Source organism: Nesoenas mayeri, assembly GCF_963082525.1.
Source record: "Nesoenas mayeri genome assembly, chromosome: 7".
Taxonomy (NCBI): Eukaryota; Metazoa; Chordata; class Aves; order Columbiformes; family Columbidae; genus Nesoenas; species Nesoenas mayeri.
Window position 1 is genome coordinate 22893536 of NC_137551.1, and position 144179 is coordinate 23037714.

Sequence of the window (144179 nt, forward strand, 5' to 3'; positions counted from 1 at the left end):
TTTTCTAAGTACTCGCCCATTGTAGCATTTTTGTATCGGTGAACTGAAGCATGTACACCCATGTCTAAAGGACAATTTGAAACTTTTAGTGCAAATACAAGTGCAACTGTTTGTCTTCACATAGTAGCAAGCTCTCGCACTCTAGCATCCACTGCAAATACCAGATGCTTCTATGGATCTGTGTGATTATATCAAGAACTGGTCCCTGTTTCTTTGGGAGAGTGAGCAAGTCACTGTTTCTTCTAGGGTGTCTCATTTTCCCATGGTCAATATCCATCAGAAGCTTCCTTAGCTATGTGCCAGTGGTGCTGTAGTTTCAAGCTGTAGCAACAGCCTTACTGACCAATACGTCAGTCGGTAGCAGAGCTGCTGGTAATACTCTCAGTAGGTATGCTTTTAATAAGAGCCAAATCAGCTTTTTCTCATCAAGACCACCAGAAGTTTTGCTAGCAGTAACATTGAACAATGTCCTCAAGACTTGCACTGAGGGAGTGATTTGTCTCTGAACCAAGTGCAAATGTAAGTACATAATCCACGTAACAGAGAATTCCTCTGAAAGGTCATGATCTCTGTTACGCTGCATGCTAACCAAGCTTCACCGGCGTGACTCAGCTCTAGCTAGACTGTTCTAACTAAATGAGGTTGTTTCTTAACAGTTTTAGATATTAGATTACTCGTCCACATCTAGCCCTTAGATTTAGGGAGTTTATCAGTGAATACAGGGTATCAGAATGGTTCATTGGGACATTATGGGATCTGGTAGAACACTCTCACTATAGAACTGAGACCCTGAGTGAGATTTACGTGGAGAATTATAGTCTGATATTTAAATGCCACTGGCCCTTGGCTAACTCTCAATTGTGCATAAAGTTACTTACATTCTTGCTGATGAGCTTTGATACAGAGCCATCAAACAAAATACTATGGTGTGCCTCTGAAGGATTTACAAGCAAAACTTGTCACCAACCTCTTTTTCTCATGAGTTGTACTCAGACATTCCCTGAACACATTGGTCTGCTGGATTGCACGCAGTGCAGAGATCATAGATGTCATATTTTCCTTCATATTCAAAGACATAGTGATTAGAGAATGCTCTAGAGGTTTGAGGAGAATCGGCTTGCTTTCTTTCCCTTACATCCTATCTTAGAAGAGTAACTTGTTAGGAGCAACAGGAGTTATTCAGGTCAGAATCGGGATAAAGGCTTTACTTTTAAATGTCGGGTATTTCTGAAATTAGATTGTCAGAGGGTCGGTCTGCTGCAAAGATCTGTTCGTATTGGAAGACAAGGCTTGTGCTTAGCTAGAATTAATGTAGGGCTGGAGAAGCAGAAAAATCGTTCTTGTGACATCAATGAGGGAAAGTACAGATAACACTTTAAATTCTGCTATAAACCCTTATGACTTCCTAAGTGTAATGCTAAAACATGTTATTTTATGCACTGTTCATGTTTTTCATTATCAGTGGCTGTTTGGGGCCTGGTTGCATTATAATTTGAAATGATTAAAAGGATTTGACTTAGAGCTTCTCATAAACCATGTCCAGAAGGCATGGATGTCTAAATTAGGCTGTATAGCTTTCTGTCTAGCTGAATGAGATAATAATGACCAGATCACACTTGTTACATTGATAAAACTTGTGCTTTTGCTGATGCAATGTGCTTGTTCACTGGTTTTGAGTTTATCAGGGAAATGAAACCTGATTGCACTTCTGTCAAGAAGCCAGTTGGATATCACTATGATAAGGTCCCAGGCTTGTATTGTGTCCTGTTCGAAGTCAGGTTTTTTTTTTTGCAAGGAGAAACTTATTTGCCATAGGCAGCCAACGGTAGAAGAGAATTTACATCTTTGAATCCTCAACAGCACCTCCTTTCTGGGCAGCACCTTTCAACCTTTCTTGAGGAGTTGTGTTTCTCACCGTCTGGCTCGGGTCACTCCCACTCAATACGCTGGCTTCTGAGTCCTGTTCCTGGGCACCCCATGGAGGGGAGCCCGAACTCCCCAAATGCCAAAGAACCAAACAGCACAGCACTGCTTGTTAAAACAATGTGGGAACAAGGCATTTCCCAACCCTAGGGAATTAAGTGACATCAAGTTGCAGTTGTGTCATTTATCTTTTCCAGCGGGGCTGAGATGCACGAGTGCAAATACCAATTCTACGTGACTTGGTCTGCTCAGGCTAGAGGTTTACACAGACATAGAATGCCAGCAATTTTCCAGTTGAGAAGCAAGGTGAAGTTAAACTGTTATATTGACTTCTGGTGCGGTAGCTACTGATTTTGCATGGAGTGGAATAACATGAAGAGTCAGTGCAGAACAACTGTAGTGTTACCTGCTTTTTAAAAAAATTTAAATCTTGTGGTAAAAGTTGTTTGTGGGTCTATACATGTGCTTAAAACAAGGTTTCAAGGGACTCTGAGAAATCATATGGCTGACGTCCCTGATCCCAGGCAGACTCACCTGTCAGGAATGGTTAAGATAGTTACCTAAGTGTCCCCGTAAATCTCCAGTGGTAGAAATTTTGCAGCCTCCGTAAGCAATGGGTTTCACTGTTCATTTATTCCAACCACCAGAGAGATTTTCCTTATGTCAACATTTCGCCTCTTGCAATTTTGAGCTTGTTACTCTTATGAGCACAGAAAGACTTTATTTCTTTCCTCTGTATGAAGTTTTGTCATTTTTCTTCATGGTCTTTTCTAGACTGCACAACCCTGATTCTTTCATAAATTTGATCAGAACTCTGAAGGACATCTGCTACATTCACATTGGTCTAAAATGTTCCTGAAGTCCAGTACTCAAAACTGGATACAGTATTCCAGCTAAAAGTCTCATCTGCAGTGACTAGAAATGAAAGCTTACATGCAAAACATGTGAAGAGTCTGTTTATTCATCATGTTGTAAAACTCTTGCAAAATCATGCAGGTGGGGTATTGCATCATGTTCAAGTTTCTGTTTACAGTAATTCTGAGAAACTTTCTGGAGGAGCTAATATACTGTCATACTATTTATTTTGGGTTTTGGTAGTTAATATAATAATTCATCCTATTTATTTCAGAACATTGGTGTTGATAAATTGAAGAGCTCTCAGTTCCTACCCTGGAGTGTCTCAGATTTTATGTAGCGTCTGCATCACCTATGAAAACATAAATAGTTTTGGAATCAGACCACCATGGAATTGTCTAGTACACTACCCTTAGTTAATAATTTCATATTTTAAAGGGGCTTAAGGGGAGGCTAGAAGAGAAATCCATCGAGGTACTAACACATGGGAACCACACCTGGCTCTTAAAGCTTGAGATTGTTAGAAGGTCCCACATGTGTATCCCCAATCCTTAGACTATGTCCTAGACATCCACCTTAGGCTGCTTGTCAGAGACACTATATGTGGGTCAGAACAAAGATCAATTTTTTGCTGCACTTATAGTCTTAGGGCTGTAAATTATTGATACTTAATTATGTAATGCAGCTTTTCAGCCGGTTATGCCACCCACTGTATAGACTAGAGGAAATAAGTGTATTTCCCTATGTTGTTATGAAACTGGCATTTGAAACAAAAAGTTTGGTCTGAAATTATATGGCTTCTCTTCTTCTTTGTTAGGCACCACGACTTTATTTCCTTCTCTGCCTTTTAAAATTCCACCTACACTGCAGAATTCTCCAACACAATCACTCACTGTGCAGCAGGTGACTTCAGAGAGGTCCTGCCCTTCCCTGGTATTGCTTTGGATGTCTGCCTTGAAAATAACCCAAACAGACCCTCGTGCTGACAATATGACCGTATTTTTAACTCCAGTAGCCTTTCAGTGGGACGGTCCGTTCCTGCAGGGAGTACTACTTGGCTACATGGTTCTGTCATTTTTTTCCAATTTAGAGAAAGGAAAAGATTTAGAAATGGTGCAAGTAGTATTCAGAATTGTATACTCCCACTGTATGTAATGTAATATGTATTACTACATAAACTGTATCTTTGTATGACAGAGATAATTGCTTTTCATTTTTAAGGTGAAACTTGTGACAACTGTTACTGTTATCTTAATAGACAGGTTGACTGCCAGATGAAAATGGAAAGGCCTAGAGCTTCTCTACTGCTACTTTTTTATCACTTGTGAACTCCCACCTCCTTCTGCTTTGTCACGGAACGATCACAAGAGCAATATTCCCCCTAGTTTTCTTAAAGACACTGCACCATTGACATTAGCGTTCATTGCCAGGTGAACAGTGACATCACCTTGTCTCTAAATATTTGCCTGTTCGGGTTGATTCTTTTACAGCATAACCACACTATGCCTCTCTGCCACTTTTTATCTGCATAGTTAAATGTAAGTGGTTTATTACGTAGTTTGCCTAAATGTCTATAGTATAGTAATTGGCACACAGCAAGTAACTGTATGAAAGATGGTTATCAAAACCATAATGAAAGATGGTTATCTAAGCTGCACAAGCAAGTAAAGTATTAGCATTTGATCCATTTGATATAAGAAACATAACAGAGCCATCTTTTAATTTTTATTTCACAAGCAGCTCTCCTTATGCAAAAAATGTCCGTTATGCACAGTTTAGCTGTCTTTTCAACCACATTGCATCAAAACCATTTAATTCACTTACAGTTTATGAAGAGCACTATGAAAGCCAGGATTTATAAATATGCTGGTATTGGTGAACCCTTGTATTAATCCAGAAGCTTCTGTAGACCAACATCTTCAAATGATGCAGACTTTACAGAATGTCTGCTGGGTTGTGGTTTTTGTTTGTTTGTTTGTTTGTTTTTCAATTACTTGAAATACACATTACTTTAAATTTCAGTAGGTTTTTTCCTGGGTTAACTGCTTTAAATAACAGCATTTAAAAAAAAAAAATACTTCCTGCCTCACAAAGAATAAGCTTACAGCTAAATCTTAGCATTAAGATGAGCTCATTAGGCATAAACTACTCTTTCTTACGTATAGTTACACACAGAGGAGTAACAGACCTTTTTCTTGTTCATTTACTTTTAGGAGGAAAAAATAATTTTCAGTTAGCTTAGCTTCTAAAGAGTGAAAAAAAAATGAATGATATAGTCTGCAAGCTTTATGGAGTTGGAGTTTTATAGTTGGTTTTAGTTACATGCAAGTTATGACAATAATATTTGTGGTTCTGCCTTCAGGATAGGTCTTTTGTTGCACTAGAATGTTATTTGGGTATTTTTAAACATATATACCACAACATCAGTGTTGTAGTTATCAGTAACTTTTTTTGTGCTTAGGTGTAATATTCAGCAAACAGGACTAAATGCACTGTTAAAGGTCAGAAGAGGTGCTGGAACAAACAAAACTTTTTAAAGGTTATCACATTATTAAGAGTGTCCCTCTACAGTACCAGCTTCTAATGAGAAAGTGGTTTATGCTAATTTAAGAAAGCCTTAAAACTACTGAAGAGAAGACTGCTGACCTCTAGTAGGAAAACTTATTTCATCTATAATACATAAAAGATCAGAATTTCCTTTTGCAGAAACTATGCCAAGTATGCAACTGGGGATAGAATACTAGCTGATTAACATGTTGTTAAAAGACAACCAACTTAAATTTCCAAAAGTAGTTTAATTAGAGATTAAAATTATTAGGCTGCAATGAAAAGCATAGTTATTATCCTGAATTTAAAAGGTGCTTAAAAAGACATGAAGTTAAGGCAATTTCCATCACAGCAAAACCTTGATATTCTAAAGCACAATTTCTGTTTTACTTCTTCTAGTTCATCTTTGGTCAAAAAACCTGTTGCTACAAACAAGCAAATTGCCACACACAAAAATTAGCCTGAGACCTTGTCAGTGAAACTGAAAAATTGATAGATAGTGGTCAATACAATACATTTGGCAAAGATATTTCAGATATAAAGACAATAGCTTTTAACATTTTTTGTCTCACAAACACTGGATTTAAATCAATAACAATATCACTTGGTATTATAAAAGTTATTGAAATCAACTTGGAAAACACCCTCATATTTAAGAATAACATTTAACCATCAGAAATTATGAGATAAATGCATGCAGTTTTACAGCAAAGCATGATATTAGTTAGCTATCAGAATCAGTATACCAGAGAAAGATAGACCTTGGGTATTTCACTGTCCTCAGCAAATTATAAATTTGCTTCTTTTACAAGTTTATCTTAACTAGTGTATCTTTGTAAAATGTCCTCACTTTAGTAACTTTTGTAGAAGAAACTGCTGGTTGGACTTCACTGCAGGTGCAAGGAACAAAACGCTAGCAACAGATTCGAGGTTACAGCAGGCACTGGAGGAAAAATAGCGCTGTGATTACAAATCCATAAGGCATTTTTTTGCCAGTTTCTAATTTGTTGCAAGACTTTATTGCTAACTTCTTTTCTGTAAATACTGAAATACTGTGACACTTCAAATCCACTAGAGCAATTTATTAAAAACTGCACTTTTAAGCTGGGCCATTTGTCAAATGTAACATTGAATAACTGACATTTCTCAACCTAAAGCCCTAAAATACACAAGTGCAAGCAAGTTTTCTTCGGCATAATTCTATATGAAAACTTGAAAATGGTCTCTGACATTGTCTGCAATGCAAGCTTTTTTCAGTACCAAGAAAGTTTGTATTTGCTAGGAAATTTGTGTTCTAAATGACGTTTTTCTGAGAAGACCTTAAACCTTGGTCAGCATTTTTATATGAGCTCCAAGTCACCCCTGACTGTGGTTCAGGAAAACAAGCGACTTATGATTTATATTTTCAACATGTACCTAAACCAACAAAGACCTTTTAATATGAGCCTCCTGAGTTTTAATGTATCAAGATGGTGATACATTAAACATGTATGTGATACATACATATATATATATTCTATACACACACTATACATATACATACATCATGTATATATAAATATATATAGTACACCAACTAGGGCCAAAAATCTTTTGCAGCTATTACTGTCAGTTAAGGTACAAGCACAATCATCAGGATTCACCGAACAGAAACTGGGTATGCCAAACGTTAAAATAAAGTCTGACACAATAGGTGTGCTTTCACTGTTCTCATTTTTAATAGTGCAAAAAAGTCAGTAGTTTGCTATTTTAAGATATTCCTAGTTCTAAAAATCTTTCCATTTGCAAACAAACCTGTTTCTTGCAAAAACGTCAGGTAAAATATTTGAGGCTAAATAGATTACTGTAACATTTTTGTGGAACTGAATTACAAAACTACCAGTCCTTCATACAACCTTAAGAAACAAGCTTTAAAAAGATCTTTTACCTTTGTAGAGGAGCATATTGGCAATGTGTATAAAGCAAATATAGTAAGTCCATTTGGAACTCAGGCTGTACAATAGTCAATGTGTGCTACTAATTTTCTGTGCTGGCTTGTTGGATACTGCACTTGACATTTGGGACACTCGAGAAAACTTTCATCAAGAAGGCTTGAATGTTTCAGGGGAGGACTTCTGTCATATGTGGTCAGCTTCTCTTCAAACATAGCTTGCAAATCTTCTTGTGATTCGATACATCCAGATACCTGGAGTTTCTGGAAAAGGAAAAGCTTTAGTGTAAGACTGGGGCATGTATGCACTGATCAAATACTGCAGGAAAAAACTTTCAAGGTTTGATGGCTCACAAGCTTTGTGTGTGTTATAGCCCTAAGGACAGAGTGTTAAAGATGGCTAAGTGCAGTTGTGCTATTCATCTCAATAACAAAGGGCCTGTTGTACAATTCTAGTATCACATTTAAAGTAGATTGCAGGTAGCTTTTTGGCAGACTACTTAGGACAGGTTTCCCACAGTGTGGGACAGGGAATCCTGCCCCAGCTGTCCTCCTAGCCATTCACTTTTTTCCTTAAGAAATGATGCCTCAGTCCTCTCTACGTGGGATGCTGCCTAGTTACCTTCCCACATGCCCTGCCATAATTTTCTCTCCTGATCCCATGCATGAAGATTCTGTGTGTGAAGGCTGTCCCTAACTGTAAAAGGCATCCAGTTGTCTATTTGACAGCTACTCCTCCAGCTTCTTAGCACAGAGAAACTCAAAGCTGTAACTTCCCTGCTCTGCCCCAATTTCTGCTCTACTCCCAGGAAACAGGAGGTTTTTCTAGTGGCCTCCCCTGGCAGCAGCACCAACTGCAATCCTAGCAAGCAAGGCTCTCCCAGGGGCAACACATGAACAAAGAACATCAGCATCTCAGAATTCATTCCATTCTCTTCATCATTTGAGAAAATACTTCCAAGTTGCATATAACTAAGAGGGAGAGCAGTCTGGCAGAGTCACGGAAGAGTTCCTGTCATCTGTAACTTGTTAGGAGCTTTTGCATTTCTCTGTAAAAGAAACACAGCAGCCACAGACCTGATCTAATGAAAGACACAAGTATCCAATTTCTGTTTTGAATCTCATTTAAGTCAGTCCAAAAATGCAGTTTTGACAATCTCATTCAGCTGTCACCTAATCTTACAAGATACCTTATTGCAGAGTTCAGAAGCACCAACAGTCAAAATGCATAGATACAATAGAGCAAGACAGATGATGAATGGCTTGCTTAATACTTACTGGAGGAATTTGTAGGGAAGGATTAAGTCAAGGGCTCAAATCTAAGTGGCTTTCATTTGGGCTTACAAAATAAGCAGCAAATAAACTGTGGCCCTCACAATACAACAAATGTCCTTTTTCATTGTGGTAGGGAGCGTAACTTTTTGAAACTGAAAAGCCCAGGTTTAATGACCCATCCATCCTGTATCAGATGGAGGAGGAATTCAACTTCTATATTTAAGGACTGCATCCTGTTCACTAGCAGCAAGTCTGAGCAGGAGCATCTTGCAGCTTTGCCATTGTGCAACAGATGAAACTAGATACACATTGTGGTACAAAATACAGTTATGTTCACCGCTCAGGAACCTGATTATTCTAGATCTCCTTCTGCAGTACTAGTTCTCCATGCATGCTGTACAGAAAAATGATGCCTAGCTAGTTGACGTAAGGTTCTGCACCTTGGGGCCACATACTTAAAAGATGTAAGTGCCTACAGTGACTATCTGATGACAGTAACAGAAGACTCACTATGCTTGAAATAAGATCTCAAAGTGATGAGATGTACATTGATGCAAAATCTTGGACTAAATTTACCTGCCAGTTATTCAGTACATACCAGAGGTTCCAGATGGCTTATTTGCTCCCTGGCCTTGCGCAGCTCCTTAAGGACTTTGTTTAACTGACGTTGCAAGTTCTGGCGATCAAGCTTTTCATTCTCAAAGTCTGTGGTGCGTATTTGGATCTGGCAACCCCCCAACGTGAAAATTAAAGAATTAAAGTGAGAATTATTAAGAAATTACGAGAGTGAAAGGGAGAGGGAGGGAGGGAGAGAGAGAGGTGTTTCGCCTCTATATATTTGAAGAAAGTTTTACTCTGCTATCATATGTTACAATAGGATTAAAAACAACAATAACAACAATCATCACTTGTCACTTTCATTACAGTGAAATTCATATATGCCTAATTATGAAATTCTTCAAAATTCTTCCCCATTACTAAAGGTAGAGTTTAAAATTATTTTGGTTGGAGGGTGTTTCAAGCTGTCCTGCAATCTTCAACTAAGTATTGTGTAGAAAAGCATTTAGTGCAAGTTCTCATCAAAAAAGCCCGTTTCCTCTCCAGGATCTTTCTTGTAGCCAGACAATTTGGACAGAAAGGATGGGTAACAGTGTACACACAAGCTTAGCAAAAAATGTATCTTTTTTTTCCAATAATATCCATTAGATCTGTAAGAATGTAATTAGAAAAAATAAAGAAGATGGAAAAGAGGGCAATGCAATACTTTATATAACTTCATCAAGAGTATATTACAAAACTTCAAGGAGCTGATTTGTTTTAGGATGCTTCCCATACCTAGTCTGAGGCTACACAGTTGAATAAGTGATTGTGAAGAAAATAACATCAGGTTTGATCACACCTTATCTGTAAAAGGTTACAGATTTTCCTCAACAGATGTGGCAAAATTTTTAGAATCATTAAGAAATTACTCACAGTTGAATATTCACATCTCATTACTTGATTCAATATACTACTCATTCTTAAACTTGAAAAGTCTAGAAAGCCTTTATGCATAATACAGATTAAGCAGCAGTGTTTTAGAATATAATTTGGTACCTGTTGTTCCAACAAAGCTATCCTACTGTGTTCCTCCTGCTGTTTGAGTAATGATTTACTAAGAAGTTGCACCTGCAAGGCAGAAAAGCATTTAGAAAGAACTTCCATATGCAACAGTTAATAAGCTTAAATAATGAATCTAACAAGGGACAGAAGTAAACCTTTGTATTTCAGCACCAACAGAAAGATGAACGCCTGTTACACAACAGCCAAACCCAGTTGAAATATACCTAATTCTTTGGGAGGAAACCCCAGGGAAACATTATCACCGTTTTGAGTAGGGGGAATGCAGGATGATGTTATAGTTTAAAAACAAAACAAAAAAAAACCCCACACAAAACAAACACCAACAAACCAACAAAAACCACACACAAAAACCTCCCTGAACTTTCCTAGGCTTGGATGCAGACAAAAATATACACACAAAATCTATGTTTGCACTAACATGCCATGACATTAAGAAACAAGCAATGCAACTTTTTTTTTTAATGTAAGAAGTTTAAGGCTCTAAGTATTATAGTATAATGGATTAAGAAAATGTTAACAAAAAAAAAAATCCTCCATTATCAGTATGTAGCAATTTTTGTAGTGAATGATGATGTTCTGATGGAAAACAAAGAAAAAACAAAACAAAACAACCACCGAACAAAAAACTCAACACCTTTTAATCATTATTGACCAGTGAGAACCAGCCTGTGGTTAGAGCTAAACTGTTCTGGTTTTAGCCTACTTTGGTGCCTAGTAAGTTTTATTCTCACATTTCAAATTTCAGTTCTGTTTCGCAGAGAACGAACTTCTCCAAGTAGCAAGTCTATCTTATTTGGATGCCCTGAGGACAGTCCTCCGAGGAGGACTTTCCATTTTTTCTTCAGGAGATATGTGGTCGTGATTTTAGAAGCAGCAGCAACAACAGGTTTGTTTGTTAGCATCACTGTGCTGATAGGAATATTCCACGACACCACTGTAACTCTCCATGTAGGGGAAGTTACAAAGTCCTCATGAGGATCCCAAGCAGAAGGAGGTAAGCGCTGAATATTTTTAAATACAGACATATAACATGTGTCTTCCCCCCACTTCTGATCAGCCAAAGTGGTTAAAGTCATTGTGTTCAAAAAAAGAAGGAAGGAAGAATTAAGAACTTCACGTATGAACAGAATTATTTCACTGAAGTCATCACGGTGCTCTTTGGGAGATGGGCAAGCCCTGCAAACCATTAGAATCTGACACAAAACAACAGAACAGATCTGGCAATAGTGTGAACCACACATATTGAACAGCCTGCCCAACAGGCACTTCTTCAGCTTTATAGGGAATTACAGAACTCTTCTCTGTGGTTTCTACCATAGCAGTACTCAAGACAGTGACATCTTCAGTTCCATCCCTTCCCTTGCTTCTCTGGCCATTGCTGTCTGGTACTCAGGTGTGCCTGCACAGTTCTTATCCATGGCATCATACAGAGACCCAAACGCAGGAACTCATCTGAATGGAAGAACAAACACGGCACCCCCAAGGTGCACAGCCACAATGGGTGGCTGGGGACACTTATCCAGGGACACAGCTGCTTACCCAGTAAGTGTGAAACTGCAAACCCACGTGTGTATTTGTAGCAACCAGGTGACAGCAAATGTCAGTGATATTCTATAGTTAGGACCACAGGATAAAATAGTCTGTATGGACTTGAATTTTAACCTTTCCTGTTCTCATTTACTATTAAACTGGAAGATGAACTAAATCAGAATCAATTAAGTATTCTCTCACTTCTCCCTCTTGTGTCCCACAAGACCAGGGCAATACGTGAACAAATATGTTCCTCGTTTAAGCAAGAAAATTTCACAGAAGTTTGGATTTTGATTCAAACCAATATCTTAAAGAAATAATTTAATTTTAAGCATAAGGACAGGAGTCTAGATGTACATTAAAAATTATCAGAGGAAGTAATTGATGATTGCTAATAATCTTAAATCTCCAAATGCATCCACTTACCTGACATACAAGATCTTCAGACTTTTTCTTTTCCTCTCTGAGCTGTCCTTTAATAGTTTCATTTTCTTGTTTTAGTCTCTGCACTTTCTCTCCTTTAATTTCATTTTCTAGAGTCTTCATTTCAGCACTCTGTTGTGACTGCAATAAGGCATTTAAACTCAATATTTCTCGTTGTGTTTCTTCATATTTATTTTTGAATTCGTTCAGTTCAGATCTCAGCTGAGTTATAGTGCGTCTTTCAGCCTCAAGATCACTCTTAGCACTTAGTAACAGCTGGTCATATTTTTGCTTTTCCTCTTGTAGGTGACCTTAATGAGTCAGAAATAATTGAGATAATAATGGGGGAGGGGAAGAAAAAGAAACCACACTTAAAAATCAGAACACCAAATCCTTGATGACATTTTAAGACATGTTGATAGAAATGGACATTCTAGGCTGTTACAGAGCTCAGATTGGCACCAAACTTCAAGCAATACAGCTTTCAATACTTCTAATGCAGCAAAGTCTCCTTCCCTGTATAGTTACTGAAAAACTGCAACTTGGTTTGTGTATTCTGTGCTACAGCCTCTTCTTTCACTATCCCTTACAGCAACAGTAGATCCTTTACCCTGACTACACAAGCTCCATGACCCACACATAGTTCTTGTATGGCCTCATGCATGGGAATCGAGGCCCAAAGACACCGGATTGATGCTCACTTCCAGATTTAGGCTCCTTAGCCAAGGGTCTGGTACACCTCCCTCCCCAGAGATACCCTGGGGACTGGACAGGCTTTACTTCACCCTTTTTGACCAAAGCCAGACCACCTTCTTCAAATTATACACCATCATTTACTTCTAAATTGCAAATAAAAGGAACTTAGGATAGTATTTTTGATAAGAAATGTCTGCTTTTTGGCTAGTGACTGTTACTTAAACCAGAGTTTGAGAAATTTCTGCTTGTCAACCCAAGAAAAGTTTAATAAGTAGGAAAATAAAAGTAGGCAGTGTATAGAAATTCAGTAGTAATACAAAATATATCTGAAAGCACAACAAGGAATGCAGAATTTCCCAGGCTTTGCTGATTTTGGGCACTGTAAGTTTCTTGACTTTGATACATGTCCTATTGAAAGGTCCCCTGTTCTTCAAAGTGTAATTTACTAGGGAAAGTTTCTTGACTGTTCTCCCTCAACTATGAGCTAAGCCTTACCTTCTGGTTAGCAGTACTCCTTTATAGGGTGGCAAGATCTTCAGAGCAATAACAAAGATTTTCCTTGGAAAAAGTTGTCATATCTACTTGTACCCTGTACAGATTGGTTCTGAGAAACTTGGGTCTCTGCCAGCATGTAGCTGCTTGAAGAGGGGAACTTTCTTATACCCTTACTCCTAGTCTCCTGATGACAAAGCTTTAGTGGCAGTAACTCTGAGTTACATTTCCTGGTGAGCTACCTTAGTCTGCCTCCCTCTAAAATGCTTTTCATAGATTTCTAAGCAGCAGCAAAACAAGATTATGATATTTTACTGTTTTCCATAAAGATTGAAGCAGTAATACAGAAACCAAACCACTGCACATGAATTACTAACTGGTACACATCAGTGGGCATACGCTTAACTCCAGATGATGCTAGTTTTATTTAGTGAATTTACCTTGCAGGTCAGTTGCAGCATATATGAAGTTAATAATTTGATACTAAGAATAGCAAGTCAGCTCCTTCTGGTTCCTCTGTTCAACACAGTTTTAATTTTATTCCACATGCTGGTCAAGCACAAGTCAGTCTAAATGCAGAGGACTGAAAGCATGCCCATTATTTGCCCATTATTGAGGAACTACATAGCACAGAAGTGAGCTAGAGGTGGCCAGATCCATATTGTGAAACACTTTTTTTGGATAGGTGCCATAACCTACCACAGGTTTTCATGGCCTGTAAGAACTGTTCAGGTGAGTAAAGAATGTGGCAGTCTTGAGTCATTTTTATAATATTTAAAAAAAAATATGATACCTCAGATCACGCCTAGCTAATAAATCCCTAATGCTTCCATTATACAGGTTGAATGTGTACTTTGAAGGATGGGAGACACATGTGTTTTCCTCAATGCTTTCTGCAAACAGAGAGGGTGGTAATAGAGTGTTAAGGCTGTTAATAAACAGCTTTGAAGTAGATAAGAATATTAAATACTGTCAGTCAAGTAATGTAGCTGGATAACAGGAAGCAAAGAGATTTTATTTAACTAAGTTTTACCATTAAGAAACCAGAATGCTGGGAAGTCAGTCTTGATTTTGTTTAATTGTGCTATAATTTGTTTTCAGAAAACTTATTCTATAGACAATTCTAGTTTGGGTCACTTGTGGGGAAAAAATAATGTTGATACCTTCTGAACTGAATTCTTTCGATTCTTGTTGGCTAACTGTTTCTGACTTCTGTTCAAGTTCAAAGATCCTTCCAAGCAGCCCCCTGACGTATGCTTCACGTTGCTGGTCATACAATAGCCACTGTTGGTTTTTCTCAAGAGCCTTCAGGAAAAGGAACAAAGAACAACAAAAAAGCCTTAGGTAATTTAATATATTTTAAAAGTGTTAGTCATCTTAAAATGTTAAAAGTTATATATAATACAGTTTAAAGATAAGCTAGTTAGTTCTGCTGCAAATTGTAGTAACCTTCTCTGTACAATAAACATCTTCATTTGGAAAGAGAAGTCAGGTTGTTGAGCATAAGTTAAAATTGGAGCAATATTAAACACAGACTGGCTGATTTCTTGGAATGGGAAAATGACTTAAAAACAAAGGCTTTCACGAGTCATGCCCAGAGTATGAAGAATTAACCTTTCAGTCTCAAATATAAAATTAAATATAAAATAAAATTTTGAAAATTGAATAAACTAAAACTGTATCATTGCAACGTAAAGCTTGTAAGAACAAGGAAATGGATTATACATCCAATTGGATCATAGAATTAAGTTGGGAAGGGACCTCGAGAGGTTTCTAATCCAACTTCATGCTATCCCAGGCAGTGTCAGCACTGAGATCAGACCAAGTTACCTGGGGCTGCTGTTTTGTCAGCAACCACTTTCTTCTGATGTTTCAAGCAAGGTTTTTTATTAAGAAAAAAAAAAAAAGGAAATATTGTTGCAGATTTTTTTTTGCAAGAATTCAAAAAATTTTAATTATTGTCTTGTCATAAAGTCATTTTAGATATTAGATTTTAGAGGGAAACATACCCTCTGAGGTCCCGTACTACTCAAAAATATATATATGGTGATAATTTACATTCTTATGCATCTCAATACAGATGATTTATACCTGCAATGTTGTACATGAAACTTACATCTTTCAGTTGTTTTTCAACTTCATAAAGATTAGTCAGTGATCCAGAGCTGTTTGTTACCGCATCCTGCAGACAAAGAATGTGTTAGTGTTCTTTAAAATAGATGGCTGAAACAATAAAGCTAGTCCTGTGTAAGTATTAATCTCACCTAAATAGCATAAGAATATTTTTAAAAAGGAAAACAGATTCATACATGTGCCTTTTGTGTTTAAAAATCTTTATAGTTGGTTTTTTTGTTTTGTTTGTTTGTTTTTTTTAAAAAAAGGATCTAAGTTGTATAGAAAATTATTTCAAAGATTTAAAATAAAATCTCCTGGAAGATCCAGGACAAAGGTGTACATTTAATTTCTTTTATAACTCTGCAACTCATTGTTACATTAAAACATTTCTGAAGAAGAATGCATTATGTCTTCTGCTGAACTGCTATCTTGGAAGACCTGGAGGGTACAGGAGAGTTTCTGAAAAATGAAGATATTAATGATATTGTTTAAACACACACAAAAAGACATTTGTTCAATTTTGTATCCTCATATGTTTGACAATATTAGACCTGTTAGAGTTGTTGAAGAAAGACAGAGACCTTGACAACTTCATTGGGATAACAGAATGGTTATAAACATCTGGGAAACTGTGCAAGCCTGCCTGGAACCATAAGAACATACTGACTTTCTCTGAGACGTGATCCACAGTAGGGTGCTTAAAGCATGACTCAGTTCTCTAGACCTATCTAAAACTAAACAGCAGTTAAACAGTTGTACTTCTTTCAGAATGTGACATGTTTATTCACTGCATGACAGAAAGCTTTTTGAAATTGAGTACATATATGTCCTGGTTTCAGCTGAGACAGAATTGTGCTGTGTTTTGGATTTAAGATGAGAACAATGTTGATAACACACTGATGTTTTAGTTGTTGCTGAGCGGTGCTTACACTAAGCAAGGACTTTTCAGCTTCTCATACTGCCCTACCAAGGAGGAGGCTGACGGTCCACAAGAAGCTGGGAGGGGGCACAGCCAGGACAGCTGATCCCAACTGGCCAAAGAGCTATTCCATACCATATGACATCATGCTGGACAAAAAACTGGGGGAATTGGCCCCAGGAGTGTCAGCTGCTGCTCAGGGACTGGCACGTCATGGGTCAGCAGGTGGTGAGCAGTCACACTGCAGATCACGAGTTTCATACATTATGTTAGCAGTATTATTGTTTCCCCTTCCTCTTCTGTCCAATTAAACTGTCTTTATCTGAAACCCCGAGTTTTACTTTTTTGCAATTCTCTTCCCCATCCCACTGGGAGGGAAGTAAGTGAATGGCTGTGTGCTGCTTAGTTGCCTGCTCGGTTAAACCACAACAGGGAACTTTAAGGAAATAAAAAGGTAGATTACTAACCAAACCCAAGCTACATTTTTCAAAAGTTTTCCTGTGTTTTTTGGAACATGATTTAGAAACAGCTTTATAGCTGAAAAAAAATATAGGAGATCTTTGAGTGCAATCATTAAACTTTAGTTCTTCCTAACAAAAATAGGATTTAGAGACAGTACAACTGCTCATATTCCTATTTCTATAAACATTAGAATTCTGTCTCAGTGAAAACTTTCTCAAAACAGTCATACAACTGTTGTTTCTGTTTCAGAGTATACCTGCTGCTCATACGACACCTAGCAGTTTCAAGGAGCATTGCTAGGCTTGTTTTCAAGTTTTCACAGAATCACAGAATCGACTGGGTTGGAAAAGACCTCAGAGATCATCGAGTCCAACCCTTGGTCCAACTCTAGTCTGTTTACTAGATCATGGCACTAAGTGCCATATCCAACCTCACTTTAAAAACCTCCAGGGACGGCGAGTCCACCACCTCCCTGGGCAGGCCGTTCCAATGCCTGACCACTCTCTCTGTAAAGAATTTCTTCCTAATATCCAGTCTAAATTTCCTCTGGCAGAGTTTAAGCCCATGCCCCCTTGTCCTATTGCTGACTGCCTGGGAGAAGAGACCAATCCCCACCTGGCTATAACTTCCCTTCAGATAGTTATAGAGAGTGATGAGGTCACCTCTGAGCCTCCTCTTCTCCAGACTAAACAACCCCAGCTCCCTCAGCCTCTCCTCATAGGTCTTGCGCTCAAGTCCCTTCACCAGTCTTGTTGCTCTTCTCTGGACCCGCTCCAGCACTTCAATGTCTTTCCTGGACATCCAGTCAAAACATCAGCCAAATTTTGTCATCCTCCATTGATAAATCAGTAAAACATTTAAAAGAAAGTATTTTGGTAGTTCATTGACAAAGTTCTTGTAGAAATCTGTTGAATTAAGATACATTTTAAGTTCTCTAACAAAGTTCAAAGTCTCTTGAAACTGAAAATAAACACATTTCATTTAAAGTGATATTTTCCAAGATATGCATTATTATAAGTGATACTTATACGTATTATCATTAAAAATTAGTAGATTAAGTTATTTTGCTAATGATTTGGCTAAAGCTGAATTTCTAGAAATTACTCAACTTCCTTGTAGCACATGTGGAACCAGCACCATCTACAGGTGAAGAGCTGGAAAAGGCTTAAAGATGCCTCTTTCAGGCACCAACTTCCCTGGGCCTCTTCTTGAGATGCTACTGCATTTTCCACGGAACATAAGAACAGTCAGGGGTGGAAAAACAACTGCAGAAATCTCAATGCACTTACAAAAGCTGCCACGTACATGGCACCAAACCTATTAACTATTTTAAATGAGAGGAGTAACTCGGTCTCCTCCAATCTTGACATCACCAATGAGCTCGTGACTGAAGCTGCATTAGGTGAAGAGCTTGGTTTGTCTTTGTTAGTGCCCTAGGTTTCTTACTGCTGCCTTCTCAGTCTATTTAGTCACTGAGCATACAAACTGAGAAGGGTATAATATCTGCATAAGCAACAGTGGACCATTACACATAGTATCACATCATATCGCCTACGTCTCAGATTGCAAAAGGGACCTTGCAGTATGGCCTTAGAGAATCCCCTCCCCAGCTGCATTGCCTGAAGTTGTGCTCCCTGACTGTTCTTTATTTAGACAGCAACTCTACCATACCTTCATACAAGAATATTTCAGCATGCAATGCAACTTGTAGTAAGTTTAAAAATCCATCCTTTTTTTTTTTTTTGTTATAACAGATATCAGTGCTAAGTGGGTATAAACAGGTTAGACTTGGAATATGCCATTACAGTGTTTCTTCAGCACTTACCTGGGATGCTTGAGTAGTACTGCCTCTGTTTTCAAGCTCAGAACATTTTGCAGTTACAGCAGACAGATTACATTTTAACCGGTTCATTTCTTCCGATAGGGAATGAAGTAACTGTTCTCTCCTTTCTGCTTCCTTTTTCTTTTCCTCTAGTTGACTTTGTAACAAGGAGACTTCACTATTCTTGTTTTTAGATTTAAGCTTGTCTTTCAGGTTTTGGATTTCTTTGTCCTTCTCTCCAAGAAGATGTTTGTGTTTTTCTTTTTCTTTTTCAAGGGAAAGTATTTTCTAAATGAAATAGATTAAAAGTGATAACACAAATGAATAAGTACCAGTCTATGCAATAAATGCATCAGCAAGTTTACGAGTTTGACAAGATACTCACTTTGAAAGGTTCTCTTTTAGCCTTTAATTAGCTGAGAATATTACTTTTTACTCAAAACAGACAATACTACAATGATCATCTGAAATATTTCAAGTGATAGTAAAAACAGTCTGAAGTAGATGAAACAAGTTAAGAATGCAAAGAATTAAGTTTCACAGACTTGGTAGGTACTCAGTTTTGTACATGAACACAGATCACTACAACAGATGAACCTTAAAACACAAGCAGTACCAGAACTCTTGGACACTTCCAGTGAAGGGGTTGACGATACATTTACTAGTATTGGTTCACATATTTAGTAGCTTTTGAGAAGCAGCAGAGCCTTCTTGCAAACTAAATGACAATAACTGAAGTCCCAAAATAGTTATAATCAAGCGTTCAGGAGAAGGATCTTGTTTTCCAAATTATCCAGCCTTTTAGTTTTAGATATTTTCAACAGGCACTCTCTTTTCAGTAAGCCTCCAGCACAGGTAACTCTTACATAGCATTAGTACTGCATTTCAGTTAATAGAAGCTTATGTAGAGCCCTGCTGTATGATAACCTTTATTTTCCATTAGAAAGGTTGATGTTGAAATCCTACATGCTGATATAAAGTCATTAGAAGATGACAGAGAAACTGAAAGAAATAGAATTTTAGAGAGCCTCACATAAGGAGTGGTTGAAGACCACACAGTGCTCACTAGAATTAAAATACTGACAGCAAATAGTGCCTCGTATATCTAGGCATGCCTGTGGTTTTCCACTCGTAAACTAGGAACCCAGCATGAAGTTATCAACACTGAGCAAGCACCAAACTCCACCAGACACAGCAAGCGCACTAAGGAATTTAGCAAAAGTGGTACATGAGCTGTCTAGCCATAGCTGGCACTTTGATTAGCACTTCTCAACTGCTGTTGTAGCACAGACACATCAAAAACCTCATTGTCAACAGAAGTGGCCCAGAAATGTTAGTGTGCCAGCTCTCCATTAGTTGTAGCCTCTGAGAGAGTCCATTTGAAGGTTCACAGTCCTTCTGGGCAGCCTGACAGTATTAGACTTGGTCACATACTGAGTCTTGAACTTCCTCCTCTGCAACCACAGGTTTACCCTGAATGGACTACAAGGTGTGGAAACTGCAGCGCCTGTTTCTGCTCTTCGGTTGTAATGAAAAAATAATGTGGTGAAATGATGACAGTGGAAGCTTGAGAATCTAGTTCAAGCAACTGCCAGAACTCTTTGGCATGTTCTTAGACAAGTGTTTGCAAACACAATGTTCTTTGCAGGAAATGCTCGAGATAATTCTCTGGCGCTGTTTGAAACAGTTGGACACGTGAGGACAGATATTAGTGGGCTAATTAGCACGTCTGACCTCGTGTCAAACTGAAACAGCAGTGACATCAAAGTAAATTAAGTTCCAAGAGAACAGACTGGCGCCTCCGTTACAAAGCCCGGCAGACTCGGGTGCCGCTGGCCGCGCCCGGCCAGGGTGTCCCGGACGCGCTCTCACCTCCAGCAGCCGCTTCCTCTCCGGGTCGGGCATCCCGCTTGTCCCTGGCGCGTTTTCCTCCGCTGATCTTCTCAGGGACGAGTTCTCCTGCTTGTACTTCCCGGGATCACTCTCAGCTCTGCAGCTCCCCGACTTTAAGCCCCACTTGCCAGTAATTATATCTTTGGCCGTCTTGGAGTTCATCTTCAAGCACCTACAAAAAGCAGCCGCAGCGTCACGGAACAGCGATCCCGCCCGGCAGCACCGGGCCGCGGGGAGCGCCGGGGGCTGCGGGGAGCGCCGGGGGCCGCGCGGGGAGCGCCGGGGGCCGCGCGGGGAGCGCCGGGGGCCGCGCGGGGAGCGCCGGGGGCCGCGGCGCGGACAGACGGACCCGCGCAGCGGCTGCTCCGGCCGGCACAGCCCCGCTTCCGGGAGTTTGAATCCCGCGGCTCCGGCATCGTCACTTCCGCCCGGGCCACCTCACAGTCGGAGCGCGGACTACGGCGTCTCCGATGGATCAGAAAGGGGGGAGGGGTTAAAGAACGCTTCCGCGAGGACGCTGGCTAGAGGGAGTTGGACGAGCAGGTGTGGGCAGGGCTGGAGGGGCGCGAGCTGCCCGGCGCTGGGCGGCCGTTAGCGGCTGTCGGGGCGTGCCGAGTTCTCCGCGTCATGTCTGAGAGGAGGCTCTCCATTGGCTGGCGTGCGCGCCGCGCGCCCTGTCTGGCCAATGTCGTGGAGCCTTTCTTCTCCTCGCCTCGTTTGCCTGCCCAGCGCACGTGCTGGCGCCTGGCCGCTGTGAGGCGAGGGGCCGGGCCCGGGGGCGGCCGGCGCTTCTGGGCGGGCTGCAGGGGCGTTTGCTTCCCCTTTGCGAGACCATCATTAATTTTACCTGTGAGGGGATTTCCATTTCGCCGTTAAAGGGCAGTTGTGGAAGGAGAGCTGGTGGCAGGTGAGTGCTCCCTCATATTGCTTCCCAGCAAGTGGTTCTCCCCACCCTCCATCAGGCTTACTTCACTCGCCGTTGGGGCAGAAGGGGCAGTGGCTGCCAGTCGCCAGTGGCAGGAATCCTGGCCTGTGGCTCTGGCTGTGCACCAGCTGGGGGACTTGTCCAGGCCCGGAGTGGACGAGGGCAGAACAACCTGCCGTGATGCTTCAGCCAAGTCTGGGTCCTCTGGGTGCTGTGTCTTCTGTGTCTTTATCCTCATTCCTTCCTGAACACGTTGTCTTTAAATTACCTTTTCTTCCCTAGAAATCGTCGTCCTTGGCTACCCAAAATCTGATCATTTTAGAAAGGAATCGACGTCCATCTTGGCTTCAAAGGTAATAAGCTAGGATAGTACTCACGTGACCATATAAAAACTAGGCTTTGTCCACATATGACTCACTTTCTCTGTCTTGTTGGCTTCCTCTCTCATCTCTGCTTAAAAACATATTTTGCAGTGTTACTGTGCACCACTTGTTTTTTTACATCTGATCTGCAGCTGAGCTAAAACTGCTGTAAAGCTGAACACAGGGTCGCTGAGAGCGGAGTTCTTTTTACTTACCATGGAAGTTCCTCGTTTCATTCCAGTAGAACCTCCTACATGTATTACGTTAAGTCAAAATATTTGTAGGCCTTCAAACAATACAGAGGGTCTTCGGATATTTTAGGCAAGTGTTTCCTTAATTTGTCTTTATTTTTACTTATGAATGTATATTTTTAAAATTTCTCAAGACATCTACAAAATTCAAGGTGTTAAATGTGGAACCTGTAGTATTTTTTCTGTGTAAAACATAGTTGTTCCAGAGCACAACTGAAGGGGGAGCACTTAAGCTATTTTTGAAAACTGCGTATTCCGTGATTATACCCTGGCACGGAGGAAAGCTAAAAACATAAACAATGAAGTTCTAAAAATTAATAGGCAAGAAATAAAAGCTACTGTGCAATTTAATACCTAGGTATACCAACAGGCAGATGTGATGTATCTGGAGTACTGGAGTTGTGTTTAATGTTCATGTTGCTTATGCTTATTCTTGCCTTGGTTACTTACAAGAGACGTATCATACAGCTTAAGAATAAAAGCAACAAAAGCTATCTGTGCAGTTTTCACACTGTGCCCTTTCTGTTACTGGATTTCACTAGTAAGAGGTCTTTCTTTTTTCTGCAACACAGAACTTGGTGTCAATTTACAGGTACTTTTTTTTTCATAGCCTTCGGTAGCCAGTCCGTCATAGATCCACCCATAGACCTTTACTGTAAACCAGTTATTCCCTGCCTCCTCTTCCTGCTAGCATTTCAGCCCCGAAGTTAAGGAGTTTGAAACTTAAGACTTCCCTTGAATTTCTTTGGTAACATTCAACGTTTAGTCAAGACTGGAAACAATGCTTCGGGTGATTGTGGAATCTGCTACCAATATCCCTAAAACCAAGTTTGGGAAACCAGATCCTATTGTTTCTGTTATTTTTAAAGGTAAGGAAAACTGTCAGAAATGTACTCAGGGAGGAGGTTTTTCTGAAGGATAGTGCTCTATGTAAGTATTTTAAAAGCTGAGGAAACGTGTTACATCTGATGTAACTTTAGTGAAGCCTTTTTAATTAGAGACTGGAGTTACCTGAATGAAGTTTAAACTGGGTGGAGTGCAATGGTCTTTTCTGGCCAGCAGTGCTTCTGTTTCAGGATCCATGTTTTACAAGCTTTTGCAAAGCCTTAACCCTTGGCTTTAAAAACTCAAATGTAATGGCATAGATAAATCTACTTCTAGTTCTGGTACCTTGTTGTGTTCCACCTGAAAAAATCATTGCCCTTTCTTGACTGCTTTGCACAGCCACAGCTCACTGTTACACCAATTTTTATGGTAACTGGTTTAGTATTATCAGCATGTTGAAATACAGTAGTACCATTACTGAAGGTGTTTGGTTTGTGTTTGGGGTTTTTTTGTTTGTGTGTTTGTGGTTTGGGTGTTTGTTTTTGGTTTTGTTTTTTTGTTTATTTTTTAATGAATTATACTTTAAAATGCCTGTTAAGTTTATTTAATTTAAAATAAAGATTTAAGAAGGAAACCACATTTTATGCTTTCATTGCTTGTCAGACAGATATGGGAGATGGACAAAACATTTACATGTAAAGCTAATTGTATTTTTTCACTGTTGACACTGTTGCCATCATTTCCTCACTTGGCTAGACTAAAGGAACTTGATTTCAAGTATTGGTTTATCTTTAAAGTGGAAAAATATCCAAGCAATTTTGGATCATGTAATATGCTAAACAGTGACAAATGGTAATCTTAGGTGACTGAGTTTCCTAAGTGTGCATTGAAATGGAAATGGGATTTCTTAAGGTATGCAAAATCATTGCAGGGGTTTGTCACCTTCCGAAGGCAAATCTGAAATCATGACATTTTGCTGGAGGCTGGAAAAGGACAAAGCAGTGCAAGTCCAGTATCTTAACTTCCAAAATAAAAAGTTTTGGGGTACTTTATTTCAGTGTCAGAAAGATGTGATATCATTCTGTTTCTTTCTCTTTTTCAAGGTGTTGTGGGTTTGGGTTTTTTTTTTACCCCCCTGTGTGTTCAGACAAGTGATTGACCCTGGCTCAGCACCTTTTGGAACTTCCTAATTATTAAAATATTATTTTATTTGCCTTGCAAAAAGTGCTGTTACCGGTGTACTTTAATTTCTCTTTTTTGTTCTATTTTTTCTGCTGCTTCTTTTGCATTCATATGGTCTTATCAATTTCTTCTCCTTCTTTTTCTTTCCTGTCACAGTTTCGCTTTGGTGTTACCTCTGTTCCTGCAGTTTCATACTCCAGAGTTGGTTTATGCCTTCATTTCTTTATGCCTTAGGTGTCTGTTGAGATTTCATTGAACAGTGTTTTGTTTGTTAGCTTTTTCAAACTTTAATTTACATAACCTTTGCTGATGTCAGGTTCAGTAATTTTAAGACTTAAATGAAAGCACACAGTATCTCTCAGGATTAGACCTTTACAGCTGTGAAGAAAAAGGCCATGATTCTACAACTATTAATACATAAGTGAGTCTGCAAGCACTTTATATGTTAACACACCTATGTTAGTATAGTCTCATCTATGTATAGAACAGACTTCATCAAATTTGTATAAATGAGCTAGCTATAGACTATAGTCAGTACATTTAATACAGTGACATATATTAGCTACATACTAGAGGAAACAGGCAGCTGTTTCTGTTATGATATCTTAAAAAGAGGGGTTTTGTGCAAGTATTTAATTTTTTTTTTTACACATTTATGTTCAGTCCAGTGGGATGAAACTTTTATTTGCTTTAAGAACAGTTCACTGTTCAAAGAGAACTACACCCTCAGAGTAAATGAGTACTGCTGTCTGAACTGGGTGCTGTTACTGCAGAATTCTGAGTTCATCGTCACTCTGATACAAATTATGAGTCAAATTAATATTAAAAACTGTTGCCATTTGCTCAAGTGGCACTAAGGGGTAATGATTAAACTGGTACAATTCTTTTGGTTTGTAAGAAATATCAAACTGGAGGAAAATGTGTCAGATTCTTGTCTTTGGGTGTAAAAACTGACACAAAAATTGCTTATGTGCAGTCAATACTAGGATGTTTAGTGCTTTGATCATTCCTTTTGACTGCCTCAGTCAGCTTTATGCATTAAAAAATGAAGTGAAATGGCATTCAGTTTGGTTGGGCCAACTTGAATAAAATTTCTTTTTCCGTTTGTGCTTAATCTTAGAGCTTTTCAGCAGGCCTGCAGTAGTTCATATCTATGTTAGTTTATATTTCAGTGTATAAAAGAAAATATTATTAGAGTGTAGTTATTCACTAAGTCTATATTTTCTGCTTTGCAGAGACTTAAATTATCCTAACTTCAATTTCCTGGGTTTTTGAGGTCTGCCTGTTTGATCCTGCAGTTGCTGCCACTGTGCAATCCTAATTCTTCATTCACAAAAGTTTTACGGGAAACGTAGTGAACTGAAATATGATTCTCTCTTGAATCTTAGACATAAGGCTGTTCTTAAAGGTGTTTGCATCTGCTATTCACCACCTGCTGAAATTGCTGAAAAAGCTAGGTATAATAGAAGAAAAAATTTAAGATGTAACCAGTGGTTGCTTTGTGGTACTCTGATTATCTTTATCATGATGGAGCAGTTCTTATTTAAACAGCTCATCTTGAATTTTTTTTGGAGACTGTCATCTTGTTGACTATCACCAAGTTCTTACAGCATTCATTTCCACTTGAGAATATTAAATAATATGTGATAGTAGAATGTTTCTGTCAAAATAAAGGAAATAATTATTTCTTGTACAGTACCCAAGGTTATTGTAATTAGTTTTTAAAGAAACAAGTATGCAAAGTGTTCTACCTGTATCCATTATAATTTCTTACTCTTATTTCTTGGTAGGGCTAAACTTAAAATAATGACTGGCCCTATCTTACAGTTTATTCTGATGTGGTTTACAGTCTTGGCTACTGCAGCCGGATTCATTACCAGTAGAAGAAGGCAGCCTGAGGACCTGGAACTTACATGATCTCCTGGTATAACTGGACAGTCCATTTTACCCTGCTTGACAGAGATTTCTTTTGGTGGGAAGAAGAAAGCTCTTTGCCAACAGTTAAAAAAAACAACCCACAAAAACTAAACCACCAGTGCATTAAAAGAATGATAAAATATGTAATAAAAAGTCAGTAAAGTGAATAAAATACATGAAAAGTACATGCTCAAGCAATGTGAATGCTACACTCAGATTGACTAAAATTACCGCTAAATCCCAATGTAAGCTGTTTCCCAGTGTTTTTCATCCAACTTTCACACAAATGCGTAACACAAAAAGTATTTTTCTCAGTGTAAACTAGAATATGCGTATTGTTAGTGATATCATAAGTCTTACTCTTGTATTTATAAAAATAGGTATCCCAGAGTGCAAAATTTTATTCCTTGTCAAGAATTGTCTTGACTGTTGTCCAAGCCAGGGCTTTCCTTACTTTACAGAGTTACATATGAGCTTAGGCAGGGATCACAGGACTTTTATCCGTTAGTTCCCTCAGGATCAGGTTTGTGATTCACTACCTCCTTTACAAACAACTGCAACTTTTTTCACCAGCACTGAGAACATCCTTTCCCTGACTTTCAGCTCCTGTTTGTAGAGGGACCAGTGCCAAACCCCACATATTCTGGGATATTCAATTTTGAAAATGCTTTGCCTCCTATTAAGTAACATGAAGGTCAGTTTCTCTTACTAGCATGTTAATTAGCTCTTTGTTCCGCAAAATGCGAGTCCACAGCATGGTATGTTATGAATGCCCTTTCCTTTGTGGTACGATGTGAGTCAATATCCTGTATAAATTGTAGACAATTCCTGTTACATAAATGTGAGTCAGTTCTCGTAATTTGCAGTATAAGCTGGTTTTTCTTCTTGCAGTACATCCCCCTCTTGTCCAATAAAAAGAGCCACCACAGTCTGTTGCTTCAATAGTAGGTAGATGAACTTGCCCATATAGCGATCTTTACTCTTGCTTCCCAGTCAATTGCAGTGTTTTCCTGGCAAAGTATAGCTGTAACTTGCAAATAATAAAAATGCTATTGCCTTTACAGTAGTCCTTACATACGAAGAGTGTGTCTGAAATTTATCCTTCTTGTGGTGGCTGAGCATTTGATAGATTGCCAGTTAGTTTACTGACTACTTAAACATACTCATTTGATATCACTATTCTATGTGATTTCTGTTTAGAGAGCTGCATGTTTGCTGGTGTTCTTTTGCACTTCTGAGCACTGTGTCAAGATTTGTTCTCCGTCAGAGCTATATATATATAGTGCTACCAAAAAGCAAAAATAAGCCATGGCATGTTACTTGCTTTGAACCTGTTGTAAGAACACTATTTTGTTTCCATTTTTAATAGTTGAGGGGAGCCTGCACAGGGCCTCTGCAACACTGTATTGTTCTCCAAACTATATATAATTTATACCACACCCCACACTGTCATGATTTGTAGGTTGACCAAATGCAAATTTTACCATGAAGTATGGAAAATTTGTAATTTTTAGACTACAGTAAGCGTTAGTGAAGTGATCTGCATAACCTCTTGAAACCAATTTTTTGAGGAAGGACTGCATTTCCTCTTATAGACATATATATTTCTGCTAATATTCACTCATTTAAAGCAGAAAGTGCTGACACTGTATGCATATCTTAAGATTTTTTTTTTCCCAAGGGATTTTATTTCAGAGCTGAACACTTGCAAGTATTTTGTAACTAGGATGTGGTAAATGCGTAACACATTGTCTTTAGTACTGAAGTTCATCACTTTGAGGTTACTGGTTGGTTTGATGTCTTTAAGCCTTTTAGTCTGTCTTCTGTCATCACTAGTGAAGTTGCAGTCAAGGGTCATAAAAGGTTGAGAAACCTAAACACAAATTTTGCTTTTTGGGAATACGTCTAACTATGGTTAAACAAAACAGAATAAAAAGCCTCAGCTACTAAAATTGCTCAGGGGACTTCTTGATTTTAAAACGCGCAGCTACTGGAAGAGGCAAAAAGAATTGGAACATTTGATTTAAAGTTCAAACTTTCTTTTGAAAAGTGAAAGGAAAAATTGTGATATTTGTGTAATGCTTTCGCAAAACCAGATCATCATGCTTTGTTTGTGTTTGCAGATGAAAAAAAGAAAACAAAGAAAATTGATAGTGAACTTAATCCTGTTTGGAATGAGGTAAATTTTTTTTAATCAATTCTTGTTCTTTTTTAAGACAAAATGCTTGTAAAATTGGTAAATCAATTTCTACAGTTGTGAATATCAGTTAGAAACAGGAACTAGTCATATGTGTTCTTTCAAGGTGTTGGTAAATGCAGGTGAATGGATTCATCTTGCAACATATTACAATCCATTAAGTAATGTTTTTATGTAAAAGTGGATGGATATCTGTTGAGTTAGTTTGGGGCCTGGTTTTGCTCCATCTTACTGTGGACCAAATGATACTCAGCCATTGCTTAGCCACATTGATCCTTCATTATATACTAGGAGGAAACCCTACAGAATAGAATGAATCTTGTACTGAAGTTCCTTGTGCTTTATTTGTGGGAGTGGTCCTATTTTGCATCTTCAGTAAGGTTTTTCTTGGGGAAAATGCTTTCTTAGTAGCATGTTTTTCACAACCAGAATTGAAAGTTAAAAATTATTCTTACATTTTGTAATTAGGAATACAAAGAAAGGGATTCTACAAATATTTATCTAAATTAAACAGCAACTGACTCCAACCAGTATTGCAGGGGAATACTACCAGATCTTATGAAGGACAAGAAAATATTTATGTCAGGTTGAGGAAGTGGAACTGCAAAAGAGATAAATGGCTTAGTATTAAAAAAAACCAGTTATTTTTCTGTTACTATTACTAGTAACTAGCAACTCAAGAATGTACTATGAGCATATTCCCAGATTTTTAACTTAAGTTTTGCAAATGTAAGCTGGTCTGGTCTGTCACTAAATGCAAAATTTATTTCTGAATAATTTTGTTGTATATACTGCTCTGCTGTTAAATAGTTTTCATGTTACTTGTAATTATAATTTGATTCTACTCTTTTTTTTTTGTTCAGATTATTGAATTTGACTTGAAAGGAATTGCTCTGGATAATTCATCTTCCCTGACAATTATTGTGAAAGATTTCGAAACAATTGGACAGAACAAGTATGTTGATGGTTTTTTTTTTTTCACCAGTGTTAAACACAACTTTCAGTACAGAAGTCCAGGGAAAATTGGAACATGATTGCTGGAGAGAAATGATGGATGCAATTAGATGTTTTCTGATGTAATACCTACTTATAGCCTATAAGCCAGTCGACTTTCCATCTCTCACCAGTTGGATTTTTACTCTGAAGCAAAGTGTCAGCTTTCTTTTTATGCTATATTTCAGACATGCCGTAGCTAAACTCAAGGAACTTTTTAGGTATTTAAAGCAGAATTTGGGTAAAACATAGATCCCCTGACCTGTTACTGTAATTTGAAAACCACAGCTGCTGTAACTGGATCTATGCCACTACAGATACCTGGTGCAGTTCATCATCTTGCAGAATGGTGCAGGGCAGCACAAAAAACTACATAATAAGTGTCCAGAAAGTAGTTCTGAGGAACTTGTAATCGGCATTCTCAGAGCACAGCTAACACAAACCACCAAAAATTACAAAATGCAGTTAAGTCTCTTAACCATCTTTAAAAATCTCCCTGTGAGGCTGTATTTTGAGGAAGAGGGGAAACCTAAGTTCAATTTCCTATCTTGTCTTGGGGGAATGAATTCTTAGACTCATCTCCTGGAACACTGACTTAATCATCACAATAAATATGTTGGATAAAATAAAAAGTCTGTTTTGGGAATGGAATCTGGGTTTCTGTTTTGTTGTTGTTGGTTTGTTTGTTTGTTTTTTATGGCGGGGGGGGGTGGGGGGGGTGGTTTTTTGTTTGTTTGGTTTTTTTTAAACCTATGAAATGTCATGTTCCTACTGTGCTCTTCCTGGCACAATGAATTATGAGTTCTCTACACGGTCATTAAAAAGCTTGAACTTGAAAGCAATATTAAATTCTACAAGATCACCTTGCAGAACTCTCTTTTGATGTCAGATGTGAGAGTAAATTCTCTCACACTGAGGAGGGAGATGAATCTGTCTCCAATTGTTGGCCAAGTGTTATAAACCTCAGGCTCGTTGTGTATATGGAAGACTGGCAATTCTCTTGCTTCCTCCTCTTCTGGTTATATGTTTCAAACATTGTTTAAAAATGGATTGAGGTTTTTTTCCTTGGCTGGTGAGGTTTTTTTGGTTTGGTTTGTTTTTTTAAGAAAATAATGTAGTTTTGATATTATGAGAGTCTTTTGTGAAAAGTAAATTGAAAAACCTCAGCAGAGGAAGAAAATGGATATCTAGCTTCCCATTCCTTAGAGGAGGACTCTGTTATAAAAATGGGAGGCTTCTGAGAATTGTCTCTTCTGACATTCATTTATTGGAAAGTAGAAGCAGACACTCCTACTATCAGTAAAGGATCAGGAGCTTAGGGTGTTCAGCAGATAGAAATACCCATTTTCATGATGCCGTTTTCAATGCCGTACGCATTTTCAACATGCAGGAATTTAAGGCTCTTTCCCTCTGTTTTGGTTAGTGCTGTTAGTGCATGTCGATAGCCTTGAATCCTACTCTAGAAGTCTAAACTCTACCAGTGCAGAATGTACAGCACCTATATACCTAAGACTGGGTTCTGCATTTTTCAGACATCTAAAAATCAAATGTTATTGGTTCTGAGGTTGCAGATCTTTTTGTGTATGGGCCTCTTTTTTTCATTTGTGAGAGGCTAAACTGAAGTTTCATTCATGCAGTTTCTTGAGTCCTCAGTGCTCAGATGAAAACTTCTTCATGTAGTAGTAAGATACTTAGTTTTGACAAAATCAGGTTTTATTTTTAATTTTAGAAAACTGAACACAAACAAATAGCAGCTGTATCTACATGTGCCTGGAAGAATATCACACAAAACACAAATAGATTTCCTTCAACTAAAAAATGAAAAATACATCTATTTTTTCTACACATAAAGTAATTAGAGCAGAAAAGATGCACGGACTATGATCTTCTGGAAATTATTGGGCAATTTTTTAGTTTAATCTTGCTGTTGAAGACACTGAGAAAGGAGCCACCTTGAATTGAGGAATCTATCTATATATGAAAGGAGATAACATTATAAAATGTTTTAGAGTACTGAAATGCTGTCAGGTGTCCATGTTGGCATTTAAACATTTTTTGTAAACTTTTACAAAATAGGAACATATAATAAGTAAGCACATAAATAATTAAGGTGTCTTGTTCAACTAACTTTAAAGAGCAGTCTGTGTTTTTTCAAACTTTTTTTTAATAAGAATAGATTTGTTGCTATGAATTGAGTTGGTAAGACCTTTTGACTGTGGCCACTGAAAAGAAATTGTTGCCATGAAAGATAAAAATGTTATATATGGGAACAGTAGAATTCAATCATTACACATTCTATTAAAAAGCATAGTATATAAACTTCAGTAAAGATGAAGAGTAATTTTTGTCGTTTTGAACTAGACTTTGGGGTTCCTGCTGTATTTGTGATGAAACAAATACATAATGTAGATTCTAACCAGTTTTATATGGTTCTGAACATAAGATGGTACAGTATTTTGGTTTATTTTTTTTAAGTATCTGGAGTTATGTAGGATTTAAGCTTTAAGTTTATCAGAATTGGAGGTGTACAGTATACTTTAAAGCAATACATGCACATCATTTGAAGGAAGAAGATAGAAGTTCCTGGTTGAAATTGTTAGCAACCTCTTGTGTTTTGCATGCCATTTGTTTTCTGATTCATCACAAAGAAATAAACCTGGTCCCTAAAATCAATTGCAGGAAAAGGGTAAGGTCTTGGGTGGCAGCAAGCTAATCAGAAGATAATCTACAGTAGGGATAGAGTGTAATATTTTATGTTGAAACATGGTTGTACTAAAAGCTCTGGCAAAGCCTAGGAGTTCTTTAGCACACATAACAAGATAAGGTTTCTTCAATGTGTTTAATCTTTAATTATCCTATAGTGGTTAAGATCTACCTATTTCTGCTTAAATCATAGGATTTTTGTCTAAAAAGATAAATATGTACATTTGGACAAGCATCACTCATAGAGATTTTTTTTTTTAAATCTGTGCAGAAAAAAAGAACAGCTTATCAAAAATTATATCCCAGTTCCCTACTTCTTTGTATAAAGGAATAGATTTTAAACAAGGATCTGTTTCTGTTTGCTGCACTCTCACGCTCTCTCTTTTCTGTCAATGCCAAGCTGGCTGTTGCTGTTTTGAAAGGGAGCATGATATCACATAATCTTTCTTTTTGTTGTTGTTGTTGTTGTTGCACATTCATATATTTGATGACACTGAAGTAGGTATACATTCATATTTATTGACAGTAGTCCACTTCCATTGGTAGCTCATCTTTACTACTTTCTGCCTCCTCCCAGTATGTGAATTCAGTTCTTTACAATACTCTTAACAGCTCTGTCGTGAAATCACTGTGAGTCAAGCTGATGCCCCTAGATCTCTCATTCTTGAGATTCCTGTAGGTCAGTAAAGTGGGAACGTATTACATGCCTCTAACTTTAGGGAAATCCCAGAAATCCCAGAACTTGATATAGGAGAGCCTACCAGTAATCAGAATTTTGCAATGGATTTTATAACGTATCAGAAAATAAAGGAGGGCATTTGGGATTTTTTTCCAACCATATTTGTAAATGTCATCTGGACTCATATATGTAGTGCTTAACCTCCAGCTTGTGCAAATACCTGTTTGTTTTTCTTGGATTTCTGCACTGAAGTTGTCCACCACTTACTTATTCTGTGTACGATTTAAAAAGGAAACCAGTAAAATTCTTTGAGAAAATGACTTCTGTGTGTGGAGCTGTGCAAAAATATGTAGAGTCCATACCAAAGACAGAGCAAAGTAATGCTTTTTGAAAATAAATCCATGATAACGGCTACATATTTGCAAGGTGTGATGTGTTTGGAAGGGCTGTTGGCAGGGAAACAGGATAAGGGGGTGCGAAGTGGGAAACAGATGAGTAGGCTTCCTGACTGTAGCAAGATAATAGGAAATGTCACCTATTATAATGACAGTTTTTTAAAAAGGGAGGTAGGGGAGTGAGGGCTGGACAATATAATATTAGTTTTTACTTGTAAATTTGATGTTAACTGAAGTCTTTCATAGGTAAAGGTCCATTATTCCAGAAACCCAAGTGTTTGGCATGTACTTTCAACATTATTAATGAGTAGACCTATTAACTTGCGAGGTGTATCTGGTGTTTAACTGAGATTTGAGGGTTCATGTTTTTATTTTACTTTAAAGTCTCGATTGAATTGGAATTTAGTTTTTGACTGTAAAGGATACACGTGAGGGACAGTGTCATCTAAGAAAGAGCACTGAGAAGAAACTCCACCATATCTTTAGCATTATTTTCTCTTCTGGAGGAAAATAAGCAGTGGGATTGTTCTTGTTATTTTCAAGGATGGCAACTTTTTCTCCAAGATTCTGCCCCCTTTGCTACAGTGTAGGCTAGAAGCAAAACAGTATGTTTCTCAACCCAACTCTCTCTCTCCAGCTGCTTACTCACAAAGCTCCCAGCCAGTCCACACTCTGCTGTTCCATGCAGGGTGGGTTACTCCTGACTAGTTCTGGGCAGCTGGTTCATCGCTGCACCTCAGATGTGACTACAAAACCCACACTCCCCTCTAGAATGACACAGCAGAAGATTGTGATATAACCTGTGATTTGTTGCAGCTCCTAGAAACTTACATAGTTGTTCATCCAGCCTGTTCTTATGCTGATGCAGGAGGAGGAACACAGTGGATGTTATTCTGTTTTTACACTGTGCCAAAACACTTAACTCATCGCTTTGGCATGTTTCTGTAAATCAACCCTGAAAGAACATTTGAATATTTTTCTGTTTCTTTTTTCCTGGAGATAGAATTTACTGCTTCATTTACAAGATGGCTAAACTTTTGCAGATAGATTAAATGAGTGCTGTTCATGGTAAAAAGACACAGTCATTGGAAAAGATAAACAAAGCAAACCACACTGACATATGTGCAGACAGACCATCACAGGAATAAACTAGAGAGGACTCATATGATCCCTGCTTAGCTAGATTTTCCAGCAGAAAGATGGTTGAAAAGAGAGCACATCTGTTTTCTATTATGTCTAATACTGTTAGTAAAAAGATTTCAAACTCTCAGAACACAGATCTTTATGCAGTTAGAAAACAAACACAAACCCCCCAGTAACTTCAGTTGTCCCTGTGAAGTTAAGAAAAAAAATGTTAACGGGAAGTTACAGTCGTGTCTGAATGAACTGATTTTCATTCTGTTTGAAAGGCAGTTGGGATTGTGTGTTTCCCCAGGTTCTTTGCGTAGTTAGTAACCTAGCGACACAGAGGAAAAACAGGCTGGGCACACCCTTTTCTCAAGCAGAAAAATGCAGCCACAAAAGAACTGTGCAGCAAATTATTTAATAATTTTAAAGTATTTTCTGTAGTTAAATGATTTTTAGATTGTCTGAATCCTCCTACAGCTCTGACCTTTTGTGTGGATTCTTTTCCACATCAGCGTGACCATGCATAGTTGGAGGTTTTCCCTGCGTACGTTGTATGCAAGATCCAGCCTGGTTATGATTCACTTTTGGGGTTTTCTGCCACATACAAAATAGTATCCATGGTTTTTTTCTTTTTAAAAGTTTGTTCTTGCAGAGAGTATTATCAAATAACTAAATAAGATAGAAATAGTTGGTTTGCTCTTAACAAAAATTTTAAAATACAGCACAAGTAGCAGAAGGTGGGTGTTGGGTCATGTAGCATAAAAGCTGTAATGGAACGTATACAAGTGAGAAAGAAAGGTTGAGTGTAGCAGTTATAACTGCAGTGAGGGATCAGGTTTTCTGATGAGAATAATCAGTATAAACCTCTGCCAAAATAAGCCCTTAAAAATAAGTCGAAAGAATTTAAATGCTTGATTCTCAGGGGATTAAAGTCACTGGGCTTCCAGTAGAAGTAACATTTAAGCAGCTGAAGGATGCAATATAATATAATATAGTATAAATTGCTACCTTCAAACAGAGGAGGAGGAATAAAATGGCTGATACTGTGAGTGAACATTTCCAGATCCAGGCATGGGTGTGAAGTTTCACTTCTTTTGGTTATTTGGGCAGCTAACAGGAAGTGGTAACCACAGCACTAACAGATTAATTAGCTTTGGCACAAATGCAACACTGTGTTTAATAGTTGGTCATCACTGATTTAATCCTGATACACTAAGTATTTCCCTTTGATTACTGGGGGAAAGTATTACAGGCCTAGTACTGATAAGGTATATTTAAAGTGGTTTAAAATCTGCTTCTAAATGTATATTTTGCATTTATCTTTAGCATATTACTCAGTGGTAGATGAGAATGTTTAAGCTGCTTGTGGCAGGACAGGTTTTTTTGCTTCACTTCTGCAAAGCTGGAAAGGTTTGAGACATGGTTGACTGGGCACTATACATATACAAATCTTAGAGGTGGCCAAAAAGTACTTAAGTAGAGTTAAGAAGCAATACTCATTTGCTGTCAACTGCCAAAACAACTGGTAAACAAAAGATCAGAGGATGTATTGAGCTATTCTGAAAGCAGAAGCTATCCCACTTGATGGTGTCGAGAGACCAGTGTGATCTGGAATTAATTGGGCAAATGTTGAAATGTTGTTTGCCTACACAAGAGGAAGAAAGCTGAAACAGCTCCAGCAAATAGCACTATCCTTTGAGGATGAATAGGTGACAGAAAGCCTTTTCAGCTGTGCTGAAAGGAAAGGACTCATCACCTTGAAAGTCATGACTTCAGAGAGAGAAATTGCATGCAGTCCTGCCTGAAGGTAAAAAGTCTTCAGAGTTCAGAGGAACAGAGCAGCTTAACAGTAGTGGTGCAGTGAACTGGGGGTCTAGTTACAATATCAGAAGTGCGTACAGTAGCAGACCTTGCAACAAAGCATTAAACATCAATGAACCGTTAAGGGATGTGGTGTCGCAACAACAGCTGCTGCTATATCTGACTTAGCTGATGTGGTCTTACCTGACTTAGCTAAAGATTAGAGACCTGAGAGAAGCATCTCAGAAAAAGTCTTTCTTCAAGATCTGTACAACAAAATGAGACCTAGTGATGACCTTGAGGCATTCCTTGTTACTTTTAAAAATAGTACTTCAGCCACTTGAGTAGCTGTATGATCCAAACAAGACTGGACATTGTCCTGGGCAACCTGTTCTAGCTGACTTTACTTGAACAGAGCCGTTGGACTAGATGATCTTCAGTGGTCCCTTCCAACCTCATCAGTCCTGTGGTTCTGCCAGGGGAAGGGTGAAACGTCCCAAATCCAGTGAACAAGACCACTTCAGGGGAGGCAAAAGACTGACGACCTGAAGCTTAGAAGTAGGCTAAGATAGCGTATAGGCTGAATATTAGATTTATCACTCTTGCTAGAGTGGAAAAAGACTGGAGGCTATTGTTGCCCAACCTGTTAATGGAGGGAGAAACAAAGGACTTTAGAGGCAACTAGTAGCGAGCAAGTAGTCTAACTTCAGTTTCCTGAAGGTGATCAGAATTTTAGGAACAATTACTTTGTGTTCAAATGCATGCACAATTATCATTTGCACAAGACTGATGAGGATGCATAAATGGAAACTTATGATGGAAAATTTCTGCAGCGCTACTATTGAACAGCTGTTCTTGAGTTAATGTCACCAGATAGGTGGGTGTGGTTGCTGAAACAGTCATCCACATCATGTGAGACTGGGCGACTTCTTAACTGAAGTGCTTTTTAGAATTAACGTAAATTACTCCAGCTCATATGAAATCGAAGTAGCAAGTGTGCAAATCTTTTTCTACCCATGTACATAGGAAAATATTTTCTTGGCCTTTCTGTAGAATCAGATTTGGCTGTTGGTGGTACTCTTGCTGGGTTTTTCCCTTCTCTGTTATTCTCAAATGGGAAGGCATAGTCACAACTGAAGGATTTGGGGAAAATAAGAGTATTTGGAATTGAAAGTTTTTACTGATTAATTTTGCACTGAAGGGAAAGGAGTGAATAACAGTTTGTTTCTTTCAGTATCCAGCTGTGTAAATGAAATTCCAGCATTTGTTCCTTCCAACTGTAGGAATTGTTTCCCATTTGCTTATACTTACTTTCAAACTATTAATATGTTAGAAGGGTATGTAATAAAGAGAAAAATGCATTAATCTACTCAGCATTTTCCTCTTTTAACAGTTTGGGGATTTGTAATCATGGAATGATCTTTTTCTTCTTTGACTGTTCAATAATATTATTGTCTGTCTGTATAACACCTGCCCTTTACATAGAAAAGTTTGGTCGAATATAGAGGGAGATGTTCTCTTTGCTGTGTATTGACTTCTATATCACACGATTTTTAGAATGTTGAAGCCACAGGGGGAAAAAATAAGCCTTTTTCTGTTTGAGACCATTGGCCATTGTTTCCTGAGCTAGGTATACATTACTGTTTGATGTCAAGATTTGCTACATCAAATCATAAGCAATGTCAAATAATACTACAGTTGGAGGGATAAATAAGATGACTGTATATCTGGTGTTCCAAATCCAGGTTTGTCTTGTGGGTTGAATGCAATTTTGATTGCATAACAGGAGAAATTGCTTCTTAAGCTCCCTAAAGTTGAGAAATGCAAGGAGTCAGTGTTTCAGCTAACGTCCAGCTCTGTGCAACAGTTTGTAAAAAGTGAAAATACACCTAGGGTTGATCTAGTGGTCACTGAAATAACTAGGTATATTTCCATAGTGTTTAAAAGGATACTGGATCAAGACTACAATACTGAATCCAGGTTTCTGTTCAGTAAAGAGAGGAGAGGCAGATGTTAGAAATGGCATCAGAGTTTCAGATACGGTCATCTGAAGGGTTAGAACAACTTCGTGCATATCTTCTGCAGCACATCCTGATCTTAAACTGCTTTCATGTCTATCCCGTCCCTTGTGTGTGAGGAATATGAGGCATAGCTGGAACATTGCTGTACTCTGGCAATTTGGGTGCAGAAGTGAAAGGTTTGAGTAGAGAGTCAAAACTATAAAAAAGACAGCTGGGATTGAAGGAGTGAGGTGAACTGGGAAAGCACCGAAGTAATTCCAAAAGGTCATCCAAACAGTAAGTGTCGTTATGTTTTGTGCACAGCTAAACAAATGTTGTAATATGTAATACTTAGAATGTATATTTGCAGGAAAGTAATGTTTTATACTTACCTATCCTAGTGTACTTTGCAAAAAAAATAATGTTCTTGTGGCGTAGCACCTGAGACTAGCTATAATAATGCTCTTGCTCCGTGTCATAAAATGCCCTTGCATCCTTAGCTTCAATATGAACAAGCACTGTAATCTATTCAATTGGACCTCAGTCGAGTTCTCAGTATACAGATCTTTTTTCCACTTCGGCAGCAAAGCTGGTATTCTGTTTGTAAAGCTTGTTCTTTGTGATATTTACAGGTGAAATTATCTTGGGGTTTTTTCACAGGCAAAAAAATCTCAGTTATTCCAGTAATCCACTTCAGTATAGGAATAAGCTGTTACAAAATACAGTGCCAGATATCATGAGACCAATATCACACTGTTAGAAGCTCTGCATAAAAGAAGTTTCTCAGGTTAAAAGTACATGCAGTTTTCATTTTGAAAGAGAATGAGGGTGACAGGTGCAGACCCAAAGAAGGCAGAAGTAGCTCAGGAGACTCTACCACGTAATACCAGATCTCCTGGGCAGCGTAGTTTGGTAGGCCTCTCTAGAGCTGTATCAAAACATTCTGAGAATTTAGAGGCAAGCAGATGAACCTATTCCAAAATGTAGAGTACGGGCAAGAAGATTAATTTTGTGAAGCCACTAGTAAGCATATTGATTGCATTTGTTCTGTTTCATTGTCTTCATTACAGTGATGTGTGTGTGTCTTTTTGTGTCTGTTTCTGTGTGGTACAACAGTAATGTCATATCTAGCCTTTATACATCTCATGTGAGAGCTTGCAAATAAAGTAGTACATCCTTTAGTTCACCAATGAGAATTCAGTGGCTGAAACAAGTGATGTGGCTGTTGAAAGTGATACAGAACATTATTTTTAAAAATACACATACAATTATTTAACTTAGGTTTTTAACCTCTTTTAGGTTAAAGCTGTGTCATCTATAAATAACACCTGCCCATTTAAGTGCAGTGAAACAGAAAATACGAATTAGCAGTACACAATCATTCAATAACATTCGCAATGAACTTAAGTTGTGACTTGGGTTTTCAAGTCATGACTGGAGTTATTTGGTTAACTGAAAGACATCTGCAAAAGACAAAAGGGAGCTTCTGTTTGATGTATGCTTGCATTCTCATAATGATTTTTACTTCATTTCAGATTAATTGGCAGTGCATCTGTAGGACTTAAGGATCTTGTAGGTAACCAAAGCAGATCTTTTCCCTTCAAACTCATACCTCTGCTCAATGAAAGGGGACAAGAAACTGGAGTGAGTGGATTACATTTTCTTATGTTACTGTGTTCTTAATCAAAATGCTCCAGCAATGGGGCTAATGGTGAAACAAACATATTTTCAAGTTATTTTTACTGTATAAATTAAATACTTGGACTTTTGTAGCAAAAGCTTCAGATAGAGGAAATTTTTAATACGATACAATTATATCTGTATCATCTGAGTTTGTTTAATATCTTTCAAGTTAGATAAATTGTTTTCTGTGTATGCGTGATGTATTTGTATATAAGTGTTATAAATCTTATGGGCCACAGAGTATGGACGGGAAATCATCCTGATGTTGAAAAAGTGCATTTTCCTAAGTACCAGATGGAGTTCCCATATGCACTTTTTTGCTGAGTTTTTACTATCCACCTGTGTGATAACACCATTTCTAGGGAGCACATAATCATGTACATGTTCACTGCCAACTCAGTTCAGAAAGTTACACAAGAACTTGCTTAACTTGGTCTAGCACGTATTTAAATGTAACAGACTTATTAACTGGTTATTAATTAAGTTGTGTCTATAACTGGAACCGTAGTGTGCTTGTGCAGTCCAGCTGTTAAAACACTTCATATTGCATTCTAGTACACTTAATAATAAGAGGCTTTAAGGGTAATTTCAGTATCTCATCAGCTGTAGTTTAATGTCATTGTTAGCTGGTCACAAAGTTGGGCTTTTTTTGCTGACTGCTCATGTTACTGTGGTAACTAGGAATAATAATGGTGTGTTCAATAATCCAAAACCACAGTTAAGCACAGAAAAGACAGTTCTATAATTAGAATGGAAAATTCCATCGCATTCTTCTTCCAGGATGGAGGCATGAACAGCAGGTTTTTTTCTACATATAAACACAGTGATTCACTTTGTTAAATGTTCTTTTAGAGCCTATTCCATTAGCTGCAAATTGTGTAATCTTTATTGCGTTTACATATATGTAGCCTAATAACAGTTCATTGATTTACTAATAGCTGAAATTTTGTTATGAACTGTGCTGTGACTGTGAATAGTTAGCTGTTCGCTTACAGTGTTAGAAAAACTTACTGCTTTAAATCAATTGTTATGAATACTGTGTGATACAAAAAAAATATGTATTTCTCTATAGGCAACAATTGATTTGGTAGTAGGATATGAGCCACCAGCTGCACCTGCAAATCCAAATGATCCAGGAGGAACCAATACACAGGAAGGTATTTCAGTCTTCTCTCAGAACATTATTGTTAAAAGATCATGGAGATATTTAAGATAAGGCAAGAAAATGATTCAACAGCATTGTTCATCAGAAAAAAATGTAACCAGAAGCAAGTATGTCAACTGCTAAATAGTGATTTTAAAGAAATTAAGGATGATTCAGAACTATATCTAAGAAGAAGATAGGCATTTCCTGACATAAAATGTTTTTTAGCATAACTTTCTCCAGTGGAGTCAGGTTACAAAAGAATGATGTTTAAAAGTTTTTGTTTAGGAAAAAACGCTTTTTGAATGTTCAAAGAAACAGCAGTTAGCTGTTGTAATGCCAGGGCTAACCAAAAAAAGCAGGGAAGTCACATTTATGGAAAAATATATTCTATAACTTTCAATGTCAGGGAACTTTGTGGAAATATTTTCTTAAATCATTACACTTTTTTTTTTCCCCCATAGGATAAGTAAGTTTTGAAAGACACTGTTGTGTCTTACATTAGGCTTGATGTTTGGCTAGACTATGAAATACTGTGATCGGTAGGGAGTATTCTTTGATCTCTCTATATAACCAGGCTTTTTCTGAGAGTGTTTTTAAGATCCTTTAGTTTTCCAGGTTCTTAAAAGAACTGTGAAGTAACAACAGGTTTTTGCAGTTGACAGGCGTATAATTACCCTAATATCTAGGATATGTTTGTGTAGAAAGACATAAATGTAATAGATGTTATATGTTTGAGGAGAAATTAATCAGTTTGACCATTATCTGCTGAGAGATAGTAACATAAGAAGGAAAAAATTGAAATGAGGAATCTTCTGGGGGGAAATTTTGATTCCACTGACTTCACTGAGAGGTGTTCTTGGGGAATGGAATGATAGGTAATTCAAATACAAAAGTTGTGTATTAAATTACTACACTTCAAAATAATTCTACAGAAATGTGAGCTTGAAGGCTAAAAATGAAAATTTACTTACATGAGATTATTTTGACAGCTTTTCAAAAATGTACGTGACCTATTAGGTAATACAGATAAAATAAAACCCGGTCAGCTTTTCTCAGCAACTGCATTAAAAGTATTTAAGTGCAACTTATCGAACACGCCTTAATTATTGTAAATACCTATTTCCCATGAAATTAAATCACCTCCCCAGAGGAGATGGCTACAGCTCAGTTTCAGAAATTAAAAATTAAGTGCTAAGTCAAGGTGTGTAATCAATCTGTTGTATGTATCCATCCAGGCAGATGGACTTCGAGAGATGTTAGGGAGATGGGGTGTTTGCTTATAAAATATGTGGTATGTCAGTCTCTGGTTTTGTATGTCTCTTAAAAAGCATCGCTGAGAAGTTCATTATGCAAAGTGATCATCACCCTATGTTGGCATACTAATTCTTAAAATTAACAAATATTCTGTTAATGCTAACCAGAGACACAACTTGTTCTTCCTGTAGATTTTACCATAGTCACTGTCTTTCAGTTAATAAAAGCAGCTGGAAACACGAGGAAGTGACACAGTTTTGTGGTCTAGATATTTATGAATCTTGTTTTGCAATACTGGAATCTCACTGTATAATCCAGTATTATAGTATCATGTGGTTGTAGAACAGTCCTCCACAGAGGTATTGTGATTTCAGAACTGTCAAAGAGCCTTACTTTAATTTATTCCAGAGTTAAATGCTGTGGAACAGGATTCAGAGTTTTATTTTGGATGGCAGACCCTAAATGTCTTCATGTTTTCAAGATTCTGAAGTAAAAACCAATGCTATGGTATAACCTAGTCTTGCTGCTGGGAAACAGCTTTAACTGGAATAAAACGAATAACTTCTGGTGTATTGTGAACAAGTCTGGTGGCAATTACAGCTGAACTGTATTTTGCTACAACTTCAGTCAGGAATTGTATTAGGTACCATGCATCCTGACAAGGGGCAGATCTACAGTTAGTTTGGTTAGGATATAAATTTGTTCTTAAGCAGGCTAAAATGACTAACTTTCAAAAGGAGCTGGAAGCACATGATTAGCAAAAAAACATAAGTTGAAATGAGATGATAATTCAATTTTAGTGGAGCTCTTGGATATCAGACTCTTACTCCTGTGACTTTAATTGCACTTTTTTTTACTGTATGAGATGGAGAAGACGATGGAGGTTATGAGGATGTCTTGGATGCTCCAGCTGGTGGTATCGCACCAACAGTTCCAAGTGGCACGAAGGAAGCCCAGCTAGCTAAACGCATCACCAAAGGAAAGAAAACACGAAGAATCCTTTCTAACAAACCACAAGATTTCCAGGTGATAGGTTTATTAAATGTTGCATGTCCCCTTTTCCTGCCTGGTGTGACACTACTCCTTTCACATGGCCTGAGTATAATGTGATGTCAAATTGTACAAGCCTAATGCACAACAGAGACAATTATCATCTTCATTTGAAAGCCTGTATTTCAAAAGTATTCTTCAAATTTGCTTATTACAGAGATGTCCAATTTTGTGCAGTTCTGATTGAAATCTAGATGAAGCTTATTTATTTTGTAATTGTTAAGATTTCAAAATACAATAGCATCTTTAAAAATAAATAGTAAAAGCAAGTAAAAAAAGATTACTGAAATAATTATCCCCAACTAGTCTTGTAAAACTCAAGTAAAATTATATACTTGCTATCATAATTAAGTTTGAAAAATCTGTCCAGTCCATATATGCCGGCTACGTCAGATGTTATCTAAAATTTTTGGTGGTACAGTAAGAAATTGTTATCACCAGGATGACAGATAATATAGTGAATGAATTAACACAAATATTTGAATATATTTTTTTCAGATTCGTGTTAGAGTCATTGAAGGTCGTCAGTTGCCTGGAAATAACATAAAACCAGTAGTCAAAGTCCACGTTTGCGGTCAGACACACCGAACAAGAATCAAAAGAGGAAACAACCCATATTTTGATGAAGTGAGTGCTGTTAGAACGCTGTAGCTGAAATGTTGATGCTATCAAATGTAGAAAAATAGTTATAATGTAATATTTAAGGATAATTATGGCTAATATGCATTTTGCAGTTCCCAGTCCCTTTCTTTACTTATTCACATCATTAAAGACATCTCTGTCACTGGCAGTGTTAGCACATAAAGCTATCTAGAGGAAGTCAAACTTTACGTGGACATATGGAACAAGTTCATTGATACAATTGGCCATGTGACACAGTAATGACTTTGAATAGTTGTGTACAGCTTATAAAATCACAGAAAAAATAATTAGGAGTCATTTTAGACTTCTATGGTGTGTGCAGATGAGCTATCAGTGCAATGCTCTGGGTCACACCGACTGCCACACCGAATCCGGAAATGTCATTGCCTTGCTACCCATGATTTGTCTAGACAGGGGTCTGTACATCAGACACACTGAAATACAGGAGAGAATTCAAAGCCATATAAAGGACACAAAAATGATCCCATATCTGGAAGACTAATGTTGTAAAGCTTAAACTTAATAGAGAATATACCGAGGTGTAACTCATTGTCCGGACAGGTCTGAAAAATACAGAAGATATTGGAACAGGGAGGCAAGCATGTTTAACACATGCAGGCAAAAACAAGGAAGTTATAAAACTTCGAGACTTGAACTAAGCAGTCAAGATTTATGAAGCAGTGGTAAAAAATAAGGAAGGGACAAATGCAGTTGCACCATGTATTGAGTCAATTTTCAGGCAGTCTCAGACCAGGCTAAAAATGGAGTAGGAGCGACCATGTTTATGTACCGTCCCTTTTGTTGGATAAAGTACGGACTGGAGTATAGCTGGGCTCCAAGACCAAACTTAGTGAGGCATATACTATTATAAAACAAAGAAGATAATAAATAGTATATTTATTTTCATGCTGTCAAACTATCAGATTTATTCCTATGGCTTTGAATTTCAAAGATGCAAATAATTACAATCACTATCACCACTAGCCTTAGACAAGACCTTTTTGACAGCTACAGCAGAGATGGCTAGACCAGGACTGAGTGAATTATGAACAAACAATTATAATTGCTGAAATTGTTCCCCTGAGGAAAATGTGAAGTGCAGGGCAAGGAGCAAGGGCAGTGCTGAAAGTTTGCAGCACACCTGTGCATTCTGCATGCATTCAAATGGAAGCTGTGACTGTCTTTTGTCTATTCTGTACTAAGTTTATTTACTAAATTTAATTTTTTATTCTGCACTAAATAATCATATAATGTGTCCAGCAAGTAGACAGGGTAAAAGTACTGTAACTAACATCCTTCACAAGCTTCTTAAAATAATGGTTTCGCATTTTCTTTTCAGAGAATTATGTGGTTTTCATTTTGAGACAGACTTTTTTTCTTTTACCTTAACAGATATTTTTCTACAATGTCCACATGACTCCTTTAGAGTTGCTTGATGAAACAGTTAGCATTCGGGTAAGAAAAATGGTGCATGTTCAAAAGGCTCCTGGGATACATACAGCATTGTCTGTCCATTGATGTTTAGGAACATTTCTGTTTCATGCTTGTCTGTCTTTGTAGGTGTATGATTCTTATTCTCTACGAGCAGACTGTCTAATGGGAGAATTTAAGGTGGGTATGAAACAACTTCCATATCTCGATTAAATTAAATGAAATGGGAGAAATTTTTAAGTACTTGTATTAAATGTTTCCATTTATACTACTCTAGAGTATGGCAAAAGAATTATCAGATGATGTCTTGCTGCTCATGCTAGAGACCATTTGCTGAAAGCACTAGGAAAGAGTTTTCTTATTTGAGTAGATTATTGATAAATAAACTTTTATGTTTTATATACCAAGTTCACTAACTTGCATCCAAGAGAAAAAAATATTTACCAAAAGGTAAATTTTTTCTTCAAAAGGTATCAGGGTGATTGTTTGGTATGAGGTAGGGTTTGAAGAGGTAATTTTTTAGGTAGCTAATAGGCAGAACAGTCAAATGTATGGCAGCTTAAAGATACACATTCTCAAGTGATGTGGAAAGGTGTTCCTTTGGTCGGAAGTTTGTTAAGTAAAAGAGATGGTGGCAAAGTCTCTTAGTAATTTCTGTGACTCTAATGATATTAGTGAGATTGGCTTTATTTGTATTTGTTATGGTCAATAGTGGGAAGTAGACATCTGCCTGTTGAAGGTATTCCTAAAGCAATAGACAAAGAATTTACATGGCAATTGTAATGGCTACTGGGATCCCCTGTTATAACATTTCCAATATCAATGTTGGCTGTGTTTTCTGTTTGCTTATTTTCTACTGCATAAATTCAACTGTTCACAAAAATATGCAAGTGTGGAAGAGTGCTCTTTTCTAAATGAAGCCGTTTCTGCAACAAAGCTGATTGCTTTTGCTTCTCGCTGCTTATTATCTCTGCAATTTCTAGTGATTCAGTCAGTGCTCTGCGGAGGATTGATCGTACACTACGCAGGTGACAGCATGTCATTCAGCTGCTCTCTGTTCCTGCAGGCACACATTCTGGGAGAAAACCCCAAGGGTAATTCTCTCTAGAAGATCACCCTTTCAGACTTGAACTGCGAGGAATACTGGCCCCAATTGCCATGAGCAAACATACCTTCCTGAACATGTTTGAAATCTGATGTAATGAGTACAGTCATGGTATATGTGCAGTCTTGTTTAGATCTGACACAGGGGGGAAAATGCCCATCATCTTCATAAAAGAAAAAGGAGATTATTCATTAAAAATGAAGCTTTGTTGCTGGAACTGGAGGATGAGTTGTTGAGCAGGAAATAGAAATGAGAGTTCTGAGAAGCCTGTCTGAACATAAAATAATGGAGGAACATAGGGAATTAAAGAAGCAGTAAGCTAGCCCCATCTTCTGTCTCTGATACATGAAAAGGCTGGGGTCTGAGGAAAGAAGGAAGGAACTACAACTGTTAGTTGTAATCTATCTTCTATTGCATTTTCTTTCTTGGCTGCTGTATCCATTTGAAATCCCTCATTTTTCAATGTAAGGCATTTTCTTTTTATCCTCCCAAGAATACGTTATGTAAACTTTATTTTCTTTGTGGCAAGAGAACAATGTAGTAGTACTCATTAAAAACTTGAGGGGAGTTGCCCTAGCATTTTTTCTGCTTTGTTATTTCTCCAGAGGTAATGCCTTTGATCTTTATTTCAGATTGACATTGGCTATGTTTATGATGAGCCTGGTAAGTAACAGTTACTCCAGAGCTTCTTTCCAAGCTTGAAATTTGAAGTTGAAATATTTCATTACATTTCTAAAGTAAAAGAATAAAGTTAATGGAGATTTGAGATTGCTGCTTTAAGTATTAACTTGAAAAAAAATCCAATAAGATATAACTCTTTCAGTAGTTTCAATCTGAAGTACAAGCACCTAAAATTTGGTATTATTTTTGGTATCAAACACCTAAAATATGAAAATAATGCAAAAATATTTTATAATTATGTCCCTGAATTAGTACGCCACAACATTTTAACGCCACTAGATTTCTCGTTTTGAATGGTGCTACTGAGACCTGTCTAGGACGGGAGAATTTGATAAAATAATTAGTTTTAGTATAAAGCATGCTTTTGGAACAGTTGACTTGGGTTTTATGATTTCTGCCATTTTGTAATGGATATTACGGGGGGCGGGTGGTGGTGTCTGTTTTATTTTAGGCCATGCAGTCATGAGAAAGTGGCTTTTGCTGAGTGATCCTGAAGATACAAATTCAGGAGCTAAAGGCTATATGAAAGTCAGCATGTTTGTCCTGGGAACTGGAGATGAGCCACCAGTGAGTTTCATTTATATGTTTATCTTCCACTCTCCACCTCACAGATATTTATCCATGTCTCCCTGGCATTTTTTGAATACTGTATAATTCACCCTTTGAACAGTATTTAAAAGTAAGACAAGATTCACAAGATGTTTCAAAGGCATCCAGTACTAAGTGGCTAACTCAAAGCTTATTTTGTTATCCTGTCCAATTAAGCAACCTCTGGACCAGCTCTGGCTGTGTTGATTTACCATTTGTAGATACTTCTTGATATCCCAGAGGTGTTAGCCTGATGTTGCATGCAAGCTAATATGTAATTCTCCTTAGCATAGCTAATCAGGGTGAGCAACATACTGGTACTGGTTCCAGGACTAAGTCTGGAGTGTCTCCACTACTAGGTAATGTAGACAAGCCCATAGTGAAATCTGAGTACCAGAAAGCTCCAAATATTTGCCAGGTGAAAATCAGACCCTTCCATAATTACAAGTTAGGCACAAGTAATTTGATGCATATGAAAGCAGTAGGTAGTTTTAACAATCCAATCCTTAACTTTGTGCTGCCCTGTCGAAGTAAAAACAGGCAGTCTTTTCTGTGTGACAGTTTTCTTATTTGTCTGTTGTCTGTAGTTTAAGTTCTGCTGTTATTCCTGCCTGAGATTTTTGCTTACTGCCACTTAGTTAAATAAAATATGGTCTGAAGAGCCATGGAAGATATCCTTCTTATGCCAAATTAACTCTTATTTTCTGCTATCCTCATGATTCTTGAAATCGAAAGGATATGTCTAGTTATTTGTGGTGAAATCTTTTCTTTCCTATTTATTTTTAAAGGACGAAGCAGTAAGTTCTGGTAAATGATATCAGAGTTGTATGCATTTTCTGATCTCAGTAAGATGCCTTACCACAATGTTCATCTTGAGATGAGTATGAAATTGCATGAAGTTGACATTGTACAAGTGCCAAAATCATCGCTATATGATGATGTTTTAAAAAGTATGATTATAATGGGCTCCTGCAATTGAGTACTTTAGAGAGAAAAATGTACCTAAAATAGTTTGGGTTGAATTAATTTTTGTGGCTTGATAACTGGAAAAAAATCTCATTTTTTATAATGAAACTGAAAACAGTCTTCTATCTGAAGAGTATTGTGGGCACCAGTTTAACTAATTACCTTAATTCTGTACAGTGCTTTGTCTCCATTATATACAAGACACTGTGTATCACTGTATGTCCCAACAGGTTGAAAAAAGGGAAAGAGATAATGAAAGCGATGATGTGGAGAGCAATCTGTTATTACCTGCTGGAATTGCACTTCGATGGGTCACTTTCCTTCTCAAAATCTACAGAGCTGAGGACATTCCACAAAGTATGTAGCTTCTTCCTACTTGTCCATCAGCGTATTTGATTACCATTAGAAATATTCACATTAGCTGTTCAGAAACATTCCTTGAACATAAAACATCTTTAGTGTTTTACCTTGTTACTTGAGCCAGTAATTCTGTGGCAGTAATTCTGTCTTGGGTAGTCCTGTGGTAGTGCTCAGTAAGTCTATTTAATTCATGTAATGGGTAAGTTAATGTGTTACCCATTAGATTAGTAATGTTCATCTCTTGCTGAGTGCGCTGCACAGCTTCTGGTAGTGGGAAAGGGTCGTCTTCATTAGCCCTTCTCCAATGGCAGAAGTTTCATGCAAGTAAGTAACATGCAAGTACAGTTGATCTGCAGATAAGCTGGATGTTCTGTGCATGCCTAGCTCAAGTGTACAGTGCATGTGTTAACTTCCTGTTGATCCCAATCTCTGCCCACTTTCAAGAGGTTACCAGACAGCTGGTTCCCTGCAGCCTTCTTTTCCAAGGCCATTCAGATCCTAGTAGATCCTGCTGTAGTACTGCTGATGGCCCCCTGCACCCTCCTCTTCCCCGCAGTCCATTAATTCTTCTTCATAGGTGCTCAAAGCTGCAGCTATTTTGCAATGGGGGAAAGGCCAGAGGGCTGTTGAAATCAGTCAGCTGCTCCTGAGCGGCCAAAGGAGATGAGTAACTAGGGACTGGCTGTATCTCAGAAAGCTGCATACAGATTGTGGGCTGTAAGTTGAGAGCCATAAACTTAAATAAACAGCCTTGGAGGGCCGGGGAACTTGTAAGCAGTTTCACATTAATTTGTTTAGTGAGATTTTACTTGTGTCAACCCTGTATTGCTGAGACAAAGACTGTTTCTCTCATTATATGCCATATGTGTTTTCTGAGAGAATATAGGCATCTTTTTATCTCTTCTTTGCGTAATTTCTTACATATATCTGTGACAACAAATGACAGTGTCTACAGATACATGCATTATGTTTTTCAAATACAACTATATCTCTAAATTCAGGAGCACGTTATCACTGTTTCAAAAAATGTATGTTCTTGAAATTGGTCCTAAGGCTAAATTTTCCATTTTTACCAGCAACGCTGGTCAGAATTTTGTTTATCAGATTAGATTTTTCCCTACCTAAATCTGCAAGCTGGTTTCTTTCAGTGGGATTGCTATGGGCAAATTATTAATTAGGCTATATAAATAAAATAAAAATGCATAAACCTTAATTTCTTCTTTGACAACTCTCCAGTGGATGATGCTTTTGCACAGACTGTCAAGGAAATATTTGGAGGAGAAGCAGACAAGAAAAACCTGGTAGATCCATTTGTAGAAGTTTCTTTTGCTGGTAAAAAGGTAATTTACCAACTATCTGAATCTTTGCGTTCTAACTGTAGTCCTGAGAACAGATTTCGTATGCCAATATAAATTTTTAAGCTTACTGAAATTATGGCAATAAAAGAGCATTAGCCCTAAAGTTTGTAAAATGGGGACAAACTACAAGGAACAGTAGAATGGGTGTAAAGCTGATGACTAATAAAAGGAATGTAGAACTAAATGCTAGGAACTGATGCATGCCAGATTACTTGCCGACTGATTGTTCCTGATTGCTTTTTGTAACTGATAGTACAAATCTTTCTGGATAGGTTAATAGCATTTGTGCATTTTATAATTAATGTCCTCCTTAGAATACCAAAATTGAGCTGAAGCATAATTGCACAACTTATATTCATTGCTGGCCAATCCTTTTTTTGTTTTGTTTTACATTTTTTTAAGAAGAAAAATGGCAATCCTTCTTTACGTTACATGGTCAGATTGCCACACCCAGTAATGTATAGGACCTTCAGCAGACATGACTAGCAAATATAGGCTCTCCCATAGAATATATTCTTCATCTACTCTAAAATCTACATAAAGCTAGGTGAATCAAGTCTTTTCTTCATCTTGTTTCTCTGTTGTGATAAAAGAGATCAGTACTAGTGTGAAAGCACATTAAAGTTTAGCTAGTGCAAATAACAGGTGGGGTAACTCCAGTCTCAGATTTAAACACTGTTTCAAAATTTCCATTTCCCTCCAATAGTCATTAATTTTGCATATGTGGATTGGTTTAGCCATACTTAGCAATTGAAAACTAATAGCTCATTGCAGAATAAACCACTCAGGGTTCATCATTAACCACTACCCCTCATCTTACCAAATGAAATATGATTTATCCTAAATCATAGCTAGTATATGGGGTTTTGTCTGTTTTATCTTTGATATGCTGTATAATTGATTTCATTTTCCACAGGTTTGCACAAACATCATTGAGAAAAATGCTAATCCAGAGTGGAATCAAATTATTTATCTGCAAATCAAGGTCAGGTTGTTTTCTTGTTTCTGTAGAAAACAAGCATCCTTTTGGAACTCAGGACATTTCACATTGCAGAGATGAAATAAGTAATAGGTTATTTTATTTTAATTGGTTTTTTTTTCAGTTTCCCTCAATGTGTGAGAAGATAAAACTTGCAGTTGTTGACTGGTGAGTTATGACTTTTAAACAAGGTACCAGACAAGGTAAATGATATTAAGTGAAGTGTGTTTTTATAGATGTTAAATATTTTTACAGTCTGTGAGAGTATTTAAGCAAGTGTTTAAGTATCTTCCCTTATGGTTCCTTTATGAGAGACCTGATTAGAGTAACATGGAAGTATTGTTAATTTTGTGCAGTGAGCACTGAGTGCAATTGCTGTTCAGGTGATAGTGTAGAAGTCAGGTGACTTCTTTTTGATACAGCCCACTTTTGTAACTAGCCATTACCAGCTGTGTTAGTAATATTAAAGCATTCCAAGTGATATAAAATGTATGTACACCATCTTGGAGTGCATTTAGTCACTGGTAGCTTGCTGTGTAGGATAATTTTCTTCTTTTCTTTTTGTAGGGACCGTCTTACAAAAAATGATGTAGTAGGAACAACATATTTAAGTCTCTCAAAAATTGCTTCTTCTGGAGGAGAAGTTGAAGGTAATTGATGCAGCAGCATGTAACTGACTTCCCTTGTGTTATGAGGAACAGCAAAGATCAGTATTCTGTGAAAGTGTATTTTCCTCTGGTTCCTCAATTTTGTGACAACAAGATTATCTGTTTCTGGAGTTTTCAAAACAATGCTTCTAGAAAACATACTGTAGGACTTTTCAAAGTAAAGTATTAAAATTTTAACGTTTAAATCACATCACCGTGGAAATAGCAGTAACTAATTCAAAATTCAGTTTTATCCTATACAGATAAAGTTAATTAAATAGTTAAATTTGTGAGTACTTTCCCAATTTCAGAAAACTGTGTGATACCGCAATGTATCATGAGTAAGATATGCAAATTTACTAAGATAGTTAATAGGACATTTAATTTAAAAACAATCCGCAGTCACCATTTCAGAATCACTACTTCACTGGGCAGTAGTAGACAACACTTCTTATAAGTGTTATCTACTTACACACTTATAAGTGTGTTTGTTCTTTCTCTGGGAAGATAACCTGAAAGCTGGGCAAGGTTCCTGAGTAGTCAGCCTACAGGAACTATCTGGAGTCACCTGGCCTTCTCTATGCTATGAAGCTGCTTTCAGTTGCTGGGGGAAGTTGGATCAGTCTCTGCTCTGATCACTAGCTATTACGAATTATCACTGCATCTCATTGCATGAGTGCTCCAGATAACTATTTAGTAACCCTTATTTTAGTAGCTCCAATGAATGAAGATTGTAATTGCAATACTGTGATCACAGACAATTAACTTTGTGTTTCAGTCAATATAGGTGACTGCATATGTAATTTCATAAAAATTGAAACCCAAAGCTGATTATAACTGCAAGAAGAAAAAATTAGTTAGGCAAGATATGAAGTTGCTAATATGTTGTTCCCATTAGAAAATACCTTTGTAATAAAACTCTTCTTTACAGTATTATAAGGAACATTTTTTGTGCCAAGATTATGGGAAATATTTTTTAAAATCCTCTTGTGTTTATGTTCTAATGTAATATTGTGATTATTGATTATTTCTTTATGATCTATGTCTATAATCTTTTCTTTATAGCAAGATCATTCATGCAATTGAGCCAGCTCCATGACAAGGATTATGTGTTAATTTGCCAGAAAAAAATGTTTTATCTTTTTAATGAACAGAGTATGTCATATTAGTTGTACATGCAGAATTGTAGAGTTCATGGCTAAACAGGCTTGAATTTATTTATCTGACTATCTACACTGCGTTGAAGGACACCAGCTCAGAACCATGTACACAATTGCCACAACAAGAATTGCTATTTTTTCGGTTGTGTTTATGAAATCTATATGATATGTGCTTGTCTCAGGCAGACCAGTTTCTCCTTAAGTTGGTAGCTATGTCAGTTTAAAAACAAAGTTAGTGGCTTCAATCCTGTAGTCACTTTAGCAAGTATTTATCTTATCAGATTGGACTGTATTTTCAGTCACATAACTTCAAGCTTATAACTCAGTCCTCTTAGAAGTACTGCTGTTGAAATAAGATTTTGTGCAAACATTCCTTTCATATATCCCACACACAACCAGAGGCCAAAGAAAGAGTTACAGAAAAAAAAACGATGGGAAATCCCTTCAGCCCAGCTAAAGGGCTGGGCTGCTGGGGAGAATGCAGCTCTGGAGAGGTCACTTGTACTACCCACATAAGTGTTTAACTTGAACTGCTGCTGAGTCACAGCTCATTTGTACTTCAAATGCAGGCACTTAGTCACAGAGAAAATCTTATTTGGACTCTCTCCTGCGATACTGACATTGGAGTAACCGTTTTCATGTAAAATCACAGATTTTCTTCCCTTGAGGTCAGTGCCATGCCTGAAGCCTGTTCTGGCTTCTGAAGGACTGGGCAACTGAACTAGTCTATGGTCTTCAGGAAATGAAGATACATCCTAATGGGCCCTGAAATGTCATGGTTTTCTTAAATATTCTTAAGATTTTAAAATAAAATTTTATTTTTGGGGGAGGAGAACTATACAAAGCTGAAACAGAAGCATCAAAACAATATATTTTGTCAGCTATAGGCTTTTTTGTTTTTCTTTGGAATTTGTACAGGAGGAGTAATAGTGTCATTTTTTTGATCAGGAAGCAAAATTCTAGCCCACATGAATTTTATTTTTTCTCAGGCCTTCAACTTTATTTTAAAAGCAGATTGCTTTATGATGTATTTGTTTCCAAAATGCTATTGTGATTTGTCATGTAACTTCTTCTCTTTTCGTAATATAGAATTTTCATCTTTGGGAACAGGGTCTTCATCATATGCAGGTTTATATCTTTGTCTGTTACTGATTTTGCTTTCCATTGCCCAAACTGAGAAGTATTGCCTAAGAAAACTAGTCATCCTAAAAATATTGTTAGTAAATACTTGTCTAAAAGACTTCACCCTTATGATTAAAGAGTATCAAACATGACTAACTGTATAAAACAGTTTTGGCACTGGAACTGGTTTGAAGATATTTTTGTTTGGCTGGTGCTTTAAGCTGTGTTTTATTGTTGAGCATGCAGTTGCTTCAGTTATAAAGTGCTTAGTCTAACAATGGCTTGCAATTTTTAACTTAGCTATGAGATTGCAACTGTATTTGCAGCTGCAGAGCCCCACAGAAGCAAATAACTGCCTAAAATAATTAGTGGCTGTTTTGCTTATGCTTAGCTAGCTATATAAATAAAGTCTGAAAAATGAAATCTGATTCTGTTAAAAGATGGAGAGAGAGGTTTTTACATAACTGTCTAGGTTGACATGCAGTTTTGAAAGACATTGTGCTAAATATTTATGTAGTGGGAAATAAACACAATTGGAGTGCAGTTGAAAAGTAACAAACGTTCATCCACACAAATACTTCATTACTATCTTTGTTTCTTAATGAAGTAATATTAAGTTAAAGGCTGAAGTAATTTTTTGAATTGCTTTCATATCTGATCATCAGCCTTCTAAATGTAAACAACTGAATTTAAAACTTAAACAAATACAAAAAATCCTTTTATTCCAGGTTTGGGAGGGGATTTTTTTGTGGGTTTTATTTTGTTGGTGTTTGGTTTTAGTTTTATATTCTGCTTCATTTATTAACATCAGTAAGTACTGAATGTATTAATTGAACACAAATCTGTAATTTAAATCCAGTCATATTGAGATCTGATGTGAGCAGTTCAGTGTTAGGATTTTTAAAAAGTTGGATGCTATTTCAACAGCAGTCTGAAATATTTTTCATTCAAATTTTTATCTGTTTCTGATTCAGAAGCAAGAATGTGAAGTTTCCCAATGTGAAACAGAGAACTGCGAATCTTTATTTTATATTTTGCAGATTTTATGTGGCTTTGTGTTGACAGGAAATTACATCAAGACATTCATTTTTATTATCCATTGTGTCACTCAGTAGTCACAGTGGCAAAGTCATACAAGGCCTAGCCCTTGGTTTTCTCTTTCTTATCTCAGCCATACTTCCCTGTGACAAATGCATGCTGCTTTGTGCTGCGCATCAGTCAAAGTGAAATCTGTTGTAAGGCTTAGAACCCAATTCTCCTCTTTTTTTAATACCAGCATCATTTGTTCAACAACAAAAACTGGGATAAAGAAGGAAAATAATATAGAATCATTCCCGTTTGCTCAAAACTGTGCAGTATTTTTCTGCATGTGTGTTGCTTACCTTGTTCTAATTCTCTTTGGATTACTCATCAAATTTTCAATCAGTCAATAGCCTTGGCATGTGTTTGCTTATAACTGAAAGGACAGTCAACTCCATTAAGTATAGATCTTGTCTCTGAAAAAGGGCTTTTTAGAATTTCATTTATCTAATAAATTTACAAGATATGAATGATAACAGTAATAGTAAAACTAAGGCTTCCCTATATATTTTTCTGCTAAGAACCAGAACACTGTTCAAAAATACAAAGTTATGACATTAAGCGTTAGCAATGGAAATACTTTTTCAAGTTCTTAGATATCTTAATAATAGCTCTGGTGTGCAGTTTCCTGGTTTAGCTATTAAAACTGACAAAAATATCTAAATCCTGATTAATTTTTTTTACCTAGATTAAGATATTGGGAAGTTTTAATTTGTTAGTGATGGAATTAGAACAGTATACAAATTAGGGTTTATTGTCATTGGAATTAACTGATTTTGGAGACTTACAGTCTTGTATGGATTTTACCTTACTGAAAAGGAAGAAACAATGCACTGTAGCAGTTACGATTAGAGTTTGCAGTAGTCTGTGCTCTACCCTGAAGTATAACCACAGGTAAAGTATATGTGAAATTAGAATAGTAGGAATAACTGTGCTGAACTGCAGGGGTTTTTCTGCTATGGTGTGCATCTTTTTGTGCCTGTTCAGCTGGAACAATGGCCTCTGCATTTAAATGATTGCAAATGTTGTTTTACTCAGTTTCATTTATTTCTAGAAAATATGTTTTCTGTTGACATAAGAGCGTATTATTTCACAGAAATGAAACTTGATATTTGGAGTGGGGCAGAAGTTCTGCTTATTCTGTGGTGGTTTTACTGCATGAAGCAGTTTATAGTAAGTATTGTACAATGAAGGAGGTTAGGAACAAGTGCAGTCACTGGAATAATTACTTTAAATTCATACAATGAACCCAGGGAATAAAGTTTTCTTACTTTACTAATAACTAACTAATATCTAACATTCGTTCTATCGGGTTTGATAGTAATGTTGTTTTTCTGTCTCTGAGTAAAAACTAACAAAGATGTGATGGTAATGTTTTCCATTAGTAAACACTGGAGAAACTGAAGTTGGCTTTTTACCAACATTTGGGCCCTGTTACCTGAACTTTTATGGAAGTCCAAGAGAATACACTGGATTCCCAGACCCATATGATGAATTAAACTTTGGGAAGGTCAGGTTTTTTATTCATTGTTTTTAATAAAAGATTAACTTCAATTGTTTCTAGTCAGGGAATTGCTTAATTTTAATGTGGTTTGTTTGTTTCACATTACACTTCCTCTGGTGTTTCTTTTTGAATAATATTTTATATTTGTGTTTAGTAAGTGTGATAGTATTTTCCATTCTTATCTGTTGTCATTGTAAAGGTTTTTTTGTGGGAGCAGCAATGGTTTTGCTGATTTTTCACTATCTGCATCTCTACATGTATTTACATGTCTTATTTTCGTATATATATTTTTCACTTCTAGCATTAACTAAAGCAAACTGCTTTTTTCATTTGTTCAAATGCGTGTATGTGTGACTCTGCAGAAAGAGTATGCTACTTTAGGAGAAATATATAAAATTTCATTCAATGTGTGATTATGTTACAGGGAGAAGGAGTTGCTTATAGAGGGAGAATTCTGGTTGAACTATCTACAATACTTGAAAGCAAACCTGTCAATAAAAAGTTAGAGGTGATTCCTAATGATGACTTACTGGTTGTTGAGGTAAATCCCTGTTTTATTGTCAGCATTGGCAATGGAGATGTGCCATGGCTAGTTATTTTTGAAGAATGATCTAACTAACTAAATTGGAACAATTGAGTTGAATCTCAGTATTAAGAGAGGTGGCTACAAAAATGTCGTACTTTTATAGCATGATATGTTAATTTGAAACATTTTTATAATGTTATATACAGTAATTTATTATAGACACATTATATATTTTGATTGCTTCTCAGAAACTAGTGAAAATATTTAAAAGTATTATTTCCATTAAGAAATTGCTATTGTTTTCTAGAATTGTGGATCCTGTTTGACAAATACTGAAAAACAACTAAAAAGTTTCTTCTTCTAGAAATACCAGCGCAGACGAAAGTTCTGCTTGGCTGCTGTGTTTCATTCTGCTACCATGCTGCAAGACACTGGTGAGCCCATCCAGTTTGAAGTGAGCATTGGGAACTATGGCAACAAGTTTGATACCACCTGTAAACCTTTGGCATCAACAACTCAGTACAGTCGTGCTGTTTTTGATGGTAAGGATGCTGCTGGTGTGGGGATAAAATAATGTAAAATTCTCTTTTTGAGGTGCTTTGGAATGACAGCCCTAACTGCACTAAAAACCTATTGAAAACAAGACAGAAAAGAAATGTGTGGCTCTTCACAGCTGTTGAGATGAAGTTACATATGTGGAATACATGCTGTAAAGTCTGCTGAGGTTATTAAAGAAATGTTGATAGAATTCAGTGAATCTTTTGACCATGTACTAGGTATGCACAGGAAAATTGGCAAGAAAAGATCACATTATTTTACAAGTATCTGAAAACCAGAGATGAAATAGGAAAAATACCCTTGAATATTCCAATTTAGAACAAAATAAAAACTTGTTTTTAAACCAGGCAGTCTAGAAGAAAACAACCTGGCTAGATCACAGGAAAATATATTTTGGCTATAACCTTTTTTTTATAAACTGCAAACAGTAGGAGTACTTTTATTCTGTGTATTAAATGAAGTAATCAGGTTTGTTCTGGAAAATAATTATTTGAATATTTTATCTCAGAGTTACACTTACATTGTTTTATCTACATCAGTAAGTTATGGGAAAGGATAATGAACATGTTAGAGGATGATTTCTTGAAAAAAATCCATTACATTTTAAAACAATTTGAAGTAAAAGTTTACCATCCAACAGACACTACAGTGAATTTAATGAATTGTAGTACATAAATGAAATAAATATACCAGTTTATGCAGTGTACAGTATGTATTCCTGCCATGAATTCTAAGTCTAACATACAAATCTTTTACACTAGGTAATTATTACTACTACTTGCCATGGGCAAACACAAAGCCAGTTGTAACACTGACTTCCTTTTGGGAGGACATAAGTCATAGATTAGACCCTGTGAATGTAATCCTAAAGATGGTTGAAAGACTGGTAAGACACTTAAAATCTTTCTTTTGCTGATATGCTTTTCATTTTCACTTTTTCTCATTTAGACGTATAATCAAAAAGCGACATTTTGCACAAATTATGGACCAATTTTCTGACACTTTTCCCTCCTTTTTTCCTATTCAAAAATAAACGTAGCTCATGGTAACAAATAGCACTGCTAATCTTAGGTCTGTATTCTGGCAAGGCCCAACACACTCCTGCTTGAATCTGCAGGGAATTCCCAGAGGAAGGGGGAGTCCTTGGTGTTGGTGTCTGTAGAACTGTTATTTGCTTTGGAAGTTTGGTGCAATATCATGTATTGTTAACTACAGGGAGAAAGAACATAGGAATAGTCCTGTTCAATATTAAGCAAGTTTGAACATGTGAGGTTTTTTTCATTTGGGCTTTATACAAATAACATGCAAGTTTTGAAACTCATATTGACCATAAACCACCGTGGAAGTTTAAAAGTGCAAATCCTTTTCTTTTAAATTCCTCAGCAATCCAACTTAACCACCTTAAAATCAGGAATGCAGGCTAAAATTTCTGAAAACCGATTAGCTGAGATGTGGTTGAAGCTGATTGATGAACTTACAGAAGATATAAGGTAAAGGTACCTTTTTTATCTCTTGCATTATCATTGTAGGCCTGCTCAGAATCTTTGCTATTGCCTTTGCTAAGTCAGAAAACAAATTCTAAGGGCCATAAAACTGATTACCCCTGTGAACTGACCTGAGAACTGGAATTCCAAAAGTCTCTGAAAGTAGTAAAACAGTGTGGATTTGCCAATGAAGTTATCAATCTAGTTTTGTAATTCTCCTTTATCTTGGTCACCAACAGTAATAAAACAGCATCTCTTGAAAAAAACCTAAGGCGGAACTGTTCTGAAAATGTGAAATTGTAGATCTCTGCTGCCTTTTTATCATTTTACCTTCTTTAGAATTCCTCATGTACCTTTTGTTTACCCATGTTTCAAGGTTATTTCTGGAACAGAAGGTGTAAGAAATTCCGTGATTTACTGTTAAGCCCAGAATAAACAATTTGAAAGCTCTTTAGAGCTTAAGGGCTATAAAGATAATATTTTTGAATAAACCTTTAGTCAACATGTCTGTACGCATGGGAGTGTTCAGAGAAGGCAACAGGAGTCAGCACTTAGGGTTTCGAAGGAGAATAAATTCTAAATAGAAAGGAAGGAACTGTATGTGAAAGAGACGTTAATAGGAGAAATTGAGGTCTGAAGAGACACTTGAAATACATTAAACAAGTGGGTGATCAAACAGCACAGGAAAAGGAAAGGGAAAATTCCATTAGAGGAAATAACAAATGGAGCCAATATAAAAGTGATCAGAGGAAGAAGCAAACAGTGGAGATCAGTATATACTAGCAAGGAATTATATGATAGAAAGCTTATGCCAAAATATAAACCAGTAACTTTATAGAATACATGCTGTGATATGGAAGAAAGCAGAGAGAAAGAACTGTCATCAGGAAAGCAAAATGTGAACAGCAAACTTGTCACATGGAGCCATCTAGTGAGCGTAGGAACTTCAGGTTTTAGATCAGTTGTGTCAGCCTGCCCTCCTGACACACATCTGCACTGTTATTAATTCAATCCATTATTATAAAATTTCTTATCACTCAACAATTGTGGAGCAATAATACCTACATATATCAATCAGATGAGCTTCCTGTTGTTCATATGATACAATGATCTTTATTTTTTTTCAGCAAACTCATGAGAACTGTGTCAACGACATAATTCTTTCTGTTAAATTCATAGAAGAAATCTTCCTTGCCATGCTAAAGTGTAAATGAGTTAGGAGTTTGAAGGAGTTTTCAGTGCAGTATTTAAACCTAAAATTAGGTATTTTTCTGGAAGTTCTAGTCTGGTACGTTTGATTCATGTGTAAGTAATTGCACCTAGGGCAGGCAGAACTTGCAATCAGATTAGTAGAGCTAGAGTGGAAGGCACAATAGTCAGTATCAAGGTTTTGCAGAATCAAAGCCCTTAGGAGTGCATGGCTTGTCATTAAAAACGTGTCAGAGAAGAGTTAGTCTTTCTCAAAACACTGCCAAGTCTGAAATTTTTTTTAAAGTATCATATTAAAGACCTCTTAATGGACTCTGTTAAAGGGATATAGTCATTGGTCTTTGAAAAGCCGCCTTTTCCTCACACCTCCACCAACTCAAAAAAGCTCATTTTTCCTGGGCTTTACTGTAATGCTGTGGGATTTCTTAGTTCCATTGAATAGGCACTCTGCCTTCTGGTGACTCAGAAGTTCCATGTGATGAATTGTTTTTTTAGAGTTCTTTGGTGTTCCCTTGCCAGAGAGTTAGAAAACTCTAGTCATGGACACAAGCTGTATTTGTGTGTCAAGGTTCTGAGAATTTAGTTTCCAGTGAAGGAAAAGAACCTAATCTTGGTCTGAAGGCACTGATTTCATCTTTGAGTTGTACATTCCGAGACAATTATTTTGTAATTTCAGTTTACAGGGAAATAGATTTTGCTTGGTTTGTTTAGCAGTAACTAGATTAAAGCATACACCTTGAGCTGTTCTCCATTGGTGCTTGTTATTTAAGCACAGCATTTCCTTTGCTTACTGTAAACACTTTGTTGGGTGGAAATCTCTGCAGAAATAGATGCTATATCACTATTCCAGTGGTTTTCAATCATGGAAAATAATAGCACTCAATCTGTTTCTACTGTATGCGTGTCCACATTTAGTATGTGGATAAATAAAATCCACTTAGATTATTAACAATAATAAATTTTCTCTTTTCAGTAAACCATTTCCCCTCATAGAAGGCAAATCTAATGTTACAGTCCTTGACACTCAAATAGAAAAACTGCGCCTCAAGTCTCTCAGACAGATTGGAGAAGCAGCAGCAAGGATGAGAAATGAAGCTACTGACGTGAAAGCCACTCTGACAGAAATCGAGGATTGGTTAGATAAATTACTGCAGCTGAGTGAAGAGGTCAGTACCATACAATACCAGTGATTCGGTTAGTTTAGGAATAGCTGTCTAATGCAAACTGGTGGAATGTTTGCTGCTGATCAAGCAATATCCACTCTCATTAGAACAGTAATATCAGTTGCAGTGAAAGTAAACATGTTCTCCTCTGTAATTAGGATTTACTTAAATATCACAGTATCACAGTATGTTTGGGATTGGAAGGGACCTCAGAAGATCATCTAATCCAATCCCCTGCCAGAGCAGGAACGCCTAGGTGAGGTCACACAGAAACATGTCCAGGCGGGTTTTGAATGTCTCCAGAGAAGGAGACTCCACAACCTCCCTGGGCAGCCTGTTCCAGTGTCTGTCACCCTCACTGAGAAGAAGTTTCTTCTCAAATTTAAGTGGAACCTCTTGTGTTCCAGCTTGATCCCATTACCCCTTGTCCTATCATTGTTTGCCACCGAGAAGAGCCTGGCTCCATCCTCATGACACTCACCTTTTATATACTTATAGACATTAATAAGGTCCCCCCTTAGCCTCCTCTTCTCCAAACTGAAGAGCCCCAGCTCCCTCAGTCTTTCCTCACAAGGGAGATGTTCCACTCCTTTAATCATCTTTGTTGCCTTGCGCTGGACTCTCTCCAGCAGTTCCCTGTCCTTCTGGAACTGAGGGGCCCAGAACTGGACACAATACTCCAGATGGGTAACTTTCTAGTTTGTTAGCTATCTTTACTGAGAACATGCATTGGGAAATAACCACTCTGTGATTTGTAGAATAGACTATTGTGTTTAAAGTGACAGTATTTTGTCCTTCTCTTTCTTCTAGAATTGCAAGTCACATTGCTGGTTCAGGGATTGCAGGATATATGTTGTACTTCCACAGCTTGTTAGCCTCAGTAATAAACTTCTAACAGAGTTAAATCTGTTTGCTTGTGTGTTTTTTAAATTTTCAGCAGCATCTTAAGTTTTCATCTTGATTATCTTGTAATTGGTTTTCACAGCATTGTGGAAATATTTTTATTTGTCGCTTCTGCTTTGAAAAGTCACTGATTTAAAAAAGATTAAAATAGCAGTTAATACGGCAGACTTGGAGCTAGCATGCAAAAGTGTGCAAAAAGCTGCAAAAAGAAAGCAGGCTGTTTCTGTCTTCTGCTAAAAGTCTTCTGATGATCTACACTTAACGTGGAGGGCATTACAAGCACTTAAATATGTAGCATTTGGGATCAGTCACTGGAGTTGCCATAAAGCAACTGAGATACAAAACATCTTTAGAAAAATTTGCAAAAAATATAAGAACTGGGTTTTTTATTAAATAAAAATTATTTGCTCTCCAACAATCTCAATGTTTTGTTAATGATTGTTTCAGAATTATATATTGCATTACTTGCAAAGTAAAACACTTCCCTCTCTCATAAATTCATGTTAATTATTGATTCTAAGTGATAAATCCTTTTGACATAAAACCTAATTTATGTTTCTGTTGTGTAAGCATTAGTTTAACATTCTATTAATTACTGTTCTTAACTTTCTTTTCCCCACAAATAATCCATAGCCACAAAACAGTATGCCTGATGTAATCATATGGATGATCCGAGGGGAGAAAAGACTGGCTTATGCTCGTGTTCCTGCACACCAAGTGCTGTATTCCACAACAAGCCCCGAATCATCTGGTAAATATTGTGGAAAGACCCAAACAATCTTCTTAAAGGTACTCTTCTCCCCCCTCATCCTCCACTTGAAAAAATAATTCACTTTAACTCCCTAAACTGTAATGCCTTCTGACATGAGCATGAAACAAAGTATGAACAATGAGGTGTCAAATTGGAGCACAGATTAAAAGCCAACTGCATATAGCTTCTTCAAAATATCACAGAAACTGTAATGTAAAGTTCATCATAAGCCAGCATCAGCCCCCAGCTATGAGGCTTTTGTGAAAGAGCTCAAAATTGTGAGAAGGCTTTCAACGTGTTACTGGGGTTGGATGTGAACAGAGACTTTCAGAGGGAATACTTAGTGTAAGTCAGACAAGTTCCAAAAACCTATTGAAAGTTTTGGATGTTTTTAGGCAAGTAATAAAGAGCATACACCCAGAAGTTCCCTAGTATGTATCCATGCTTTGATTCTTACTCTTGAATAGGAATGCCTTTCTCTAGTTAAGTTTATATTGTCTTTAATTGAAATAAATTTAACCAGAAAAAGGCAATCTGATTGTAGAACAATAGCATTTACAGAGTTTGTCAAAGTACTAGTAGACAAGCCTATATCTCATGTTCCTGTGCCAGCCCCCTTCTCAAGCATGTTACGATGCGTTGCTTCTACACTGAGTGAACCAGTCTGAAAAACCTCTGCATTTCCAGAGTCTTCTGACGAGAAACACTAACATGAACATTGAAGTTTTAAGTTATTGTCATAATTAAAAACTCAGTGCTAGATGAGACTTAAGGGAGAATATAGAGGAACGGGGATGATACTACTGTTACTGTGTGTGTTTTTTACATGCCCTAGGCAGGTACCATTTAAAGAATGTTTCCTTCCTGAACTATTTATCATTGACTTTTGAGGAAATGCAGGACAGGAACAGACAAATCATGTATTATTACTCATACCTCTGTGTTACTGTGTATAATATACTTTGCATATTTTACTGAAAGCTACAATACCTGCATAACGTAACAAAGAACATTTTTGTTTGTGTGCCAGTACCCGCAGGACAAGACGAAAGATGTTAAAATGCCTGTGGAGCTGCGAATTAACATTTGGCTTGGTCTCAGTGCAGATGAAAAGAAGTTCAATAGCTTTGCAGAGGGAACATTCAGTGTTTTTGCAGAAATGGTATGTCTATCATTGTTTTCTTTAAACTTGGGTGTGAGTGTTAGGAATTCAATGAAATTGGAGCTCTTCTGGATTTTCCTTTCTTGCATGCCGGGCAGAAAGGGAGAGTAGTATTGATTATACTGAAACAAGTAGACCCCGTTCAAGGCAATTAATGATCAAGTCCATTGTGCCTACCAGATGAAGTTCAGCAGACCAGGTTCTGAACTGGTTTATCAGGTGAAAATCTGGCTAATGCAAGTGATTTCAAATACATTTAGTTTAGATTTTATCAGCGTAATTAAGATTGGGATCTAGACCATTATGTTTTGGCATGTGAATAACCCGTTTTTTTAAATTGCTTTTTCACTTGTACAAATGATACTTGGATACAAGTGGTTTTGCTTAATAATGGGTCTTTTGTAGCAGTAGAAAATTTATTGTTAAAGGAAAAACTGGTGAAAACCAATAGATTTTGCTGACAAAAGGCTACAAAATGAGAACATTTCAATGGTAAGAGTTAACAAATCTAGAATTAAAATGCTTGAAATAGTCCCGCAACATATAATAGAGATTTTTAACAATAATGGTAAGCAGCAGGTGTCTTTTATATACCACATCACCTAATGGTGCAAATAATCCAATGTCTTATAACAGCTAATGAAACAAGACATTTTTACAGAGGCTTGTGTCACCATTGCACCTATGATTAAATATTCAGTAGTGCTGTAGTAAGTCACTTAAAATAGTCAATGGGTGTTTAAAGACATTATTTAAGTATAAAGTTGAAGGGCTTATTGAATATCTCTTTTTTGCTCTTCATACAGCAATCCAACAATTTTACACTTTTAAGATTCAGGTGGACAGGGTGCTGGGCCATCTGGTCTAGACTGTACTTCTGCCCAGGAAGGTTGGAACAGATGATCCTTGTCCTCCCTTCCAACCTGGTATTCTATGATTCTATGAAGAGCAGAAAACTCAAGAACATCCTAAACAATGCATAATTGCAGTGGCATGAAGGGAAATATACTACATAAATTGGGCTGACATCAGAATCACGCCCCTGGGAGCTTCCATGATAAGACTGTAATTCAGCTTTACATGTTACAAAAGATTATGAATAGGAAGAGATTTGAGATGGGAATAATGAGAGGATCATGCATTTAGGGAACAGAAGAAACTTGTTTGAATAATGTAATGGAATTTTATTTACGAAGATGTAATTTGCAGGGATTTTGACTGTGGTTGTGGAGAGGCATTAAATTGAGAACATAATTTAGTTTAGCAGTGGAATCATTGTTTACCAGGCAGCATAGAATAAAATGAAAGACTACTATTAATTACGACAATGCAGAGTAATGTGGGAAGGGAGTACTTAATTTCAGAGAAATTAAGCATATAGTAGAATCTTTCTGTTGTAACATTTACATAAATATATATATTTTTTTTCCTCCTAAAAGCTTTTTATTGTTCCTAAAGTATTTATTTTTTTTTCTTTTTTCTCAAACAGTATGAAAATCAGGCTCTTCTGTTTGGAAAGTGGGGTACCTCAGGACTTGTTGGTCGCCACAAGTTTTCTGATGTCACAGGAAAAATCAAACTGAAAAGAGAGTACTTTCTACCCCCAAAGGGCTGGGAGTGGGAAGGAGAATGGATGGTTGATCCTGAAAGAAGGTCAGATTTTTTTAGTTTTATGCAGGCAGCAATAAAGGAGTTTAATCTCAGACTGTAGAGTGAAAGCTCCTCTCTGTTTTCTTGGCTGAGAAGCATTTTTAAACTGGACAGCAAAAGCCAGCCAAGAGTCAAAGTTGGTTAATAACACTAAAATTAACATTACCTTTTTTAAAAAGTAGAATAAAGCGTGCAAGTTTCCAGTTTAAAAGTCCCCATGTGATGATGGGTTTATATTCTCTGTGTCTCAGTGCCTCAACTTGAAAAAAGGATGATAATAGTTTTCCTTTCCTAGAAAGCTACTGCGAGGATCACTTCTGTCTATGTCAGGTTCTCACACCCTGCTGTGATGGTTTCAGAAAAGACCCTTGGACAGGTAGTTCTTCCACAGATAGAAACTTAACCCTGATATCCAGTATAAATCTGCACTTCCTGTTGTATCAACACCATTACAGCATTGGCGTGGTGATTTGCATACAGTGGAAATTTTTTTGTGTGTTTATTTCATTAAATGTTGAGAAGTTCCATTGAGCTTGTTAAAAAAACCGTCACAGGTTATTTCAAGGCTGGGCTTGTTTTCAGAGCCTAAGGCTGTGGTGTCACGTTGTGGTGTTGTATGGCAAACCGAATTCAGGTGTCAATCCTCCCTCAGCTCTAGCAGGTTCAGACTCGCTCTGTCAGAGGTTTTCAATTCCTGAGTTGTGCCAGGTCAGATATTTGTGTTGCCAGGCTTTAAACCAGACTGTGTACACTATTTGTGTCATAAACAAAAGCCAGCATGAGAAAGAAATAATTTTTTTCTTAAAATAAAAGGTTCAGCCCACTTTAAGTTCTTGTGTTCTGATGGTAAAAACAAAAATGCAGGACTGTGGCTATAGCAAAATTGTGCATTAAAAATATGTGCTATTATTGGATCCATTTTTAAATCGTATCAGTTTATAGGTATGGATGGATAGATTTATTTCAATATTCAATGAATGGGTTTTGTTTCAATTAATAATCTGACATGAAGAAAAGCAACAACAGACATGGAGATATTTTCTCAGACAATGGAAAAAACTACTGTTAAAATGCATAAGGAGTTTGTGCCTTGCACCCACTTTTATTGGAAACTAATCTGCATGGCTTTATTTGACCAGCAGGTGGCGTTTTAGAACATACTTTAGCACTTTCTGCATCACAGTTAATCACAAGTGGAAATCAAGGTTATTTTGTCTGATTTAATGTTCTCTTATTATTTTTATTTTACTTGCAAGTTAGAAGAATATTAGCAAACTGATTATTTGCCTTGTCAAAAGCATAAAGGAGAACAGAATTAAATATATTGCCAATTTTTATTGCATAGGTAGATGTATAAAAATTAGAGGTGCATATAACTATTATGGGCAGTCTGGGTTTTTCTACACGTAACTATATGATGTTTTTTCTTTTAATAAGATGGAGTGTTGAAGGCAGATCCTGAATTACACAGCAGTTAAAACCCTCCTGCTAGTCATGCATTCCTTCTGTTGCTCACTACTACTGGAGTTGCTTCAGTTTTAGGAAGGCATTGTAAGGAAATAAGCAGCCTTCATGTAGATGAGGGCTACATTGCTCTCTGTTAATAAAAAGAAATTTAAAAAGATGTACAATCCAGGATTCCAGCACGTGTGCACATTCTCTGTACATTGTTTCTATATATTCTCTGTAGTGAACTAAAATATATTTTGTTTAATATTATATTTGCTTTCTTCTTGCAGTTTGTTGACTGAAGCTGATGCTGGTCATACTGAATTCACCGATGAAGTTTATGAAAATGAGAGTCGCTATCCTGGAGGGGAATGGAAAGCAGCTGAAGACAGTTACACAGATGTGGTAAGACTTGTATTTTTCACTGGATAAGTAAAGGTTTAAGAAAAGAAATTATAGGATTTGCTACACAGTGTATTTCATCTGTTAATGCACAGAACTGTTATGTTTTCCCTGCATAAAAGAACGGAGAAAAAGCTCCACAACCACGTGAGTTCACTTGTCCTCTTGGATGGATGTGGGAAGATGATGCTTGGAAATCCGATTTAAATAGAGCGGTGGATGAGCATGGTAAGATTTACTGTTTATCTGTTGATTATTAGGACAATCTGTCATAGTCGATACTGTAGGACGACACATGTCAAGACTTGTGAGCAGAATAGTGATTGCCCTATGGAAGAATGTCAAGGAAGTATTTGGATAACAGTTGCTTAAGAAATCAGATAAAATGACCTTGAGAAAGTGTTCACTATCTGCATCTGTTTCTGTTTCAATTTTAATCACTCTTCAATCAAACTTGCTGTTCTCACTGATCCTTTCTTGATCAAAATAGACAGTATTTTGAACAGTATTTGTAATAAATGCATTTATAAGTGCCTGCTAGAGAGCGAATCACATAATCTAAGAAGCTGTAGATTAGTCTTAATTGCAGCAGCAGATTGAGCCAAAAGTTTTGGCAAATTTAACAAAATGAAGGCTAATTGAAACAACAATCTAATAACGTGAGAGGTTCCAGTTGAGAAAAGTGTGAGTATAAACTGTGTGCTTGGAAATGGAACTCATCCTTGTTTGAAATAAGTTTCCAGAACATTCTTCCCAAGTTGAATGTTAATGCATCCAATGGTTAGGATTGTAAGATATGGATTAGGGACAGTGAGGGGTTTTTTTTTAAAGAAGTCAGAAGCTTAAGTTGAGACATGAAGCCTCTATAATTGCACCACAAATCTGTGGCAAAGCCAGTTTTGGATCCATCTGGTAATTTAACTGGAGCCTTTAGCCAGGAGACGAGTCACCAAGCAATGCTAAGAGGTGAATCAGGAGGTCTGGGGACCAAAGGAACTCAGGAACCTGTTTGTGTTGGTCACACAGCACACAAGTGTGTGAAGGATTCCCGTACTGTTGAGAGCAGAGTAACTGCCTGAATTTGTGTGGGAAAGGAGCCATGCAAGACTGATCAGGATGAAATCTTAACGGTGTGAAACTGATTATGAGGCAATTCTGTGAAGAATCTGATGCTTCTAAACAGAGTTTTTCAGATTAGATATACTACCAACCTGACCAGGTTAAAAAATCCTAAGTGCAAAGAGCCACCATTTTCCTTGGAGTTGCTTTGATTTTTATATGCCTGTTACTTACACTAAATTAAAACTGTTACCAGCTTAGAAAGTTGTGATCTAAACAACCTCATAAGACAATAATGTGGATTCTACAGCAATAGGAAAAAGCACTCAATCCCTCCTAGCAAAGTATTTACAGGACATTGATTTGATGGTTGGAAAACAAAATGTATAGTAAAAGCAAAAGGGAAGGTCAGAGAAGACTTCAGTAAGCCCAGAATTTTGCAAAACTATCAATTTTAATTTGTTCTAAAACATATAAAACCTCTCAAATAGTTATTGCTTTTAAATAGAAGTGAAATAAATAGCTGTTTGAGTAGAACAAAAATGTAATCTTAAAGAGTACTGATGTCTGTCTTAACTGGAACCTCTGGTAGGAGTCTGCAGTAACTTTTTAATAAGGGATAAATCTAAATAAAAACCTGAGTCCTAGATAGCTGACAACTGAATTATAATTTGTAGTGCCAACATGCAGTAACAAGTTTACCAGTTCTTAAGGTTTTATGTTCAGAGTTCAAGTAGTAGGTGTTCCTTTTAAAGCCAAGCTGCTGGAGTTGCAAGAGTACAAGGACATTCCACTCTTATTAAAAATGAAGGATGAGTTTTCCTGTGTTGAAGTATGAAAATGTGATATCAATATACCTAGCATTTGAAAAAAAACAAGAATGCAAAGAAACTAACTTTAAATGTATATATTTTAATGTTGAGATTGTTACTGTCATATATAGTATAACATAGCATCATCACAAATGTGATCAGTTGCCCCCTTGCTATTGGGCATTTAGGGTCTGCAATATCAAATAGTCTTGTGACTAAAGCTTCATCCTCTGTAGGTACAATAACTTTATTTCCTGTGGTTTTCTTCTCTGTATCTTGTGTTTCTGAAAATATACCAACCAATCCATTCTGTTTTAGGATGGGAATATGGAATTACAATTCCTCCAGACACTAAACCAAAGTCATGGGTTGCTGCAGAGAAAATGTATCATACACATCGACGACGAAGACTGGTGCGGAAACGTAAGAGGGATCCAGCTCAAGTCGTAACAGCAGAAAGGGTGAGCGGAAGAGAGACAGTCAGACACGGGAACATTGTAACAGTTTGAGTTTATTTAAAAGAAAAAATCTACGAGAGATTACTCATTTGCAGAAAAAATAATTTAATACCAAACAAAAAATATCTAGAACAACCTTGTATGTTTTCATTATATTCCTTTTGTCTTTTTGTAAATTGATGTTTCCAGCTTTGGTTTACGAGGGGATTATTATGCCTGCCAGAGCAAGTTCTGATGTTTTTCATTACATTTATACAACACTCTGGATTACACGGATTTATGTCTTCCAGGGAATGTCTTCATATGAAGATCAAGAAGGATGGGAATACGCTTCCTTGATTGGCTGGAAATTTCACTGGAAACAACGCAGTTCTGATACTTTCCGTCGAAGACGATGGAGACGAAAAATGGCTCCCTCAGAGACACATGGTGCAGCAGCTATCTTTAAACTTGAAGGTGCTTTGGTAAGGGACAGAGTATCAAAAGTCTTTATAAATTCAATCTGTTAATCTACCATAAATAAACAATTAGTATATCAGATATTTTAATCCCTGAGTTGTTAGATTGATGTATAACTGAGAAACTAATAGAGTTTATAGCATTTAAATTGTTTAGAGTCTGAAAAGGGACCATGAAAGTCAAGAGTAGTGACTCCTGCATAACATGCTCATTAGTTTCTTTTTCAAATTATTTTTATTATTACATTATCTGAGATTTAGAGCAAAAGGCCAGATTACTAGCTGAGCCTTCTATAAGTAAAGTGAAAAGATAGCTCAAGCTTTTCAGGTGCATAGAAACAACACGCACTGAAACAGCTGGCTGTGATTAATATTTGCATGTATAAACAAACAAACACAAGAAAGGAAAACAAAGTGTTGGGAAGCCAGAATGTCATAAATCACAAACAGACCACCACTACTCAAGTTTTCAGGTTAACATGGCTTCATAGACAAGCTCTATTTACCAAAATACGAACTGGAGCAAATTATGTGAGAGAGCTACTTGTCTAAACTAATTATTCTAACTCTGATTGTATAGCATTAACAAATGTTTGTGGTTTTTTTCTTGGTTTGTTTCTCTTTTTTGCACCAAATGTCGACCATGATTCATGATAGCATTTTCTTTCTCCTCATAAGTGGCTCCACAGAGTTTAAAAATTCTCGATTCAGTTTCTCTTCAGCGTATCCTTCCTGGGTAAGGATAAGGCCTTAGAGCAGTTCTCTGCAACAGCGCAGTGCAGAACACCTGCCACCTCTCCTTCAGTAAGAGCTGGCAGGTAGTTGGTGTATCTCCAGAATGTCTGGAAAGTAAGATGAAATGACTGGATCTTACTTCTGCCCAGCTTCAATGGCAGCAAGAAATGACCTTCAGATATGAGTAAACATCTTTTTAAGTACATTTACTCAGGAAACTAAATTTAACCTTGTCCTGGAGGAGAGACTGAAACTCTGTATATTCCCACAAACAGTTTACTTTTATCAGGTTCCTTCTATGTTTGTAAATATGCAGTAACTGTTTTTTCTGTATATAACTTCAGGGAGCAGACACTAGTGTTGATGATGGAGAAGGGAAGAGTCCAGACAAAACCAAGGAGTCGGCTACAAAGGTGTTTGGTGCCAATACACCACTTGTTTCCTGCTACTTTGACAGTAGGTTCTTTAACAATTCCTTTCTTGTAAATCATATCTGTTTCTCCCTGGTCTCAAACACAATTGTAGTTCTTTGTGGTTTACATATAGGTTTACGTACCTTCTGTTACAATTACTATCTGATCCTTGATTGGGCTCTATTTAGGCTACTAAAAGAAAAATTAGTTAGCCATTTCGATATTTCAGTCCACTGTCATGGAGACATGTTTAAAACCTGTACAGGACAGGAATTTTAAAGCTATTGCAGCACCTGAATTTTAGTCTATTTTAAATGATGCTTTTTTAGCCTTAAAGTCCTTCCATAACAATGCAGGAAGCTAAGCCAGCAGAGATGATGTATGTACAACCAATTTTTTGCTGTTTCAGCTCACTTAACCAGCTCAATGCAGGGTCAGACAAATGCCTGACCCAGAGGAAGCAGTAAGACCATGTAGGTGAGTTGGCAAAGTGAACAAAATGTTAACTTTGCCAATGTGGAGTGGCTCTCAATGCCTTGGAATCACTGCAATGGGATACACCCCTGTCAGTTAATAGGAAAAAAGGCCAATCGCATCCACTTCTAAGACTCAAAATCCTTTTTGAGGATCTCTGACTGGAACACTTGTCTTTATTTGGACTCTGCAGAACTTGATCTCCCCCCAGGAATGGGAGCCTAAATGTTAAATCTTGGCTTTCAGAAGCCGAGGAAGATTATTGTGGTTTCTTTTAAATAATGACCACAATAGGAGGAGAAAGGCACCTTTTCCTACTAGACCTCAGAGGTTTCAGCTCACTGACGCTGTGTGTGGCTCAGATTTTCCCAAGGGCTTGAAAGGGTTAGAGCTTACATCTTTTAAAGAAAAGCTGAAGTAACTTAGCCACGTGCTGTCCTGGGCTTGGGCTGCTCTCACGTTTTCGCCAGTCCGCCTTAACTGCAGTGATTTTATTTTATTTTTTAATCTTGTAGCTAAACAGATAGAGTTGCAATTGGAATTAACTTTCTAGACCTAACAGCTAAAAATGTGAAACTCCCAGGTCCCTGTAAGTGCCGTAGTGAACACTTAAATTAAGCCCAGGAATGCCCAGTTCTTGATTCTCTTTGGAGGTACTGGATTATCACAGCATTTCAAAGAGGAATTTTTGAATAGAGGAATTTTTAGATGATCATGCGATGAAAAACATCCAAGTAGCTTTAGTCTTGTGGTGGTTTTTTTGTGTTTTGCTTGGTTTTTGTATGTTTGTTATGTTTATTTTTTAATTTCTGCTTTAAACAGTGTTGGAATAAACGCTTTCAGGTGGTAGTTTGTTGGTATTAGTACACCTGTTACTAGAAAAGCAGAAATGTGCTGCAGTGCTTGAGCTAAAATGTGTAAAGCATTTTTATAAACTCAAAATATCTTCATTGCAGAAAAGAAGCCTGCATAACGCAGTTGAACTCTTTTATTTATTTCATGCAGGAGTATATACTTACCACCTTCGCTGTTACGTCTACCAAGCAAGAAATCTCATGGCTTTAGACAAAGACAGTTTTTCAGGTATGGAAAAATCATTATAATGGGGCAGAAAACCCACTTGTGTAACTCGATTTAGCTATAGAATATCTTAAATCTTTAAGGTCTGGGGGTAGGTTCCAGCTACTGAAACTGCACCATGAAATCTCAGCTTCATTACATATGATCCAGATTTGGTCAGTGCTGCCCCAGGAGCTGCACAAAAATAAGTGCTCTGAATGTGCAGCACCTGCTGCTGCCAACTAAATCTCAGCGAGGGAATGGGAATTCAGATAAGGTCTGAATTTCCCAGGACTGATCCCTATGCCTTCCTTAGCTTCTCCTTCTAAGCCTACATGTGGCTCCTAAGCTGTCCTGCAGGAAGCTCGCACAAAAGCAAGGATGAGGAAAGCTGGATGGCTGTCATGTCACCAACTGCCTCTCAGCGTTCAGTATTTTACATTAATGCGTTACTGAGATGAACCTGTGGAAAACTACACTGCCCCTTACTAATAAGCATGGCTTTTGTTTGTTCATACAAGTGTACCTGTTGCCCTTTTTTCAATAGTAATGGCAATTTTCAGCTCTTAGGTATCCCAACAGTGTTGTATCCATTTGGCCTCTTTGTAGTCAGGCTAATTCAATACCCAGATTATCGAGTATTTAATTTTTGCTAATTAGAATTAAAATTCCACAGTGTAGTCAGAGGGCAAATTGAAATTAGATTCTGTTAGAATATGCCTTTACACTTCCCTTTAAAGAAGTCCAGACAAAGATGAAATGGGCAGCCTAGAATTTTCTTTCCCCATCAATCTCCATTTATGGCATTCTTTTTCTCCGTGTTTTAATTAATAATTAAGTGTGATGCATTTACTAATTTATTACAAAAGACATAGAGTTACAGATATTTTAGTGCTGTTTTCTGAAATTAGGGGAGTGTTTTATACAGCCGCCTGTGTGTATTTGGTCTTACTTCAAAATGCAGCACAATACAAAGAAACAACAATACATGCCTCTAATTTGGATATGTAGAATTCAAGATAGGGACCCGAGATGCAGTCACACATAAACTAGCATGTCTAATTTTATTTTCCTCTAAAACTAGTTTGAAGTTTTAGCCAAATTTTGTAAAACTCTGTTCAGGTTCTTAGTCAGAAGCTGTTGAAACTGATCTAAAGATAACCTTTAAAATAGCCTCCAGTCTGTAGTAATTGCAATTTGTACAGGAAATGCTAATGACCATCATCGGATACCTTCTATAGAGCCTGATGATTTAAAGACCTGCCACTGGGCCTAGCCCACTTTAATCATTCAGCTGTTTTACAAGAAGAGATTGCTATAAATAATCATGTTTGAAACCAAAACTTGATCTGAGCAATACAGCTTGGGAGAATGTTGTTTCGCAACTAGTCAGAACTAGAATTATTTCTTTGTATTATTTATGAGTCTGTACAGCTGTATGTCAATGGAGACAACAAGCAAAAAAAGGTTCTAGGGACAATAACTAAAGGGAGATTAGTATAGCCAGTGTTTCATTTTATTTTTCAGATTTTGTTTCTGATTTGCAAGATGTTTTATCATTTTCATTTATACTATTAATAAAGGAAGCTATTTAGTAACGAAATGGAATTTGCTCTATTAAATGTAAATTATGTGTATATGTGGGCTTTTGTTTTAAATAGAATGGCTTATAGAACTGGTAATGACAAAAGAAAAATAATATACTATATTTGATAAAAATTGTGCCTGTATGCCTTATGGCTTGATGGGGTTTTGTTTGTTTGTAACGCTGTGTTTTTAATCTTTGCATGATATTTCAGATCCATATGCTCATGTTTCTTTCCTCCATCAAAGCAAAACAACCGAGATCATTCATTCAACTCTAAATCCTACATGGGACCAAACTCTCATATTTCATGAAATTGAGATCTATGGGAGCCCACAGACAGTAGCGCAAAACCCACCTAATGTTGTTATTGAACTTTTTGACAGTGACCAAGTGGTAGGTGAATGCTTTTTACCCTGATTGGGGTTTTATTTATTTATTTATATTAATTGAGAATAACATTAATGGCTAAGATTGCTGTTTTTGGTTGCAGGGTAAAGATGAATTCCTTGGAAGAAGTATTTGTTCCCCCATGGTCAAGTTAATACCAGAAGAGGACATCACACCGAAACTGCTCTGGTATCCTGTAATAAATAATGGCAAAGCCAGTGGAGACATTCTTTTTGCTGCAGAACTTATTTTGAAGGACAAGGTGTGTATTTCTTACCATTATTGTGTGTGTATATATAATATCATATATTATATATCCTCTCACAGCGAGTCATAATGTGAAGAATTGTCTTCGTATTTGCAAGGTATTTCATTTAAGGAAGATGAGAGAAACTAATATTCATGTTTGTGTCTTACTAGAGTGGTGCCAACCTTCCGATTCTTCCATCACAAAGAGCACCAAAGCTTTACATGGTACCTCAAGGAATCAGACCAGTAGTTCAGCTTACAGCTGTTGAGGTATGGGTTGTTCTTAAACTAACTGAGTACAAGTACCGTCATGTCATCCTCCTGATAGTAAGTTTGTGTATTTGCTTAAGAAAAAAATATAGTGAGAAATATAGGGGGTTTTTTTCTGTGTTTTTGAGTTTCATTTTTTCCATTAATGTTTCTAGAAGAACTACCCTGAAATATTTTGCCAGTCACATTTTATTATGGAAAATACTTAATTTCTGCTTTCCTACTTTTTTGAGTACCACATTAAGCATCTTGATGTCTCTTCTACCTTTGGTTATATTAGATTTTATTTTACAGATCCTGGCTTGGGGTTTGCGGAACATGAAAAACTACCAGCTGGCACCTGTTATGTCTCCGAGTCTCATTGTGGAATGTGGGGGTGAAAGGGTGGAATCTGTGGTGATCAAAAACCTCAAAAAGACACCGAATTTTCCATCTTCGGTTCTCTTCATGAAAGTTGTACGTTGCAAAAAGCTATATATCAGCTATCCGTGGCAAAAATCCGTTATCCCATACTTTGAAAGCTCAAGGTTTTGTTATGCAAGAATGAATAGAAAAACTTACGCATCCTTTTTTGACTTAACATTAAGCAATTTACTGAGCCTGAAAATTCTAATCAAGATCATATAAACATGTCTGTACAATTGCTGGTAAATTATACCATCTTCTATGCATAATTCAGTGCAGTGTATATATATATGAAAAAGCATCAATTTACCTGCAGATGTGTGGCTATTTTCTTATTGCTAGGATGGGATCTATGCAAGAGTCAAGAAAATTCAAGATCTGGGCAATTAAACTTATTCCTTACTGACTTCTATTAAATCATAATATAAGGTTAGAAATTTTCATTCACCAAACAGCCATAGAACATAGTTCAGTATTAAATAAATGAAGTAACAGCTCTAATTTAGGAAGGCAATCTTTAGTCTTCATTTTCCTTCTGTTGGCATTATAAAAAAACTCTGACCTTTCATTTTTAGCTTTTGCCAAAAGAGGAGCTGTACAGTCCATCTCTTGTTATTAAAGTAATAGACCACAGGCCATTTGGACGGAAGCCCATCGTGGGACAGTGTACTATTGATTTACTGGAAAGCTTTCGCTGTGACCCCTACACTGCTAAAGAAGACATTGCACCACAACTGAAAGGTAAACAGCTAGAAAATGAAAAATTCTACTTTCTTATGCTAGAATAACCTGTCTTCAGTGTTTACTCCGCATACTGTACTGCTGAATAGCCATCTCGTGTACCTCTGGAGAGATAACGTGATCTGAGAGAAAAAAAAAATCACAGTATTAATGCAGTATTCTGTGGAGCTGGTACATAAGAGGGCAGAGTGAAAAGGCAAGTCCACCCTCAGAGTTACTAATAGTTATTAATAATAACTGGTTCCCTGAAGTTCCTCTTTAGGATCAACTTGGAATTTAACTACCTGCATATTACCCCTACACTAAGTACCAACATCATGATCCAGTATTCCAGCAAGAATGCTCTGAATACAATGCTAACATTTCCTCTATATTTTTTTTCCAAGTTTTACTCTTTTTAAAAATTCTACATATTCTAGAAATGTTTGCATATCCTGCACAAAAACATATTGTGTATTTTTAGCAACAGATGGCAACTAATTGCTTTCTTTAGAGGATCAAACATACAGCCACTGAATTCTTTTACATGTTTTGTAACTGTTTGGACTTCAACTCTGATGAAAATGTTTAGTAAGATATTTTCCTTACATCATATTGCTTTAATAAAATCTTTGGCTTACAGTTAGTCTCCTTTCTGCTGCACCTCGCCAGGATACAGTAATTGAAATGGAAGACACGCAGCCACTGCTAGCGGCTCAGGTAAGCTTTGAAACTTGATGCCTGACTTTCTTCTTCAGATCTGTGCTTTCTGAGAAACTATCTAGACAGCAAAATTGTCAGAAACATATGCAACCTTCTGCCTGCAAAGCAAGATGCAACAAAGTTACTTTGTGACAGGAAAGCAAAGGAAATACATTAATCATTTTAACCTCTGTTTTCATATAGTAAACATAAAACTATAGCTGTTTATGCATGGTAGAGTTCACCCAGTAGCTTAAGAGTGAATTCCTTTGTTCAGTAGCTACCGAGGCATATGGTAGAACTTGACCCAGTTGTCCACTGCTGATGGTTACAGCAGCCTGATCTTGCACAGACTGAGTGCTTCTAAATAAAGGAGCTACGAGAAGGTGTTTGCTTTGGTGGGTACAGAACCAAAGCCAAGGTAACACAGACCTTTGGCTGCTCATTTTATCAGAGTCGTGGCTTTTACAACAGTCTTTAACTTTTATCTGAATTAAGCCTTCTGTTCTAATATAAATGTTTCATAGCTGGTACGGAGAATTTTTATTTCCTTTAAAAATTTTAAGAAAATAGATCAAAACAACAAAGAAAACTTATCACTTTGAACTCACTGGCAAAATTGATTGAATTTGTGTAGTTAAATTCAACCAGAAGAGGGAAAATTTTGAATGCTACATAAGGTGAAACACATTTTCAACTATAGCAGGGAAAACCTGAAATGCTACATAAGGTGAAACACAATTTGTTTTGTTGAGTTGGACATCACGCAAGCCAAATATAACATTAGATACAATGATAGCATCCCTATGACAGAGGAAAGAATATTCAAAACAATTCAAATTGAAATTAGTGCAACTGTGAAAAGTGTAAATGATATGCAGAGAACACCCTGAGGACACAAAATACCAAAATTTCATCAATTACATTCCAATTTCTAGTGTTTAAGCAGTATGTCAGCAGCACTCAGCAAAATGGCTTCTCCAACAACAGTGCATGTATGTATGTATGTATGTCCCCAGCTAATGCATGGAGATGACCAGACCAGGGGTTGGTGGGGGAAGAATGTTAATGGGATGTGGTCACAAGGCTGGACTTCTCTTGACAATTATTTCATACAGAGATTTTGGAGGAGATGATGCTCATAAGTCTAGTATAATTAGTCATAAATATTAAGGTATCCTTATTCCGAAAGTCTTACCATGTTTGTACAATATGTATTAACTATTAAAAACTTTGTGTGTCAATTTATTTGGCATCTATTTACTAAAAGCACAAAATCAACAGGATTTAACTACACTATTAATAGTAAAACTTTCTTTAAAAGTGAACTTTGTGGAGAGTAAAATAAATCTACAGTAAATAAAATTCTAAGTCTAGCTTTTCTAGGGATCCACGTTATCTCTTATTTTTTTTCCCATAATTTCAAGAGGATCCAAAAGCTAATAGTTCAGTGTTAGTGTCTTAGAAACTTCATATATAAAATCTGCAGTAAAGTTGATGGATACGTTACAAAAAAAAAGGACAGTAACCATTACATGATCTTTACCATGTGAATATTTCACTCCAAAATCTCAGATTTATTATATGGCATTTTATTCTGTGTTTTGGCATTCTGTGAGAACATCCTGCTTACCAGTTTTAGTAACAATAATACCCAAATATTGAAAATGCATTATTTGCTTTGGGAATTTTTAAAGAAGGTCTTAAGGTTTTGATTTTTTTTTTTAATTAATCTCTTCTTCCCAAAGCTACCAAGTGCACTAGTTGAGGAGACATATGAAGGTATATCAAGGAGAGAACAAAAAACCCTACATCACAACAACAAACAAACACCACAAAACCACAAACCCTAATTTAAACTCTTCCAACATTATGCTTTGATGAAAGATTCAGAGTTCTACACAATGTATTTTGTGAAGAGGCTTTGAATTGAGAGTTTAAATTATTATTGCATAGTTATGCAAACTACTCTTCATATTGTCAACGTTACAAACTGGTGTTTAAACAAAGACAAATTTAAATATGGCAAAGTATTCAAAATTACCTCATGAATTCTGCCTGTAAGTTTTGCAAATCACTACATGACGTGGTTTCTGAGAATAAACCACCCCAATTACCTTTAAGAAATCATAGAATCATTTCAGTTGGAAGAGACCCTCAGGATCATCAGGTCCAACCATAACCTAACCTAACTCTAGCACTAAACCATGTCCCTAAGAACCTCTGTTAGTCCTGTGCAAATCTGAAAAAAAAAAACCCTGTATTTCTGATTTCAAGTTAGACAAGACTACACAAATACAGTACACCTGCACATCCCAGCAAGAGAATTACTTAGAGACTGCAAATCGAAGTAAATGACCATGATATACCAGCGTGATGTCCTGATCTATTGATGCATTTGGCTTGTATTCATAAAACATTTTGCATATTTCTTCTGCTTTGCACAAAAATTTATGGATTATGCCTTTAAATTAAAACACATAGTATGATGCATAAACACTATCCGAAATCACACTTGCTAATCTTAGCTTCCAAATGGGATGCATGGTGCTTGCTCTTAATGGACTATGGTCATAATTATGGTATCTGTGATTTAACTGGTGAAGCATTTTGGATTGTGTAGATTGCTAATACATTTATACAGGTAAATCCATAGACATATATACTGGTTGTTACTGTACTTTATAATTCACTTTCTTCCAGACTCCTGAAAATCCACAGCCTGTAACCGATTGAAAAATGATAGTGGAAGGAAAAGGGAAAAGGCTGTTGAGCAAATTGTTTTATAAAGAACTAAATATTCAAAAAGGAAAAAAAAAATAACTTGAACTTTATATATGTGAAAGTTGTTTGGAAAACAATCTCTGGAATAGATTCAGTTTTGCAAGTGCTCCTAGATACATTTTTCAAATGAGATAAATCAGATCCAGTGCTCTATGCAACCACAGATGAAGGCATAGATGATGCTGTCATGGAAATCAATAAACACAATTCAGAGTGGAACACTGCAATGACACAATAGAAAAAACCAAGTTTCAGTTTTGCTTTGTTATATGAAGAACAAAGCGCAGGGGGATAAAGTCCTACAGTCCTAAAAACCTGCTTTTAAAAATTTTTATATATATGCTCCAGTTTAATATCTAGGACATAACAGCAGGAAAAAAGTTAAACGTGATGACTGAGTATTCTTCAAAAGTATATATAAATTATTGATGTTAGTAACTTACTTTACGTACATACTATATAAAAAACCTAAACATTTAAAGTCTGTTTAACTATATAGAATTCATAAAGTCATAAAAAATCATATCCTTACCACTGTTTTTGTTTTGCTCTCTTTTTACCAATTGATCGTCATGACCAGCTTACGGAAAAGGTAATGTGTATTATTTTTTAAAATCTACACGTTGGTTTTCCCCAACTGCAAATCAATAAATCAATACTGCCCCTAAATTAGCATTTGAAGCATGTGGATGAGAATGGTAATCTCTGAAAATGCTTGACATAAAACCTACAGTGAACTTGTAAAATGGCAAATTTAGGAAAAATATGCATGACTGAAATAAAAGCCCCTAGATATTTTAAAGAACAGCTCACATACTTTAAGACTCTACTTAAATTCAAACAATCTTAAAGACTTTTTCAAATTTACACCATGAATGAATACTATTCATTACCAATCGAAGGATATTTTCAGGGGCAGATAATGATATTATGCAATCCCTATGGATAAGCACAGAAAATATCACACTATTGAACAAAGTGATTATCAGACTTAAATAAAGATTAAAAAACCCCACAGAAATAACTGTCTTAGTGGAATGTATAGATTGCTAACACCTAGGGTCTCCTGAAGCTCACTAAAGTATTTCCAAGACAGCAAAACTCACTGCTCCTTTTTTTCAAGTGCCTTTGGTAAACATTAAGGTCAATCTCCAAACGCCAGATTCTGTCACAACACAGACAATCCCCACTGGTTTTAACGGAATGGTGCATGATTAGAGCAGTTACAGGTCTGTCCCAGTGTTACTACAAGGCAACAGTTTTGAAATAAATGGGAATCCTGAAAGCAAACTAGCACATTTGTCCCTCAGGAGAAGTTTTCAACGTGTTCACTGTAGTATTTACAGTCATGCAATTCCTGTAATGAATACCAGGTATGACAATGTTTCTCCATAGCAGCTGAAGCAACGACTGCACCAGCTGAGCATACATTCCCTTCCCTTGCCCTGACTGAACTACTCCAGAACTCAGGTGGCAAGAGATGTGCCGCCCTGCCCAGAGATGGAGGAGAGAAATACACTCACCTCCAGAAGTCAGTCGTTTGCGACAGGTTTCTAGATACCAGCAATTAATTGCTTGCTTGGAGATGGCTGGCTGTTGACTATCAACACAGCTGGATTATAGATTAGATACCTAAACCTGGGTAAGAGAAATTCCGTGTTTTTAGCCTTAATATTCACATTCTAATTTTCTCTCAGATGAACCTTTACTATTACTTAACTGATAATAAGTTTTAGAGTATACTGTCTTTTAGTATGTTTTGTAGTTTCTGTTGTTCATTGTTTCTGCTGTACAGCATGATATAAAAAAGGCTTTGTATCTCAATAACACTTTTTTATTCGCTTTTCTTTAAGGAGGAAGAAATTGTTGATTGGTGGAGCAAATTTTATGCTTCAATAGGAGACCATGAAAAATGTGGACAGTATATTAAAAAAGGATATGACACTTTAAAGGTATTGCTCAGGATAAAATAAATTATCTCAATGTTTATAGGCCCAAAAGCTGTTCAGAGCTGTGCCCTTTGTTTTTAAATGCTCTTCAGAGTTTAACTGTACATGATTTCCTGTAAATATCCACTACTAATTCATGTGGTGAAATGAAGGTTTTGAGAAGATACATTTGCTTCTTTTCTACTTAACTACATTTACTAAGAGATATATTAAGAGTTTAATCTAAACTTCAGTCAAATAGAATTTTATTCCTGACTTCTTTTGGTGCCAGGCAGATCCTAAATAAACAGACACATTCAGAAAGAATGAAAAGAGAAGGTCAGTACTTTTACTGTCTGGTTAGAAGTTGAAGCCAGACCACTTTCATTTCTCATCTAATACATCTCATGAAGAAAGATAAGTTTGTGAAATGCTATTTATTCTGTTTTTAACATGGCCTAAATGAAGTTTGATAGCATGTTCTCCAAGCATTGCATTTGCTTCCACTTAGATGTAAAAATAAAAATGTTCCAAATGCTTTGGTTCCTTAAGATATTCTATCAGACATACAATACACTTTGCAATGCCACAATGGTGGAGCTGCTCTTTGCGGTAATTTCTAAACTGCATTTTTTTCATTCTCCTTTTTCTTTTTTTAAGGTATACGACTGTGAATTGGAAAAGGTACCTGAATTTAACAGCTTAACAGACTTCTGTGACACATTTAAGCTATACAGAGGCAAATCTGAGGACAGCGATGATCCATCAGTGGTTGGGGAATTCAAGGTAAATGTCAAATAATGGGCAACAACCAAATGCTACATGCAGTGCTTTGTATGTAAGTGGTTAATTAAGTAAGTCTACATGCAAGCATTTCAGCTTAAACATGGACACACTAACAGGGGCAACAGATGCTTGTAACTGCTTAGGTACAGGCACTTCTTTTTCAAGGCATGTATAGCTACATGTTTCTCACACTAAATGTGATACATGCTAATTTAAAAGCAATTCTGTTCCTGCTGCTGTGACCTTCCCTGGTACCTGTGGTACAGAACTTTACCAGACAACCTCGTGAACAGGCCTAAAGCTTCACCTGCAGGTGTTCTGAGCAAAGTACATTTTTAGAATAAATTTGGAAAAGGTATTTGGTACTATTTCTGTGACTCTCTGTGATTTTTAAATGTTAAAATAATGTTAACATGGTATGTAAAAAAAAAAAAAAAAAAACCAAAGGTCAAACAAAAGAAAAAAATAAAAACGAACAGTACATTAAATGATGCTTATGGAGTATATATTACATATTCTCAGTTGCAGAAAACCAAGTAACTGTTGAAATCAAAAGAGCTGTATTGATTTAAATCAGGTAAGGATATAACCTTGCCTTTGTAGTAAGTCTTATCCAAACTCCACTTAAGCAAACCAAAAGACTTCTAAGTGACTGTGGATCAGGCTGTAATTTTGCTATTCTATATAAAACAGAGTGTGAATGTGGAGGACAAATAAGAAAAAACAAACCTAACAGTAACTTTGCTACATTTCTCTTGACTCAGTCTTTACATTATTTTTTAGGGATCCTTTAAAATCTATGCATTGCCTGATGATCCCACTGTTCCAGCTCCTCCTCGCCAGTTCCGTGAGCTCCCGGACAGCGGGCCTCAGGAGTGCATCGTGCGAATTTACATTGTTCGAGCTTTGCAGCTTCAACCCCAGGATAATAATGGGCTGGTGAGACTTTTTGCTTTTGGGATGCCTGTGAGCTAAGTCTGCTGCAGTATATTTCAAATAAAGTTAGTCTTGATAACTATTTCTTAACAATATTTTTTTTTTTTTTTAAATAGTGTGATCCTTATATAAAAATATCCCTGAGTAAAAAAGTAATTGAAGACAGAGATAATTATGTGCCTAATACTCTCAACCCAATTTTTGGCAGGTAACAAATTTTTTTGTATTTTCAATTTATTGTATTTTAGAATGTTTTCCTATTTTTTAAGATAAACAATTATTTGAAATATCCAATGCTGTAGTCATAGTTATATACTGACAATTAACCGTGTGTAAAGTTGCATAAGGCATTTCCCTTTGAAATCACTGGACAACATGGGTGTTTGGCTACTCTACAGATTTTCTGTATCGCATGGGTAAATTGCACAAAGTCAAATAATGTATATGTATTAAAACTGCCCTTTGTTACGCATACAAGAATAATAAAATAAGCTTATAGAATATGGAAAATCAGCTTAACATATATTACCCGTACACTGGTCTTTCCTTCAAAGACTAACAATATATTTGAAATATATCAATAGAAAAAATACTAATTAGGAATGGGGAGGTTACATCATCTTTATAATTACTAATAAAATTCTGGGTCTGGCTTGGTTTCCAGAGTTAGGGGAGGATTTTAATATATGAGAAAGTCAGGAGGGCAGGACTAGAAGGATTATAAAGAGCTGGGAAGGCCTACTTTGTAATGATGTGCTGCAGGATTCCAATTGTTCGGATTATGCAAAGAAATAGACAGCAAAGAGACTTGATTATGGGTATAAAGTACCTTCAAGATTCCAGGTTTTTCCAGAATTACTCTGGAAGCCACAGTTTAAAAGTTACACTAGAAATAAAGCAAAACAAAAAAAGATGCAGAGAATAATTAACCATGGAATACTTTACCTCAAAGGTAACAGATTCAGCAGCAGTACAAACCCTGAGGCTGCATGTCTTGGAAGTAAATTCCAATAATTAATTTGAGAAAATTATACAGTCTGTTTGGTGTAGGACAGCTAGATGACAGAATAATCCCTTCTAGTCATACAAGCACACATTTGGACCATAGTTTTTAAGGCTCCAGCTGTGGTTTTATTGTGGTAAAAAAAAAAGTAAAGTTTCTAATCACACACATGCTATGGACTGACCAACCATCCTTTTTGTAAAGTGGCTGGCAGACCCACACTAGTTTTTTTCTCCGTCCCAATTCAAGGTGCTGCACAGAGAACATCTAAGGAATATACTGGATGTAATATCCATAGGAGTGCTAATGGACTCATTAATAAGTGAAAAGAGAAATTGCAGTATGAGCAGTAACTACTGCTAGATTTATCAGCACTGGAATCGTAGAATAGTTTGGGTTGAGAGGGACCTTCAAAGCTCATCTAGTCCAACCCCCCTGCAATGAGCAGGAACATCTTCAGCTAGATAAGGTTGCTCAGAGCCCTGGCCAGCCTGGCCTCATCCATGGATGAGGCATCTACCACCCCTCTGGCATCTCTTTAATATCTTGTAAAGGGTATTGCTCAAAAATAAACTCAAAAGTGCTTAAGTTGGTTTTTGTTTTAGTTTGGGGTTGTTTTGGTTTGGTTTTAAGTTTAAAAATAAAAAGTAGTGCTCAAAAGAGCAATAGCATTAACTGGACATTTTTATGTTTAGAATGTATGAACTCAGCTGCTTCTTGCCTCAAGAAAAGGATCTGAAAATTTCAGTCTATGACTATGACACATTGACTCGGGATGAAAAAGTGGGTGAAACCATAATTGATCTTGAGAACAGATTCCTTTCTCGTTATGGATCTCACTGTGGCATCCCACAGCAGTATTGCATGTAAGTCATTCTGTCTATTAAAAATGTCTTATCTGTAAGATATAGTAACCAGTCTCTGTAAAAAACAAAAACAACGAACAAAAAATTATTACCAAAAACCTGCACTTCCTGCATTTTAAAAATTATATGGTTAAAAACCAAGGCTATGGCTTCTCATGGGTGTTTGTTGTGCTCACTCTAGCATCTGAATTCCAAGATAAGCTGCAAAGTGTTCAGAAGAACCTTGACTTAAAACCACGATGTCAAACATTTTAATATTCTCTTTACATGGTAATGCGTGTTATTTCTGTCCAGAGAACATACACTTAACAGAATTTTATGACCTACTCATGGAAATAAACATGAAGGCATCTTTTAGTGTAAATTACTTTGATATGTAAAGAAAAAAGCATTCTGCCTTGGAAAGTAATAGAGCTGGTACAAAATTATGTCACTGTCTCAAACCCAAGTGGCCTCAATCTAGGCAGTTACAGTGCTGCCCCTTCTGAATGAGTTTAATAAATACATTTTACGTGACATGTAAATGCCATGACTGCTGAATAATTTTATGATGTATTTCTTTTCCTTCCCAAAAGTTCAGGTGTGAATACCTGGCGTGATCAACTAAAACCAACCCAGCTACTGCAAAACGTAGCCAGGTTTAAAGGCTATGCTCCTCCTGTCCTCTCTGAGAATGGTAGGAAGATTAACTACGGGGGACGAGATTATACTTTGGAGGAAGCTGGTGAGCTCATTCACTTATTCTGTATTTCTGTCTTAAATACACATTGATACATATATAATTTTTTTTTTGTTATTTATGGAAAATTAGAAAAAAAAAGATTTTTTTAATGTTGAGCATAGTTTTCCACTCAATTTTAAATATCTGGTTTAAAATTGTTTTTAAGTTCAAATCCAAATTCTGGTTCATTAACTCATGTTCTTTGTCCATTTCTTTCATTTCAGAAGCTAACAAAATTTTGCATCAGCATCTTGGTCCAGGTGAAGAGCGGCTGGCCCTTCATATCCTCAGAACCCAGGGTTTGGTACCTGAACATGTGGAGACAAGGACCTTATATAGCACTTTCCAGCCCAACATCTCTCAGGTACTATGAGCCAGTTTACTTCTGGTTTCTTGAATACAGAGATAGAGCATTCCTGCATTGATGTCATGTTGTCAGTGGTGTGGTATCACTCAGGGGGAAGAAGGCTATAAAACATTATTTGACTGAGAAACTAAGGCAAGTTAGTCTAGAAATGTAAAAAAAATGCAGTTAAGTTTTGCCACTAAGACCCCCCAAGTGACACCTTAAACACTGACAGAATGGAAATTGGGAAAGATTTATTACTTCAGTACTGAAATAAATTGAAATATGTATTTAATACCTCACCAAAAATAATGGAGACAGCCTGGCTTGAGAGCTTCCAAGTTACAGTCAACAAATGAGACCAATCTTGTAATTTCTCTACAAGATCCAAAGGTGCTAGTTTAAACACAAAGTCTTACATTGGACCTCTCTGTTAGAGAGGAACAAAGGCTAACATTTGTTTTCTAGCATTTAGTAACTCGCCAGTGGTTGTATTTGTAAGAAAGTTTCTGCAGCAACCAGAAAACTTAACTGCAAAAATAAAGGTGCCTGCATCTGAAATAGAGTATATAATCTTCAGTGGTTGCCTTACTTCAGAGTCTAGGTAAGGGGACGGATCATCTACACTGCATAGGCCACCAGCTGCAAACTATCAGCCACACAAATGACACTGTACTTAATACCACCTCTGAGAGAACAGGAAGTTGGACCTCCAGAATGAGAACTATTTAGGCCTCTAACTTGCACTGAATTCACTAGGAATTAACATCCCTATTGTGAATTCTTGGCATTGTTCATTTGTAGAAGCTTGTGTCACATGAAGGATTGGGCTTGCTCCTATCTGAAGTCTAGAGAAGCTCTGACATTGGTAACATGGGTGAGCTCTGCTCTGTGGCAAAAATTAATACTTAAGCATGTCAATAAGCAGTTCCATGGGATTACCGTGACAAAACCGTATACAACAAACAATCCCTCATCCATCTTCTCCACTGCTACAGGGGAAGCTCCAGATGTGGGTTGATGTTTTCCCCAAAAGCTTAGGACCTCCAGGCCCTCCCTTCAACATCACTCCCCGGAAAGCCAAGAAGTGAGTATCCATATATACTGCACACCAGCTAGCAGCCCTGACACAAGCAAGTTCAATTCTCTTTCCCCAAACATCTCTCTTAGGTATGTCTTGCGGGTGATTGTCTGGAACACCAAAGACGTCCTTCTGGATGAAAAGAGCATCACAGGGGAAGAAATGAGTGACATTTACGTTAAGGGGTATGAGCGCCCTATCATGTAACACTTACAAATGAATAACTGTCAGAATGTCCTGGGAATGCTCAGACCACAGGTTCCAAAGATTATTTGGTTCAGCCAAGTCAGTGCACACTACGGCCTCTGAAATAGTGCTAACCTCAGAGAAGGGCAGAAGTATTAGGAGATAAAGTATGACCAGTTAATGTGCAGTGAAAGATCCCAGAAGTTCATCTCTTGAGATGGGAAACAATTGAAAAGATAGTGAGTTAACTTGGGTGCTGCACAACCTGGATTCTTAATTTTTACATTTCCTAGTCCAGAAAATAAAAGAAAAAACAAACCAAAACAAAACACACACAAAAAAAAACCCAAAACAAACAAAAGCCAACCAACCAACCAAAACAAACAAACAAAACACTCACCCAAACTACAAGAGAAATCAGAGAAACATACTACTAGGCTATTAGTTTAATTTATCCTAAAAAAGAAAGAAAAATCCCGCCACCAACAGCCCACCACTGATACAGTACTGGTCTTAGCAGAGCAGAAATTCAGTTCAGATGTTCCTATTTACAGTGCCAAATGGGAACCAAACTGAGAAAGGGTGTGAAAGACCCTCCAGCCTTCTGTGAGCAACTCTTACGGCTTGTTTGCAACCACCTAATGATGTGGTTACAGTACAAACAAGCACCAGACACATCCCTCTGTATTTTCAGATGGATGCCTGGTAATGAAGAAAATAAGCAGAAAACGGATGTTCACTATCGATCATTGGATGGTGAAGGGAACTTTAACTGGAGATTTGTTTTTCCTTTTGACTATCTCCCAGCAGAGCAACTCTGTGTGGTTTCCAAAAAGGTAAGTTTTTCTAAAAATTTCAATATTTATAATACAGATTGTAATTAGTCTGATAATTTTGTACCTACATAATGAAAGAGACGGTTTGGCTCAGTTCTGCATACTTTCCTTGAACTGCTATTGGGAACAGATTCAATTTTGCCTTCAAGCCAGGAACACCACACTGTCAGCAGCACTCTCCTGTTAGCAAGGTCCTTAATACTTCCACCAACCCCTGAATTCACAAGTACTAACAGACCACAGCACTGAAATAAGTAATTTTTAAAAGATGCTTGGATTTTATTTTTTTTTTAACATTTTAGGAACATTTTTGGAGTCTTGACAAAACAGAATTCAGAATCCCACCCAAACTTATCATCCAAATATGGGATAATGACAAGTTCTCCTTGGATGACTACCTGGGTAAGACTTCTAAGAAAATAATTACAGTTGTCTCAAAGTAAGAGATAAAAATGGACAATTTTACATTATCGCATAAGGATTGTGTTTACAAAGTGAGCCACTGAGCATCCAAATACACTCCTGCTTTCCCACGCAGTACAGGGTTACTTGTGCTCATGAATGAATAACGGACTATTCAGTAAAGGCCTACTTGCAGGTAACCAAGGTACTTTACATTCAGGTAAGTCCTATCACAATGTACATGAAATTATAATGTGCATTAAAACTTACTTTGCTTATTTCTTTAAGTAAAATTACATAAAACAAAGTACTTCAATTCCACATAAGAGTATTGACATAAGGCTGTAATATAGGTTAAGCAGTCTACTTCACACGACCATTAATGCTACTTCACACCATTATTAATTCTTACCTTTTGTATAGATGTTGTTCTGGAGAAGATTCTCTGCTCTGTATTAAAACAGCTCCAAAGTCTTTAGCTTGCATACAAACCATACAGGCCTCAAAATCTGAAAATAAACAGTTTATTTATAACCATTATTAAAGTTCATGTGTTTAACTAGTAGAAATTACCTTAGTATTACACTGCTGTATTTGGTTATCTTCTGCTTAGGTGTGTGGGGATGAAAAACCTCTATTAAAAATAAAGTGATCTTGCATTAAGAAAGGGGGAGGAGAGCTTTTTAAGTCAAATTTATCAACACCAGTGCTTTCTACACCAGCAAGATGGGTTTGAACACAGCCTGATAGGTCCCACTTCCCTGCCATACAACCTCCTTAGACAAGCAAGAATGTAACGTGTGTGTTGTTTTTCCTGTAGAACATGTTTAGAGATAGGAAAGGTTGATATTGAACCACTATGTTGTATGATTGATTGTGTTATGCAGTGTTTATTTTTGTACCCATCTCCTAGGCTTTGTGGAACTTGATTTACATAAAACAGTCATTCCAGCAAAAGTTCCAGAAAAGTGCAACATAGACATGATTCCAGAGTACAAAGCAGATGGCTCCCAGAAGGTTCCCAAGACCGCCTCTCTCTTTGAACAGAAATCCATGAAGGGGTGGTGGCCATGTTATGTTGAAAAGGATGGCTCCCGCATTTTAGCGGTATGATTATTACTTCTTTTAAAAGTACTTAAAATGTGCTCACCTTGCTTTTCAAATTATAAAGAAAGATTGTAAAGAGTCTCCTGCTTAGCTGCGAGCTTTCAGCTGCAAGCTTCACTCCTCACTCAGATGAGGAGTGAAGAGAACATTCCATGCACAAGTTCAGTAATATTGCTCCATCAACAATTTTTTGTTTTAAAGTAGGAGTTTAATAGTTAAATTTATTTTTTTTTGTTTTAAGTCCGTTTAACTTGAAGGACTCTGTCACCAAGTTGAGTCATGTTATCTTGCCAGAGCAGCCAATAGAGCTATTGTGTGAATGAATTTATCATGTTATTGTTTAGAAGAAACATGACACATCCTAAATGCATTCAAGACTAAAGAAAAACGTTTAAAGCCAAAGAACCACAAGACCTAAAGCATTTTAACTTGATCTATACAGAATATAAATGTATATTTATCACTTCCTAGAATGTTAAGCCTTTCAGGTACGTCTGCTTCTTCTTTCTAATGTTTTTGCCTTTAAAGCTTATTACAGGAATTTAATTAATTGAAGAAAAATATTCAGAAACATCTATCAGGCACAGCAATTAAAAATGAGATGCTTAGGCATTTGGAAAGGATGCCATCTTTGGGTGTTCTTGAAATAAGAGAAAAATTGGTTTGGTTTTGCTAAATAGGAAAAAAAAATGTGTAGCTTAAAAGAGAACTACAAATGAATTAACAGAACCATTTTATGTATGGTGATTTCATTTTCTATTTGTCATTCTGTGATATTGTGTGGTGACACTGTCACAGTGCAGAAACAATTCCATTTTGAGAAGGAAATGAAAACCACACAGATGCACCCAGTGAGGTGGTCTCAAACTCTGCTGTATAAGCACCAAACAAGTACTATTAGTGCTGCTTCAATATGATGCTTGTCTCATCCCACATGTTTTCTGAAGGGTAAAGTTGAAATGACATTGGAAGTTGTCAATGAAAAAGAAGCTGAGGAAAGGCCAGCTGGTAAAGGAAGAGATGAGCCCAACATGAACCCCAAACTTGATCTACCAAAGTAAGACATTTTTCTCTCACTAAGTTGAGAAATATATAATATCTATCCACTCTGATGTTCTTGACAAAATCTGCATGAAGGATCTATTAGATATCAATTATCCTTTGTAAAACTTTTATAAAAGCCAGTCTCGTTTCTTTCTGCAAGCATTAGGATAAAATGCAAGGTGGTTTCAGTATAACAGCACACATTTACTGAACCTGCTGTCTTACATTACAAAACTATCTGTATTTTCTTCAGCCTCCAAACCAGGCTGTTTTAATGTGTTATATTCTTATGCTTAAATATCTCCTATTTTTATAGTATGAGTAATATTTGTTTCTTTCAAAATGCAGCCGACCAGATACTTCCTTCCTTTGGTTTACAAATCCCTGCAAGACAATGAAATTTATTGTGTGGCGCAGATTTAAATGGGTCTTTATAGGCCTTATCATCTTGCTGATTGTACTCTTGTTTGTAGCAGTACTCCTCTATTCACTGCCGGTAAGAATTTTTTGAAGTTACTGTTCTTCAGCTGAGCTAAGAAGCTCAGTTATGTGTGAGCCACTGACAGGACACACTCCTTACTCAGACAAGAGACTCTATCTACTCAGTTTTAGCGGGAGATAAGGAGTATATCCTTAGAGCTGTAAAAAATTCGCAATGATTTTTACTGAAAAAAAAATTAAAATCTATGTTAAAACTAACCTATTAACTAATGAGCAAATGAGTGCTTTAGAAGTGTTAATGACCTGCACAATTGATGGTCTAGAGCCTGGGTTTCAGTCTACTTTAATTTGAAATATCTTACTTATTTTTACTGCATTTTAACTGAAATTACCATACCTTGACTACATTCTGATCCATTTTAATATCTTAAATGTCATTTACAAAACTATTTTGTGTATATCTTTTTACCTCTATTGTTTCTTCCCTCCTCCCCCAACAGAACTATTTGTCAATGAAGATCGTGAAACCAGTTTAAAGAAGAGTTTTTTACCTCATCTTTTTAAATAGAAATGATGTTTTGCCTCCAGCTGCGGACCATATTCAGCAAGGCTCTCCATGCTTTGTATCTGCTAGTATTTGGAACTGCAAAGTAAGAATTTAACCAAGGTTAGCCAAGGCTGAGGAGGCCATGACAGGTGATTTTAAATAACAAAGGATAAACCCCCTCATATTTCATGTACATTTTTTACTTCAGTCATATCTACACATGGTAAAGTTCTGACTTCCTTGCTTTTAAACTAGACTTTTCATAAAAATCACTCGGGAGGCTGCCTGCTCTTGCTATCTCTGGTTTTTAATGGATACTTCTTTTGAGAATTCCTTTCTATTGGGCACACTTTGAAACCTTACATTTTAACTTAATTAAAAACAAGCACTACTCATGTATACAAAGAAACCTCACAGTGCAATCAAAGAAGGGTCAGACACTGTTTCTAGAAAGGTTTTCAGCATCATGCTGCTTAAAATTCTTAGTTACTGCACTGTAGACTTGACAGTGCTATATATGAATCTTAACAACAATTGCATGCACATGGAAGTAAATAATATACTGTTTACTTAGTATATTTTACAAATGTTTAAATAAACTTATCCAAAAGTAAAATGCAAGTCTCTAGTTTTCTTTATCTGTTACAAAACTACAATGCATCAGGTATTTTACAGTGTCTGTCAGAGGATGTAATGCTACAAATCTGGAGTTTAAGGTATTTTACTGCTGCCTTCACAGTGAAGAATAAGGAAATACTTCTGCACAAAGTTCTAATGAATTTCTTCATTAATTAAGAAATTAATAAAGAAATTAAATGTTACATAGTTACACTATGGTCCTTGTGTTTAGAAGTGATCTTGAATCAAAACATAAAATCCTAAACAACCCAGATTCAGTCCTTGTTTGAAATCTGATCTGCACATGGGAAGTATTTCATTTAGCTTCAGTCCCCTCCCCCTTGGCACAACAAAATCTAATCTGCACTAAAAATCAGGTACTAGTCAGGGGTTCCACCTCGCTTTTATGGAGGGTCAAAGCAGAAGCATCTCTCTGAACAGTCTCTGGTGCTTGACATGTAGGAAATCTGCACCAGAACCTGAAATCAGTGTTTTGGATGACTGTCACACTCTTGACTGGATAAAGACTTGAGCTGTCTTTAAAAACGCGACAAAAATAACTGCAGTAATGAATTAGGCTTGAAAAATCTCTGTGTTTAGGGGCACACATACTGCTTTCCTGTAACACAGCACTGTAAAATAAGCATGTACTTGTCAGGCAAAATAAGTAAATCATACTGATTTAATTCTGTTGAACAAGCTAGATGAAAGGTATTACATGAAATAATTTCCAGAATGTGAAGTCCCATTGGCTAGAGTGGTGCAAGCAGCAGTCATTCTGTCAAAAAGACAACAATGCCCTTATTTTTGGCTTGTTAAGAAACTCTCAGGCATTTTGACCTATGAATGAGAGCTCAGAGCTGGAACTAATCACCATCCAGAGGGATTGTCCCTTCACTGATGACGAAATAGCACTCCAGAAATAACTGGCAATTTTTGTGAGCTAATGTTTGATCATTCACTATTAAAAATCTGTCCCCATCAATGCCATAAACCTGACAGGCAGTAAAAATTACAGCAGCCTTATTTTCACTGTAAGACAAGAAAGTGTGTTGCTTGTAAGGGTTGTAATTAGAAAGCATTTAACTTGAAAGCGCATTTCCCAGAAAACAATTCTGAACTGGAGATCCGAGCAAGCCTGTTCACCTAGCATTTGCAGAGTGTCAGGTTCTGCCCTGAGTTGAGTTCACTCTCTTCCAGATGCCTTTTTTGTCTGAGCACGCATAGGCTTGACAATTTCACTACATTTACCAATGCTATTGAAGACATCATAACTGAAAAGTCCGAGAAGCCATTCTGTCTCCTAGTCTGCTCCAGTAACAAACAAAAGGGAACATATGTTGACAAGAAAGAAAATGTAATCATTAACATTTACATACCTTGCTAGTCAAATCAGTAATCCCTGGTATAGCTGTTGTGCATGGTTCCAACACACAGTAGCCTTTTGCCTTATTCAAATGGCACAGATTTAGGCCTTTGTAGGGAACAACTGGATGCTGTTCTTGTTCTGCACTGACTCCCGCCATGTTCACTCTGGCCAGGACAGCTCTGTACTGCTCCAGCTGCCGGCAACTGAGGGAAACATCCTTTGAAGCCACAGGAAAAAAAAAGGGCAGAATGTAGATTTGCCCCTTATCACTCTTGCAACAGGAAATTACTTAATCCCAGAAATTCCTCCTCCTGTCAGTTTGTTTTGCCTAAATGGATAAACTGACAAGTATTTCGTCCTGTAAGCTGATGGGGCCAGTTCAGCTGTACTCTTGTCACTATGTACCCAGTACACAGAGCCTGAGAAGATATTATCTGGGTCTAAACTGACTTCTCTGTTCTGTGAAAATAAAATGTTTGTTGAGGCTACCTTCCCTGCACCTGTGTGTCATTCAAACATGAGATGCTACCCAGCTGAAACAGCCAAGGAAAGTGCTTTTAACAAAAAAATGGCTAAATAAAAGCAGTATGTCACTTTCCAGCGGTATGTCAGAGTCCTCCTGTCTCTGACATCATGTGGGTTCAAACAGTGGCAGCTTCACTCTTCAGTACACCCAGATATCCAAGCAGCATGGGACTTCCTATCGGTTACTTGCTGTAGTCACCACAAACTCTGACTACTGGAATAGGCTGTAAGGAGGTTAACAGCTACAGTCACGTACTTTACAACAAGGCAGATTATACACGAAAGAATCATCACATAGCTCAAGAAGAAAAATTTGCATCCAAACCAGCTCAGTGTAAAATAAAGAGCCAGTAAACTCACCAACGCCTACAAGCTGTTCTTGCATTTCTTTAAACAACCACAAGATGACATCCCAAGTCTCATGTGTTCACAAAGTCCTGCAAATACTTCTGTTCTATTCCTATCCTAAATACACCTCACATATGGAGATGAACAAGGTATATTTAATAGGAAAAGGGAAAACACAGTCCCATCGAAGCCCATTGCTTCTACATGTATTTGGAAAGCACAGCTATAAGCACTTTGGGGACGGGTCTATTACATACAAACAGAAAGTGACTCCAAGTCTGGTCCACACTGACTTTAATGCTGCTGCGTAGGCAGAATTTGAACTCCATGCCTCTGGATACCTATTTAGCAACTTGAACACAGTGGCAGAGAGTGAGATGGCAGCACTCAGTGCTGAACCTTGAGCCAGTGCTAGTTCAGCTAGGAAACTGCACTCAGCTTTTTACACAGTACTTCCCATTGCTCAGAGTTGTGTGTGTCATGTGTACAGTCAGGCTGTCATGTATACAGAGAGGGACCTGAATTAGAAAGACAATTCTCTAAAGAAAGAGAACTATAAATTTCTTCAAAATTTCATATGCAGAAAACAAATGAGAATACACATGGTGTCTGTCAAGCCTGACCGTGCTCTGACCACAAAGGTACCCTTCGGAAAAGTTAATTTCCTTTGTAACCTTTGCTGTGGCTAAGAGATTAAATCCATTGACAGGTGCAAGATGAGGAACACAGCAAGGAAAAAGTATACTTCCCTAAAGCCACCAAAAGATTCTGAATACATTATAATTGCTTCTGAAAGACTCCAAAGCCTTTTCTCTTTTCCCAGCCAGACAAGATATTGGGACTAGCAGCAAAATGCACCAGGGCATTTAGAACACAGCAGGAGGTACACAGTCACCCTGAACAGAGACCACCAGCCACCTCAAAGGGACCCACAAGTGTCAGCAGACAGGACAGAGGCACTTGCTGTATTCATTTAGGAAAGCTACCTAGAGGCGGTCAGTGAGAGACAGAGCCTACAGCATGTCTGCAGCCACTTGTACTCTCAGACTGCCTACCGCCTCCAGCCCAGGCCTTCAGAGATGCTGAGACTTCTGGTCACGATGAAGGGTAGGCGCCAAGCTGCTTAGCCGTAGGAAGACACACAAACCTCTAGAAAGGAAGAAATGTTTAACTAGGAGTGACTGGAGAATTTATATAAGCCTTAAATGCAGCTGCTGTTGGGCAGTAATGGAATGGCTACAGATTTGCACCTAAGCACCTGAATTCCCATCAGTACCTCTTGACACAGCTATGTCCTCCACCAGGTCTGCCACTGAGCGCAGCTCAATATGAAACAGCAGTTAGGAGAACTAATAAAGTTAGATGCATTATCAGACAGGGAACAATGAACAAACCAGAATATGTTACAGTGTTGTATCAATCATAATCCTCTTATAGTCAAACTTTGTATTTGATTTTGCTACAGGTCTCAAAAAAGGCACGTTACAAATTAATGAAGATTCACATGTGGACAATGAAAGCAATCAAAAGCAAGCAGGTAAGGTAAGGCCTCCTGTATGAGAAAAGCTGAAGAGGCCAGCACTAGCCTGGAAAGTGACGAAGTACCAAGAGAATAACAGCTATCTAAAGCTACAGAGAGGTAGAGAACGTAAATCGGATGCCTTTCTTCAGGGACTGTATTAAAACCATGTGGGTTCACACATCAAGACTCTTTCTTCCCCATCAAAGCTTTGAAACTAAAAGGCAAAAAATATACAAAAGGTTAAAGAAGACATTTTAGTGCAGATTTTAGATAAATCCTGGAACACACTGGCCGAGCATGTTATTTGGTTTAGTAAGAAGAAAAATCTCTAATACCTCCTTGCATTTACATATCAGGACAACATTACAAAATACACTAGCTCTAATACTTCACCGCACCCCGTGCTCACTGGCAGGAATCCCCAGAAGGGTATTCCACTCAGACCTAGCACTGTGCAACTGGGAGCAGGATCATACTAGCACAGCTGCAAGAGATGCTCTTCCTTGCAGAATCCCCACCTCTACACTTGAGTACATACTCCTTACTACTCAGGTTATCAGATAAAATATGACAAAGAAGTGATCTCTAAAGACCATGGACCAGCTTCAGAGTTACCATTCCAATGGGGCCATGGCTTCACAATGCATTGGTATTGGTGCCATTACTAACTTTAGATATTTATTCCTGTTCACTACCATGCTTTTGACTAACAAAATCAGACTTAGAACAAAAGAAAGCACCACTAACCTCTTCCTACATACTTTCTGAATTTTTTTAGTGTGGGACTATCTTCTTATTTGCTTCAAACCATAGTACTATGGTGTATTGAAAGAAATCATAGGTTATGGCTTTGAGAATATCTTAAGGCTGACATAGTCATCAAAGACAACATTCTCACACTGAGTCATCAGCAAGTTCCTTTGCCCCAAGAATCTGTTTCAGGACTGCAGGCAGACTCATGGAGGCAAGAATACATCAACTGCACAGCAATGACCTTCAGAAGAATTATTTGCCCATAGGAGGCCAAACATAATAGGGAAAGTAAATAAAAAGAAAATAAAGTAGCAAAAAAGTACTTAGCCACCAGTCCACATATGTACCAAAAAAATGGGGATGGACACCGCAAACATGACAATTTATCAGTTGAGATAAAGAATTCTTTAAAAAGCCCAACACATTCTAAATGTAAAGGACAGATATTAGCATATGCTAAAACAATGAAAGCTCTAGGTAGTAGCAAAGTGTTAGACATCTCTACCTTTGAGAAAAACATCAGGCTTCTGCAGCAAAATTCCTGATTTCTCAACACTCCATTCCCTGCTTTCAAGAGGAGAAACTTTGCAGAAGTATTTTGTGTATGAATGTGCTCTGCTTTTACTCCTGGATACATGAAGCCTTTGCTTTAATTAACACAATTAACAAATGTTTTGTTCAGATAGCTCTCTGGTTGAGAACAGATAGCACAGTTCATTACCACCTTCGCTTCAGCCTCCCGCCCTCACTTCTCCGGTGCAAGCAGCACAGCCTGGCCTCCAAAGGCCACCCCTGGGACTCCAGTGATGAGCTCCTGGCCCTCTCCCCCTCCTGGCCTGGCAGAGGAGATCCCTTTCCGTGGGCTTTCTTCAAAGCTGAAGAGGTCCTGATTCTGAGCCAGAGGCAGCCTATTGAACTTTTAAAACTAATCCTGCCCACATCAGATCAGTCCAGCCCCAAATATACACATTCTACCCCATATTCCATTTGCCCTCATGCAAAGGCCTGCACTGTATATGCACTATATAACTTCTACTGCTACAATATTAAGAAAGAAAAGATAAAAATTTTCAAAGATAGACAAGTATTTATGCAAGAAGGAAAGGAACAGGAATGCCCAGTGAGACTGTCACCTGCTGTTGCCGTACAGGGGCTCTGTTACTGGGGACCTATTCCGGTTTTTGCCTTAAAAAATCCTGAAACAAAATGGGATGGTCCTACTGTTCTGAGTATAAACACAGAAAAAGCATACAGGTAGAAGCAATCAGCTCTAAGAAAGGATTTATTTCAATTGCACAAGTATATGTGCGTGTGCTTTTAATTAGAAATAAGATGTCTCCAGTCATCTAGCTCTGATCCATGCTGTGCCAACTTAAACCCTGCCAATGCATCTGAATAGTCAAACAAACCTCTGTCCCGCCCCAAACATCCACCATTCACATTAAATGAAACACATAACAATGGAGGGAAAATAGACCTGAAAAGAGCTTATTTCCAAATGTAAAGGTTTAACCTGAGGATAGCTATTTTCATGCAAATCTGAATTCTTCTGGCCCTTATACATAGACCAAGAATTATCTGTTCACTTAACACTCTAAGCTTCTCTTATGCGATTAACAGGGAGGAGCAAATTAAAGAAAAATGGAATGGAAACCCCCCAAAGCAATGAAAGAGAACTGAACCTCCCCTGCTCCCAAACTAGCAGAAGACCCTGAAAACAAACTTGTGCACTCAAAGCAATAAGAAGGGCAGAAAATGGGTTCGAACCCCAAATCCATCTTGCACGGCAAAAGCCAGGCCAGCCTGTCAAATCATGGCAGAGTTTTGCTGTCATCATCAATTCTAACAACTTATCGGCCCTTTGTCCCCTTTGGAGCACAAGGGAAAAACGTCCTTCAAGTCAGCCAGCCTCCAAATCAGTCTTACCTTTGCAAAGCTCATGCAGGACAGATGGTGAAGCTCCCTAAAACCTCCACTGTGTTATACATATGCACTGCGGTGTGCCACTACTGGCTTAAAAGCTGAGTTTCCAGTTCTGGAAATACCAAATTTCACCTCCAACATATTTTTTTTAATCTGGGTGCAATGGGAAGGAAAAAGAAAAAAAGGCTGTGAAAATTTGGTGTGAAAGTAATTTAAAAGAGGTAAAGAAAAATAATCCATTGCCCATCTGTGAAAATAACATGCTTGTTGCTTACCATAAATAGCAGTTTCAATTAAAAAGCTACAGAAAGTACCAGAATTGCCTGTGGTAGCAGCTCTCTGCATCTAATCTGGGCAGAGGAATCTACAAGCCCCATGCAGTGGCTGGTGCTGTTACAAGCGCTCAGGAATACAGGCCAGGTTGTAATAGGCCCCTGTCCCTGTATCTACAAGAGATGAACAAACCCACAGCAACTCAATGGAAACTTCAAGCTCCATAAGCTCATGTTTTTCTGTCACCTAGACCTTATGAGATGAAACACTAGTCTGAATATCATTAACTTGTCTGCTCTAACATGTCCTATACTATTCCCATCATAAGACAAAAATGGAAAACCATATGGAAATAGCTGACAGACACAACACCATAAAATGAACTCTGACATGAAAGCCAAGCGCTAACATGGAGACAACAGCTCCAGAGACTTTGGTGAACTGCAGTCTTATCGGGGCAGCATTTTTAAATGAGCTATTTGTGTCTTTCATCTTTGTCTGCACTTTAAAAAACAAAACAAGCACAAAACAAAACAAAACAAAACAACAAAACACACCAAAACAAGAGAATGAGTAACAAGGAAGGAATCAAAACAAGAGGAGGCAGTACATGAGTTACGCCATATGAGTCACTGCATTGTAATAATGTGGCTTTACAGAATTTTCACGCTTTGTGATGCCAGTAAAAAGACACACTAGGAAGAACACCGATGATTTACGTTCCTGAAGAAAAAACAACAAACAAAACAAAAAACCAACCAACCAAAACAATACAAAAAACCCACACACACACTGGAAAGCAGTGAGAACAACATTGTTCAGTGAACATGACTGCTGCTCTGGACTGCTATCGAACCACTCTTTCTCAAAAATCATCCTTTCTAAAAAACTATATTACTCATTGTGACTGTTAAACAAGAAAGATCACAGCACACCGAGTTTCGCACAAATGTAACACTACTTTGAGAGAGTTACACCAAGAAGGACCCTATCTCCTCCTTATGTACAACGTATTTCTCATTGCAAAGCAGATCTACCCACACAGATATCAGTGTACCGTTTCTCAGCTACAACTTTTGTTGTGGTATTGGATAATCTGCTATTAGTAACACCTCGTAGTCAAAAATATAACCTCAAAATCTAAAATTTTGCTTATGTTTCTTCATTCCTTCAGATAAGTACATCTCTCTAAAAGATTTATGTCTGACAAAGATGAGTATTTTTAACTAATTTCAGAGCATGGTATATGTCTCAAAGGAAACTCAATTCTAAACTCATTTGTCTTAACTCACAATTCAGAATTACCTCATTAAAATCAAATTTTTGGTATAAGACATAGAATCACTAGGGAGCTCCAGGAAGGATGTAGAGTTTGAGGAGGGTTTGAGGGAAAGGAAGGGTTTACTTAGCAACAAGCATCCACCTGTGATATTATAGAAGAACATTCATAAACAATGATATGCTTATGATACCTGAGAAAACAAAGTGAAGTTAGCATTTGTAAAAGGCACTGTTAATTTCCAAATTTTTTTCTGTTTATTTCACAGAACAAAATTCCTAACAATACACAAAACTATGGCAAAAAAGGTCTACAGAGAACATAATTATTCCTAAGTACAAAGAGCTGCATGGTTAAACTTAACCAGCATTTTCTCCAAATATGTCAAACAATCCTGTGCTTTTATTCTGTAAACAATCTACAGAAAGAAGCACCACAGCAGATAATGAATTCCTTAAATATGTCCCCAAGTTTTGAGCAGATATCACCTTTGCTACACTACCTCCGTTTTCCCATGTTACAGCAAACAAGGTTACTTCAAAATGCAGCTGTTTTAGTTCACATACCTACAGAAATCCTTCCTTCACTTACTTCCCTGCACTCTGACACAATGACGAGGTGATGCATTCACTTCATAATAAAGACAGCATATGCTAACTTAACATTCTTGTACTATACCTCTCAAAAGTTACAAACACCTGAACTGTGAAGTTATCTCAAGTTATTCAGAAAATAATTTACTCTAAAATAAACCAAAGCCAGTGAAACTTTAGGAAACCTGCTTTTACTATGAATTACGTTACCTCTTGAAAAGCTTACCAGAAAAGAACTAAAAAGGGTAAACTATGTTCATTAGTCCTCCTAGGTGAACATCTGTCAAGTTTGGAGAGGCACAATTTATCAGTTCAGAATTCCGTCTGTGAAAAGGGTAGAAGGGACTCTTGAGATCCTTTGGTTTCTATCCTGCACCCAAACCCACAGGGAGACTGTCCAATATCGAGCTGTTATTCAAACATCTAGCTTTTTGTTTTCAGGGCTCCATCTAGAAGCACAGTTCCTTTGGTCTGGAAGACTGGATCATTGGACTCACTATTATCAGTCAGGTCTTCTCTTATGGTCCAGTTACCTCAAGATAAAAGCCTTAATCAATCCCTTGCTGTTTAGAATCTAATCAGCATCCTGTTTGTGTTATGCATGGCAAATCTCGACTGAGCTCAACCTGCAGACAGGAAAGAGGGTCTGAACGCTAGCACAGAAAGCAGTGTGATACTAGTACTTATTATGGCTCATAAGCAAGTATTCGTTTCAGAGGACAGATCATTCAGACACTGCACTCATCAGCTCCTACCTCCCCCCCAGTAAAACCCGGCTGCAGCCTCACCCCTCAAGCATGTCACGCAGAGCCCATGCTGCTTCACTAAGCTTGGAAGATCCTGGGAAATCCTCATGAACAGTTGCCTGTGGCAAGCAAAGGCTCATCTGCTAATTTTGTTCTTTCAACACAAACGTTATCTATGATTTCTATTACACACATAGTATCCTTCCTGCACTCTCTGGATTTTAGAAAGCTAACAGTAATTCCATTTTGCCATGAGGGGAAAGAAAGGAAAGCTTCAATATGAGACTCTGCTAAGTGCTCTGCTAAGAGGTAACTGCAAGCAAGACCTCCTAGACAGCTTCGATAAATGCTTTGATATGTGCATTTTAAAGCAGTATCTCCAGACTATAAAAGCACTGTTTATCAAATGAAACATAGTATGCTTAGGAATTCCATTATATGCATTTCAAGGGAAATAAATTTCACTGCAGCAAACATACAACTAAAATGTTTCTGAGGTACAAATACCTCATTCCCAGTTCTTTCAGAAACTGCAAACAAATAATTAGCCCTTCTGAACTCCAGAGTCTGTAGCCTGTAGTTAATGTGATGTTACTAATGCATTTACAAACACCAGGCTCCAGAGCCAACACTGAGATATTCCATCATAATTTAGATCTCTCATTAACTCCACCACCCTGACCAACATGCTGTCACTGGCAGAGTGTTTGACAGTTTACATTACCTGCAGACATGAGTTCGTGTCAATTCAATTAAGAAAGATTAATTCCAGAACTGACAATGCATAAATATTTTTAAATTACACCTGGCCTTGTTGGCAGTGCTCACTCCGAGACTGACTTCAGAAGAGAGAACATGTCTTTAGCCTCCTGGGCAGAAAGGGAAACTAGAAGGAAGGTGAAAGAAAGAATTTATTATTAATTCAGTATTCCATCATACTGTCCAAGTCTATCTTTTTTTAATCCCCCCCCGCCCTACCCTCCCAATAATTAAACAAGCTTATCTCTCCCTGTCTGTTGCAGAATGAAAGGAAACAAGAAAGATTTGATCCAAACAGCCACTGCCAGAAAATTGTCAGTGACATCTTTATGATGATTATTTGCTAACTGGTTTAGGTCTAATATGTGTACATTATTCCTTTGGAAGGCATTCACATACCATGGTGATAGACACCATATGAGAATGTAGAATAGATAACATTTGACATTTATCTCCATGAACAAAGATGTGGGTAACTCCCCACTGATTGCACTTCTGATGAGTGAAGATAAATGTCACATCAGACTAAGCCATCTCATGTTCTAGTGAGACACTCTTACTCTTGGCTCTGGTGTGTGAAAATATCTAGCTTCAGTGCATGTGAACAGGCTTCACTAGGTAAGCATCAAGCACAGGGTGATAAAATGATTTGCTCACTGTCATCAAACAGGTCAGGAGCCAGAGGAGCCAGATTTATTAAATTCTAGTCCAAGGTTTAATCTACTAGAAAAAACTTTCTCTGAGATTTCAAAGTAACAATTACACAGCCATTGCCTGAAAACAACATTTTACAAAGCAAAAACCCTCTACTGCTGTAGCCAAATCAGTGCCACACCCAAATAAATCAACTTTGTTGAGAAAGAGTGCAGTCCCACATGAGTATCACTAGTATCATGCTTTCAGAATCAGAGCCTTATTTTAGTGCTATATTATGCTGAACCAACTTCAGCCAACTTCATTGGCTGATGCTAAATAAGACAGACATCTTTAATGCAGCAGGAGTGAGAATGTCTACTAAAACATAAAGTGGGAGTACAAGAGGGAGCATTAAGCCAGCAAGAGGAAAGGCAGGGAAAGGTAATGTGCTCCTGCCATTTTTAAGCTGATGGCAGTCCCATGGACTGTTTCTTCTGTCCTACTGAGTGAACTCAGTATTAAGGTTAAAAAGGACAAAAGAATTAATGGAATCCAAAACCACCTCACCTAAGCATTCAAGCTTGGACATAACTTTTCTATTTTTTCTGCACTCACCAGTTGAAAAGATGGATTGAGTGGCTTGCAAGTTACCTTAAACTACTCAAATTTGAGTACTTCTGTACTAGCCAATATCAGGCAGCATAAAAACCAGACAAATACAGCAAGAAAAACCCAGAAAGTAATAGTATTTTCAAACCCCTTTTAAGGTAGAGGTTTGAGCAGATATTACAACATTTGCCCAGTTCAGGCTCTAGCTTGGTTTCCTAAGGAACGAATGTTTATGCTACCATATTGTTTGTCTATCCCTCTCTCATCAGTCCTTTCCTAATAAGTCTCAAAGCTGCTGGCCAGGCTCCATCTCACACACACAAGGCTTCTAGATGACCAGCAGCACACAAGAAAATTCAGGATGGATCCAATAAATGGTGTAAGCGCTTTCATGTTAGACAGCAGGCAGATTTTACTATTAGGTGCCCCTATTCCCTATGAAGTGTATTGAGCCAAGCAGATGACACAAGTTAATGCCCAAGTAGTCGGCATGTGGAGCAGCCTACACCGCCCCAACAGAGAAGCACTCAGGGCAGGTGTGTCTGAAATTCACCCTCTGCAGGTCTTAGCTTTCTTCATAGACCTGACGCTTCCCCTGTGGGAAGAGAATGACAGCAAGACTGATGCTTAGTCCAATCAACACGAAACTTTAGTGCTCAACAACTGTTGTTCATTTTATCCAATTAATATCTTGGGCAAAGGTGCTGTTCTCTTTGTTTGATTGGGTTTTTTTTCCTAAATATTTTATTTTTAAATTCTGGATTGTATGTACAAGAGTATTAATTTATTGCCATGACTGTTGCTATAAGGTATGCAAAAAACACATTTCTGGATTCTGCCATCAGCTTATGGGGGAACTTTCAGTTCTGGATGGAATTTTTGTTTTTCAAAGGCTGATGATTTTTAAGATGTGCCAGGAGAAACAAAATGTTTCAGAGGCCAAATCTTTTTCAAGTCACTTCAGGATTCAAATTCCAAAGAGAAATGCCAATATACAAACAAATAAAAAACCCAAAGAAAAATAAAGAAACTGTTCTCAAATTGCACCAAGGCAGCATATAAGTCTTTTCACATATTCAACCCTGTACTCCCTCAAAAAAACCTAACACAATGGGGAGAGAGTAGTCCATGTGTGACTACAGTAACGGGCCTCTCTACAAATCAGAGATGCTTGGAGTGTCTGGAAAACAAACTATATACATGCACATTACAGTTTTCCCTTATCCAATCAAGCTTTACTATAACATAGTACATCTGACCTCAAAACTATTTTCACCAGACTCTGCTATCCTGTCTGACAAAGGCACCCACCTGTGCATTTCCTGTTTGTGGTGAACACAGACTTGGCCTTTTGAGCACTAAGATTCATTAATCTTAGCAAAGCAGAGAGAGCTATAGCTGAATACAATTTATTTTAAGGTCTGTCATTAGAGCAAGATTTAATGCATTTGCATTTTTAATTCCAGAAGTGCCGTGAAGAAACATGGACGTACTGAAATTCTATGAACATAATTTGAAAACAAGAGCACCTACACCAAGTCTTTAGAAATACGTAGCTATATTAGAGAAGCAAAACAGAATTAAAAACATCATTGCAATCCTAGGAACTGTTATCATCCAGTGGAAATGACGTTTCTATGTACCACGACATGACAGTCACGAACACCAGTGAAGCCATACAGGACAATGCCTCGGCTGCATGGAAGTTATTGGCTGAGGGAGACACGCTACAGGAAAACAGGTGACATTTCCTGTGAGATTTTTTTTTAGTTCAGCCACCTATTAAACCATTTAATATTCTTTAATCTAACATCCTGGTTTAACAGAACAGTTACTTCACAATCAGTGCTAACTGATGCTGCATTTCAAATGTTTCTAAATAACCAATTTGTAAACCAACTACTGCTATTTTCTTCCACCTTAGCTTTGGAGGAGATATGTTTCCAATTGAATAAAATTTTGATAATACGAATTGATTAAATATTTTGGCTTAATTTTTAGTGTGGGTGGTTTCTGCTTTTTTCCTTTTTTTTTTTAATTAGAATACTTTATTTTTTTTATTTTTAATTTTTTAAGACAGGTTTTCTTCAAACCAGCCTCCTCCAGTAGGAGGGACAATAATAGAATTGGGATCCAATAGAAAAAAACTGTTTAGGCAATTTTTAGAGGGAAGTCAGACTAAATCTATTTTTAAAAATCTGCATTAAAATAACAAATTTTATTTTTATGTGATAAGACATTCTCTATTCTCATCCTTCCTTTCCAACACAGTCATTTTTAGACAGTTGACTGGCTTGGCTATGCTATCTTTCCCTGGAATACTGCCTTAGCTGGAGGAGAGCCAGCATCATCATCGATGCCTCAAGAAAGTGAGCAGGATATACACTACGATTTCTGTCAAGGATCAACAACAAGGCAAAACTTGCATTGTTATGTAGTTGAAAACCTGCTGTTCTGAGCTTTTGGCTAGAAGTCTTATGCCAATTTTTTCCTACTACTGGTAAAGTAAAATAGATGATAAATCTCTTATTTGAATTAAGATATTCTTAAGAAGTTTGTGGTTTGGTTGTAGTTATTGTTTTTTAAGGACTTCTGAGTTCCAAACCCTTTTGCAAGCAATTTCTACTCACACTGCTCCCTCCACTCCATAGTGCGTTTTTTCATACAGAAAATAAGTGATTAAAATAAAAATTTAAAAAAACAAACAAACAAAAATCTCACTAAAGCCAAGTAAAAACAAAATGCAGCTTCAGTGCAGTGGCAGAAAAATGTCAAAGCCTTTGGATTTAAGCCAGTTCACAGATTTTTGAACGTAGAGCTGAAATATGACTTTCCCAGCCTAACTCTTTGGTTCATTTTGTAATCGTTCTCAAAGTATTAATGATCGCTTCATTAACAGTTTGATAATTTTCAGAATAGTGTGATTTTTATGAAGTGGGGTCAATGAAAAAAAGTTTCTGTTTTTTGAGAGTCCCTTCAAGTGAGATTATGAAATAAACCATGAGTAGCAACTGAAGAACACTGTGGTTGCTGCTAGCTTTGGATCCAGCTATCAGTATTTCTTGACATACTGCATTATTTTTTAAAATTATATTAGCTTTAGAGGCAGATGGCAGCTAATATAACAAGAACAGAATGAATTATGTTCTCCTTGTCTGCAAATAATCTGTGCTGTTAAGATGTTTGAATTGCAAAAAGTAGCATCTGCATTCTTCTTTAGCTTTTCTGTAACCACAGAGGTGACAGAGGGCATTCCACCTTCCTTCTTAGGGACAACAGAGCATCTTGATATTGGGAGTCACTGGCTATGTTTGTGTTTGGGACACATCTGTGCAGGTCACACTGCTGCTCTTCTTGAAACCAAGTGAAAGATGTTCCAGGCTGCAATATCCTGGGGCTAGCAAGTAGAGAGTAGACCAGATGTAGTAAGGACAGTGTAGTTTTCATTCTTGCTTCAGGCATATCTTTCATGACCACAAAGGAGATACCCAGTGGCTCTGGCATAGCAAGATCACTAGCAGACTGATCAGCATTTTTAACAGGAACCTAAGTGCTTAAGAGAGATTCCCCCAAAAGCCAGGGACGACCAAACAGTTTGAAGCAGAATACAAATTAAATGTGTTTTAGAACTGAAGGAAATGTTTGTACACAAGTGTGAAAACAGAAGAAAGCTAAAAGAAACTGGAAAAACTCATAGAAGTAACATGATAGATTAAGAAAGGGTTACACCGGAGGCAACAAGGCATGTGTGTGCAGTTAAAGAAAATAGCAAGTAGCTACAGAAAGCATCTAGAAAACAGAGTAGCTACATAAAGCATCAGAATGGACCAAACAAAATAACAGGGCAAGCAGAAATAAAAACATCCTTCCTCCCTTTGTATCCCATTTGTTTAACTCAAAAGATCTTCAGGCACAGTGCTACTTTCTTCCATGTTTCTAATGTATGTAGCATAAACTTTCAGATACTACAGAAATAAATAAATACTTCAAGAGAATCACAGTGCAGCATGTGGCAGATGGTGCAGTATCAGAACAGCAGCAGCACTGAGAGGCCAATACATTTAAGATATCTTGTATTTTGGTTTTGATCATGGAGGATTGGTTTTGTTCTGACTCTCTTTGAAAAATAATATAATCAACAGTACAAGGTGAGCAGCCTCTGCATGGGACAACAGAAGACCTCCCTCCGAGATGGTTAGACCCCTCTGTGTTTTCCTGAGTCAATCCAATACGACCACAGGGAAATCTAAGTTCCCTAACAGAGGAGCCATCAATGTCATCAAACAGCATACTTCACTGCTAGCCTTGAAAGCAGCTATTTAAAATCTGTATAGGCTTTATCCTTATACTAGGGTTTGGTACAGGTTTGGGGTGGTTTTGGTGGTGGTGGTGTTGGGGGGGAGAGTATGTTTTGGTTTTGTTTGTTTGTTTTACTATCAACAAATGGCTGTGGATAACTTTTCACATTTGCCAGTTTTTGAAGTCTCACAATATTAAAAAGCCCTTTAAATTACTAATAATACTGTCCTCACATTTTAAACCAGTTTCTCATTGGCATGAGCCATATCTAAATAGTATCTTCCAAACACAGGTGATCTTTGACATTTTTCTAAAAGTCCATTCTAGGCTATATTAGGATAACTAGTATTTGGTTTTTTTTAAGAATAAGGAGAAAAATAAGTCTACTTTGTTCCTCGTACTTTTCAGATTTGCATAATTTGCTTTTTAAACTTCAGACATTTTGTGTATTTCTAAAACACGCTGGAGCAAGAGTCGCATGTCAATAGCTGCATTAAAATAGCACTTTGACTAAATAACGCCAAAAGATCTGGCCTAAAATTAAATAGGCAGGAAATTAAAAGTTACATCTGACACTTCATCTTTGATTCAAACCACTGAAAAATGGTTAAAATGACAAAGATTTCTTTTTTCATTCATCTGAAAGATTGGAGAAAGTGGTAGACCTCTGCAAGTTGTGCCATCACACAGTCACGTAAATAGCTTACCATCAGCCTGGACAGGAAAGAGAACACACAGGACAATCCAGGAATCCAGGATGCTGTAAGCAACGAAAAGAGGGGTTCATACTCCCAGGTGCTCCCTTTGGCTTTGGAGCATCCTGAACCCTACACTCAGCTACAACAGGCACAACGTTAGTCCTGTTTCAGGGCATTTCAGGGCATTTATAGGGGTAGATGTACTGATTCCACTGGACAGTTCTATTCATTCTTCTACTCTCCCCATAGCTTCACAGAGTGCACATCCTTCGTTCCCTTTCTTCAAAATGGTATGGCTCCATTTTATGAGCAGATGAAGTGTAAATTATACATCTCTTCCAACTGAAAACTATTGTCCTAATCCATCTTTTTAGTAATTTCTCTGTCTGATGTATTTCAAAACCTGCTATTTTTCAGCTGTTCTTGGATAATCAAAATTAATAAATAGAAAATACAAGATGAGTAGTAAACCTAAGATCTGCTCTGTTTAGAAAAGCCCAAGAGAGATTCTGAAATTAGCTGGAGCTCTTTAAATCACCACCAAGTCATCCCTGGACTCAGGGAACTCGAGATTTGGAAAGCAGCGATGACCAACGAGCTTGCACTCAATGAGGAACAAAAAGGTCTGGTAATTATCCAATCACACCAGTATCAAGAGAGATGCTCACTTATCAAAAGCATCTAAGCAATTTGGGCCCCTACCTTAACAGTAAGACTGCTTAGACACTTGTAGCTGCACAGATACCCAAAAAAGAAAACAGTCTCCCCAGTGGAAAGCTGATACACTTTGCTGACTCATTCCATAGTCAGGTGACAAGAGGTTGTAATAAACCACAAGATATTGCCTTGAACCATAAAAGCTTCATTAAGTGCAAGTGCTGCCCTAACAGTTAATGGACCACAAAGAAATATCCAAAAGTTTATGGGTGAGCTCAGTTTTCTCTTCAAGTGGAAGACAGAAGTCACTAAGTCTTCATCTGCCTCTGTTCTTCTTCTTTTGTAGGAGTTCCTCACTCAGAAATCAAGATTACAGACACATGGATGACAATAAGCAGCTGCAGTGGATCCAATGGGCACATTTCTGTGGGGATCAACAAGTAAGCATAGGGTTGAAATTAGAGGGTTTCCATAGCTCTTTTCACACTGGTGGCCAGAGGAGCTTGGTCATTGCTGGGTATGGTCAGGGCTGAATTGTGTCCCCTGTAGCAGGGGACATCATGATTTGATGCTGCTGACACCCACAAAGCATAGCATACCTGATAAGCTGACAATGCCATTCTGGGCCAGAAATGCATCTACCATGAAAGCAGAACAGTTGGGCTTACCTTCACCGAAAATGAACTAAGAATGCTTGAACAAAGATTACTAACACAAGAAAAGGTTGACAACCAAAGCTATCAACAGAATTTGCCTCAGGTTTTGTGGCTTTTTTTTAACTCAACAGGCATTTACATGGGCTGAAGACTGATAATATAACAGTAGCAAACAACAGTAGGACCAAAATCTTCATTAATTCCCTACATGAGAGAGTTCTTCTGCAGAATGTTTTATCCTCCAGGCAGCTGAGAGGAAGTGAAACTGTGCTAGACATATTCCACCTACAATGAATATGCAGGATAGCAGAGCGTGAACACACACTTTCCATGTGAAGGCAAAATATTGGTCAGCCTCAGGAGCAACAGCACTTTCAGACTATCACTTCAAAAAGAACAGTCGGGTCCAATAATCAGACATGATATACAGGATCCTATATTACATTTAAGGTTATACTTAGCTAATGACCATAATACCACTTACTACTAATAAAAAATATTACATTTAAAATATTATCACTCTTACAGAAAGATATGCCATGAGTAATCAGCAGGACTGTGGCCAGACAAGAAACAAATCCAAAAAGCCTGTGTTGAAAGCAGATTAGTCAGAAGTTCAAAAGCAGAGAAGAAGAAAGACCTGTAAGGGTAAAGACCTATAACACAAGAAAAAGAGGGCACAACTATAAGCAGTGAGAGTCCAGCAGTTAAATGAAAACAGGCCAAGACAAACTGAAAACAGGATACATGCAACATGTGAAAAAGATTTGTCCCTAGTCCAGACAGAGAGAAGAGCAGCCATGTTTTGCAACAGGCGGCTGTGGTCTGTGTTAAGCATGACTCCATATCATAGTGTATAGTCATGGCTAAGCAGCTGCCCAGTCTCTTCCTCTCTCCTCTTTTTTCTCTGCTCAGACTGGCTGAGTTTGCACCAGTAGGGCTTAAGAAGAGTAAAAAAAAAAAAAAAAAAAAGTCTAGCATAGTGGAATTCTGTCCTCTTCCATGTGCGACTCCAGGTAAAGTTCCTTGATCCTCTGGCAGGCAGGCATGAGTAATCTAATGAAGTCACAGGGCGATGGGATCAAACCAAACAGTGGAATCTGTAAAACTGTTAGAATTAGGTGGTCTCCTCCTGGCTTCTTAAGGGAAGGACATGGCTACAAACTGGAACACAAGAGGTTCAACTTAAATATGGGAAGAAACTTCTTCTCAGTGAGGGTGACAGACACTGGAACAGGCTGCCCAGGGAGGCTGCGGAGTCTCCTTCTCTGGAGACATTCAAACCCGCCTGGACACACTCCTGTGTAACCTCATCTGGGTGTTCCTGCTCCAGCAGGGGGATTGGATTGGATGATCTTTCGAGGTCCCTTCCAATCCCTGACATTCTGTGATTCTGTGACAGGGGATGGACTTGGACAAAGATGACATGGATTTCCCCTGAGTAGGGAAGAAGACACTGCATACAATGCACACGTTATGAGCAAAGAAAAGACAACTAATTTAAGAAAATATTTCTGAGAAATGTAAGGCTTTAGCTTTTCAATTACCTTCCTTGAAAATGACACTTCAACAAAAGTGCTTCTTGCTTTCCTAACATTCAAGGACTAGACAGTTTAAACAAACCTCATCTTTGGTAAAAACACCTCATCAAATTTTATGCAGATTATTAATGAGAGTCAAACACAACAAGTGCTTCAATGGGTGAATAAGGCACAAGGAAAACAATCTATCAATGGAAGATAGTATCAGCTTATCTCAAAACAATATTACACCTCTCCAGCCAGCAGATTTCTAAGCATAGGAGAACAGCTTTTTCAATTATTTTCCCAGCAATTTCTTAAGACATTTTCGTAACACATTTTAAAAGCTCAGAGATCCACTCCCGTAACGAGTTTTTAACATCCCCACAAGAAAGGTCAGAATGCAGTAAAAAATTGTCTGAACACAGTTATGAGGAAGAATTGAGTTTACTGAACAAGTATCATTAATATTGCTACTACTTGATGCCTATTGTGTTTCACTCTGACTCAATGTTTTTTGCCCCAAATCTGTGTAATTGAATGAATCGTGGCAAATACACACTCACATAAAGAATCTATTTGTAGTCGATCACGAAATCTTAGGGACTCTGTATAGCACTCCAGCAAATAGTAAAAGATCTTATCTCTGAGTCTCGTTATATGGGTCATGAATAATATTAGAAAAAGATTGCTGTGCCTCAAAATTGGACAACAACAAACAAGGGAGCTACAGAAAAGGGATAACAAACACAATAGACCAAAAGAGAGAAACATACATCCAAGGCACTATGTCACTGTCCTACTTCATTTATGAAAGAGTTGGCTAGTAATGAGCATCAATTTACTATACGTTTTTTAATGGTATGACGTTATTCTAGACGTACATCTTCAGTCAAAACAGAGTAGTGGCACACTAGCTCACTTTTGTTAGTTTTGCATTCAATGTAATTTCAAAATTAGCTAAAAAGCAAAACCATTTAAGAAATATATGAAACTCAAATAAGACACACACAAGGAAAATCTGTTTAATCACATGATTTACCCCCCCAAAAAAGTGTAAAATCAACATAAACAGGTCTATTTTCATATTGAATCTCTGTAAATATTTAATGTGAAACAATGTGATAATTAACATCGCTATACTCTTATGCTTAAGGAGTCATTACAATCAGCCTTTGTTTGCTACAGAGTTGGCAGCACAGACCTGCTGTATTTGAGAAGGGAATGTTTTAGGGTCATTTAACATTATATCACTCTTGGTGATCCAAGAGCTGCTATAATTCTGCCAAAGAGTATAGAGGGTTTCCCAGTCAAGTTTCATCCTGATTTTGATTATTGTTTATCTCTAGTCCACGTCTGAATAGTTGTAGTAAAACAGAGGAAGTTTTACTCCTGAATTTGAGGTCAGCTTGTAATGAACCATGGTTTCAATCGCATGAACAGCTGCTTCTTTTATAAGCAAAAAGGGTTCACTTACAGTTCAGGGTAACACAGTAATAATTTAAGGAACAAGGAAGCTTCTATTCATTTCTTTATTTTTTGTATGTTTTTGAAACATTTTGACATCTGAGTGCCTATAGTGGACTTGTCGGAATAGTATGCAATATTGACACTATTCTGCTTTACAAAAAAATGAACAAAGTGAATTTTAAAACCAGAAATACAGTAGACCTATCAATCATCATATAAAAGCCTTTTTCATTGAGAACTTCATTTTTCATAGCGAGAAAAACTATTATTGAACTTCTAAGACTTTGTAACTCCAGTTAAAAGGGACACAGTAAATCAGGTATGCTCTCTGAAAACAGGACCAAAAAATATCTGGAAGTGACAACAAACCAAAAGGGGAAAACATAAAAAAAACCAAGACATCACTAAAGTCAGTGGGTCATAAATTTTTTTACAATTAACCAAGACCTCAACAGAAATAAAATGGGTTGTTGGTCTTCCCCGTTTTTCACCCCCATCTAATTTGAAAATGTTCTTCTGGATGAATAGGAATAATTTCTATGACTTACAGAACTAACTAAATTAAATAAGATTAACAAGGAATTTTGCATTTGTTCTCTTTATTTACCCAACTAAGATTTGTTAAAGCACTTGTAAGTTGAATGGTTTTAAGGGGTGAATTTAACAGCCTATTGGCATTTGTCATCTCAAACATATTATGGCTTCCCATTTTCGGCAAAATCCATGTTGATGGTTGTCCTGGTTTTGTTAAAAACAAGTTTCTCTTTCAGTGAATTTTGCCTGTCAGCTAAAGCCTTCATATTAACTGCATTTTCCCGGAGAACCAGACACATGCTTTGGTAAACCTAGCAATGGAATGCAAACTTATTGATAAGCATGGATGGACATCTTGCGAGAGGGGCGACGAGAAAAAAACTAACCAACTGTGTATAACATTCCATTCACGTGAATACTTCATATAAAATGGGAGATCACGAGGATCTCGTCCCTTTTTTCCTTTTTTCCCTTCTGCTTATGGCCAACATTAGGAGAGGACCTTGCTAGTCGTCCCCGCGAACTGAGGCCTCGTGAGAGACTGAATCCAGCTCTGGTTGGCTGTGGAGTCTAATCCAGGACTTTGAGTGCTGGCTCTGCAGTTGCTGAGACTTTCAAGATTGGTTTTGTATACTTTGTATTATTTTCTCTATTCTTATTAGTAGCATTAGTAAAACATCTTTAATTTTTTCCAACTCTCTTCTCTCTCTTCTTCTTTTTCCCTCCTGATCGCCTGTCCTGAGTGGAAGGGGGGGGAGAGGGAGGGGCAAAAGGGGGAAGTGGGGGGGGAAGAGGGGGTTAACAATACATCTGCCAGGGTTTTATTGTCGCCCCGCAATCTTAACCCTCGACAATGGTTTTTCGTTAATCACCCTGTTTGCTTTTGGCAGTCCGTAAGTCACTGGATTGGAAGACAAAAGATGCAGGCTGTATTCCTGGCACAGCCACTAACTTGTCACATGATCCTAGGTAAATGTTTGTGGGTCAGATTTACTCATAGTGATTCTTAATCACGTAAGCAATCCCCATGGCAGCTCACTGAAACTTATTCTAAAATAATTTCACATTTTAGCATTGACAGTCCTGTATTAAGGGCTCTACAATCAGTCCCAGAAGTCCTGTGAGGTCAGTTTCACTATCTGTACATGGAGAGGATGCCCACCTCAGACACTCCTTTAACATAAGACTGACATCTTTTCACTTTATTTATGTTCCAATAAAGGTCTTACGCACTTTGGTGGATGTATTTGGGTTTCTCCCTGGAGCAAAAGATGAACTCATTAATTGTTCATGATCATAGGCCAAGTGTGAAGCTAGAGGTTTTCACTTTTCTTCCCCAAGAATAAATGAACATCTCTGTTTCCCACTGCACATCTTTCCTTGAAAGTAGCAAGATGGTATTCCAGAGACTCAGTAACTGAAATACAGTAGTAACTCAAATTTTAAGCCTAAAGTTTAGACAGATTTCTCAACTTTTCCTTTATCTGCTTTTTCTTTCTCTGAGACTTCCAAATACCTAGCTATTTCCAAGAAAGAAAACAGACACACACAAACCAAACTTTGATCATGAGCATAATGCAATTCAGGAATAAATGTGAATCCAGACATCTCACAAAAACAAAGGGAATTTTGTAATAATATTCCCCTATAAACTTACAGTAATCTCACCTCAAATCAGTCACACTCACTGGATCAACACAATCTGAGCTGTGCTGAAACTGCTGCAGGGTCAGCACAGACTGGGCATGCAAACATATCCACTGTCCTTGCTGTGAGACTCTCAACACCTGCCTGTTTTCTTCTTCTCACTTGAAGGCAGAATTTTTGTTCTCCCTGGGCTCTGCCTGCTCTGCCAGTGCCTAACTCACCCCAACTCTCATAATCTACTGTCAACACTGCCTTCTTGCCTTCAGTCTGGTCACACCAAACCATGTGCACGGATCCTCTGCATCCCAGTAGCATTTGTATTGTTATGATAAAGTCCCAATGGGAAGTGCAGCACTGATTATAGGAAACACTGACTATAGGCAGGCAATTAACACGGAGCAAGGAGTAGAAGCATAATTTACAACAGAAGTGTATCTGGCATTCAGGTCACTGATGACAAGGATGAGGCTGCTGGCTATCAGCCAATACCACTTGATGCTCTAGAAGTTCAAAACTGGGAATGTATTTGAGATGTTGAGAATTACTGTGTAATATTTAATATCACCCAGAGCACACACACAGCACGGTAATAGCAAGGCGGATCCAAATCCAAGTGTCTGAGAGTTTTATTTTACCTAGGAGACAAAGCTATGGCAACTTCCAGCTCACTTGAATGAAGACTGTCACAAGGAATTCTAAAACCTAAACCGAATTCTAAATGGGCCAGTGTCCTGAATTTACCTCTCGGGAAATAGTCAGCTGTTCACAGGAGAACTAGCTGATGGAAAGAGAAAACCAGGAGGGATGAGAACATTAACCATATGAAAGGGTACATGACTACCAGGCTGTGCCTTTAGACCTCTCCCATAGTTGAGCTGTTGTCTGGTAATTCAAACAGGCCTTTGGCTCCTTTCTGAAGTGGCTGAGGTAAGGATGAGCTAATTCAGCATTTTAGGTGACCTAATTCAGAAAATATGCAGCTATTCCACTACAGCTTACACTGTTCTGCAAAGTTATTTTATTCATGTCTATGCATCTCTAAGGCTTTGGAACACTTGGAAACTTACATTTCTGAAACCTGCTGCTCTCCACATGTCCTCCTTACTCCCTAACACTGCAATTTACCACTTTACCAGATGAAAAGGTAACTGATTGGTACAATAACCTCAGACTCCTTGTTGGATTGGCCATTTTTAAAATGTCACAGAAGAATGGCAGGACACACTTCCTACCACATACTCAATGGCACAGCACACTACAAAGAATAAATAGCATGATGAAAGTAATCCCTCCTGTTCTCCTCTCCTAGCAACAATTCCTGCGGTACACACTTGTAGCCACTGGATTAATCCAAGTTCCACATTTGAAAGCTTTTTTATTCCTTCATTGTCAACGGAGAAAAATCCTCATGGAATCTTGATGCTTCTAGCTCGCACCATTACTTCTTTTCATGCCCAATTAGATTTGTTTCCATTATTCTTCCTCCTACTCTCTCATTTTTCTATTTTTGTTGCTTCCCAAATTAAGGATGACTTCCTGAAGCAGAAGCATGATCAGCAAAGCAATGCTACTCATAATCCCCCTCCAGGTTTGTACTATGCATTACAAATATTCTTTCTTTTCTTGCTATACCAAACTAAGATATCTTGGTGAGGCAGACACTCCACCTCACACGTCTGTTTGTGTCCTTTTATTTAAAATTTAGCTTTGGGATTCTTGTTTTGAAGTTAAGCAATATTTGCTTGCATACATTTGCCCTGCTTAGACTACAAGTGATACAAACAATCTTTAAGTGCAAGCAATGATTTACGGAACAGAAGTTTTTAACCATTGCTTTACCTACCAGAAGAGATTTAGAGATATTTTACTTTGTCAGTCTTGAACACACAGAAGTACTTAGTACTGTCTCAATAAGCTACAGATCCTTCTTTTGAAGTTGAAATGTTCTCAACATGTTTTCTAGTTATCTGACATTACTAATTGCTTAAAAAAATATTCTGGCAAAAAAACCCCACACCTTTAAGAGCAAATTATCTCCTTTTCTTAAAGCCTGTGAATATGTAATTCCCATTCCTACCTCACATACAGCAATGAAGAGGCTATTTATGTAAAAATATATTCTTATGGATAATAGAAATGTATTAGATGCTAATTCTAAGGTCATAGATCATCTTACGTATTGAAAGCCTCCCTCACAACTTGGTTGACAAATCACTCTGTCGCATCTCCAGCAGTAATACAAACCTTTCTACCTCTGTGTTCCCATCAATAAATAAATTCAAGATAAAATATGAAGATAGTGGGTGTCACAGGCCCAAACCTTCTAGGAATTCTGAAAATAAATTAATCACATTTTATGTTTTACTGCTTCCTTATATGCATGCTACCTGTACTTCAGGAGATCATCGCTTTTAGGTAGCAAAACCAAGCCTTCTAAGATGTTCAGTTCACATTAGCAGTCAACTTCTAATAATATTCTGAAAAGGAGAAAACCAGAAAAAACATCTTGGATGAGATCTACCTATTAAGTACATGTAATATTTTTATTAATAAAAGGACTGTTTATTTCTCAAAGTCAATTATAAACAGCATAGTATAAGCAGGCAAAAAAACTCCGCATTTCCTTGTGATCCAAAGCACAGTGTAGTGCCTTGTTTCTACTTCTACCTTGAATCAGTCTGCATTTTTGAGCTAGGCTGAATCTTCATGTGCTTGTCATGATTCCTGCTAATACAGATCATCTGGCACAGAAATACACTTCCACAAGTAGTTACTAATCATGGTTCACTTTTTAACACAATTAATTTTAGAGTTATACAAAACAGTTAATCTACTTTACCAGGTGGCATCAATTTGTTAATTGAGATGTTTGTAATAGTCAGTCATTAGGTAAAATCATATCCATCACATTAACCCAAAACAGTATTAAGACTCATAACTCATTTGTCTTTTGTCTTTTAGCTACTAAGCTTACTACTTAGTTCTTCTACTTTCATTACCATTTGCTTTTCATATTAATAGTACTTTGAATTAGCATTCCTCTGAAGGTCTGTTTTTGCTAAGATAATACTGAGGTAGATAGTTGTTATTTTGAGGATGCAATTTACAATCAGAGATAAGGAAGGCCTGAAGAAAACAGAATACAAGCTGACAAAAATGGAGAATACTGTTGGAGAGTTAGCAATATAAAGTAAAGTGATTGAACACCATTACAAGTAACTAGAATAAAACACACAAGAGAAACTTCAGGTTCTAAAACTGTGCAAAGGGAATCCTGTGAACTCCTATGCTGGAATTCAGACAGCATCACTGTATTCGGCACAAAGCGCATGATACCAAGCAGGAGATGTGCTTATACGACAGCAGGAATAGTCTTTCAAACTAACCATAGCACATCAAACAATATTTAGACACCAAATACAATCATGAAGGGAAAACAGCAATGCTAAAATCTAAGAGTGAAAATGAAACTTTAGTAATGTTCTATGTGCATAATAAGAAAGAGCATCAAGCACAGCACTTACGTATCATGCCAGATACAGATTTCTCAGGATTTTTAAGAAATGAACAGCAAACATACACCTACATACAAATATGAGAATGTTTTAATCACTCACAAAGATGGACACTTAAAGAAACAGGTCCTAAAGTCTCAAACTTAATGCAGTCAGTGAAAAAAAATAACTACTATGCACAGGGTTTGCCTTGTTTGATTTATAATATTGGATGTTTCCATCCTGGTTACAGCTACCATTTGTGTTAAACCAAGACAACAGCAGCTCACTGACTTTCCAAGTTGAAATCCACAGGAAAGTTAACAGGAGTTACAGCAGCCTAAATTCTGGTACCTTCAGTCACACCTGTTAGTACTATTAAAAAACAATTTAAAACCAAGCAAACAAAACCACACAAGACACAGGCAACAAAACCTCCAAATATTGTAGAGGTTAGCTTTCTTGCTGGGCCAGTGTGAACATGCAGCCCACTCTTGGCCCAGTACAAACATTTCACGGTTAGATAATGTTTCATTTGTATGCCTCCACAAAAGGGGAGTTTCCTTCACACATATTAGACTGCAGCATGCACACGTATGTATGTGTACATATGGACAATGGAATGTGTCTCGACCATGGAAATCTCATCAGACTGTAAAGGTTTATGAATGAAACCAGAGGCCCCACAGAACGCCATCAATGATGAGCCATTTTATAGACTGGGAAATAAAAACAAGACTTCAAAAAAATGGAATCTGTAGCCAGAGACAGACTAATGTAAAACAGACTGTTTCTTGAATTGCATGCTTGATAGAACTGTTCTGAAACATTCTCTTGATAGAACCATTCTCCACAAACTATGCTCTGCTGATTAGAAAATCAAATCAGCTCTAGATCTGGCAGCAACAGTCAGTAAGCCATTATGCAGCTATTACAGCTTTAAAAAAGTATACCAGAAGTACTGGTATTGCTATACTTTGTCCTCCCAACCTGTCTAATCTCATAAAACTGTAAACTACGAGCAAAAGATGACAGTTTTACTTCTGTGGATACGCTCAGGTTATCCAGACCCAGCTTTCTGCCAACATATTTCAGTAACTATTGTGTAAATTCAAGTATGGTCCCACTCTGATCTGTTTTAGAAATACAAAATTACTAAACCAGAACTCAGCTACAACTTTCTTTAGGGTTGTCAAGTTACATAAGGAGGAATAGAGACACTTGATGTAACTCAATACTGGCTGAAATAAATGGCAAGCTTCTTTGTTTAAACAGGTCAAATCCCATGGTCAGCCTTCAGAAATATTCAGAGTGAAGTTAATGGGATTCCTCCCCAGACAATTATAGCAAATTGGCCCCTGTGATAATTAAAATAAATTAATCCTGTAATTTCAAAGATTTGAAGCCAATTAGAACAACCAGGATATGTTTTTATACTTCCATCTTAATATACGACTGATTGTATCGCATACAGAGGATGACTGTTTCTTCAAGGCACTTTCTCAAAGTTACAACAAAACATGACAACATTCACCCCTGTTTCAGTCACTGGTCACACTACTTTATTCTACATTTTTTACTGGATCACAATTATCATATCCTTCTTTTGACCCTAAACCTTGAAAAATTAGCACAGACTGTTAAAATACTTACAGTAAAAGCATCCATCTAATCTTTCTACTCGAGCAAAACAGTATGCTCTATCAGGAATGAAAAACTGGTTTCACTGAGGCTCACTTGACATAGGAATGAACCCACTGGGTATGGAAGGTAAAGACAAAGGGTGTTAAAATAGGAGTGAAATGTTGCAAGGAGCGTTTCCCCTTAATGAATTACTGGGAGATTTGTAGCAGGCCAGCCAGGGTAAGTCTTTCAGCATGTGTATCCACAAGTGTCATGGACTTGCTGCACTATATCGTTGCTGCCCTCTCCATGAACTGGGCAGTTTCCTTTCACCAGTTTATTTTCACTTCTATTCTGGCAGCTGTCTACAGCAGTACGCATTTATCTTAAATAATTTGCTACTTGTTGAAGAATTCATTGCGGGGGTGCGGGAAGAGGGAAATAGCCATTCTTGGTGCACCATGTCATAACTGATTAAAAAGAAAATTCAATCAAGATAAAACAGATTTCTCACAGCTTTTTCACCCACTTCAGAGGAGATCTTATACATATAGGTACATTCCCCCTCCCCCAAGCAAAACACAATCAGAACTTGATGAATTGAACTTTTCAATTATTGGAAGTAGCAAAATTCATGGAAGCTGTTTGCTTTCACTTAAATCCTCCAAAGGATTTTCCTTACAGAAGATAAACCTCAGTGATGACTGCAGTAAAAAAATAAACCTACTAATCAAAAAAATGAGGGTTAGGGCTTTTCCTTTCTTTTTCACACTACTAACCTCTTGCAATAACGAGGCAGAGCCTGTGATGCAAACTACCTGCTTCTATGTTCAGCAACTAACCTCAAGAGCAGAGTTTCTGGAACAAAAAGACAATGGAAATTCAAAAAGTAAGAGCAGCATTTAATGGAGATTTTTGCTGAAATGCACTTACTTTCTGTGTCACGAGCAAAACGATCATTTGCCCAGTTTGTGGAGTACTGTGGAAGAAAGAAGAAATGTCATTGTCAAGTGTTACTGGCAATATAAAGGGCTGTTCCAAGCAGGGAAAAAAAATAAAAGAAAAAAAAAAGGTAAACATTTCCATTCTCCTTACTGGCTACAGTTATGGGAGGCTGGCAAGGTACATGGCAAAGTAGACCTTACAAAGTGTTTGGTAACTTTTATTAAATAGGAGCGATAGCAAAATGGGAAAGACTGAAAGTAAAATTACATTCTTATGTTGTACATATGAAACCCAAGGGAGCAACTGGTATTCCAAGCACTGGTTGTTACAAGTTATTTGATGAAAGACCGGTAGCTGTTAAACTTTAATGGTTTTCTAGGCTTCATACAAATTCTGTGAAGTCAGAAGTTCACTGCAGCAGGTGAAAAATCAGGCAAGCCTCCCTAGCCCTCATTTTCTCTCATTTGAATGCAACAGTTTACACTGCAAGTTTGCATACTGTAGCCCCACAATAAAGTAAGCAGAACTGTAATTTGCTATTTAGAGCAGCTCAAGTTTCCAGATTGAGGTAGCACTAAAACTAACCATTTCAGAGTTGCAGAGCTTAATAAATAAATAAATAAATAATATTAAAAATAATTTTTAAAAAAATCCATTGCTTATATAACACATTCATTATATATATAAAATGCATACTGTTTCTGTTCCACTAGCTCAGAAAAGCTTCAAAAGCAGAAAAACAATAGACAATGCTAGAAAACAAAATATTTTCTTTTCACCCTAAAATCCAAGTAATAACTAACTTGCATTCTCCAAATAGAGACTAACAGTGTTGAACCAGATGTTCTTCATTTCACAAGCATCTATGTCTCAAAAATACCCAAGACATATATCCTTTGGAAAGTCCTACCTCCAGAGTTCAAATTTAAGCTTAAACAAAGCAAAACCAAACTGAACCAACATCCTCTCCCTGCCCCACAGCCTCCACAGCATGCAACAGTTCCTCACTCTGTGTATACCAGTATAAACTGATAAATTTAAAGTTACGTGTGCACATGATTATATGAAGTCTGTTAGAGAGGAGTTATAATCAGAATCTCAACTGTGATGTCCTTCACTTAACGTTTCAGCAAAAAATTAACTTCAGCTATGCAAGCCAGACTCCTTGAAGTTCAATACTGAAACTACAGCTTTGACTCTAGTTAAAATCAACACCAGACAGATTTGCTCCAGTTCTAGTCTGTTATGAGTTTGTTGAAATTTTCATGAGAATATGAATTTCCATGAGGATTAAATTTCAAAGAGCAGACATCTTATAAGAATTGCTAACCTTGAAATATTTCCCTTGGAATCTTATGGGATGTGTATGCCATTTCATCTGTGCCCATTTTTTCAATGCAACCTTAAGTTACACTGGACCTCTTTACTCACTATTTTCAGAGAAGCATCAGTGAGAGTGCCATCTGTATTTCCACTGTATAGAGGATTACAAAACTATTCAAGTATAAGTTAAAACCTATCAAGCTGGCTAATTTGCATGTGTGGTGGAAGGGCCTCAGATCTGCTACAGCTATGCTACCTGTGAGAGAGAATCTAAAGGGAAATGAACATCAGTACTGTGTTATAAATTCTGAAGATCATAAAAAACATTTGACAGAGGAACCAGTCATCTCCGGTAATCTGCTTAGCTCAGCAGAAGCAGTGTGGCATCATCACACTTAAGTACTTTCAAAACTAGATGAGCTTCTGTATTTTAAATATCCAACAGAGAACTACATAATGTGTTGTCAGGCGTGCTGTTATTATTGGTTTATAGTAATACAGATATGAGGTGACAAGGAAGCATCAGCCAGGGGCCTGTATGTTATTCAAAACAAAATAGAAAATACTAAGTCAGACCACGGGTACCTAGCAAAATTAGTGGAGTCTATGAGTCAAGTTTTGTTTTCTTCAGAGCTCAGCCTCATGGCCAGATTGATAGCGTAACAGCGGCTCTTGCCAAACCAACACGCATTCTATTCACAGCTGACTCAGCAAAAGCTAAGGTTATCCAATATTTTGCATTATAAAAGTCCCTGTACAATTGCCTATAATTTTGCAACTCTCCAACTGATTAGTATGAACATTCCCATTCCTCAAATCTGCCCTGGGACAGTCTTCTGCAGACCTTCAGTGCAACTGTACCACTGTTCCCTGAAATGATAATAACTTTGCCCGATCAATACGTTCAGATGATAATGCCTAGTACTACAATGCTTAAGAACAAGGACTTAAGACTTTGATGGGGAGACCATTATTTTGCATTTGTATAAGATCAGCTTGGAGACTAGGATGAGAAGCCAGTGGATGGGGAAAGAAAACAGAAAAAGGTTTGATCAGATATCAGCAAAAGAGTTCATGTCTGCAGAGGTATTACTTCTTCACTGAGTAGACAACAAGCTACAGGTGCTGTCAGTCCAAAACCTGTGACAGAAGTCTCTGTGGGATCAATTCAATTAAATTGCATCTTGTGAAAATACATTGATGTTGTTCACAAACAAGTAATTTTTGTATTCAGTTTTCTTTAAAAAACAATCAGACAATAATCTCCAAAATCCTTTAGAGCATAAGCAACATAATTTATTTTCCCCAATAAATCAGGTCTGAATACCTCAGACCAGAGTCCCAAACATGGCAGAAGTTCTTGCACCAACTTCCCTGCACTTTTACCATACTTTATAAAATAAGGGAGTGCCCCCGTCATCCTGTGGAGCTGCTTTGAAAACAAAACGTCTTAACTAAGATCTCTGAAACCAAAGTATTACAAAAGGCACCCTTGAGAAAACTCAGTATGTATCACGGATAAAGAGGCAGGTTTGAACATAGAATTATTTTTTAAAAGTATGCTCAAATTAAATGCAAAAGACACCCAACTGCAATTGCACGCAGCTACAAAAGGAGATGGTCTTTCCAAAATCTGTTAAATCTTGGCCACAGTGAAGCCAAACATTTCTAGATTTCTTCCCCTTCATGTTTTGCTTCCTGTATTAGTCACTGATAAAAAACATTTTGTCGCTACTTAGCTGGGCAAAGAAAGAGACAAAGCCAACCCCCCAAAAGCTGTTATATGGTTTATTTACTTAAAAAAACATGTTTTCATTGTAATCTGAACAAGGCTCAATAACTACATTCTGGGAATTAAAGACTCAAACTCAGTGTTCTTATTGTGTATTTTTCCATAGAGCCAGGCCTTTCAGAGATGCTGCATGGTCTAGTGATGGTCAGAGGAGAAGACTGTGAGCCTTTAGGATACTGGGTCCTAGTCCAAATTCACAGCACTGACTCATAGTCTGGGACAAGCCACTTGACCTCCTATGCCTCCAACAGTCCAGCTGGAAAATATAGAAAGAAAAGCAGCAACCCTGAATGAGAAACAGTTATTATGGCTAAGATCAGCTCCTGGATGAATCAAACGTCCAATAAAATGTGTTTTCCATATGGAAGCTGCTTTCCTAAAGTGGAATAAAATGTAAATGCCTGTCAATTATAATGATCTGAGAGGCAAGTGGTGAGAAAAGCAGGTCTGTGACAGACCAACAGGAAATACTCAGCTAGGAATGAAGGACAGTTTTGGGGTGTAGAGAAATGGGAGACGGAAGGTAGTCAGGCATCTGGCAGCAACAAAGGTGAAACCACGATTTGAGGAGGTCAGAGACAACAATGTGTCTGAGTCAGAAAAGGTCATTTATTCAATATTCCAGCTGTAAGATGAAAGAATGCAAGTGGAGATTTTTCAGAGCAGAGATCACAGTTGCAGGAACATCTAAAAGGTGGACTGTTATTTGAAAGTGCTACTGACAGATACGATGAATCCATCCTCTCAGGCCAAACAATTTCTCATCAACTCTTAATTTTTTCCCTTTCCTTCTCCTCTCTTCACTTCTCTAAGCAGTCAACCCGGTTTCCCTGAGTTTCCATCCCGCCCAGGAATCCAGTCTTTTCACTAAATGTCAATAGGCCAGTCCTAACTTTAATAATACTGCACTGCTCTAAATATTAGACAATCTGAAAAATCATGATCTTCTACGATTCTGCTAAAACCCTCACATCACAGAAGTACTAGTATAAGGAGATGAGATATTCCCTAGGAAATAGTGCAACCAGGTCTTAGACTTGCATGTTTTCCAGCAGATCAAATGCTGTTCATCCAAAAAAGATTGTGTATCTCTTTCTGCTTCTCTGCTGCCATAAAGACATCATCATGGAAGCCAGAGATAGAAAGCTCTATGCTTTCTTTCCATATAGAACGTGAGTCTTGAGCCCAGGTACTTCAGCTATCCTGGACCACACACTAGCCCATCAGCACTGAAGCAAGATTGCGCCAAGCGCATCTATATGACAAGCAAACCAGTTCCCAAAGGAAAGACAGAACAAAGATGACATCTTCTCTCCTCTGCCTCTCCCGAGCTGTGCTTTCTGTATGTGTGTCAGAAAGCCATTCCATTAAAATACAGTGTTTCTTAAAAAGCGTATTTCCTATACTAACATAACAGCTGAAGTAGCAGTGTGTCACTCCTTATTGGTATTTACGTAAGGTTCATATGAAGGTGAATAGATGAGACTGCTAGTAAAACAGCTGAGTTTTAAATAATTAATACATTCTAGAAGCACACAGAATCCAAACTGTAAAAGAAACAAGTACAGCATTATTTCAACTTGGAATAGACACTGATTTCCAGCACGTTCACAAACTTTCAGATTCACGAGCTCAGACCTCGTAACTTTAGAGAAAACAAAAACTACAAAAAGGTCAGATGTCCTTTAAGTAAAACATAGGCTGAACAGTTAGTCAGTGATAGCAGGGAATTGTGAACCACGTGAAAGAACTGGAGTCTGAGAGGCAGCCATCTGTAGATTGCACAGTGAACCGTTTAAAGAAATAAATTAATTTCCTTGGACTGACTTTATAGAGCCAAAACAAATTATGAAAGTGTCGTATGAACAGCACTATCCAGTTCAAGTCGGAAACATGACATCAGGATGTCCACTAATATAAAAGCTCCCATGGACATTGGTAACATTTGTACAAAACATTAAAAAGCAAACACATGGAGAACTTGACTTAAAAGAAGTGGCCATATCAGAACCCTGCAGCAGTGGATTCCCTGGAACACATACCAGCATTGTCATTACAGTGAATCGGTTAATCCTCTGGAGTTTTTCCTGGGGTGGGATAATCTCCTAGGGCACAGGACAAGGCAGCAGCAGTTATGGCATTCCAAGGTGGAGATTCACAAACCAGCAAGAAGTACCACTTTATTGTGTGGCCTCGGGCAGGTCCACAGGGTATAGAAATGCACCCTGGCAGCTTCCTGCAACAGTACAACTTCCAAAACACTGTGGTGAAAACTGTCAATAGCACAGAGTCTTTTATGGGCTGTGAAGCCAGTACTGACAGTTCCTCACTTTCATCTAGCCAGGATAAAACTGAGGTGAAACAAACACTTTTAACAGTTATAATAAAAGCAATTTAAAGAATAGTGAAAGAGAAGACAGAAGCTAAGCAACTGGCTGAAGGCTAAAGGAGGCAGCACTGATGGTCCAGGCAAACTACAGCCTTGCAGGCAGCAAACAATACAAAGAATTAGACCTGCCAACCACAACTTAGCCAGGTATCTGATCTGATAACAAGGAGGATATGAAACATGGAATGATGTTAATTTATGGTTAGCCTGCTGTCAGAGACTCCCTGTTGACAGGAAAATGGGAATTGTTCTGTAAGCTCAAAGCAAACCTCTGTCTTGACAGGATGTCAAAGAAAACACTTGAGAAGCCCAACGCAGACAGAAAACAAGACAAACTTGTTGTTAGAATTATTACAACTGAACATTGTCATTTATTCTCTTCCTGTTGTTTTCATTGTCTGTTTCTTTGCCATTCACAAGTATTTAAAGACTCCTGTTAAGGCAGTTAAAGACACAAGTACTTACACAAGTCACTAGAGGAAAAACCTTAAGGCTCCTGTTGGACCAGTGGCAAACCTGAAACTACTGCAGCTACCGTCTTTTTGCCCAACAAGTGCAAGGCTTGACCACACTGACTTAGAGTTGGGACTGCAATCTACCACTTCCCTGTTCCCTTCTGGGAACATACCAGTACAACTAAATTATTTTCAGGCTTCTGAGCAGTCAGAGGATCAGGCTCTTAGACCTTTCGGTGTGCTTTCTGTTAAGACAACAAACACGTGCACTAGTGCACAAGCCCCTTCTCTCTGGTCTCAGTGCCAGTCTCGGCTTTTCAGTTGTTCAGCCCCTACTTTAAGTGACTGCAGTTTAAACTCTATGTCAGCCCCCAGAAGACTGGTGATCTAGTAATTAAGCAAAGTATTGACATATTTATGAAGTAAAAATGTAACATGGTGATATTTACTCTTAAAGGATCTATTTGAAAAAAAAGTTCAAAGCCTCTACTGCATTGTATGGATAAGATCAAGAAACACTGAATTAGTAATGGTTCAACCACTTAGGAAAAAATGTACAAGTTTTCCACCATTGTCATCCAAAAATATATTTAAAGTTTTTATTGTCAAGTCTAACCAGAATGTTTCTGAAATCACTTTAATGATTTTTCAGTCTTACACACCTTGCAAGCAGAACCAAAAAGCCAAAATACTACTGAAAATTCTCTTACCCAAATATGTGCAAATGGACCAGTAAGAGGTTAATACCAGAAATCAACTTTTAGTTTCAGGTTTCCCAGTAAATACTTGGAAGTCTCAAGAAGCTTGGGAAAAACTGGCACCATTTTAGATGCTTAAATAAACAAAAATCAGAACTTCAGCATTCTTGAAGCAGGCAACGTGCCTTATTTCTATGGTGACAAACTATCAGTATATCAACATAAGTAACATAAAAATATTTATATAATTATAATAAATATGACAAATTTGCTACATTTGTTATTTGTTTAAAAATTTGCTATAACAAACAACAAATTATAATAAACAGAAAAGCCTAGTAATTCAAGTTTTCACAAGCAATACAATACCTATGCCTGTCTTTCTTCCATCCTAGAGATATTTCCATTCACTAAATAATCTTATCATTCCAATTAACAGAAGCCTGAATAGAAAAAGAGATTGTATTTATCACCAATAAAAGAGATTGTATTTATCACCAATATTATTCTATTTCAGTCAAAACGAAATGAGAGACGAACATACTCTTAATTTATTAATTGGTACTAGACAGTTTAACCTTTTATACATAGCCTCAGTAATGAATCTCAGTGCCTGTCATATTTTGCTCTTTGTACCTATACAGAACTGAGATGACCTATAGGAAGAAACGTAACAAAAAAGTGATTCACATTTGGTTTTTTATCAATATTTCTATTTTCTCATTATAACTCCAAAATACATTAAATGCACTGTATAGCAATTACTATATGTTTAGGAGAACTGAAGATAGAAACAGGAGATCTATTTAGAAGTTTTCACCTGTCAGGACCTGCCACAATGAATTAGACCCTATCTATTTATGCAAGAGATATCTATAACAAGAAAAATACCGTTCTATTGTCTCACTAAAGTTGATTAAAACAGACAATAAAAAGTACTGTAGTGCATGAACTTTATTAGTATTGCAGCTAGTTTCAGTAGAATATTTTTCAGTAAAACTCATATTCCCAAATGGAAGAAGAAAAATATGTTTAAAACCACTGGCCATGTTCAGAATGGGAGAAAAATAACCTATTCTTCCTAGCTCTTCCTCTGCTATACCAGATTTCATCTCCAGTGATTCTCCTACCACCAACCCATCTTCAGAAGTGCTGGAAGAGAGGGCAGGAAAGGTCTCAGAAGACAGTCTTCCCCACCTAGACCTAGAATTCTGAAAGCTTGTTGTACTGCTCTATGATTTTTAACCAGCATAAAGGGACTAAGGAAAGTATAATGCCTAAGTGTAAATTAGGTTATAAACCAAGCCTTCAGAAAAGGTCTGTAGATCAAGATGCAGATCACTGATGTGGTATATAATGCTTCTTGTCAGAACTAGCAGGAAGTTATTGCCACTGAAACGCACTGCTTATATTCTGGAAATTCTACTTTGGCTTCCCTGGCTTCTTCCTATGACATCCTGAAAGCAGAAAGAAAGCTCGTGCTTGCTGCAGCAGAGCTAACTCCATGAGTTCAGTATCACGAACTCCTGGAATAGGTGCATTTGCTTACCACACTGCAACAGAACTGCCAAAGATAATGAACATTTGCAATACACTCTTTCTTATAATGTGTATTTTTTTGACTGAGCAGATGCAAGCCTTCAGAAAGGAGGAGGAGATAGGGTAGTGACCCCAATAACAACCACCACACACATCACAAGCTCAATCACAATCTCAGCTACAACTATGGGCTTAGCAGCACAGATTTTGAACTGTTGCAGATGTCCACCAAATTTGATGTTTCCTTGTTCTCCTCTGTTGCTCACAAAGAACATAATTGCTAATTTCTTCCCTATGTTTACATCTGTTCTTTGCTAAGTAATGCAAGAATAGCAATGAATTATTTCAAACAATTAAATTACTCCTTCTGCAAAAAGGAAGTGCCTCATACAGAGACCAAATGTAGCAATTTTAACAAAAATCTGTAACTATTTTATGTTTTCCTAAATGAGAAGTTTCAAGAGTGTTCTAATTATATAAGCCCCCAAAACGAGGTCCCAACTCTTACACAGCATAAAGTTCAAAGCTTCAAACTTTTTCTAAGGTAAAAATCACAAAATACATGTGATACTAAAAATACACTTCAGATAATGTCATATTTATTTTGGTTTTTAAATAGATGTAGCAGTTCTGAGGATCCCTGAATTACAATTTATGAACAGTCAGGCACAACAGCCTTAAATCAGTTGTTGTTTCTTATTGCAAATTTAAGTCTAAAAAAATAAGTGCTGCTTCTTCCTGATAGATTGAGTCTCCAGACATACTAGAAGGAAGGAGAGAATAGGAATAAGGAATTCCTTTTCAAGGAAAATAAGCTGAATTTATTACAGGCTCTTCAGTTTCTGGTATGTTTCCACATTTATAAAATAGTTTTGCACAAACTGCTTTTGCCCACACGATTTTATTGTCTAATAAGTAAGTGAAAATTGCATTGACTGATTTTTCATTCCTAACACTCTAATACTTCACATATGCTTGTAAAACCTGCTCAACTCAAGACTATATCAGGAGATGACATAGATTCAAACTTTAAACAAATACATAAAGCCATAACCCATTTGTTTTGATATTCTGCAATGTTCCAGACAGGGAGAAAAGCCATCACTGAAACCATGAGACATACAAGACTTTGCAATTTATTAAGAAGATTAGCTGGGTTTAGTTTGTGCAGTAATGATTAGTCACTGAATATGTGTTGGTTTGAAAGCCTAAAAGGTCAGGGATCAAGGAATTATTTGGCTTAATTGTGTTTAGGTTTTTTTTATCTTTTCAATAGTTAAAAGTTTCTTTAAGTCAAGCAGAACTTCGCAAATGCAGAACTCCAAGTATATTCCACACAGAACATCAAATGCACCTTAAATATCTCATGTTTTTTCACTTTCGGATTATATTTGTAGAACTGCCTGCTGTGAGATGACAAAGTTCATGGTTCATCTGAACTTTTGAACTCAAGTGAGTATTTGACACAGCAAAACAATCTAAATGAACCTAACACAAAGTTTTCATAGTTTAAACCTAGCTTTCAGGCCTTTGTCTGGGGCAATTGGGTAGGAAAGTTCTTTATTGATGTTGTAAAAACTACCAGTTTAATAACAGGCAGAGAGAGTGGAGAGATCAGTGGAAAGAGCACCTTAGCATTTCTGAAATAGTGCTGGTTTGGTAGTTCATTGAACTTTACCTGACCCCATTATGAAGGCTTCCCCAGGACAAGTTGTAGCTGCATTTGTGACAAGCCTGAAGCTTCCTATCTTATTTCAAATAGGCTCCAGGGCTGGGAGTTCACAGATAAAGTTAGTTAAAAAAAATACTCTGCACACATGAATTCACTTGGCTCCTTGCACTGCTATTTCATTTTTATGTTCAGGCTGGATTCTCTGTATTATAGAGAAGCTTAAATATTTTTTTCCAAAAGGAAAAAGTTTGTTCACCTGCATTCCTGACATATAACAGAAAAAGTCCTTGAAAAAATGGGAAAACACAGTGCATTTCAGATTCTTATGCTGATGCTCCTCACAGACCCTAAATCTCGGCCTGCTGGCACATGACTGCTATGATCCTTTCCTAATGGTACTAAAAATTCTACAGCAGTCTCAATTCATGCTTTATAAATTTTAGACCTATCAACCAACAAAACTTGGAAAATATTCCAAGGCTTTAAAAATTACTTTTAAGACCAGGCAAGATGCCCTGTACTTCAAGTTCACAATCAGTTTCATAACTCACTAGCACATATGAATGAGACATTTCCGACCACATTAGAAGTACTGACCACATACTACATATGGTTCAAATGAGCCTTACAATATCAACAGATGTGTGATAAAACCCTTCAACTGTTCAGCCCCCTGTTAATTCCCTGTGAAAATAATCATATCGCACAAGAACCTGTATTTCACTAGCCTATAAGACTGGAGGCACTCACTACTGCCTTCCATCCAAAAGGGTGAAAAAAGCAACACAGAGATTGCTCATGGAGAGCAGCTGTGATAACCACTAACAATACTACAGTTAATGTTGCTTCTCTGACGCACTTACTAACAAAGTTATATATATGTTTTTAATCAGCTAAACTATTACAGGAGGACAGATTAGAGAATTAGAAATTTCCTGAAGTGACTTAACGACATTTGGTATTACTTTCTTCTCCAACTCAGTCTTCCAGACCTACCATTTAACACCAAAGCTGCTCACACAGCCCGGCTGCTGGCCCCCGCACTGCTGGCCCCCGCACTGCTGGCCCCCGCACTGCTGGCCCCCGCACTGCCGGCCCCCGCACTGCCGGCCCCCGCACTGCCCGCCGGGCAGCCAGCGGGCGGCCGCTCCACGCTGCAGTTGGCGAGGCGCTCGCGGCCCTCAGGTGTGCGCAGAGCGGCCATCAGCGCCTGACCCCCCACAGGCCTCCGCGCAGCAAACTGAGCGCGCTTTACCTCCGGGACTCTCGCTCCACTCCTGATCACGCAATTAACAGGTTATACAGATGCAAATAACGATAAGGAGGAAATTCAGCTGGCACCTAAAGCCAACTGCAGACCCAGTTAATTTCAAATAGCTAGACAAAGGGATGCCTTGTACCTGCAATTAACAGTCCAGGTATCTTCTCACATCACTTGCAAAAGGCACTAAACCCGCGAGGCTTTTGCAAGGGAGGGCAGCCGCCTCAGGCCCGTCGCGCAGTCAGGCACCGGCGGCGCCCGCAGCCGAGGCGGCCGGCGCCCAGCGGGGAGAAGCCGCCGCTCTCACGGGAAGGCAGCGCGGAAACGGGCCGGCCGGGGAGCGAGGACAGCACGGCCGCCGTGCCGAGCACGCGCCTCTGCCAGCGCTGCTAACGGCTGCGGCACGAGCGCACCTGCCGCGCGCGCGCCCGCACGCGCAGCCCCAACGGCCGCTGCGGAGGCGCTTTCCGGGAGCGGCCGTCCCGGGGCAATCGGCGGGACCCGCGGGGCGCGGTAGCGGCGGCGTCTGGGGAAGATCGCGGCACCCGCAACTGGAATCCAGCCCTCCCTGGTAACCAGGGTGTCCCGGCAGTGCTGGCTGGGGATTTTTATTAGATGGAGGCAGTTTCAGGACCCACCTGGGCTCTGCAGTGCCCTACAATATGTGAAGTAGCTGACAGTGAGCCCCTGGCTCACCATTTGAAGGGCAACATCCTACTGAAATTCTATTTAGGAACCTGATTTAAAGCAATAACTTTTTGTGCACTGGAATACTTGCATTGTTATCAGAAATATGAAAAATAATCACCCGAATCATTGTTTGATTAGTTTGATATATTCTCTATGAAGTACCTAACTTCACACCCTAGATCCTCTATGAATTAACCTTCGTAACTTTTCAAGGGATAAAGCTGAGTTTCTCCATTCCTCTCCCCAGCTGTTGAATACTCTCAAACATTCCCTGTCAGGAACCACAAACCCAGCCAAGCCTGGACCCAAGGGGCACTGTGCACCCTGCGGCTGGGACAGCACGAATTTCCCCCGCGGTTTCTGAGCTGCCGCTGGCTGCTGTGCTGAATGAGCCCTGACGGGCCTTGCTCTCCAGTCAAGCCTTCCACGGCACAAGGAGAATTCATTTTCACCTGCAATATGCGGGAATGATTCGGCTGCATCCTGCCCCTCTGTGGAAAGGCCGTGGACTGAGACTCATCTGAACTGGAGAAGGGGTGGCTGTTGGCACCCATTTCATGATCCAGGGAGAAGGTTACCTCTGGCATCAGAAATGATAATGGGTAGGAGATTTTGTTGCCAGACCCCCAAGGCTGCTGTTACCTTCACAATGACAAGTGTGGATGACCAATATGTGTTTAATCCTTCAGATCCCCTTGTCTTTCTTCTTGCAAGTTCTGAACAGTCTATGAAACCCATTCCACAAATGAAACACTGAATGCTCTGTGAGACTTAGGAAGTTGACCCTTGCTCTGTAGAGCCTGTGTGTGCCCCTGCTCTCCCATTTTTTTCTAATTTGTTATAGGACTTGTACTGGCAACCTATTACAGAAGCATCAATCAAATCAGCTCCTAAAACGGCTTGTTAGACTGCTGTGTTGATGCATGCATTTTTAAGCGATTTGGAGGGAGAAAGTTTAGAATCAAGCAGTGCCACTGAAATTGGCTGGGGCCAGTTTTATTGGTTCTGGAGTAAGCAAAAGAGTTATGGTGTTTGGAACTATGCAGCAAACGCTACAAGCTTTTTAAGAGTCTGTGTTGAGATGTGACACTTTAATCACACAGAATCTGCCTACTTGATGCTGAAGGAATGCTGGATCTACAAGGCAATTCAAGATAGACAGTAGGTCACACAAAAGTTACGTATTCCATTTATGTTGTGTGTAGCTATTTCATAAGCTACAGGGTAGCAGCAAATAACTCTGGCCTCTGGGAGACATAATTTCATACACAGTTTTATTAATTGTTCTTCTGATGGTATCACTGTGGGTCCTAGCAATGTTGCATAAATGCAAAGCAAAAAAAGTCCCTAAGTCCCTGCCTAACAGAGCTTTGCTGTTAAATAAAAGAGAACAAATTACAACAGAGCTTTGTAACAGAACACCAGAACAATACTTGTTGACTTGAGGAGCAGGACTCTCAGGACCCCAGCAGTCTGTGGCTGGCAATTTTTTTGTAGGCATTGTATCTAAGGGCAATTAAGATAAATAGGTTGCACTTCTAGAGAAGTTCTTAATGGAGCTTCTGCCAAATATATTGATGAAAGCACTCTGGTGCTCTTTTGAAAATTTAATAAGTGGAAAATAGACACTGGCATCATTAACAGATTAAAAATAGTAGTATATTCTGAATGAGAAGCTCATATAAGCTATGAAACTCAAAAGACAAATCATGCTGACTTAGACTGTGAAATGATTGTGAGAGAAAGGTGAGTGAAATAACAGCCTAGGAAAATCATTTTTTTGCCATCATTTTGAACAGAAACAAATGGGGAAGAACTGAATTTGTGAAAAACAGGCAAAAAGACGTGTTAGACATATGAGTGGGTGAGAATTTCATAAAAAGGTTTTAGCTGTCTAGGTATCTGGAGGTCACGGACGACAAAAAAATCTGCAAGATAAATATAGTGCCATGGTCAACACTGACTCAAGAATGTGGTGTCATGCAGACAAATGAGTGAAGGTTCATTACATGGGACTCAGCTGGTGTGCATGGTCTGTGGAGCAGTTCCCTGAACCAGATTCCAGCTGTGATCATCTCCTCTTTGGCAGCTAATTGTAATGATTTGTTCTTCAGATTGGATGTTGCCTTGGGCATTTGGGTTTTCTCTACCAGTTTTGAACCACTTCAGACAGTGTTAGAGGCTGAAGTGTTAACACAGGTAGAAATATAGACTTGGCACTCAAATAGTTCTAGGCTACAAACTCCAGGGCAAAAACTGTTATGTTTCATAACCATAACAATGTTGTTTTGGTTGGTTGGTTGGTTGTTTTTTTCTGGCTAGGATTTAAAAAAAACGTATGTTAGGTCTGTACTCAGAGTTATCTGAAAAATAAAACACTGAAAAACATCATATGGAAGCTAACTGTTTGGTTCCTTCCATTATCTCATTGCACTTCTCTAATCACCAATTACACCTTTCATTTAGTTAGGTTCAGTGTAACTGAATCATGCTCTAAGTCCATTTTTCTAAAGCACAGGATCAGTAAATTAAGAGAGATGTAAAGAAATGCACTAAGACCTTCCACAGTTATCACTATAACTATAAAAATATATTTTTCCTACATTTAAACCAAATGACATTTTTTATCTTCTCTTTCTGGTATTTCCTGTACTGCTTTTATATAATCAGTACCAGCTGTACTGTTAATACAGCTCCCAGCAATGTAGATTTCCAGCTCAAATAATTGACAGCTTTCTTCACTGACCTCATCCTCTTTGGAGGCATCATTTCTAAAACACTTTCCACAGACACACTCTTACTGTTTGCATACTCCTAGCTCCTGCCTCTGGTTACAGTCCTGTCAGATTACATTTGGGTCTCTCTCCACTCATTGTTCTGAAGTTTCTGGAAATTCATGTGCTGATGTTGCTAAAGTATTAAAAAATGTTTTACTGGTCATTCTGTCATCTGTTGGAAAACCATTATTTTTGCAGAGCATCCATTTTATTTAATGTTCATGCTGGATTTGTCACCAACTGTCCTTCCTCTGTCAGTACCTAGTACTGCTCTTGTATTATGATCTTAACAAAAACTCAGGCCACTAAGTTTTTGGTGCCCATTGACTTTAGCTACCTTGTGGTCTCCTCTATCGATTTTGTCCTGTTCACCTCTCTCTTAATTCTCTGGGGAGTGTGGTCACTCTACTTACGGACTTACTCTGCTGACCAAGGTCTGTCCTCTAAATGAGTTTTCAATGGAAAAGGTAACATTGCAGTCCCATCAAACCTTCTGTTTGTGTGTGGTGTCAGCATTGCCTTTCCTGTGACCATACCGCCCTGACATGCTCTCAGATAAAACTCGTAAGAATAGATGAGGTAGCTCCAATAGTTCCTCTGCTTGATCACTCAGCAAAGATTTCCCTCAAGATGATCTTTTATCTGTAGTGGTGCAACTGCCTCTCCTAACTTGCTTGTGGCAGTACCTTTTCCTTTAAGGCCTTTGGCTTATACAATTTATCTGTTTCACATCTCTCCTTCTGATCATGTTTTTTTTCAAATCTGTGTGCAGTCTTTAGAAGTTGGGTGTCATTAAAACCAGCTAGTAGAGATCACTGTTAACTGCTGCCTTCTTTTGCAATGAGGCATGCTGTGCTGCCTCTGGATCAATTGCCCCAATAAACATCACATCTGTGACCTCAGCTCATTCTCTTCTCTTCCTCTGTGTTTCTCTCTTGGGAAGCACATTTTTTGCAGAGGGATTTTCTTTGGTTCTTGAACACAGTTTACCAGAGTTTACCATGTGCTAGCAGTTCTGCTTTGAATGGGACAGTTGGTGCTCCATTCTTGCATCCCTTCCCAGTTCTCTTCCATCTTGGCTCAATGTGCAGTTTATAGTGTACCAAACCTCACACTTCCTTCTCTCTTCTAAAGCAACATCTCTTCCAATCAAATTGATTTAGGGACTACTGTTTAGCATAATAATTCACCTGGACCTTTATCAGGTATCATCCAAACCACACTTCAGTTGATCTAAGTGACCTCTGGATGAGTCCCTTTAGTATTTAACCTGATCAAGTTAGATTGTACCTTGTGGAGTGGTTGGTAACAGAGTTTTCAACATTTTTATCCATACGGAGAAAAAAAGAAGTTCTATTTCTAAATATGTCTATTTCAAAAGACTTCTGTTGATCTTACAGTCAGAAAATCAAACGTTACCCTACATGTCACAAAAAGGCAAAATAAAACAGAAAAGACTCCATATCCTTCTGTGAACTAACCGATAAAAGGTATAGCATGCGTACGTATCATTGCTTTTCATATAACAGGATGCACTTTGATCCATGGACTCTAAGCTGTCTTGGCACAACTGAAGCAGGACTGTGTTGTGAAATTTGTGCCTGTGATACAGATTACCTTATACAGTAGGATGAGCACCTTGCCTTACAGCCTATGCAGTGTTGCTTGAAGATAGCAGGAGCAAATTATGGAATTATCTAGGGACTACTACTTTCACTCTTATGAAATTCCAGTGAAGTAAGTGGGATTACTCACCTAAGTAACATAAGCAGAATTCATTCTTGAATGTTTTCAACAGGTCTGTATGTAGACTTTGCAAAAGACTATCATAACATTTTTTTCAATAAACATCCCTTATTGACATTATGTGTTTCACTGCTGGATTTTCTGCTTAATTTTAATTTTTTCTGTTTAGTATTTTAACATTTTTTGTCTACTCAAAAAGTAAACAAAGGAAGAGGTGAAGGTGTTTCACAGACGCAATTGCTTCAGGCAACTGTCAAATGTAAAATTCAGTGGAAAGCTTCAGCATGTCTCTAGTTTAACTCAGTTTAGGAATGCTGCAAAAACAGGTGTTGTCTGACACAAGCAATAATTATCTTTCACCTTGATGGATGTTAGTTTAATCTGTTTTTTACATGGTAGCTAGGTCTCAGCTGGGTTAATGCCAGAAAGCAGATGAGATGTTCTGCGTACTTTGTGTATAACAGTACCCCAGACAGTTTTTACTCCCCTTTTTATTTCTTATATGGAACAGTTTTAATAGTCTCAGTGGTTTAACTCTAGATTCATTTTATGTTATACTATTGCTGTATTTTAAATGAGCTCACAATTAAACTATTGGCTGTTGAGTACTTTACTGAAAGAAAAGAGACTAATGAGTAGAATATACTTCTAAAATATGGATGGCTATCTATGCAATATTCACAAAGCAAAAATGGCTTAAAGTACAGGGTTAGAGGAACAAACTTAAAAAACATCACCAAACTTGCTGCTGTTCTTTGCATATATTTAAACTAGAGGAAAAAACCCTGTAAGTTATATCTTTAATCCAAAATGCTTTATTAATTTCTAGTATCCAGTGGTTACTTTACATCTTTCATTACATTAAGCCGTTCCAAACTAGACTACAACCTTCCTGTGCCCTTGGGCAGACTTTCTAGTCCTGTGGGCATGGGAATGGTCTATAAACCATGCCAACATTGAACTTGGCACAATTTTGAGGATTCTCTTTGCATGAAGATAATGTTTTAACAGTTTCCTCAGGTGTTCAGCAATAAATACAGCGATTTAAACAAAAGGCACACAGGCCCTCCTGGTTTGGCAATGTTTTCTACAGGGCTTAAATTAATAGATATGTGATACACCACCTCCAATGTAAGATTCTTGTTGGTATTTCTTACTTGCATACGTGCATGATATGTTGGAATGATTTCATACCAGCACTCATACTAGTCATTGTTGGCTGGTGACTGATACCAAAATAAATACTGGTACATGCTAATTTCCACCAGATTATGTTGTCCAATCAAGTGTCCTCTGTTTCTTAGGAGCTCCTGATGGATAAATGTCCTGAACACCTTTGTGAATCAGCTGCCTTCAGGAACAGGAAGAGGTCAGCACGTAATGGTGCTGCACTACTTCTCTAATTTACATTCCACCTCTTAATAGCTCTCACATGACACAGAATTTCAGCATGACAGTATCCTTATGCACTGACAATGGTAGGTTAGTATTAGCAGCATTTGTTGCCTCTGAACATACACCCCACTTCTCCCACTGTACAGAACATTCAATGGTTTAAGTACACTCCTTGTAATACCAGCAGAGTTTGTTGCATGTGAAGGCTATGAAGTTTACTTAACTGGCATTGAAAATTTGCTTTTAGCTTCCAGATCCCCAATTATTTCTCTTAAGGAGACCTGAGTTGAAAGTTTTGAAATCTTTGGCATAAGTATGCTGCTCTCCATGGTCCGCATGCCCTAAGATTCTCACTCATTTCACCTTTTTAAGACAAGTACCATCACTCTGGTGTTATGGTATTAGAGTAGATCAATGTGAAAGAACTATTCCAAAGGACAGCAGATAGCAGGAGCAAAAGACATGACTACCTGAAAATCGTGTTGAAAGCACACTGTGGTCTGCAAAGCTTACAGACACACACGGAAAAATTGTCTCAAATTCATATTTCTGAAAGGACTATTTAAAAATATTTCTTAGCCCCCATGAATGCAAAGTACTGAAGGGACATGGAGAACTCTCTATAAAGAGTTACCAGTACCTTTGAATGCTCTAGACTGGTGGTAAATTTTGTAACTGTGCAGATTGCCTCAGAGAAAACAGAAGCCAGGTAACACAGACAAAAGGATCACCAAGTGCAAAAATTATTACAAGAAAGACTTACGAGTAAGGCAGAAGCCTATTCATTCATCATAAAATGGAAACCAGAAAAATAACAGAGCAACCTTCAAAGTTAAGGAATTTTATTTCAGTTGGGTACCTTTATGCAAAAAATATGGAATTATCATTGAGTTATTTAAAATCCTATCCCACGTATGTTTTCATTCCTTACTATTAAAATGTGTGTAATACTTCTTCTCTGTTATATTCATGCTTCTCCAGCAGGAAACAATACCAGGATTATGTTTTCATTTCTAGAGGACAGCTCGAAACAAAATAAAACAAAAGTGCCTGCATTTGAGGGCAGCATTTATGTATTGGATATACAAACAGTTTCAGAGTTGTACATCCATTTTTTCATCTTTCAGGTTCCGCATTTCTGCATGACCCTCAAACCACAAACCTTGCACAGAGTACAATGCTTGGCAGGTAATTTTACACTCTACAAAAAAGAAACAAAAGATAAAAAGATATGAGCATGTGTGCTTAGATATCAATGAAAATACTTATGGATATATTTTAATTACAACTGAAGAGTAAGTCTTGTAACAGGTGTATTTCTGTGAAATACATTCATAGAGAAGATTGGTCAGCTTTCAGTATGGAATCTGGTTCTGTTTTGTCAGTGTTTTTAAGATGGCATTATGATTTATTTAGCAGCAGCTGGAGATATCATTACTAACATGTGTGCCCCTCCTAGGGTAAGTGTCGGAAACACTCAGCAGGCACCTCAGATACAATATTAATGTTTTTCAGTGTTACTACAATAGACAGAGAAAGTTCATATGTGTAATACAATAAAATAAAAAACCCTGAACCTCTGGAGACAGAAAATAAGACAAAGCAGAAGGACTCAAATTTCTTCTCAAATTTGTACAACAATCTGTAAGCATTTTTCATCCAAAACCTCAGGAATTTCAGAATATGTAGAATTCTATGTCTGTAAAGAGTTTTCCTTTAAAAGGTTGAGATAGAAACCAGACATAAAGCACAGTAACCATACTAAAACTCCAGTAGTTAGGACATGAGTTGTGGAGTTGAAAATCTGTGTTGTAGTATGTCATTCACCAGAAGACTGGGGCAATTATACACTGAAGCATGCTGAACCATTTGTGAAATAGGAATAACAACACTTATTTTCCTCATTAAGAAAAATGCAAAGAAAATGCATTGGGACTGCAGTACTCAGGTATTACATTCATAGTGGCCACACACAGGAGAGACCAATTTTAAAATACATCTCAGATAATGCTGTTCAGGGAGCTTTTTAGTTTGGGAGTGAAAACTGCAAAATAATGATTGAGCTCTGTATGCTCATTGCACAGCAGCACAGCCATGTTTGCTGAATTAATACATCTCCTACAGCTACAGATGGCAAAGAGGGAGGAGCTGCAAACCTCTCAAGAGCCTATAAAAATATTTAACTTTAGATAGGTACCAAAAAATTATTGAAACCCACACTTTGTGGCAGAATAACATGAATAAAAGAGTTAGCGGAATCAGTGAACACTGGGTAAAATCTTTTAAAGAATAAGGAATAACTCAAGAGAAAAAAATACAAGGAAATGTGGCATCATTCTTAAGTGTTTGTAAATACAAGTTAGAGACCCAAGGAAAAGGAAAACCAAATACTATGCAGAGATTTGCTTTCAGGAGATCACAGAGTATATGGTAGAAATACACAATCATTAAAATTATTGAAGAGTGGAAGAAAAGACCACTGTGAGACAGATAATCTTTCATATATATAAAAACATAAAGAAACAGAACAGTTGTCAAGCTGATGCAACTCTGCACACTGTTTAAAGGAAAACTCAATAAATCCTTTATTCAAAATAAGCAAAATTTGAATAGGAAAAAAAAAGAGAGAGAAAACTTTATTTCTAACATTATTCTAAACAACAAGAGGACTGTCAAAAATAAACAATAACTGACGTTTGTCAAAAAAAGCCAAAAGTTGAACTGCAAATTTTTGCTTTCCCTCTCCTACTTCCTCAATAAGGCCAACATTTTTTTCCCATTCTACCCTCCCAAAGCCATGTACTGGAATATGTAAAAAATTAATCAGAAGCAATTTTGACAGTGAGGAGATGTTACCTTTAGTTTTGTGAAGTTATTGGATCTATGACCTTGGAATAGTACCTGTGTTTTAGAAAGATAATATCTCCCTTCCTGTGTAGTCAGTCTACAATTCAGATTTGAATTAGATTTTTAATATGATATATCTGATGAGGGCTACTACCTTCTTTTGTTTCCCACTATTTAAAGAGATGTATGTTAGTGAAGAAAATATTTTTAACTACGTAACCTTGTATATCATGGTTTCAAACCATCAATCTTTAACATATAGCTGGAATATAATTATTTCTAGTACTTGCTCCTTATTACAGATCTCATTATAGATTATAGATCACTCTCTAAACTGAAGAATGTCATGTAAGCATGAAATATACCTGGTTTTTATTTTTAATAAATATATTTTAATATTTCATATTTCTTCTGCCTAAACAGCACATTTGTACTAGAAACAGATATTTCACTCGTGTACTAGCAATATTTATCTATCTAGTTAACATCACTGTCATTACTGAACAAAGCATATTACATCATATTACTGAACAAAGCATAAAATATATAAAAAAAAGATTTTTCACTTAAATGCAAAACCCCAGTGGAAATATGCTGTCATTTGAAAGAAGGAGCTGCAGCATTATGGAAGGAACACAAATGTGGGAACTTTTCCCTCCTTTGTCTTGCAGTTGATGTACTTAGATGGGTCATTTTGACATCCCTATGAAAGGTATGAAATTCCTGCATCAAGGAAATTGTTTATGATTACGGGATAACGTGAAAGGATGTTTAATCTTTTTTTCTTGCCCAACTAACACGTTAATGACCATCAAGAGTTTTTACCCTTTCTTGCTAAATGAAAGACAAGACCTTCTATTGTCTTCTAAAAAATGACCTTATCCATTGTTTCTTATGCATTTGACTTGAAACACAAATGCATACACAAAAACTGGAACAAAATATGTAGTCTATGTGTTCTTACTACATGAATGTACTAACTAGTTAGAAATTATTCAGCTAGGAGTGATTTGTATTTTATTGAAAGAACAATATATGTGCAAAATCAGATTACATACCTACTAAACATATGTACATGGTAGAGAAAAACTGTTACCACTATATATCTGTTGTAAGAAATAATTTGGCATATAATTTTTGTTTTCAGTTCTGATTTTGACTACAAAGTATTAATACAAAATTAATGGAATGTGCTAGTTTACTAGGGGGGGCTACAAAAAAGGTATATTTTTTCATGTTTTTCACATATGCTCAGTGTTACTGACAGCTCCACTAATTTTGAATTCATTCTATTGAATTCACCCCATTATGAGACAAGTTTATATAGGTTCACTTATTGTGTGATTACTGAACATGGTATGTATACATAAGAATTCAAATTATTTTGAGTTTATGCTTGTGATTTAATTTCATACACCTA

At 37.5% G+C, this 144179-nt stretch overlaps 2 protein-coding genes across 2 annotated transcripts; one reads left to right on the top strand and one right to left on the bottom strand.

The window, feature by feature from the left end:
• Positions 1-7312: 7312 nt before the first annotated feature.
• Positions 7313-20667, bottom strand: CEP55 (centrosomal protein 55; the record flags this gene model as incomplete). The annotated part of the gene is made up of 8 exons (XM_080347996.1): positions 7313-7519; positions 9129-9254; positions 10127-10198; positions 12110-12417; positions 14458-14599; positions 15411-15476; positions 18616-18900; positions 20485-20667. 8 exons carry the CDS (start codon positions 20665-20667, stop codon positions 7313-7315), a joined length of 1389 nt encoding a protein of 462 aa, XP_080204122.1.
• Positions 20668-22824: 2157 nt separating this feature from the next.
• On the top strand, positions 22825-92668 carry MYOF (myoferlin; the record flags this gene model as incomplete). The annotated part of the gene is made up of 54 exons (XM_080348236.1): positions 22825-22912; positions 28091-28146; positions 29028-29119; positions 39398-39506; positions 40618-40702; positions 42812-42972; positions 43495-43623; positions 45031-45093; positions 45199-45249; positions 46807-46837; positions 47307-47422; positions 48640-48766; positions 50006-50109; positions 51044-51112; positions 51231-51274; positions 51674-51756; positions 54003-54041; positions 56501-56625; positions 57044-57160; positions 57510-57687; positions 58465-58589; positions 59087-59193; positions 61370-61562; positions 63096-63251; positions 64244-64375; positions 65865-66028; positions 67765-67879; positions 67999-68104; positions 70066-70208; positions 70496-70669; positions 71743-71854; positions 73291-73368; positions 75144-75325; positions 75423-75581; positions 75740-75838; positions 76133-76294; positions 76819-76984; positions 77607-77683; positions 81030-81041; positions 82303-82401; positions 83038-83163; positions 83947-84102; positions 84216-84307; positions 85798-85968; positions 86544-86692; positions 86914-87053; positions 88034-88122; positions 88206-88301; positions 88997-89138; positions 89441-89540; positions 90454-90647; positions 91595-91704; positions 92040-92187; positions 92633-92668. 54 exons carry the CDS (start codon positions 22825-22827, stop codon positions 92666-92668), a joined length of 6177 nt encoding a protein of 2058 aa, XP_080204362.1.
• Positions 92669-144179: the final 51511 nt, after the last annotated feature.